Source organism: Rhamphochromis sp. 'chilingali' (assembly GCF_963969265.1).
Source record: "Rhamphochromis sp. 'chilingali' genome assembly, chromosome: 18".
Lineage (NCBI taxonomy): Eukaryota > Metazoa > Chordata > Actinopteri > Cichliformes > Cichlidae > Rhamphochromis > Rhamphochromis sp. 'chilingali'.
In genome coordinates this window covers 22,012,595-22,128,705 of record NC_137945.1, presented here as the reverse complement: position 1 = coordinate 22,128,705, position 116,111 = coordinate 22,012,595, and the positions used below count along the sequence as shown (strand labels likewise).

Below are 116,111 nucleotides of genomic sequence, written 5' to 3'. Positions count from 1 at the left end.
GCGGCCATTTTTGATTTAATAAAGTATTAAATATTTTCAGTTTAAAATAAGACATGAAAGAGTTGTTGTCTCTTTAAAAAAAAAAAAAAAGTTAAATCTGAGACCAAATAATCGATTTTCTGTGTTATGTGGCTGTATTTATATCTGTACTAGTAGGCCATATTAAATCATGTTCAACAGTATTGATCCCTCAGGGCAGTTTAAATATTAGTGAGCATTAAATCAATATCAATGCAGGCTGTTGTTACACACTAAAAGGACGCTGGCATGATTCAACATTTATGCAAAACAACAGCTAAACTCTGGCATAATGTCTTGGCTGGTGCCATCCTCACTGTACAGGCCCTGTGGCTACTCCAAATGATGAGAATGGATAGAGCTTCCATTCACAACCATCCATGTGCGCCCAGTAGCTTAAAGCATCAACTAGTTGCCCAGTCATTCCCCAATGTGACAGCTAGCTGCAGTCAGAGCAAGCGTCTAACGCTACACTAATGCTGAAACACCACCCACTTCTTTGCTGTGAACTTGCGCGATATCAGTGCTGATCAGCACCAGAATAAAAACTCTTTTTCTTACAAATCTGCGCGTGACGCTGGCTTAGATGGAGGGCAATATGGTAAATAATTTCCCACTTTTTTGGCGTCTTGTAGGGGGGGGTGCTCAATTTATGCTACTATGCATGCATGAATGCATTGACTTCTCAGCGTTGCACTGTTAAAAATTCATTTTATGCAAGGGTACAGTTTGAAGTTGCCAACTAGTTCACCTAGAGCTGTAAGAAAAGGGGATTTAGTGCATTGCGCCGCTGAAAAGAAAACTGCAGTACTCCCATATTCAACAGCCAGCTCCCTGCTCTGTTCTGTGCCCCTACTTTACCCGTATGCACAGGCTGGATCTGTGGGGGCTCTATCAGCAGCCTGATGAAAATTACATTCACACCCGCGCCATTCCTGCCTATACAGTCTACATTATGCAACAGATGAGCATTGGGGCCATGGTGTCTAAGTTTGATAGCATTTCTTAAGCAGGATCAGACTGGAAGCGCGGGAGGAGTGTTGGCAGTGATGTGAATTTGATGAGTTCAACAGTAAAAATATTCACTTTTCACGTATAATGAGTATGACAAACAGGTCGGCGCTGGGTAGACTTTTCGAGTAGACTTTTCAGGGGGTGAATCTTCTTTGCAATATCATTATGTGGGGTAAAATTGATATAAAAATGAACTTTTTGGAATAATTGACTCTGTGCTCATAAGGAGAGGGGATCCCGTCATTTGTTATGAGCCAAATGTATGCTACAATATAGGAAATCCAGTTAGAAGAAAAGTGATGAGTTTCAGGAAGGCACTGAAATCTACATGCAAATGCATAATAATCACACATCTACAATATTGCAGTGTTAAGAAAAAAAATACCTTGGATTCAATTATCATGTGGGCTGGAATAATCATAATGTTATTGGAAACTCAATTATGGAGGCAAGCCATGTCTGGAAATTAGCTGAACTTAGCTAAGGCAAGTCAGCCCCTTGAATTCATCAAGTATGGATTATCACAGTATTACATGTTCACTTTGATTCTGCTGTCCAAAGACAAACATTCACAGTCACTGCTGCATAGTCCCTACGTTTGTTTTATTCATGAACTGCGCTCTGATCTATTATACATACAAAACTGATTCTATGCTGATCGCCCCAGGCTAAGAGGCTCAGACATAGAATTAATTATATTATATACACATGCATGATAATTGTGTACGATTCGGTCAAACACAGAGGTATTTCTCTATGCGTGATTACCATTGTTGCTTCACCGGAAATTATTTTCATTATTGTTGCTAATATTGTTAATGTTATTGTTTTCTCATTACAGCATTTCTCTGGGGCTTATAATATGTGTTATTAGAATGTATGTGACCGCTACTCTGGAATAAATCATGGCATTGGCTGACGAGGCCCATGACATTAATACATAAACTGCATGCTCATATAGCAAGAAAATGACTTTGAAATTAAACACCAGGCTAGCACAGGTCGGGCACAGGAAATAGAGATAAGGGTGCTAATTCATTAAAAAATATTAATGAAATATCCCCCTCTACACAGCATGCATGGAGACAACCATACTTTTGAATATTGCAACATTAAAAGCATTTCCTCTGGCTGATATGAACAGTAGATCTATCTTTATTATTAATAAGTTGATACTTTTAGCCTGTTTTCCACGCCTGAACGTGATTGAAAATATCATTTCCATTTGGTACTGGGAGCATCATGCATGGTTTTGTTATCAAATTCCAACACACACTGTGAGGTGATCCCAGCCCAAGATTGTCCAAAGACATTTACAATAAATACATTGGCTTTATGCAGATATGAAAAAAAAGGTCAATTGCATGCCTGGGTAGCATTTCTAATAACCATATTTAGGCCTGGACCATGAAAAAAAAGGTGCAAGGAACTTTATTGATATTTGCATAGATTCATCCACAATGTGAGAGCATTAGAAGGTCATAAAGAAGACAAAGGATCTTGTAGCACAAGAGGAAATTCCCTTCATTTTAAATGATCAGGGATGTTAGACGAATTATGCTAGTCCTATAATTTCTTCTTTTTTTTTTCTGTTGGCCAGCATCGAGGATTCTTGTCATTTGTGCGTTCCTGTCCTTGTGTGCATATCAGTGTGTATGCTTCTGTCAACTTTGAGAGTTCCTTTCAGTTCACTCTGTCACCAGCCTTACCCCCGTTCCCTCTGCACCACTGCTTGCCATGGCTGAGCTGGGGAACATGCAGCCTCGCTTCGAGACGACTTCAATCCCCTATTATCAGGAGAGCGCACATTGCCGCTCACAAGGGTTTAATTTATTTGTGCCTGTTTCAGCCCAAGATTAAAGTTTAATTGGCGCTGACTGGCAGCTCCCAAGTTTTGACTAATTCTCCTTATCGGGAATCCTTACCGAGTAGCTGTGGGCAATGTGAGGCCTGCCTGCCTGCTTGCCTGCCTGTGTGCATGGCAGCGGTGCCCCCCTCCTCCTCCCCCCCACACACACATTCAACATAGTAATCCTTTATTTTAATTAGTCGATATATTGAGTACCTGTGACTTTGTGTTTATTTGAGTTGTGCGTTTTCTACTCGTGTGAGCTAGTGTGAAACCAATTATGTGCATTTGGGATTTTTAAATATGTGTGTGTGTGTGTGTGTTTGCATGGTATTACGTGTGTTTGCTCCATTACTCCTTGGCAAGGCCCCTAAAAGCTTTTGAATTGTTGGGTAATAAGACACGCATCATATTATTTAGTCCGGACTTAATAATTGATTTGTAAAGGTGTAACCATTGTACTCTGTACACAGACCACTCGTGTTTCCGAAACACAGCCTGAGCCTTTGTGATACATGCACATGTAAGCATTAGCAGGAACCACGTCTATGTTGGGAAACAGGATGGGAAGAAATGCTAGTTAAAAAATCAACTTTTTTGTGGGTTGAATCTGCCTATATGCCGCCCCATTTTCCATGAATCATTTCGGCATAAATCATTGCTGTGTCTTACCACAGAAGGATTGCATTTCCATAAATGTGTGTTTATGCCAGAGAAATACAAGCGTAAATACCACTGATAATCTCAGTCTGTGTTTGATCAGCCAAATCTGAGTCTCAGGGTGCAATCATTTGTGACCTGTAATATTAGCGGCAGCTATTAAAAGCTGTAGAGGATTTGCAAAGCTTCATTTAGTCAGTCGGGGAGATGTGCGTGAAATAGAGTTCCTTTGGTCGTAACTAATGTCTCTAATTCTAATGAGCAGAGCTTCTGTGTTGCAGCTACATGCTCCTAAACTGGGAAGCACTGGATTAAGAGAGTTCTCATGAGGGCAAATGGACCCTAGTTCAAAGTCATCATCTTTGATCATGCGTGCAGATGTACAAACTGGCATAAAAGCCTGTTTCAAATCCCTCTGCTGATGTACTATGCATGCTTAAACCACGCATACTCCCTTTCATCCTACAGATTTGAGACACATTTGAATGTATGACCCTGACTTTTTTCCAACATTTGATAATTTGTCAGTGTTCCCCCATAAAAGGTTTGGATGCAACCCTACCAAAACCTACTTAGTACCACCCTTTATCCTGTATTAAATTACAGTTGTTTTAGAGGCTTTAATAAATAAACGATTTCAAAGAGAAAAAATAGAAAAAGAGCAGAGAAGAGAGTAAACAGACATCTATGCTGGGAATTGAGGACTGAAAAGAAAAAGTCAGGAAGGAAGGAGGGGCTGACGCAACTTCGGAGAGTGGATCGGAATAAAAATTAGTGACACACGTAAACAGAAGAAGAAGGAAAAAAAGGAGGAGGAGGAGGGTGGGGGTGACTGGGCCAGGCTGGCCGGCTGGAAACAGTTTCTCATTCGGCAGAGCAAATCTGGGATAACGCCAAAACTCACAGGTAGCATGAGTGCTGTGTCCAGCTGGAGATGGCAGGTTCCCCTGTAGTACCAATAATGACTTAATATACAATCTCTGGCTACATTAGCACATTTCCAGGTTGGGCTTGGCTGTGTGAGCAGACATACCACCACTGATTAGATGTATGCGGTAGAACAGAGCACACAGTGGAAACAGCTCCTTGCTCCTTTATACATATGTGACTTCAGCTTCAACTTCTGTTGATAGAAATCTTAAAAATTCAAAAAAGAAGGAGAACAATTTTAAATAGATATTCCACCTTCTGCAGCTCTCCCTTCCCTGTTGTAAGCCCAGGTGTCAGGGGGCATATTGTGCTTCCTACACACCAAAAAAACAGGTGAAAGTCTTCTTGTTCCTGCTACGGTCTGCAAAGAAGTGTGATTAGCCAAAGTCTCCCATAGCCCAGGTCTTCTAAACCCTGTAAACAGAGCAAAGAAGAGCTGCAGGAGTCTAGTCCCCTGCACTTGCATGTGATGAAAGGTTGTTATGGATTTTTATTTGGTTCAGTAATGCCAAAAAAAACATGTTGCCAAGCAATGTACATAATCAATTTATCACAGGTAAGTCTGTCTCACAGAAGCTCTTTCATGACCTTTCGTCTTTTCAAAACTTGAGAAAAAAACAGTACAACGTTCAGGAGATACATTTATTATTTTCCTTGCCAGACGTTGATGAGACTATCAATTTTACTCTCATCTGTTTCTTATGTATGAAGCTGCAGTTTGACTTGCTTAGCACTTGTCCAAAAGCAATGGAGTTTTTGAAAAAAGGCACACTAGTGAGATTTAGAGGTGGTTCTGGGTGGATGTTTGTTATCCGGTGAGCTGTTTAGCTAATCTAACCACATGTTTAAAGGGTTAGCTAAGGACAATACTATCACTATACTATACAACACTTCAAACTACAGTTTGTATTATGATACTTTCCCTGGTGCCGTATAAATCATAAAATCAATGCCTAGACACCATAACAAAACATTTTTTTTTCTAATTTGGGTTTCCTGTCAATCAAAATGTAAAACTAGGAAGAAGCAGTACAAGGATGAAAAACTGAGAGATAACTTCTTTAGTGATTCTGCTCTGATGTTATCTTATTGAAAGAGACAGCAAGCTTGTTGAAGTGTAGAAGAAGATACTTGTGAATGATGTTTTGTAGTTGGTGTGGTGTTTGCTGAAGTGGCCCTGTAGCATCACACACGTCCTCACAGGCAAAACAGAGAGGGCCAGGACACACATGCACTGACAAACACTCACTCACACACACACACGGATACACGCTCCTCCTTGAACTTGGTGAGACTTTTCGCTGGGAGTCATTATTTGGAACAGAGGGGAATGGAGTGTGTCTACCATGCACGTGTGTGTTTGGAAGTCAAGGGTGGAAGTGTGAAGGGCTGTCAGCTTGCTGAGATGGGGGCGGTTGTCCCTAATGAATCCCCCAGGTCTGAGGGTCCTTTTATTGACGGCTGCTAATTTCACCTGACACTGCTGAGCCGCTGCTGAGCACGGCCTCGCAACCAATCGGCATGCATCAGTCTCAATCAGAAAGGAGATGCCCCCTTTCTGGTGGTCACGTGCACGCTCACGCACAGACATGAACACTTTATACCGGGTCAGGGCTGCTATCAGGGTTCCCACATCGCCCGTCCCCAAGGAGAGCACCTGATCCTGACCAGGAGGAAGGTTTTTACTGAGTCTACCTCCACCTGACCTCTAGGTGCTAAAGACTGTTCTGACTTTGTTGTCACATCTGTCACACCTGAGGAAGAGGGCTAGCCGCTCTGGAGAAACACACTAATACAACACTCAGGGCCTCTTCTCTTCTCTTAGTAAAAACCCTTGACGAAACACTTTGGCTTATTGCCATCTTTGCACGCTCAATGAAAAGTGTTCTAAGACGCGGTTTGCACCACCTGACGAGCGGCAGACTAGATTCCTCTTGAGCTGAAGTCAAGCAGCACCAAACAAACAGCACCCAGCAGACACAGATTGTGTCACGCTTTTGAGCTTGAGCACTTTGGAAGCACTTCCAAATAACCAGGATTTCCTATAAAAAGAGTGTATGAATCCATGTTATATGTTAATTTATTTCTTTTATTAGCTCAAAGTCTGATATGTGCATGCTTACTTCAGCATTCAGACGGTGTCAGTAACTTGGCTGGAGAACTCTCGCATATAACACAGATGCATGATGGCAGTCTCTGCTGGTCATCTGTGCAGCAATAACTCCACAAACATCTCTTTAATTCAGAAATCTGACAAATGCACAACCATCGTCTGCCTTCATCATCCTCCCACTGGTCCTTTTATTTGGGCTTTTTTTCCCAAGGTCGTTACTCCGGGGCACGAAAAAAAAAAAGCTTCTTTCTGCCATCCACTGTCGAGTTATGATGAACAAATCGTAAGGCAAGAGTTGTTTACAGGAGAAACAAAAAAACAAGAAACAATGTTGAAAAATGGGCTCCGCAGTTAGCTTTTGCGAAACAATTAATGTTGCTTGTGGTGGGCAAAAGCGCTCGGGGCCAAAACCCATCTCTCGTTCTCCTCAGCTTGTGTATGTAGTTGACGTTGTGGGTTTCTCACTGTGTCAAGATAGAACATATTCAAATGTGTATTGCTATTAAATGTTAATTTGCACAACAGATGAATGTCAAGTACAGCACTTTATCAAGAAAATGCCCCTTTGTTTCAGCATGCAAAGAGCCGGGCTTCCACCAAGTCGAATGAGCTCTTGATTTTGGCATTAAAGAAAAACTTATCATATTTCTTTCCGAGCTTTGAAAAGTTTGTTCTTGTTTTTCCACCTAGCTTCACATTTGGAAGCGGTTGATGTTTTGTTCAGCTTGACAGCAGAAAGCTTTTAATGCAACTTATTTAAATAAAAGCTCTTTTTCTTTCAGCGGTGATCAAAACACTCATTTCTCTACTTCTGCTACACTGTACCGCGATGAGAAATGAATCTGAGCGAACAGCTTGAGCTGTCCGCAGACACAAAGTGGCTAATATGCTCGCTCTGTGCGGAGTGAGGTGTCTTGATGAGAGCCTTTATTGGAAAAATGTCTTTAAGCACTAAAGATAACACTTTTTATCGCAGCTAGCTTAGTGTGTTGATAGATGGAGATTATCAGTGGCAACGGAGAGTTGTGCCTCTCAACACTTGAGTGAGAATTTTAAATCCAAACTCAAACAGCGTTTGATTCCTTAATGCCTCATGTATCTTCAGCTAAAGAGTAGGTTAAACAATACTCTTACTGTTGCTTTTTTGAGAGAAAGGTTTGGCTACTACGCCCGCGCCTTCATCCTTTTTATATTACTCTACAGTTTTGTTCATGAATCCCTAGAAATGATGTTGGTGTGTCATATTAGGCTATGTGGGCTGTTTTATTCATACGTCATTCTTAAAATTATTAAAAAACGGTCTCGACCAGAGCTTGAGCTTTTGTTCCCTGTCTGTACTGTAGCTAAACCACAAAGCAATGTCCAGAGGTAAGTCAGCCCCGCTCTCTTTCATCTACACATGCACTAAAGCGCCCCTGTCAGAAGTGCTCTCAGTGCATACACACCTGACACCTTCTCCCAGCCGCGATGAAGACACACAGCACGCTCGCACTCCAGATGCTGATGCGGAGACACAAAGAAAGGAAACAGCCTTCTGTGCCTCACACCCAAAGCTTGAGCTGATGTTGCTTGACACAGTCAAAACAAAGCTCGGTGTTCCTTCACCGCTACGTTAAGCATCGAGGATGGTGTGTCAGACCTTACCTGCTTCCTGTTTAAAGGCTCCATGGAAACACGTAGTGACGAAGCCACCTGGTCAGTGTCAGCAGAAGTCAGTATGAGACAGATAACAGGGGAAGGGGAAATGGGGAATAAAGGAACACCAGATCCTCATACCGTTTCCCTTTAGTGAACCGCTGTCTGTATTTACCAGCATTACTTTGATCTAAAGCAGCACCATGCTGTATGTTGTCGGTCCCTGCTAGATTTTTCCACAATGCTGCTCTTTGGACTTAATTTAGACAATATGGCATTGTACTAAACCCTCACATGGAGTGTTAATCACCCTGGATTAAAGTGCTTCTGGGACACATGTGAGAGGTAATTCTCAGAAATATTTCTCTGATAATGAACCTGTTTCTTATTTTTTATTTTATTTTTTGAGCTCTAGTGTTGTCAGATGTAGCACATTGAGGCTAGAGAAACACAAGATGCCTCCGGGGGATTTTCTTTAAGCTGCTTGTGCATTTTAAGAAGTTACATACATAAAATGTATTCCTAGTGTCAGCCTATTATTTATTGATAACTAAAGCTGTCCCATGTATTCATATTTTGTATTTTGTAAGCTTGATAATAATAATAATAACAATGATAATAATAGATTCGGGAACATAATCTAGAAATTGTGGCTGATTTAAATGACAGTTGATTATGTAACGTGTCACTCTGTGCTTTTGAAGAAAGTGAAATATTGTACAATAGATACACAAGTTCTCCCAGAGTGACTCCAGTGGTGCTGTTCTTTGGCTGAATCCAACAACTGGGGAAATCCCAATGATCAAGTCTAAAAAGCTGCTAGCTGATTTGCAGTATCTGCAATTAATTTACTTCCATTTTTGTGAAAAACTGTAAACAATCACAGTGATAAAAGTAGGGCACTGCAGCACAAGTGCAACGCAGAAGGAGAAGCAGAACGCGCGCATGTTTTTTTTCAGCCTTCCCCCAAATTGAGGCCACACTTTTAAGGTCAGCAGAGTGCGAGGAAGTGCAGCGGGTTGCAGAATGTTGCTGGCACTTAGCTTGGCGCACTTCTGAACCTCGTAGACGTCTGTGGCAAGGTCACCGCAGGAAGCATAAATGGGAGTTGATGGCTCCGTTGTTCCGTGTCATCCGACGTGCTCGCCACCATATTTTTTTTTCAGGGACGGCACTACTGAGCGCAGCTGACGTCGTATGTGAAGAAAGGAGGAAGGCGATGTTGAAAACGTGTGCGTGTGTGTGTAGGGGGGGGCAAAAAATAGAGCCGAGGTTGATGTTATTAAGACACAAGCTTCAGTTAGCCCACACAATGTGACGATGGGAAATAATTGAGGCATCTCCCATTTTAAACCTGAGACAGCTTTTCACGCTAGCCTTCACAAACACACATCCTTGAGCCTTACGCCGTGCGAGTGCAAGTTTTTCAAATCTCCCCTTTCAAATGCAAAGGGATAATGGAAGCTGGTGATGCGAGGGCCAGAGTTGTCCTGATTCTCCGCTCATCCTTTTTCTACTAGAGACTTTCTTTCTTTTCTTTTTTTTACTTTGGGAATGCATTGTTTTACTGCAAATTATAACCATAAAAAAGCCTCTGATCCCCCATTCTGTTAAATTAATAGAATTACGCAAAAAATGTAATGATAGCAATTAAGTCTTGAAAATGCAAATTTTATAGTCAAGGACGATTACCTCATTTATAGCATGTGCTGGAATGATGCCAGACGAAGGTAATTTAGATCCGGGTTGCTCACGGTTACATCATGATGAATATGAGGCGAATGGGGCCTCATCGCGTACCTCCAGTCACCCAACTCTCAATCAAACGAAGAGGCGGCGGGTGGGGGAGTTCTAGGGGATGAGGCGTACGTATGCTGTTAGGGACAGCTCTCCCCCAAGAAAGAAAGACATACATCAGGAGTAAATGGGACTGAAGGAGGTTATTCTACAGGTATTTCTCAAAGATTTTTTTTATGTCTGTGTGTGTGTCTGTGGCATTTAAAAGGGCACTACGCACTGACCATAGGTTTTAAAGTGTCTGCTCTTGACTTCCGTGACTTTACAAATATTATGCATTCCAGCAACTTCCCACCAAGAGAAACAGTAATGCACTTTACAACCAATCTTGACATTTTAGACCAGGCTTTGATGGAAGCATCTCAGATGACAGCGAATGTCCTGTTAACCTCATAACGTTTATTGTCCCAGATTAAAAAGTCACATCAAAAGTCCGCTCACAAATGACATTTAAATGCACAGGTTTTTGAACGATAACTGCATTTGGCTGAGCAAAATACTCACATTAGTTAATTATTCGAGAAGGCACCTGTGAATGGCATGAATCTTTTATGGTGTGTGCGGGTGGGAGGGTGGGGGGGGTCTGCCTGGTGTCACGATATCTAATAGCTTAACATTTCACTTTAGCACTCCCTCGCTAGGGCAGTATAACCCAGGTCTGCCCTAATCAAAAAAATGCTTTACATGCTAGAGTGTGATGCTAACTTGAGTCCAAATCATGGGTGCTATTTTTGTTGTTGTTGTTTTTTTTAATAAATCCTGAATTACTGTCTGTCTGCCACTGCTTTAATCACTGTGGAGGATAACTGATCGCCATGAAAATCAAGAAAAAGATCATTTTGCTTTGGTGGTTTCAGTCGTATTTTCAAATATACTGATTTAGTTTGAGATCACCTCTAGGGAGAGACAATAGGGTAAAAAAAAAAGAAAAACGCCAAGATAAAATAAGAGAAATAGCACAAATATCCCTCCTGTTTCTTTTAAAACTGGAAAGCCATTTAACTAACATTTCACCCAGGCCTGGCTATTACACAGTCTATTGACACACATTGCACCCGGGCTGGACTCATTCTCAACCCCATCCATCGGTCACACAGAATGTCCCCTGGTAGGCAGAGGCCTGCGACGTTAATGGAAATGGGGCGATGCTGGGAGCATAGAGCCTGGAGAAGCCTGGATGATCCCTCAGGCCATGGCTGCCACGGGATGAAATAGAGAGACTATTACAGCAGAGTTGTAAAGCCCCACACGCTCCACGCACTATCATAATAGAATATTGATTCTATCAGATGCCAGGCCCCAGCCTGTCCCCGCAATGAAGAAAAGAGCACTAAAGGTCACTGTGCAAAAGAACAGTGTGGGGGAAGAGAGACAGAAGAGCAGAGAGGCAGAGTGGACAGGAAAGAACGAGTGGACTGCTGCTGATGCGATGCTGCATTTGTCCAATAACAGAACTTATAATGCTGGAGGCTCCGAGCTATAACTGTTCGAAAAAAGTGTAACGGCAAATATATATATATATATATATATTGTTCCCAAGCATGTATGAATAAAGTTAAATAAATCTGAACTTCATTTCTGTTGTTCAATTAAACTTCTTTTTCCACTATTTTTTACTTTTTTTTTGCATTGCTGCATCTGTCTCCACAGCCATAAGTAACAGGGAAGCAATTTCAACCATTAATTGTTGATCAAGGCGGTTGGGAAAAGTGCCAAAGGAAAAGGATGACAAATAAGCGCCCACCACGCGAACAGCAGTACAAATTACACCACAAGCAGGAGACGTTTATGCTTGATTGGAGCAATTTAATGTTTTCTTACAAAAAAAAGCCCACAAATCCTGGGAGGACAGTTAAGGAAATGACTTTTTAATCATCCAAGGAGCCGCTGCGCCTTGTATCTCCTGATGGCCCCATATTGAAGACTTGAAGCCATTAGGAGAAGGACTTCATTGGTAGAAGCTGTTGTTAGCAACAGTTGGGCTTTTTAGGGATGAACTAGTCCAAACTGAAGAGCGCCTGGGATGAAACACTGGAAACATCTGATGTGCATTTCTTTTTTTCTTTATAAATAATGGTTTTAAAAATTCTGTTCTTTGTTCAGGCCGCTTGCTGCGTACATACGCGTCGATAATATATGTTTTATAAGATTCGACACAGCTGCAAATCTACTCCCATTAAATTATAATTTATGGAGTATAGATTTAATTGGGCTCTAAGGCTTTTAGGAGAAACCCAAAACACAGTTTTACTAAAACAGCACAAAGTTTTGCACCCTGCCTACAACCATCCCACTCTGTAACTCTGCGAGTCAGGAGAGGCGTATGCTTAACAGTGCCACTGTGCATTAGGAGATTGACTAATCTTTGCTGTGACATTATGGCCTGTATACAAACTTCATGATGAATTCTGTTTTTCCTGGCCCTTGGAAAATATATTCATGAAATTTCAATGTCCGATGAGACAAGTCATCTTTTAACCAGAGCTTGACTGTGACATTCCATTCCTCATTTCTTTACCAGGCAAGGCTTTATTTTAGTCAAATAAATATCCATTTGTCTTGCTGTATTTCTTTTTTTCCTTCTCCCCAATTCACAGACGTCCCCGGTAATTGAACAGTAGTTGTTGTCGAGAGGCCCCAGCAAATGAAACTGCCATTGTAGCATCAAAAATAATCAATTTGATGAGTCTTGTATATACTCCCATACTAAGTAATGCGATATTGATTTGCCACTCTGATGTAGTACTCCTCTCCTGCACCAGAATGATTATTGGCTTTTGACAAATTCCAGCACAATCTTTTATTCCCGCCCTCCTCGCTCTGCCCAGCCACCTCCTTTGTCTCAAAGTCCTCGGCACCAGTGCTACACGGCAGCCTGTCTTTCCGTGTGTTTGTAGCACACTCGGACAATAAAAGACGACTTCCTTTATTTCTTCTATCCTTTATTGCTAAACAACAGTGGGAATACAATTTGACCCAATCAGTCTGCATCAAACCATTTTACACGCAGCTCAATTTGCATCTAAAAGACATCCAATTTCATCTCCTTTGCTTTCCTTCACCTTCGCACACAAGCCTGCACGCACACACGCGCACCTTTAAGTTATTATGTTTCACAGTGTTGTGAGGTATTGTGGATGGTAGCTCTGAAAAACTAATACATTATTTAAATCCAAATCACCCTCCCCTGTCCAGCTACGTTATGGATGACAATAATGCTGCCAGCCCACAATCCACTGCCGCCACACCCCCACCTCTCTTTGCGCACTCTTTCTTTTACTCTTCACAACTTCTTGTGATGCCACCCCCCCCCCCCCCCCCCTTCCTGAATCAAAGGGATGCCAAGGACCGAGACAGTCATATAGAAGGAGTGATGGCTGGGCAGTGAAATGAGCGGATAAGAGCTGATAGATGGACGAGGAAGGGGATTGATGGCATTCAGGTGCGGAGAGGTGAAGGAGGGAAGGAAAATGATAGATGAGCGATGGGTGCTGGGGTGGAGGGTTGAAGAGGGTGTGTGTGTTGGGGAAAGATGAAAAGATGGCAAGCCTCAACGCCAGGTCAGTCTGTATTGATTAATGTGTACATAATAAAGAAAGTGAGACACCTGGGTGAGGCCACGGTTCACTCGGTGTCTGCTTTAACAAGAAGTGTACTGTATGCGTGTGCGAGCGCGCGTTTAAGATCTGAGACCGCTAAATATGCCGATGCCTGCATTTTACTCCCAGAAATGCCAAAGGGTGTCTACAGAAATGAATAAATGAACAAGTACAGTATCTGTGCGTGTGCACCTGGGCATGCGTCTTTTTGTGTGGCGCATTTAGCTGTGTGCGTGTGTGTGTTCGTGCATGCTGCAGGCTGCATTCCCTATGCGCTGTGCATGAAAACACTTCACACACATGCACACACGCATACAACAAGGGCCTACTCATGGAAAAATCAATTTGATGGTGATAGAAATATGCTTGAATTTGATAGATTGATCTGAGCTCCACAGAGAATCTGTCCGAAGCCAAATAATGGTTAGGAGCCAGTGACCTCGAGATCTCTGCAGAAAACAATAATTATGACCACACTGTATATGCCTGGAATAAGCATAAAGGCGTGAAAGATGAACACTAATGTTACAAATATTGTGTTTCAGCATAAAACAAAAACCTGGAACTTTCAACAATAATTGCATTCACACTGTCAACACTTCTGTTTTCTTCTCAAATATGTGTCTTCTGGTACGCATCATTTACCCTAGTTAACTATTTCCTGGCCACCTAATGATTCTCACTAAACTTGGTCACTTAAAGACAACAAACCCTGGTTACTGTAGTAAACTTAGAGTGCTGTGAGTACTTTTCGAATGCATAAATTCGTAGGCGGACGTCAATAGATTATACAAATATTGCCTAAAGTAAAATGTTTTACAGAGGTATCAATAATGAACACACATGAAACAAATAAAACACAAAAACCACACAAAAGCCTGAACAGATGAGTTTTAAGCTCCTATAGAGTCAGGGGTGAGAAGAATGGATGGTAAGCCGGTTTGGACTGTACAGTATCCTCAGTTTTTAGACGGGTAAGTGCAATCACAAGAATGGCTCTGAGCATAAATAAAGATATAAAAAGAATTAAGAAACAAAACAAAATAAAAGACAAATATTATTTTATAGATTAAACTAAACTGAAAAAATAAATGTCACAAAACCCAGATTCAAATGCATCATGTTCAGCATGCAGACATTTATGGTAATGCCTGTGTCCAACTTCTTCTTGGCAAATGCATTAACTGAGGCGAGTAAGACAGACTGATGGTGTGAAGCCAAAGCATGCTGGAGGTCCTGTGGGTAGCACAGAATTAACTGGTCCAGCCCTATTGTCAGGAACAGCCTAATGAAAATAAAGTTTCTCAAATATATTCTGCCATTTTTTTTTCCAATTATGTTACAGGAGCCAAAGGTTTTCCATATGAAAAACATTTCCAGGCTCAGACTGAGTCCTTTAAGTGTTTTGGTGGAGAATATGATATTAAATTGCCCAAGTCTAATTTTTTAAGTAGCTGTTCATAATTGCAAATGAAAAAATATGCTAACATGTGACCTGGTCTTTTTCTCTCAAGGCTGGATCTGCCAACAGAAAAATCTTAATATTACCTACCAAGCCTAACATCAGCACAGCCACTTTTTGAGTGATGAGTCTCCTACAGGAACCAACAGCTGTATGTGCAAATCATGCATATAAATCAATTACCGGGGCCCTATGTACTTTAAATGCACCCATTAATTAAGCAATGTCAGACACAATGAACCGTGAAGTTCATTACATTTTTAGCATTCAAACCCAGGATTATTTGAAGAGTGCATGAGAGAGAGGGAGACGGGTTTACCTAATGATTAGCCCCATAGCTCAATGTCGGGCAGACGCCAGCGGAAATTTCAGGAAAGCTGTTGCAAGAGGAGACAGAACAGCAGTGAGCTGTCTCAGCAATCTACAAAACATGAAAGGGTTGATCAAAAGGAAGCCGGGAACAACAACAACAACAACTATGAGCTGTGCCCACTTTTTAAACTTTCAGCTCCAAAGAGCTTGATGCAACCGCTTAAACAACAATAGATCATCCAGTAGACGGTCAAGCTGCTGGATTGGAAAGCTGGATTGGAAAGAGACATACTTTACAGCCTCTTTTCCATTTTCTGAAGCTGTGCAAGCATCGCTCTGCACAAATGAAACACAAGACATACAGCAGCAGTCACTTTAGAAAGTATTCATATACCTTAACTTTTGTTTTTAAAGAGTAAAACTAATATTTTTACTTACGGTGCACCCAAGAAACTATAATGATGCTAAAAATGATTCAAAATCTCTTAGTTTCCACACTTAGAAGCCCATTTGGTAACAAACACAGTCCTGCTGAGGTGATAGTGTAACGTATGAGCCAGATGATAATCACCAGATCTGGTCTCGGGAGTTCTGACCAAAATTTCTGACTGATCAAATATGCTGTCAGGTTTATTCACATGTGGTTTGGCAAACTACATGCAGACATATCAAGATAATTTATACACACACAGTAAATCATGCAATTGTGTTAAACTGAAGTACTTCATAGAAGCAGCAGAGTTGTCTTAATCGGGAAATTGAACAACACAAGGTTTCCTTTTAGGTTTCCTTATAGCTATGGAGACATCCAGGTGTCGTGTACCTGTAGCGTTTGTGAGTGCCTTGCGTGCATTTGTGTGTTTTTTGTGAACTGTGTTGCCAGGCTGTAGTTTGGTTCAAGTTGCTATGAGATGACAGCAGAAATGGTGGTAGTGGTGGTGGTGGTGGTGAGGGTGGGGGGGAGCTCATAGAGAAGAATCTGGGCCCAGCTGCCTGGCATTAAGCAATGACCTCTGCATAATGAAAGATGGCAACAACATTTCCCACTCATTACAAGGTTCCACACTGTGACAAGATTTGCATATTCATATATTTTTCCCTTCACCACCCCACCTCCCCCCCCCCCCCCCCTTTCTTTTTTTTTTTTCTTTCCCCCCCACTGCAAATTATTTTTCCTGTGAGCAGGACATCTGCCTCCCCGACACTGCTCTGGAAGAGGAAAAATAAATAAATATGTGTGTGTAGAGAGGCACATGATCTATCCAGATGCCACAGAAATATGGCACGATGTTGACATCGTCACATACCCCAACCGTGTGGATTTTCCACAGCTTAAGCACCAGGGAATCCTTTTCGGGGTCAGCGGAGAAGAATACAGCCTGAGCATAAAAACCTGACAGAGGTCTGGAGTGTATATCTGTTTTGCATAATATTGTTCTTCCACAGTGGCACGAATGCTGCCATCGCACTGGTGTTGAGGTTTTACGGAGACCCTACTAAATTCATTTGACAAGAGGATCAGCGGACTTGCTGCTAAAGCTAGATCGCTATGCCTTGTATCTGATTTGGCACAATCTAAAGCAGAGGGATGCTTTCTTTAAAAATAACACATGAAATAATAGATAAAATAACGTAGCACACCCTTCTGACTCTAATGGTGCACACTCTATAAAAAAGTTTTGGATTTTAAGAAGTGTGTGCCAAGCAGTGCAGAGAAATACAAGATTTGGATTAACACTCGATCACTCTCTATGGTCTCAGACCTTCTTAAGGTCCCAAAGCAACAAGCTCTTCCACTCTTTACAAGACATAATACAATTTCAATATCAAACAAAGCGATGCCATAAATGGGGTTGTGCAAATAGAGAATCCAGGCGTGTATGCCAAAGACTAAAGGTAGAAAATTCCTCATCAAAAGAAATGCTCGGTTGCCTTAAAAACAGGTTTGAAAAGAAGAAAAAAAAGTAGGAATTTGAATCCCTTTTATTTAGTTGAGCAACTTTAATTCAAATGAATCAGGCTGAGCTACACCCGCCAACCCTGCCCGAAGAGTTGCCGATCTCAACGTGCAGCATAACGATCACGGCAGCACTTCTGAATACAAACTGTTTTATGTGAATACCTCAAGCTGAGGGCTACATAAATATAGAATTAGACAAAGTGTTATTTTTTCTTTTTATGTTTTATTTTCCCCCCTCTGTTCTCACTCTCCAGCAACATCCCCAGGTTGGGTTGGCTGCAAGCAGATGCAGGCACTTACTTCAAAAAGTTGCTGCTCCCTTATGATAGCACTGCAAAAAGGTTTTCTTTTAACTTAAATCAGCAAATGTGTGTAGCAGAGACCTAGCGGCGTGTTTCTCTCCCCTCAGAAATAATTGCTCCCAGGGATCAATTTGAAATTTAAATCGCTGTGAAACGGTGTTTGTCATTAGCAATCAAATATTTGAACCGCTGAAATACCTTTGCCCCCTCCGTTTCTGCACCCTCTGCCCCTAGTTGGGAAAAGAAAATACTGCACGGGGCTTTGTTTTGATGATTGCGAACAGAAAAAGGTGATGGAGCTCCCAGAGAACATCACACGAAAGAGAAAGGAGGACAAAGAAGAGCCATTCATCAAATTTTCTCTATTTATATATGAAAAAAGAGAATAACGTGCCGAAGCAAACGAGAAAACAGGTGAAATATGTCCATCATTTAGCTGCGATGACCTCAGACCAAGGTCATGTCACATATATACTATAGAACAAAGTAAGACAGAGGACACTGAGTAGGTCCGTGAAATGACGCAGGCAGCAAGGTAAGAAAATTAGAGAAAGAGCTTCCTGTCATCTCTGAAAAACAGCGTCTCTGTTTAATGTTCATTTCAGGGCTGATTGAATTGGTGGGTGTAGCACTGTCACCGTTAATGGAGCGATCTCTAATTAGCTCTGTAGGTTCTGGCTAGTGTCAAAGGCAGACAGAAGGGCAAGGTGCAACACTACTCTGACACATCCTGCGAATGCTGGAGGTACACTGTGATAAACAAATAGCTGACATTTGCATAAATTACAGATAACCTATCAACAAGTATGCCGATGTCTTCTAACTTCATTTTCTGTATTAAAAATGGACTTATGAGCCTTAAAGTGCTTTCATTATTCTCCCTCTTTTATAGGGATGGAGAGGCCTCTTGTATGTGTGTGTGTGTCCATACGCACTGTGCACCGGGCCATAGGGGCAGGGCTGTGATGGTTTAAACATGGAGGTGAGGAGCAACTTCAAGGCAAAAGTAAGGTGTGTTCGCGATAATGATGGGCCGCAAAAGGGCGCTATCGCCATTCAGCAAGACCCAGAAGTTGATCTATAATGGCTGCCCATAAAGGAGAATCATCATCAATGAAAATGACAGGTTATTAAGATCCGATTTTAGGGGGGTGGCAGGGGGTGCTATGGCTTTAGTATGATAGGTTAGCTATCTATAAAACCTTTAAAGCCTGGCCCTCAATGACAGCAGTCCCGATCCTCATCTCCCTCCACCCTGTGCAGAGACACATGCTAATAAGCTCACAACCTTTAATTAAGCAATATGTGTAAGTAGGCGGCCATTACAGTCTGATTTGTGAGCCACTTCATTACACTAAGCACCGGCTAGCAGACACATATTCAATACAAATCAAGCTGGCCTGAATATTATCCTGCTTAATGTGGGGCCAATATTGATATTTTATCACTCGTGTTCTGATTAGTGACTTTAAGAATCTTCATATTTCATTGTGTTGAGGCAGTCCCCAGCACTTAACAACCTGTATCCATTAGAAGTGGTGGTGAAGTATTTATTTGCTTTATTAGGTCACAGATGGCTTATCAGTTCACATACACCATTTATGTTTACTTGCACAGGGTCTCAAGAGTGAAAAGTACAGTGCATTTCTCACTGTGATTCTTTGAAGTACTACACAATACACAGAACAGGGGGATGTTTTTTGTAACTACTAAAAAACAAACAGGTGATGAGAGCTGTTGTCAGATTAATAAACGCTGATTTTAACACAAAGAGCAGGAAAAGTAACATTCAGAATGCATAACTTCTGCAGTGCATTGCTAAATGATCAATAAGAGGACTCAGTGTTTATTCTCTCTTCCATCTGGTGTCATTGATTGAGGTCTTGTAGTGCAAAACTGGAGTCACACCTGTTTCCTCCTATTGGCTCAACACGATGGGACCCTAAGGGCAATGAAACGACTGATAAAACTGTGTCAATAACAGGTAGGTTTGCACAAGCAAGAGAGTCAAACGTGTGTGAGGTGAGGTGACTGGGACGACTGAATGTGCTGTAGTTGTGTGCTCTGAGTGTGACGAGCTAACTGTGAAAAACATATTTTTGTTACAGTGATAGAAATAACAGAGAGAGACACTCACGCCAGAATCGTTTCTTTCGTTTCCGTAGCTGGAGAGCGTCGCCTCCTTTGTCCTCCCTCTGTTTGTCAGAGCTCTGAGCCGGGCAGGGCACCGTGCTGGATGCGTTGTCGAGGCCTTCTATGTCACCCATCACCTTCAGAAAAAGAAAAAAAAAACTCACCCAAAGCATGCTTAAATCAGCCAGGTAGCATAAACGAGAAAAGGTGACAAAAAAGAAATGAACAGCACAACAATGATAAACCCGACTGTTTCAGGAGCCCCCGCGGCCTGTAAACGTATCAAGCGTCACAAAGTGCAGGTTGAACTTGGATGACAGTGACTGAGATTGGCAGAAGAACTGCAATTTTCCTCGAGGCCTGCGAATAGTGTTGTCATGCACAGTCTCTTCCTCTGTCCCCGTGCTTAGAGTGAAGTTGGAGGAGAAGCAGAAATGGAGACTTTATATGACACACTACCTCTCGTCCCAGAGGGGAAACGGCTCTCACAACTCTGGGTTGGCCTACTTATATACAGTGATAGGAAATATAACTTAAATCTCACTGGTATAAGCAATTACAGAATGATGAACCACACATTTGTCAAAAAAAAAGGCATATAAAAGAAGAGAATAATGTTTATCAGGTTGTGCTATACATCAAGTGGTCAGGCTGAAAATGCAGGCTGGCACAAAAGCACCCTATACATGAAACCAGTCTATATATTCAAAGTTTAGTTTTGCAAGTGTTGACAAAAAAATGTTTTCTTTTCTATTATTTATTTCATTTTAGCTCATTTTATTTTTTTATTTTTTCTAAAATTAGTATAAACTTGCTTGACAATTGCCTGTGGTGTACTTCAGGGAAGTCCTCCTATTAAACAGATATGACTGCCAGGGAGGCATTAATCTCCTCATGCAACATATAGTACATAGCCAAGGACATTCCCCTCCCTAATTCTTTTCCTCTGCCTCTCGTAGACACACGCGGCACATGAAACGACATCACACACACGCACGCACACAGAGAGCGCGCTCACTTCCTGTAAAAATCAAATTCATATTTCTGAGGGCTGCCGATGACCTCACGGCAAATGAAGCGCAGGTCTTCAGCTCCACAGCGGCAATCAAACATGCAGCAGAGTAATTACAAAAGAGGGGTAGGAGGGAGAATTGATGTGGTTTGTCAATTAATGTTGCTGCAAGGTGTTTTTTCAAAAGGTTAACTTCTTCATATTGTCTGCATGTTAAATTAGGTCAATATTGGTCCGGTGAAGAGTCGTCGTGTGCAGAAGGACAGTGGACTGAGCTGTGGGAAGGAAAACACACACACACACACACACACACACACACACACACACACACACACACACACACACACACACACACACACACACACACACACAAACAGCTCTGTTAATGAGAGATGGTATATAATGATTATTATGAAACCTCTTCCCAACTTTGCATTGCTCTGCATCATTATTATCATATTTGTTTGCTTTGTCACTGTACTTGTAAAACTCCATAAGTCCAGCTGGGAAGGTAAACTAATAAATGTTATGGAGTTGAAACCGTATGTGTCTAAACTGCATAGCTTTGGTTTCTACAAACAGTTAAGTGCATTCCCAGAACAGGGAGAGAGAGAGAGGGGAGGAAAAAAAAGCACAGCTGAAATTGCAGAAAAAAAAGTGTTTTTATTTATACAAGTCGCTGGAGATGCTCATCATCAGCGTTTTTTCCGAGCCATAAATAATTTGCAGAGAGAGGTAATATTCAAGCTGGCAGAGCCTTAGTTGTGCATCTTTAATGGAAGTTTTACAGAAGCTGAGCCAGTTCTTGCATATGCTGCTGCCTCCCATATGGAGGAAAGGAGACAAAAGGAGCACAGTTGGCTTGTCCTATCTTTTTATAAGTCCATCGACACTTAAATGTTAGCCCCGGAGAAAAAACGACACAGGGGGACATAAACCCACTGTGGTTTTAGGAGGGAAGATAATGACTTTGCCTGCATTAATTTCTTCATCAGCCATCTTGTTTCTCCAGACAGAGTGGTTATGAGTCCTTCTCTGAAGGTCCTAGGTTATATAGATGCATTTCCCTGCATAATTTTGGCCCTAACAGTTGTTGTCAGCAGTGCGTTTTGTGAGTCGGCAGCTGTGGAACATCTGTTTATAGGTAATGAGTGTTTGAAAAGCTACACCTCACTTTACCTTTAATGTCTTTTATTGGAGCACACTGATGGGAACGTAGCTTTAACTTTTTCTATTGTTGTGATTCAGCGAGAAGATTCCTTCAACATGGTCCATATTACAGACACCTGCCTTGGGCAACAAACTGAACGAGAGCATATGATGGATCATTAATATTAACTTTCTTTAAACAGAATTCAATATGCAAGTCAATAAAGACTTGAGCATCAGTTAATTTTTACGACGCACCCACGATTTCAGCTTTCCTCCGTTTGGTCCTACGTGTCACCGAGGACGGAAACAGAGGAAAGAAAAGAACGGAGCTGTTTCAACAGTAGCTGAATAAACAACAGAAATAGGTTAGTTTCTCGTGACTCTCGCTCAGAAGTTCATTTTACAGCAAATCAAACAGTACACACCTAACTGTTTTGCTCCTTCCAAACGGTGTCTTACAGTGTCTATAGCTCAGGGCACTTCTTCTGGGACTTGCTTTTTAAAATGTGCATTTAGGCAAATCTTGAGTGTATATGTGTTGCGTTATGCAAAGCTACAGGCCCCTCGAGCTGTGGTCATGTTAGGCTAAGGGCGGAACAAGTCCTCCAGGGCACCGATGTCCAGGACGCTGCCTGAAAAAACAAAGGTTTTTAAAGGAAATGAGGCATCAGTCAATATTTCCACAATAAATGGAAACAGACTCCTTAAGTAGTAAGATTAGCTTTTAAGCTAACTGAGGCGGAGAATCGAGTACTGTCAGTACACAGTTTAATTAAGATAAATGCTTTTGTCACTGGTTGTGAAAATTTCACAAATAAAGAATCCATGCAACTGTAGTGTAACCACATCATCACATCTCAAAACATGTTTTTTACATAAAAAAACATGTTTTGAGATGTTTTATATATATATATATATATATATATATATATATATATATATATATATATATATATATATATATATATATATATTTGTGCTGTTCTCATCTCTCAGCAGCAGTCACCTTACATTTTAAAGCCATTTTGTATATAGGACCCGGCTGCAGTGTGTATATCACTGCCAGAATTACATAAAGCACTAATAAAATCAGCTCAAGTGTTCTTCCAAGTGCTGGGGATGCCCTTTGGAGATTCTTAGATCTTGCCCTATACATAAAACCAGTCTATATATCCAGGGGATTAGTTTTGCATATGTAAAGAGGGGATCTGTTCTGAAAAGCAAAAGGAAGCGACAAAGTACTCTATTGGCAACTCCGCACATCGGCACTATCATACCCACCACTGGCGGGTGAAAGAGGATGCCATCAGCATGTCTTGCTGCTGGGGGTCCTTTGCCTGTGAAGTTGCAAGGAACAGACAGCAATACCCACGGGACATTGTGTGTGTGTGTGTGTGTGTGTGTGTGTGTGTGTGTGTGTGTGTGTGTGTGTGTGTGTGTGTGTGTGTGTAAGAGAGAGAGAAAAGGGATCAACAGAAAGATTATGAACAGCATGTGTCTGTGTGTGCATGTGTGTGTGTCTGTGCATGAGTGCGAGCCTGTTTTCCTGTTTTTCTGTGACACCTATCTTTCACTTACGGTGGCTTCTCTGACACTTCCTGCACTGTTTAAAGAATAGCATGTTGCCAGGTTGGGAATGAATTCTGTTTCTCTGAGTGAGCTAAGGCTGTGTCTGCCAAGGTTATTGGTGTAGTAAATTTGTGTGTTTATGCGAAGGGAGAGTGCTGAAGGTTTTGTGTGAACACTATAACTTATTTTTTTCACAGACAGAAAGGATATGTGAGTCGGTGTGTGCGCGGTTTTGTTGTTTGAAAAATCCTCCCAGATGTCTCATCTGCTATGCACAGGTCTAGAGGCTACGCACACACAAACAGACAGACAGTGTGACACCAGTAATAGATATACCATGCCATGTGTTTATTCACATAAGCGCTCCATCATTCAAATTATGATTGAGAGCTATTAGCGCACAACAGAGCCTCAGAGCTAATTGTTAGTGCGTATGACACCCTCTATCCTCACTCTGTTGACATTCAAAATATTAATTTTGTTGGGACGATCCAGGTTGTGAGGGGAGTGACAGAATGATTGAGGAAAGGAAAACATTCTTGCCACAGCAGCAGTCGTTAGGAAGTCCTACTTTTAATTAGGCAACAAGCTATGAATCAGCCGGTTACTCTGGCCTGTCTCTCTTACAAGTGCTTAGAGGACAGCAATCAATATTTTCCAATGTCACCGTGAGTCGTGACTTAAACCGATGTCCGGGACTTTATACAGAGCAGATCTTTGCACCCCAAAAATTCTAAATGATTGTTACCCACACACACGGAGACAGAGGAAATTGTTTTGTCGGCTAAATTTCGGCTTGTAGTTACGCTCACATGTTGAACTCAGTCATGATTTGTTTCTCGAAGCAAATCCTGTCATTTTCTGTTTGAAAAGAAGAAAGAATTTCAAATCTGCTTTAGCCCAAGGATAACAACAAAAAGAAAAGAATCATAGTTATTCACCCTTTCAGGCCACAGAGCTGTACTGTTGCCTCTCATTGTGCTGAAAGTAGAATAAAGAAATAGTTGCTGCATCCACTTCTGTCCTTTCCCATTCTTACTCTATTCAGAGGGAATAAACCAAGTGATGCAAGGGCCAGTGAAACAATCACACCCTCTGTCTTCTTCTTGCTCTCTCTTGCCCTCTTCCTTTAATTTCAACGTCAGTAAGTATTAAAAGAAAGAGTGAGGGAATAAGATAAAACAAACTAAAATGGTCTCAAACTGAATAAATATACAGATAAGCTTTATTAATATGATCTACATTAACAGATTTCTCTTTTAGTATGACGTAAATCCCAGCAACTCCACATCAAATCAAACACCCGTTGTCATGACGCCTTGTGAATAGGGGAGCAGCCAAAGGTAGCTTTTTGTTTATTTACTGCTGATCTGAATGTAGATGAAGCAAAAAGCTTCAATTTTCAGGGAATACACAACTCTGTTTTTTTTAAATGATACAATTGTCTCATGTTTTGTCATTTGTACACCATCTGAAATTCTATCGCATTAGACCTTTAATTTGAATTGAAGTAAATCTTTGAACAAACAGGACAGAGCAACAGAAGAGGGAGCCCTGTTTCAGGTTTTAAAGGCATATAAATTCAGATCCAGTATAGATCACTATACAGTTTCATTTTGGAGCAAAGCAGGAAGCAACGTCTTCCAACAACAGACTCTTTTTTCCTTCTTGTTTCACATTTGCATAAATTGGAGACATGCAAATAAATTAAGACTTCAGTGTCATCTCCATTGATATCTCACCTCTATGATGGCTCCATCTGACTGTCGAAGAAAGTGCCTGTATATTTGTTTAAGCCCGCTGAGGTGCAGTGTGTAGACTGCCACGTGGGTGCTGGTCTCACCCTCTGGCATGTGCGCACCATCCCTATGGGACTCATCGCTGGGCGCTGCAGAGTCTGACACGGGGTCCTCCGTTGTTAAGATATAGTCATACACGGCCACCTTTGAGAGGGAGATAAGAACATAAAGGCCAGCTAACAGCAGGAACACATGAGAAGATATAAAAACACAAAACAAATATGAACGCCGTTGTGTTAAACAGGAGCTAACAGAGTGCATGAGTACCACGTGGCATGTAAAGAGACCAGTTGTTTCTCTGTGTGTCCATATGCACATATTAGGGATTACACACCTGTAATGTGCTGCCCTTCCCTATTAGGGTGAGGCATGGGGAGCAAGCGGCGCGTGTAACATGTTATGTAGGTCATGTAACTTGAAGTCATCCATGTGTGAAGATCATGGAAGCTCTCTTCCTCTCCGAGAGTGTCTGCTGGTAAAGTCTTGAACGTGTAATGGTCACAGATTGTATACGTCACTTCAACTGAAAGACCAGGTAGTAAAGCCACGAGCACCGCCCACCTAAATCTGGCTCACAGAGAGTCTTTAAATCAACTTTTTTCTTTCATATTCATAAACTGCGACTGTGACATTGCTGAATCAGTGACGCACTCTTTCTCTGCCTGTGTGTACGTGGCTGTACTTAAAGACATAATTTAAAGTCTAGCTCACAGCTACCGACCCAAAACAGTGAACATTACACGCACGTAAACTGAGCCACACACAGAGAGTCAAAAGAAGGAGGAAGTTTTTCAAGGTGACCCTCTAATTGGCGGCATAATTATGATTCGTCTAAAAATATGGGAAAAAAGGCAAACTCATTCAGAGGGCCGTGAGTGGCAGGGTCAAGCTGAAGGAGAAGTTTAATTTGGCGGTGTATCGATGTCACCTCAGACTTGGAAACGGTTAGCCAAACACAACTCTAGGCGCTTCACTGAGAAAACAGTGGGAGCTATTACCCCTCTTGTAATTAGAAGCCTAGTATAAACTGCAAAGCACACGACCCAAAGAGTGGAAAAAGACCTCAGAGTCGAAATGTCAACGGGTTATGAGTGCAGAAAATAAGACTAGCTAAAAACACTCAAAGAAGATGTGTGTGTGTATTGGGTGTGTATGCTAGGATGGATCTCTTCGATGCTAATTCAGATGCTCATTTGTGGAATCCCCTCAGCTGCCTTGCCTCCAGCCTGTCCTCGGCCCACACGAGAGGGAAACTGATTACCTGGATTTCTTTTGTGTTTAGTGCCCCTGCAAGGCAGCAATCAGTCTGTTTCGATAAGATGTTTACATCGATGTTGATATTCAGATTTTTATTGTTTTCATCTCTCTCTGAGTAAAAGCTACGTAGATCTCTTCCAATACCATGGTTCTCAGCGAGGTCAGGCTGCATTTTTAAGGTCATTCATTAGTCTTAAAAAACGGCTAAGAAAGCATCTTTTCCTCCTTTACTGGCCACAGGAAGTGTGCCTATGACTCAATTATGGCCCCTTTCCAGGATGTTTTAATCCAAGCTGTACAGTGGCGATAGAAACACCATGAATTCTGCCTCTGTGCTCTCAGTCACTTTGGTTAAACGCACCTGCTTGAATTCCCCCGGTATGGTGTGCTGCGTGTCTGTATTTTGGCTTGCATGAAAATGGATTTTTATTTATTTTTTTAAATGCTTGCCATGCCACCATCCTATGCTAATTAGCACGTGAAATCCAGTTGACAAGACGAGACAAAAGCTTGAAAAGGTGTTTGTGTGTTCGGTTTGGGTGATGCCATTTCATGCAATGCACCATGGCTCTCAAGAAGCATCATTGCTAAGACACAAAAAGGAAAGAGCATTAGAGGGCCTGTCTGCTCGACACTACTCTGTTCTGGTCTGTTGTGTTGTGTTATGGTGCTAGCCTGGCTTCTAGCCCTAGCTTGAGTGCTCCCTCCACTCCACCATTGTTCCATTTGATAGCACTAAGTGACTGATTTAGGTTCAATGCCTGCATGGAGCAGACAGGCCAGCTGTGGGTTAAGCAGATAGCATTCAAGTGAGCTAACCCAATTCAAACCCAATCAAGCCAGGATTTATCGTTGGGGTCTGTATTTAGAAATCTGATAGAGTCTGCATCAGTCCCTTGACTTGTATCAGGAGAGATGGGCCTTATTTCTTTTAGCGGAGGACTATAAACGGCAAACCATGTTTTCCAGCAGGGACATAAATTTCAGGATTTGTAGACATTACCGCAAATGCACATTGGGAATGGGAGGGAGGAGCAGGGGCACAGGAAGTGGGGATGGCACAGCTGCAGACGTGGCTCCATGGTTCGCAAATATAGTCTGTCTGTCTTTCTGGGAGAAGATGTGATTTCACACCTAGCGAATCATACCATACCACATATGAATGCAGAAGAAAAGCCATCAGTCTTTAAATACAAGCGCCTGTGGAAAGGTTCTCTTTAAAAAAAAAATCCAGTGTGACTTGTGATAAAATTTGACTGACCTGACAGTCATTTTTATTCAAGTGCGTGTGCAAATATAAAGTCTAGCAACAGATGGATTTGGATTACCTGTCACCGACAGCATGACGCTTTGTTGCTTTTTTAGTCTGAGGGCAAACAAAATAAAAAATAAACTGCGATCGGAGGCATCTATGGCTCAGAGATAAAAGTATAAATGCACTTCATTCTAAAAGGGTATTCTTTTGTGTTATATTTTAAGAGCGACCCATATTTATACCTAAAATAGGACTTGAACTTGCAAATAACAGCTAAAAAGAGGGCAGACGGAGAGACGCAGTTCCACTGGGTGACACATTTCTCTGGTAATGCGTGTCTGGGAAAGGTACAGTGTATTTTATTTGTTTGTCTTACATGGCCTTCCCCATCATACACATATACATGTGACATCTTGCTCCATTTTGTGGCATGACACATGTAAACACCATGTCTAGATTTGATTGTTATGAAATAAAAAACCTGTCATGTCGCTCCTGACAATCAAAACAGTTCCCAAATGTAACCCTGTAACCTTGTAATGAACTGATCAAAACACTGTGTCAGAGCAGGGACTAATCACGGGGCCTCAAGAGCAAGTTAAAAATCTCCCACGAATGTGGAAATCCACTATTTTGCAAGTGAGTTAATTACATGTATTAGATATTAAAATGTTATTTTTAAAATGATGGGTTTACTATACTAAACTGCACAAACTTGTTTATACTTATACTGTATGATGTACTTGTGCAGCCAGAGTGTGTGTGTACGTTTGCAACTAAAGGGAGGAGGAAAGGAGAACTTTCAATGAGCACACAAGCTGAGCTGGGCTGGCTACTGTCCAGAACAGGAGCCTAAGGCATGGGCACAAACAGGCTTGTCAGTCCCCCTGATCCCTTAATGATTGATCCAAACTAGATAGCCATCATTACCATTCATGCACTCTCTCTTCTCCAGACCTTCCTACCTTCGCCTAATTTTACCTCCCATTTGCACGTTTCCATGGACTAATTAAACATTTCCCTCCTCTCTTGCTCTCTCTGTCTCCCTACCTCTTTCTGTCTCACTCTGTGTCCAGTGGTATGAAAAATAATGCAGCACATTTTTGGCACGTTATTATGTATGAAATGTGAGGGGCATAATGTATTCCAGCCGGTTGGAGTTCTCTTAGACTCGTCTTGCTTGCATCGCCTTGCTTTACAGCCAGTGTGAATGCTATACCTCCCATTTCTGCTTCCCTTCTTAAAAGCTGCTGACCTTGCCTCCGTCCCGCCCGTCACCAACTCACGCCTACTCCGCAAGGGCTGGGGTTTTCTCCACTGCCGTGATCCTTTTGGTTTGTAGTTCTGTCCCACTTGGCTTTAATTTACAGTGGGAAAATAATTAGAATCTCACTTTTGCAAAGAATGGAGTGAAAATGTAAACAATGCTTCCCTGCGGGTGGGTGCTTCATCACTTTGACAGGTGCATTTGAATTTGCCTGGGTGGCGGACAGGCTTGGTTATTTATGTGTCAGTCGCACATGGAAGCCCCGGCTGCGGCTGCAGTTGGGACTCAGACTAGGGACGAGATTGAAACTCAGTGGAGAGGGTGATACGGGGTTTGGATTTTGGGAGACTACAGAGGATGTTGCTGGTTCTGGACCCAGTGCTCAGAACGGTGCTGTGGCTCCTGGCATTTTTGCACATCTTGCCAACCAAAGCAGTTACAGCACCGGTGCCCAACCTAGCACCGCTTCCATGAACTGTCACCACAAAAAGACTGCTGCCCAGCAATTCTGTTTGCATCCAACAAGTTTGCTTGGTCCAAATTCAGATCCACAGTCGTCAGTGGTTTGGGGATTACTGCAAGAAATTAATCAAAGAGTTGCAGATTCAGTCTGCAGATTCCACCCACCATGATTTTTTTTTACCATGTAAATTACCTCAAAAATATGCTGTCTAATATTTGTAATATTTGATTCTAAACCTGCTCGATCCATGCTGCTTCTTATAAGGTAGAAAGGCAGCAACAGCGCTGGCACCAAATCAGTGGGAAAGAAGTGTAGAAGAGAGGAGAGAAATATGGGAGTGAATCTGGATATATGGAGGAGATTTAAGGCCATAGTGGTAAGAGAACCAGTAATGGGGAGAGTAGTAGGACCTATGTTGGATTAAAGAGACTGATGTATGTCTGGAACTGTGTGTATGGATTACTGCTTTAATTTGCCCTATAGAGGTTTAGAAATAAAAAATAGAAGTCTGTGTACAGACTTGGTTTTGGGGTATCCTTAGCAAGTTACTTGGAGATTCTTACATAAGGAATATTTTGAGCACAAAGAAAGCTTTATGGAGTCACCTGGTTTTTAGCAGTCTTTCTGTAAATACATTTTACGCTGTGAACCAGATCAGAGTCATGTTGGCTGGAAATGCTGAACTGTGATATGATCCAAAAGGAAACATTTTAAGTGTTTCAGCAGATCCAGTGAAGCTTCATCTGGATCACTGCATTGCATTAAGTTTACGAAGTAGACTTTGTGTCATAGATAGATAGATCGATTATTTAGTGGTATTGAACATAGGTACTTACATTAAAGCGATATTTTGTTTTCACATTTTCACTGTACATTGAATTAGTGCTCATTGGTATTACCATTTAATACAAATTAATCCGTATACTTTAGAACAAAAGGTAATCACATCTAATGCAGTGGGTTAGCACAGACAGATCTGAAAGAAGCATCAGTGATTATTGCCAAGTGAGAAAAGAGGTAGCCATGGTTGCTTCTTTTGTCCACATGTACACACAAACAAACACACACACACACATACATACAGAGAGAGAGGAGAGAAACAGTAACACTCATATAAATACTAACACACACATACGACCATGCTCACAGACAGACAAAGCCCCACACAGTAAGGCAACGCATGCGTGCATCTCCAATGCCTGCGGGCGCTTAGGGCTATGCAGCAGGGAGTGGGGGGAGGCAGGGAGTAGTGGGTTGTGGGTTGATGGGGAGGAGGGTGTGTGTTGGGTGTGTGTGTGTGTGTGTACTGTGCATTGAGGCTCTCTAAGCTATAGAGGGTCAATCCCTCCTCTCCAACACCACCATCGTTTCTGTCAGAGCTGGCTTGGGTTCAAGGCCTGGTTGCTGAACACGGGGTTCATGTAACAGATACAGACAGAACGTAGAAACACAAACACACTGTCAACATGGACTCGTGGACACATGCACCACCAACATGTAATTATACATTGCATGCAGCACAACAATTTGAATTAATAAGTGCATATGCTGTGGTGCAGATGCACAGATGCATTGCACGTACGTCAGAGGCTAAATTGTACTAAAGCACAAGCTCATTCTCTGATATCACTTCATGCATTTATGAACATAATGTTGGAAATGTTACTGGAAAATCAGTCACTTAACTCATGACATTATTTAAAAAGTAATCGCATTACTCATTACCCAGCAACAAAAGTCATGAATAACCTGTTGTTACTCGACACTGATCTGAAAGTTTACAAGAAAAACTTTTTTTTGCATCTTAAGGAATTTTGTCTTCAAGGTCACATTAGCCTTATTTCTCAGCAGGTACACTATAACTGTTAAAAATAAAAACTAGGTGACTCCCAGTCGATAGCATGAAACTGTTTGAATTTACTAGAATTGGCATTTGTCTTTTGGTAGAGGTGAACCACCATCCTGGAACAGCTAATAAAAGAGCTAATAGGCCAACCACAAATGTCAAAGTAACTATGGAGGCACTGAGATTAGCAAATGTAATATAACAACTGAATTTCAAATTGTAACCATGTATAGTTCCTGTTAAAGGAAAGAAAAAAATGCATCCACATTAGTGTAGCATTTTTCTAAGTAACAAACTGCTGCACTCCACAGTGCATAGCAGCACATGAAGTTCGTCCAGCACACACACATCCAAAGCCAAGACACGCCACAGCACATTGCACATGGCTGGGAACAGACCAAACCATAAAGCATAAAAGACCACCGACATACATGCATGGATAAGCCAAGCAATGTCAGCCATTAGAATGGAAATAGATATGCTAGTATTGCAAATTTAGCCAATATGTGGATGCTCAGCGGATGTAATTGGAGCAGCTTGAAAATGGCATGGATGCACACTGTCTGCGTTGGGCCTGAGTTGGCTGAAGCAAAGGTCTGTGTCTGGTTAAACGCACCACTGGACAAGACAGGCCACCCATTCATATTTGCATGGAGGGACACACATACGTGCATGCGTATACACACACACGCACAGTGACAAAATGACTGTTATGCTACAGTAGCTTCTACCCACCCTCCTCACATGGCTGTGCCGGTAAAGCAAAGATCACCGTCTGCATTTATTTCAACTTGAAGAATGATAGATTATAAGCAATAATACACTCCATCTAAAAGTAGCACAGGCTAAATTGGACTTCTAGAAAAGATAAACAAGCAAAAATGACTGTATTTACAGTCAGAATAAACCAAACGACTTTAAAAGAGATTATACAATGAGATAGCATCTCTGACTGCCTGAGATAATCCAGAAAATAAGATATGCATAATTCACCATTACTAATCTCCTTTGCAGAAAGCCTACTCTCAACCTACAGTAAACAACTCAGATAGCAGCCCATCTTTTTTTCTGCCACACCATGTCTGACTCACCCTGGGCCTTAGGGAGATCACTTTTTCCAGGTTTGTTCTGGAGAATATTGAAGTTTACTTGAAACTTTAACAAAAGATAAATAAGCCTGTGCCACATTTAAATGTTTCAATGTTTACAGATGACTCACAGTCACACGTTTCTGCAAGTAAAGGTGATTAAAGTTGATCGGAATCTTCATCAGTGTTGAAATAATGAATCCACCGAAGAAAGGCGAACACGTAAACCAGTATCCACGAGCATTAAGACTCTTAAGACCAGGATCTGAACTGCTCTTGATAAGTCATGAGCTCACCTGATTATGATTTATGAAATGTTGCTGGTTTCTAAAATATTGATGATATGCTACTTTTTCCACACTCTTTTTTTCTGTATTTGAATTTCCATTGATCATGGGTTTTACTATAGTATTTCTCATGCATGATTCATTACTGCTTCACTTTTTTATAAAGAAACAGAATACACGCTCTCCTGCCAAGGAGCATAGTTTTCACTCTTACCTCCCATAAAACAGAAAATAAATTAGTTACCATTAGTTAAATGTATGAACCTTATCATACTTAAGAATACTGACAAGCAGGGTGAAATAGTAAAGTAGGCACTCGTTCTCTCTGTCAGGAATAAACTGTATTACTGTTATTACTGGAATAAGAAACCTCTCTCTCATAAAGACGCACAGCAGGCAGCAGCTAGTTTTCAACTGTTTTCTTATTATCCTTATTTTCACTAACAGAACTGATGATAAATGAAACTATAATCAAGTGTCAAACGTTTAGTAATTATTTTGTTTTGTCAACATTTGAACTCACACACACACACACACACACACACACACACACACACACACACACACACACACACACACACACACACACACACACACACACACACACACACACACGAATGCATTGGGGGCGACGCTACAACCCCAACCTCCAAGAAAGGTTTGTGTGTCATATTGGCTTCTGTCTTTATTGGCTCCTTATTAAATCCAAAATCAAATTTAAAATCTTTCTCCTCACATGCAAGTTCTTGAATTATCATTCCCCATCTTGTTTTAAAGATCTCATAGTAGAGTACCGTACTAACAGAGCACTTGGCTCTCAGACTACGGGCTTCCTTAAAGTATTTAAAAGCTGAATGGGAGGCAGAGTCGTCAGCTTTCAGGACCCTCCTCTGTGGAATCAGCTCAACAGCTCCCAACCAGTCACTACAGATGGCTGCTCCTCCATTAGCCTGGTTCTGCTGGAAGCTTCTTCCTGTTAAAATTGAGTTTTTCCTTTCCACTGTCGCCAAGTGCTCAAAGGAGGTCGTTTGATTTTTGGGGTTTTCTCTGTATTAATGTAGGGTCTCGACCTTACAATGTTGCTATATAACTTCAATTGAACTGAAATGAACTGATTGGGGTTCAGTATCTTGCCCAAAGATACTTTGTCATGCAGACAGTAGTATCTGGGGAACAAACCACTGACCTTCCGATTGGTAGATGGGTCTTGCTAGACTTTTCCAGCCAGCCCCTACGGTCAGGACCATAACTTTATAACATTAAGTGTATCAAGTTCAAACTAATTGTGTCACCAATACTTTCCAACTTACTCATTTGGCATTTGTCGCATGGACTCCTCATGCTGGCCCTTTTGTGGTGGGAAAACACATTTCCGTCGAGGACGCATTTCAAAATGTCATGTTGAGTTCTTAAAATTTTAGGAGACCAGGCTTCGTATTAAGATGCTGCAGACAGATGCCAAAGTTGAGTATTGCCTTTGATATCCAGAATTTGACTTTGGAGTAGCTTCCACCTAATAAAGCCTCGAAGGCTGGAGGTGATAAGTATCCAAGCCAATAACCAAAATGAGAGCTGGGAATAAGTGGTAAGACTTCACACACATTCTCACTCAGACACACTATAGCTGCATGTGCACACACACGCACGAGCACACACACACACACACACACCCTAAGTTGTCTCTTTAAGCTTATGAGGGGGGAAAAAAATCTCCAAATGTGGTGAAAAAAAAATCCAAATGTCTATCTCTCCTCTGGATGTCACGTGGGGCTGTTAAGACGCGACACCTGTCACAATCACCAGGACTTCTTCATCCCCTAAGGGCCACAGGAAGCGTCCAAGGTCAAACTCTTTAAAGGGGGAGTGAAGGGAGGAGAAGTAAGTAACGGCAGACAGTCGCAAAAAATCTGATCTGTCAAATTCAAGCCACAAAACCTCTGTGGAGCTAGAAGCTGTATACCTAAGCATGCATGTATGTTGAGTATGCATTACATACAACATTGCCCCAGTGTGTATGCAAAGTATATCTGCCTGCAGGGTACTTGCCCTGTAACATTTCCTCAGCTGATATAATCAAATCTTTTCCTCCAATAATGGCATCTCACTGTGTCATTATTCACTTAAAATGTTTGGTGAAACCACATTCTGCACCAGCTTCACAGATCCGAGCCAGGTGCTCTGGGAGGAAAACCTCTTTAACCGATGTAAAACGAGTCTTCCTAAATTTGTTCTACAGTCTTTTTCTCACTTTCAAGAGTCCAATTTGTTGTCTTCTGTTTCACATTAGGGGATGGCAGTGCAGCAGAAAAAAAGGACTCTTTAGGACGTGGCCCGCTGGAGGAGGAAGAAGTCGAGGCTTGAAAGTGGCGAAAACCTGTTGTCAGTTTAACCTCTTCCAGCTGCCCATGTTTTGACAGCTGACATGCAAAGCTTCATATTATGAAGAAATTATAGGGAAAAGCTTTTCCTCACTAATGGTTTCATGAGAGTCAAGTGTCCAAAATATTCAAACTCAATGTTTCGAAACAACACCCGAGCATATTACCTAAATCCTTTTGGTTGACACAGAGGTTGAACATAATATAGGCTGCTAACCAAAGGCGCTTCCTTGTTTAGACTCCTCTTTTTCCCCTCTCACATTCCATCTCTTTGAAAGAAAAGCCTGCCCAGGCCCAGGCATTGGTAGATAATGACATCCTCTCCCTGGATTAATTGTAAGGGACACATTAAGCAATGGAGCTGACACTCCCTGTAATTAAACTGTTCACACCGACGAGTTCATACTGGAACACTTTCTCCTTTCTCTTGCTATCTAATGTTGGAACTGTGCGCCTGTTTAGGAATGCAGGTTGACTATAAGAAAAGGAAGTGTGTGGTGAAATTTAAACCCAAATAAGATAAGGTTTGTGCTTTTTAACCCTCTTTATGAGCCTGCAATGATCTCACTACATTTAAAAGTAGTCAGCTCATTTTACTGAAGATATTCTGTATTTGTGTCCATAAAATCTTGCGTGCGAATTGGAAAAGAGGTGAATGTGTTTGATCTTTATCTGTTTTTTCCCCCCTCTCGCTTCTTTTTTAACCACTGTGCACCACTTTCACACATTACTGCTCAGCAAAGTCCATGACCTTTTCAGGAACACAGGCATGTAGCCTTTGCAGTCATATCTCATATTGCGCTCCCTAATGCTCCGACTGTGGATGCTGTGCTTGCTGCTGTGTCGCTCCTGTCCTTGCCTGTCTGCTCGCTATCGCCTCGGGCCACTGGGGCCCTCAGCACTGTCCACTAAAAAAAGAAGAAACAAAAATCCACTGTAATTGAAGAAGTCTCTCTAATGTGACATGCACACGCAGGCAAGCAGAAAGGTTTGCATGAACACAGTCACACTTATAAATGTGCATGACAGTTTACACACATGCAGGCATACTGGGCCTACATGAACAGGTTTGCCTTCATACACACGCAACCAAGCAAATAAATGCACGCGTGCACACACACGTACACTTGCCCGCACACTGACCACATTGCTCTTTTGTAGAGCTTATTGGGGGTTGGGAGGACTATTTTGATCCCACGCACAAAGGCGCACACACACAGACACACACACACTACAGACCAGTAGTTGCCCTCTGACTCTAAAAACCCTTCCTGTGCCAGTGAACCACTCAGCTCTTCCTCTCCTCTCCCGGGGTTCCTGTGTTGCTGTTATGGGTTCCTTTTGAGGAGCTGAAGGTTCTATTGTTCTGTGACAGCGGTTCCTGTGTATCCTGTCACGGCCTACTGCTCCCTCTGTCTACCTTCCTCTCCAAAGCTTCTTTCTTTACATGAGTCTAGATTTGCATCTCAAGTGGCTCACACTCATTTAACTGTACTATTTGAACAAGCCCAAGATTGATGAGTACAAGTGCGCAGGCATGCACACTTGTAGTGTTTTGAGGACTGAATTTTATTTATTTAACTATGGGATTAAGATTTTTTTTGATGCCTCTGAAAATAGAGAACGTGCATGTCCTCATAGCTATTGTATAGATTAGGCATGTATGATATTTGTAGCCTATATTATTTTGTCTGACTCCAGATGAACTTTTGCAAAGAGATTAAAGCTCAAAATCTATTTTTATCACTTGGTAATTGGTGCCAAAAGTGTGACCCTGACAGTCCTCCATGGTCAGGGGCTCACAACACACACAGGCTCTGGATTAAAATGGAGAACACACCTCATATGATTAACAGCCAGCCTCCCAGACACAAGTTATCATTACCACTCCAGTCTGTGCCATTTGACTCTCAACAGGTTTACTCTCCACCAAGCGCACTGCTGTTGCAAAACACCTTGGGTGTTCCCAAACTCGCCTGCTGGTAACCCATTACCTAGACATACAGAGACAAACGGCACAAAGGTACGCAAATGTTGATGCAATCAGGTTGAGAAAACATCTCCAGGGCCATCATACAACCCCCTCTCTCCACTCTCTCCCTCCTTCCTCACTTCTTTTAATCTCTCCCTCCCTCCTTCAATTAATACAATGTCACCACCACCACTGGGAAACTTTCCTTTCGGTGAATTAACAGCAACGGGAAAGCTGGTGCTCTACTCTGTCACTGTCATAGCGGTAGCTCCGACAAAACAGTTTGCGTACCTGCTTAAGTATTACAGAAATTAACACCTCCCTTCCAGGTACAGTAATCAAGGGGGTGACGGGAGACAATTAATTAGGTCCATCTGCATCACTGCCTTTACATAATTAATGGGGCTCATTACTGCACCACTAGTAAGATGTGGAGCATGCAAGCCCTCTCACTAGCTGGGAGCATTACTGACGGCACAGAAAAAGTGAAGATTTTTGTTTATTTGAAATCACTGAAATGCGCCTCTAGTTGGCTAACCTGTGGTACTGATTGCCGTCTACCAGCAAAATATGTGAAGTTTTTATTCATTTATTCCACAGGTTTTAAAAACATCATCCTGAATCAGTCGTATATCAGGGCAAATCTGATAAACAAATGAAGAACATATGATGTTTTCTTTATGATTGTTGTTATCACAGGAAAAGGAAGATTGTATTTATCACACGATTAAATTAAAAAGCTACATACTAGTATTTTACTCGCCCTCTTTGCTTAGTCAGTGGACCCTGCTGTTGACATCTTCACCTGAGGAATTTTTAAACCTTCAAGCAACTCAATGGAACAACTCGATGGATGAATCTTATAATATAAAGTTAATTGGTGAGAAAGTAAAAATGAGATTATGTTTTATGACCACCTTGTGAAAATTACAAGTTTGATAATAATAGGCCATTTGCAGGTTGGTTATTGAATGTGGATTCTTTTTTTATTGTTTTATTGCTTGGGGGACATAGAGCATTACAGAGATTTTGCTGAGCATGCTAACACCATCAAGAATCTACTTTTAGCCTAACTGATTACCTGCCTCTCATATTCTACTTGGTTTAATTTTAGCCTTTAAAAAAAATTCTTTAAAAAGAAACAGTGGGGGAAAAAAAATGGTATGACTTCATGTTGCACTTGGCAGGTCTGTTGTTTGGAGATTTTTGGAGAAATTGCCACCTGTTACAGGGCTAATTTTTATGCCCCTGAAGTTTATCTGGACTGTTTTTTACTTTGGGGTTTGGAGCACTGATCGGTGGCTCCATTATTAGCATTGCACAATCTGTAAAGTCCTTGCTTCAAGGTGTTACATGGTAAGTCAGTTCATGATTTGTATGTGTTTAAAAATAATGGAGACGTCTCAGCAATATAGCTTCTAGAACAGGTGCCGACATATAATAGAATCATACGTTTCAGAAATTTTTAAATGATTGTCTGTAGAAATCTCCAAAATAGAAAAATAGGTGGTTCTACAACTTTTAAGGAGTGGAGATGTAAGTATAAGCCTAACCTTTATTGCTTGAAAGGAAAAGAAAGTGGGGGTAAAGTGGAACCCATGCCTAGGCCAGAAACAGCTATTCACTGCTAATGTCGTAACGTGCTACAAACGAATGTGTTACTTTCATCCAATTACAGTTACAAGGTTCTCAGTGATTTCAACAATAGTTAGAGAGAAAAAAGAAAACTTGCAGCTTGAAGGCTGAAGAAAACGGTGGCGCGGTCTAGATGCGGACATTACTTTTACTTGCACAAAAGGACGAGAGGTCAATGGTGAAGTGAAAAGAGCATCCAGGACAGAAACAGCTACATTACAGGTAGCAAAGAACAGGGACGCCACTTAATCTTGCCATATGAGGGCCAATAAAAGTATTGCGTTGGCACAGCAAAAACAGAATTTCGAATTTTATTTTGCTGTTGTCATATACCTGAAAAATATGGCAAAAAAGAGAGAACTCAAAACTCTGCTAATGCCCACAATGAAGGCTCACCAATGTTCACCCATGCTAACCAACTCTGTGATGATACACTATGTGTAACATGCACATTTAAAGTGCACACATCATGCTTGATGACATGGCTAAAGACTAGATATAGCACCCTGTTTTTTTTCCCATTATTATGAAGCCTCTTGTAGTTCAGTGAGGGTTAAAGAGGCTTTCTTTTAGCAGGTGAGCTTCTGTGCTACATGACAGTTAGGCAGCCAGAAAATGTGCAGTTACAAAACTTTCATATTTACACACTGTTTAACATGATTTTAGCCTAGATGGATACCAGCTAGCTGTTTAGGAGGAATCATAATCAGCAGAGTTGTTTCATGTATTTACTTAAGTATGGATGGGATGAGAAGTTTTCCCTGGGCTGAGAAGAATCTGGAGGTATATCCATGATGACGCTGACACTGTGTGAGCACTGAGCAACACCCACCCTTTTGCACATGGACCACACAAAGGTCAAGTGTGTGGTGGTGACTGTCTGATGAATGCATTGCCTGCTTTCCAGGGGGGGAGAGGGAAAAAGGGGAAGTGGCTTTTCAAAGGTGACCACATTTCAGTAGAGGTGCGATGTTAAAAATAAAAAGCAATAATCGTTCTTTTCCCTTTTAAGGCTAAGCTTCTTTCAGCTTTGGTCCAGCCTCAACACCTCTACAGGGTTAGAAGAGGATCTAAGACTATAAAAATATTCAAAAGTGCCAGAGTTAGTTAAAAGAAACATGGGCTATTTGCAGATCCCGATAGCCCGAGATCGGATTTGTTCAAAATATCTCACTCTATCTTTTTCAATAACGTTTTAAATTTGGTTACAAACTCTTGATGCTCCTATGGGTACCTTGTTTTTCCTTCCCCTCATCCCTCCTTTTTCTCGCTCAGCTAATGAAGGTCTCGTAGCCCACTGTTATTAAAATTACGCCCTTGCCTCTGATATTAATTGGGTCCATAATAAGGAATGCGTCAGATTCATTATTTAATTGCAAGGGCACATTTGGAATACAGTTTCTGAAATGTATTTTTAATGAAAAACACTACATCCTGACCTAATCATATCAACCTTATTCTATCTAATTAAGGATGCAAAAAATCATTAGAGTTGCAAAATATTAGTTTCAGCTCTTTTGGGCTGCTCCTTTGCTCGCTTTCATGAATATATTTTTTCCCTGTCTATGATAAATAGTTAATGAGGGAAAAATGACAAAAATTTGCATGTAGTCAAATTAGTCTAATAGGGATATGTCTTTGCTGAGTTAGGAAAGTGACCCTTTTCATAGGAGAAACTGTTACAATAATTATGAAATAATGGTAAGGCCCATCTTATTTTGATGAAAAATGGTCTGCTTGAATAATGTAAAAATGTTAAAATGCAATAACCCTAAATTTTCATCAGACCAGAGAACGTGTTAACGTGTTAGCATTTTATCAGTTTAATAACATCAAATTAGGTATAATATGAAGTATGCTGTAATTGTTACCATGGAGGGGGATATGCAGTAATGCAAAGATGATTTAGCAGTGCACCACAGCAAGAGGCCATCAGCTGCTAAATGAGGCATTTTCTTAATCACAAACTTTGGGGATGTAATTTCTTTTAAAGTCTCCAAACAACGGAAGGCTCAATTTTCTTCCAATAAACAGGTCCATCACCATCCCATTAATGGCGGTGTAGTCACCTCTCAGAACAGGGGTTGCATTTCATTAAGGCATGAAGACCAATAAACAACAACAACAAAAAAGACTTTAGAAAAAGAATAGCATTTACACGATTACAATTATACTATCTGGTTTAGCAATGTAGTGTAAAACCATTTAAAAAGTGTATTTTTTAGGTCCTGCTGATGCAAAATGTATTCCTCTGTTTCTCTCACTTTTGTAGCTGAGTTTTTGTACAATTTTCTATCAAGAAGAATCCAGCTTTTCAAAGGTATCCATTCCCCTGTGTCTGGCACGTCACAATCGACATAGTTAAATACTTTGTTTAGGAAAACAAGATTTTGCATACTGTTTTGTCTTCATGTCTCCTGCTTCCTGTTGCACGTCCTGTCTTTTGTTTCAAAATAAAGTGTAACTACAGATTAAAAAAACCCCAACAAAGCATTGCATCATTGAGAGGAAGACACAAGTTCTAATGCCATGTTGACACAATCGGCAACAAGCTCACTTTGTTGCATCGTTCACCGCTGAAGTTTTGTTCCGTCTCTGCCTGTGGGGCTCTGTTGGTTGCTGCTTCACCCTGTTATTACTGCCCTGAAGAAATTCAGGAATGTTTAACTTTGCTTTATCACATGTCCCACCTGTCACACGGTGACAAGTGTCAGGTATGAGATAGCAGCTTCATGTTGCCTTTTTCATTGAAACGAAATTCGCTTTTCCCCAGCGCTGTGAACGCAACATAATGAATGCAGTCCTGCTTGTAGTGTAAACTTTGTTACGACACGGTTTGACGCGACTTTGATGTGTAGTCGTTCAGATATTAACTGCTACGACCCTCAAAAACTACATTTTGGTTTGGCCCACTCTGTTTTAGTTCTACAATTAGACAAAATAATGCATCACTTCCTAATGCGCAGACCATCTTTCACCACAGTCCACTGCAGCCTCTCATCCCGTTGCCTCACATACTTATTTGAGAAAAGAGCAAGGGAGTTAATGAACATGGAGAACATGTAGCGAGCAGTGTGCTACTAAAATACCCTACAGAATAAATTAAAGGGGGCTGCAGTTTGATCGCTGCATTCTATTTCCCTTATCTCAACAAGTCACATTTTCAATCACTATGCAAAGATTTTACATCAGGGGTAGGCTTTGTGCTAATACACTGCCCTCTCCTGTGCCACCATCATCGACCTACACGGGGCTGGGCCACATGCGTCATCCTCTCCCCCGTGATAGTAATTTCATGGGGACAAGCATTTATTTCAGCTGCCTTAGATGATTTCGAAATGTCCGCAATAAGGGAATGCCCACTATATCTCACACACGCATTCCACTGTGTGTGTTGATTGAGCAGTCTCTCTTTAATGAAATATCTTCGAAAATTGGTTTCCACAGACTAATCAGGCTGCCTGTTAGCTGAGTTTCTGTTTTGGTAATTATCTTGTACTAATTAGAACGGAGCTAAAGACCTCTGAGATGAATTCTCAGCTTTCTCAAATGTAACTAAAGAAAATTTAATGATATAAAATGAACCTATTCTATACATCCTCTCGGATGTAATATCTCCTTTAAAGTGACCAGTGAATGCTAACCCTGTGTTATCTTGGCTGCCTTTAAATGCTTCTGTTAGTGCCTCACTGATCTCACCCAGCTCAGCACTTTCATTGAGCACCTGCACCACGGCAGAAGACCTTATTGGTTACAAACACCACAGTTAATTCCTCCCCTTTGACTAGGTTAATTGAAAAGACTAGTATCATTAGCCCAACAGGTCACTATTGGTTTAATTACAATGCAATTCATTTAGAGACAGCAAAGGAGACCAATAATGTATCTACCTTGCGCCTCTCTCCATTGAACCCTCTCCACTGCTCTGCTTTCTTGACAATGTAGCTCAGTTCCTGATTGGACAGCTCAAGGTCTTGAGGCAGGAAGAATACCCCCTCCTTGGCGGTGAGTCGCTGAAAGACATCCAGCATGCGACCATCATTGTGGAGTCTGGAAGGTGTGTGGTGAGAAAAAAGAAAAGATTCAGAAATGTAAGACGGCGCAACAAAAGCAGACTGACTGGAGATCTTAGAGAACGTTTTTGACTAAACACAGCCTTTTGTAATAAAATACTGCACTGCATTCCTGATACAAAAAATATGGCTTCATATCTACATTTTAGCGTTATAATTTTTTAATTGCTGGTGACAACTCAAGACTGATAAGAAGCTCTTTGAGCACATGAGAATATGCCCGACAGTGGCACGAGATTTAAAAAATGGCGACTTGCTATATGAGGGTACTTAGCCTGCAAATACAGCAGATATTAAAGAAACACAGAAGGGAATGGGAACTTCCCAATGACAGGGAATGAATGATGGCCAATAAAGTATACAGCGGTAACTGTACTGCCCACCACAGACCTAGCATTGTAAAGCCACACCTGGCCCTTTGGTTGTCCCTGACCAGCCCATGTTTGGTCAATCGGATTCAAATGTAAATACATGCATCATGTTGTTTTTCCTATTTCACCCATTAAACACTCTTTTTTATTGGAAATATTTTGAAGAGGATTTCTCTATGTATGTACATACATGTCTGCAAGGGGATATAGCTTCACTGTAAATGCACTGGAGCAGACAGTGATGAGAAATGTCAGATCACGGCAAAAAAAAAAGAATGACTGATGCAGAATGAATGTGGAGTTTTTGACAGGCCACGGACTTCTAAGTATTTATTTACTGAAGTCAGTAAAGCTATGTCCTTAGTTTTTGTCGAGCACATTGCTGTGTTTAAGAATTACATTTAAAATTGCCATTATGAGACTAAACACACAGAGAAATACAAGAACCTGACTGATGCAGCCTAGAAACCTTTACTGGCAAAGCTGCAAAAGCAACAAAGACTTTTTACTCAGATTTACGCCTTAAATCATCAGACTTTACTGAAGCATTATAACACAAACACAACTAATGAGTGAAATTACTCGTTTATGTTATTTCTACAGACACGTATGTATATCAGTTTAGGAGTCACTGGCAATTAACCTGCTTTACCACTGACGTATGAGAACATGTTGCTTGTTTCATTGCCACCAAGAACCAATCTTTTTTTTTTCTTAGTTTGTTATTAAGAATATTAATTGCGTTCATTAAATCATGGTCGCTGGTTGTAAACAAGTGCACCTATGAGAAATGGAGGCTGGAGGATGGTGAACCAAAAAATGTTTCCACTGTTGCAGAAACATGTAAAATGCGGTGCGTAATTAAATATATACGTTTGTTATTTCATAGGTTACTGCAGTATATGCCCTCAAAAGTTCCAAGAGCATTTGAAACATCACCTTTATTCACACATACCTAGAAAAGTTCATATGAAACCTATTTTTGGTTCCAGAACACAGACGTTGTGTGGATCTGCAGCTTGCAGAAATGCACAGGGCCAACTTTTTATTCTGACAGCTGGGTTGGATGCTCTATAAAAGTCTAATACATCAATTGAAACAGCAAAAGGAATCAAACAAATTGGCCTGTGAGTGGGAAGTATTTTGTGGACACAAGCTGAGTGTAGAAATGTCTGAGTTTGGCTGGGTGTCTGCGTGGTTGCACAAATATTAATGTGTGGGAGTCGGATCCTGGGATGTTCTTCAGTGTTAATGCTGTGCTTCAAAGATGGCAGATACAGTGGACGTGCTGGTTGCAGATGCATCTGGAGAGCCCGGCTTGAGTCACAAGAAAATTTTCTGCCCAGCAGAAGGCATATTGATTCATACCTCCACATGAGTACGCATCACCAAAATGCTATTTTTCGTTTGCCACATGCAGCCAACCCCTAAAAAGAAACACCATGTCTGTAAACAAATGTCTTGGCTGACCATCAAAACCAACAGACCTTGTGCCCTTCCACAGAGATTCTAGCCTGTCAGAGGGTAATCAACTCTCAAATAAAACCAACATCAAGGAGGCAAGGATTTATACAAGAAGCTGGTACGGAGCTTTGAACTCAGCATCATTCCCCATTGCTCTTGGGAGTGGGATGTTTGTAGAATCTTGACCTCAGACACAGGAATAGCATGCATTCATTTTAATCCTACACTTGAATTGTGCTTCTCATTCATTTATGCGGTTTCTCTCTTGGAGGAATTCACCATCTTTGCATCTCCGAGCTTCAAAACGGGCTAATTTCTTTGGTGTGGAAAAGGCCTGAATTTAAGTATGTAATTCTTTACCATGTAGGTTGTGATCTGGATGACAAGGCTCATGGCAGGTCTTTGTTTAAGCACAAGGTTCACGAGTTGATGTCAGTGGATGAAAGGGTCAGAGAATAAAACACAAATGATTTGTCTTTCTAACGTATATGTTAGTATTATCTCACCCAAAGGTTTTTCTCACTTTGGTTGCTCTGTAGTGTAGTGGTTTACACATTTGCCTAGCAAGCAAAAGATGGGAGGTGACACAAATCCCTTTGGGGTTGCATCAAGAAAGGCATCCAGTGTGAAAACTGCTCAATCAAACATGCAGAGATACCCACTGTGGAAACCCTTAGTGAACAAAGGAGCAGTCAAAAGTAGCTTAAACTGTATTTCTCAATTTACAGAATGTGTGATTTATTTTAAAGGATCCTATCAAACTAAATTTAATGGAACAGAAGGATTCAGTGCAAACAAAGATACCTTCTTATCTTGTTCCATCAAAAACAAACTTGCAAACCTCTTCTAATGAAGAAGGAAAACTGATAAAGACACTGATGAAGTAGACACTTGCAGTAACTGAAACAAACAAAGTTTTTTTTCTTTTACAGTCTTGCAAAAATGTTGATGGAACTACCACTACACTACTACTTTTATAGCTGCTCATTTTGGTTTCCATAAAGGGTCAAAGAATACAGAGGTATTTTACGTGTATTTTTGCAGGCAGTGAATAAAAGCTTCCTAAATGTAATTAAGAAAAAAGGATAACAGTCCATTCTATCTATACATACGGCCTGGAGCATATTTTTTAGAAATAGGTCATGGTCTGTGTCAGAGCCCCTTCCTTGTAGCCAATAGGAAATTGTAACCCATAAAATTATCAGCCTTGCTTCAGCCTCGTGGCCTACATTCAGTACAAACCCGTGTGGCTGCTGAGTGGCAGAAGTCATTATTCCCGGCTGCTGTTTTAATATTGTCCATTTAGTCTGATCCCGATAAGCGTCTCGCTCACTGAAATTAGATGGCACCATCTCCTTGGCTGCCAATCTCAAACTGATTAATTCAATAGGCGCTTTCTTACATTTTAAGCTATTAATGGAATTTGGTCGTATGTTAGAGTGAGAGAACACACCTTGGATGAATACTGAGTTACACTATTCAGTAATTTATCACCTGCCTGCCTTTAAAGTGAGTCCTATATTGCAAAAAGTCTGTCAAATCAAATGCCTTTGAATGTTTGAGAAAGAGCAGTGTTTGTTTTGCCTGGGCTTTCCAACTAATCAGCAAAAGGTCTATAGATGACATGAAAAAGCCATCCGAGTTGCCAAATCACAATGCAGGCTAGCAACCAAATGTTTCAACATGGCTGACCTCAATCTGCAAGACATGAGTGGAACACACAGTGCATTAAGATAGAGTATGTGTGTTCATCACCATCCGCACGCCGTCCTTTTCAATATGTATGAAACCTGCAGTGATCCCAACCATGCAAAACACCCAGCCTAATCGGATAAAGTAAGGGGGTTCCATATTCACGCTATATCAAAACACATCTAACTTTTGAATTAGAAATGATTTCCATTTTCCAGTGAATTGCAGCGAATGGTATGTTCAGGCAATCTAGCTGTGTGGTGCGTGTGTATATTCCTGATTCTGTGTTTAATAAGTTTGTGTATGCTTGTGTATGTGAGCCTTTGATGCATAACTCCATCAGTAATTCCCTGCAACTATAAATTCAAAATAAATTACATCAACATCTGTTTATATTTTTGATTTTTTTTTGTTTACAGTTTTTTTGTGGACAGAAAAGGTGAATAAATACTTGATGAAGGGTGGAACAAGCAGGATAGTAACATTTAGATATACTGTATTATTATTAACTGGTGCTATACTATCCAGTTGTTAAGTGATGACGTGATGAATCCTACTTCCGGGCCTAAAGTAGTCTGCGTTTAATAAGGCCTGGAGACTAGCCAGCAACCCCTGTCAACCTCTAGTCCTTAAAGAAAAATGTGTATTTCCGGTTAGCAAGTGGTTGCTGGAAGTTGCTGTTCAAGAAGAGGTATACAGTCCTACACAAGAAACATCTTCATGATTGTTTTGTTGCTAGCAGATTGCTGTTTCCACCTGCAGTTTGCAAGTTGCAATCAAGTTTCACTACTCCTCGAGGAGCAGTTGGCCAGTGTTTGTAGGCAGGTAGCTGACTTCCAACTATAGGTGGCCACAGCTAGTTGCTAGCTGTATTTTAGCCGTGTGATTACTAGCAACCGAAGCAATCATAAAGAGATTTTTAATGCAGAAACTTTAGCAACCACTTCTTAACCACTTGTTAACAATGTTTCCCTCGAAAATAGAGGTTGTCAGGAGATCACTTACCTGTCTCTAGGCCGGTGTGACTGAGACCCAAAGAAACCAATTTCAAAATGTCATCGTTCTGATTTACTAAATGGGGAGGAGGTAAGGTTTGGACGATTAAGGGCTGGTTGTGCATTTGTGTGCTGTGGGTTGCGGGGGTGTTATAGGTTTTACTGCAGTGGTTTTATTGTCCCAGCTCACTTGAGATCAGATTGACCTACATGTAGCCCCTGAAACAGAATTTAAGGCAGACTTATTTGTGGGTGTCTCATAAAGATACTTTGTATTTAATGCCACAGATACAAGTGGCATTAACAAGTGATATAACTTGTTTTCAGATTCAAAACAAAGTTCTTGTAGATGGTTGACTTAAACCAAGCCAGCAAGTATTAAATACGTTTATTGTACATATTATATACTAGGAGCATACCGAAAACAGAAACAAATTAACATTCAAAAATACATTCATTTTATCTCTAAAATAACAAGAAAATATTTGAGATTTATTTTAATGTTAATGCCAGTTGCTTCAAAACATTTTGTGTTTAAGATAATGTAATTGTTTTCTTGCTATATTTGGTATTCTAACTGTGTAGCTCACCTGAGCAGGTACATGGAAAGGATGGTGATGGAAAGGAGAAAAACGACAGCATAGAGGAAGAGAGTGATGATCACCCCCGCTGCACCTGATTTGTCAGCTTGATAGAAGTGCCAATAAAGCTTGGCAGCATCCCCCACTGGTGTGTCAGGACTGTAGGAGAGGCGCTAAGGAGACAAGGATTAAAAATAAATAATAAGTAGTTTCCTATAACTGTGGATGCAGAAAATCTCTTTTTCTAAATGAAGATCACAAGACAGTTCACGGATTTTCTTTCACATATTTCAAAAGTCAAAATATAACAACGTTTTCTCTCCCTTTTTACGTTTAAGTTGCTGCCTACATGAAACTGCAGCAAGAAATGTCCAATCCATTTCAGTCACCTTACACATCTAACCCGCTGCCAAAAAAGACACCCATCCAACCTTGCACATTTTGCTTCTCACCCTCTCTGCACTCTTTTTTTTGTAATCTAAAGTCACTTTGCCAAGATAAAGTGAACTCCTATTTAAAGTGCACAAGTGTCCAAGTTATTTTTAAGTGACTTACCCCGAGGATGGCGTCCACTGCAAAGACTGCCAGGGGGTCGAGGACTGTCCACACTCCCTGAGCCATGATAAACTTTGACGTGAAGGAAGGGAGTGAGCCAAATATCTGTTGACAGCCCCATCTGATCAGAACCAGCAGGAACGTTATTGCGTTCAAGGTCAGGGGACCCACCACCACCATTGCCAGCTCCTCCCGGGTGTGGAGTAAAGAACTCTGGTACACGAGGTCCACCGTGTGTGCGTGGAAGTGGAATCTGGTATGAGAGGAAAGTGTCAATATATGTGTACCATATTTGTGCTTGTGATGCTTTGCAGCTCAAGGGCAGCTGTTTCCAGCAACTCCATATACTGTGTTATAGTATTTGTGGCTAATTCACTCAAATGACTTTGATGGCATTATGACTGACTGTTGTTAAGGAAACCTTTATACCTATTACTATCATAAAAGACACTAAAGATGCAAAGGACACTGAAAGTAAGAGTATTACCACCTTTGCCGATACATGGCAGAGCTTATCCAAGCCCGTTGTACGTTAAACTCCCCATTTACAGCAAGCCTCATGAGTTCCTTAATCTTCCCATCAGTCAGGAGGAGGTAGAGCCAGTGGTGGGAGAGGAGGGGTCCAGTTTTCTCTCATTAATTTCCATCTGATTTGCTCCAAGAGTCAAGCATCTCTCAGATTCTGTCCATTAATCTGACAGTAGAGGTCCATTGGTGTTTCATCTGAAGCAAATCTCTCAAGAGATTCAAGCCCCAAAAAGTCATTTCAGAGAACAGAGATTACCTCTCTGGATGACCGGTAAAGACAAGAGACTTTGATGTGTTATTTTTTATATTTCCAGACAAAATTATAAGTAAAAATCTTAAGATCTCTCTCAAATGCTTCCTATTATTTTGGCACAAAATAAGAGACATTTTGTGCTATAATTAAAGTACATTTAGTTAAGTACAACTTTGACATACTTTTTCTGTCCTTGAAGAATGTGATTTATGCTACACTCTACTTCTGATCGCTCTCTTAACAGATTACATTGAAAAACATATTTAATAAGCACAAAAATATTATACTGCTTATGCCTACAGTATATGTTTACTTATAATTCAGGATATTCTGAACACAAGATGTTTAGTACCTTAGACCAGTGTATTACTGCTTTGTAACTTGAGTGAGTAAAAGAAAAGAAGAGAAGAAATGAAGCACTCATAGATGACTGTAGAAGCACTGAAGGCCAGGGACTTTTGCTGTTGGGGACTCTTTGCAGGCCAATGATGTCCCGGGATGGATTATGGGAAGGGAGAATGCAAAAACAAACAGACACAGACGTAGAAAGAAAGAAAAAGGAACGAGTGTGAGATATAAGGGTGAAGCGAGGTATGCCTGTCATCATGCCAACCGCTCTGACTGTCACTTAGTCTCTCTCTCCCTCCCTCTCAATGGGCATCATCAGCTCTGACCATTGCATGGAGAGAGAAATGCTTGGAGGGAGAGCAGCAGATTTGGACATGTGGAAGTTGTCATCCAGCGTTGACCCCCTCTGTTTTCACATTTTTGTTTTCTATCCGCCCCCTCAGTCCATTCTTTTTTCCTTTTTTTTTCACTCAGCCACATTTTTTTTTCTTCCTGAGCTCTCCTCCATCACTTTCCATGATGTTTGCGCCCCTGAGTTATTGTAATAAAAACCTGGTTGTATGCATGTTTGCAGCCAGCCCTTTTATTGTGATGAATTAAATCAGCACCATATGCTATTCCAATGTGATTTAACAGTTCTGTGGCATCTTATTGCTGTTTATTATCAATGCTGCGTACCAAATAATAACAATAAATTCCTTCCAAATAATGTAGCCTTTTGGGACTTAAAGCTGTGTGGTGAGCAAACTCCCCCAGCAATGGTTTGTTAATATTGAGAAAGTCTTGTTAAAATGTTAATGGGGGGATTCCAAACAGATGATCTGGGTGTATCAAGCCTGCATTTGCCAACACACACACCAAGACACACACAGCACATCCTCATCCTCTCAGCTTGTTGTCCTCTCCGCATCGTATTTTCCCATAACTGTACACCGCATGTGTGTGAGCCTACATTCAGGTCATGTTATGTGTGGCCATGCTAATGAATTTACAGTATGGTAATATGCTACTATTATCTGGTATGTGTCAGTCCTCCGTTTTTATTAATGGATTTATCTCAGCAGCAATGTGTGCGCTTGAAAAGTTTTGCGCGTCTGTGTGTGTATTCATGCGATCCTCTTCCATGCATGTGTGTGTGTGCAGGGCAATATCAAAGGAAGCAAACTCACTTGTTGACAGGAACTGCTATGGCCTGGAGGTAGAGCCACTGGCTGCAGTAATGCAGGTAGAGCCTCAGAAACCACATCAAAGCCAGCAGCAGTATAATGAGGCCGAGCTGCTGAACGGAGCCATGCCAGCTACTATGCAGTTGTTGTTGTTGCCGCAGCAACGGCAGGCCCAGCTCAGATGGCAGCATGGAGAGAGCCAGACGCGCTCGGTCAGACAGACACGGAGGACAGGAGCCAGGTCCAGTCAGTTGTGATCTGTTTTCATAAGAGGAGGATCATACACACTGTACATGACTATCTGAAGTTTTCTTCAGCATTTCTTTTTTTTTTTTAGACACTGATACTATTACTCAAGTATGTAATTATGTGAGTTCATTACTCAGATTTCCTCCAATGAAAGCATTGTAATGTCTTTTTTTCTCATTAATTTTACATCACACTTTCAGGCTGGATAAGAACGTTCATGCACAGGTGACCACATAAAGCAAGATTACTGAAACAGAACAAAGGTGTTGACTTTGTTCAGTCGATTTGGAGGTTATGACAATCACTTTGAATAATGATGCAAATCCTTCCTCCTCTTTCTGTTGCATACTATTCAGAAGCTTATTTCCATCACGACAGCCATGCAGTAAACATTAAAGGTAGGGAAATGTAGTATTCAAACTGGCACACACACGCATACAATTGCCAACATATACACAAGTGCTCTCTCTTTTTTCCCCTCTCACTAACACACCAAAGACACGCAAACAGATAGGAATCCCTTTCAGCGGTGCTCAGCTTCCCTCAGCACCTCTGCCTCCTATGTGCCGCCCTTTGTCAGGCCTGCTCAACTATTCCCTTTCATAAGGAGTGCACAGATGGAGCAGTGGAGGCAGGAGCAAAGGAAAGGAAAGGAAAGGAAAGAAAAGGAAAGGAAATACCCTAACATAAAAACCTGACATTTCACATTTGTGTATAGGTAAATTAGGTGTGCATTTACAACATTCGTTGACTTTTGTTCAATATAATTTGCACATGTCAACAAGCAGTGATAGTGATGACTCCTAGCATTCGCCTGATAGTAATTAGAACAAGACTTAAAGTAGGTGTTTACAGTAGAGCTATGGCGAGGATCACACAATGTGACTTAAGGCATATGCCTGTGGACATCCCCATGTCTCACCACTGTGTCCCAGAGCACAGTTGGAATTCACTTTGTAGTGTGTATCTAGGGAAAATGGTACATTGCCTAAAGACGAAAAACCGAATCAATTGTATTGCTCTCTCACCCCCATTACCAAATGTGGGCTAGACTTGCATCAAAATGTACAAGTGCATTGTGTTCCCTGCTTCTACTAATACGAAAATGTGGAGCCTCACATAGTTTTGTTCGAACCCAGAGATAATTTTGGCCGTCGCTGTGAGGTGTGAAGTGTGAAATTATCTGAAGTTGAATCAAGTTTCCTCAGTGGATGCTATTTAGAGCAGTGGTATATTTTGCTGTACATGTGGGAAAAGTTGGAATTCATTGAAAAAAAAAAAAGGTGCTCAGTCAAGAGTTTGGGCTGATAAATGTTCGAGCTTGGCTGACATAACATTTATCCTGTTGGGCTAAATGTGTCATGAAAGTCTGTTATCACTCAGCTCTCTGTTTGAGATCTTAAACTAAAGTATACTCCACTGCGAATAAACTGCGTGTTTCCTGTGTGAAACCACTGGTTGCTCATGCACACAGAGTAAATATATATATTTATTCAGCCAAAGTCTTTGTTTACTATCACTGAAAAAGATCCAATTCAGTGCTTTTATACAAGATTTGGAGTTAAAACGCAGATAGAAAGATGATGTCTTAGCAAACGCATCTCATGCTTCTCCACAAAAGCACTTCCAGCTTTATCGCAACTTCACTGTGTTGTACAAAAAATGCTCTCCAAATCCCTGTAAACGCAGTGTGTCGCAGACACAGGCGAGATGCTACCCTGTCAACTGGCATCGCGCAGAAACAGCAAACACAATCTGACGTCCATCTTTCATGTAATGAAGATATTGATGATGCATGAAAGAGGAATATTTTTAGACGTCTTCACGAAGCGGCCCCTTCTAAAGGAAACCGGTAACATGATGTGAAATCTGTTATCCCGACTGAATTGATTTCATTATGGCACCTCCAATTACAAAAGTATAATACAGAAAAATAGGGGAAGGCAGCGGGCGGACGTGTGGGATTTTTATCTCGCAGGGATGAAGGATGTTTCATTTCAATATCATAGCCTGTCCTCTGAATGGCTGATAGTATGTGGCACAGTGGCCAAGTGATGAAACCAACCATTTCAACAGGCATGCATGGGACATAATACTATATTTTAATTGTAGTTTTAATGCTTTTGTGAAATCTGGGCCAGAAGCTGTTTGCTCATTATCTTAGTTTTGATATGTTTGTTCTTCATACCCGTGTCATCAAAGCATATTGCAAAAGGACTCATCATCCACTCCAAATCTTTCCTGAGTGTGCCAAGGCCTGTAAATCAGATTTAACTAGCGTGTTTCTGTCAGAAGCATCTCCTGGACTGGTTTTCCCAGGCTGGTGTCCCTTAATGTTGTACGCTATGACAACAAACAGACGCTACGCTCTTAAAAATAGCACAAAGCGAAAAGCAAGTAGTGACATGCATTATACCTTGAAGACGGCACGGGTAATACGAGATGGAAGGGTGGATGGGGGAGGGAGTACAGTGGGGTGTTCCATTTAAAATAGCACACTTATGGTGTGAAGGCTCCAGGGCTGTAGGGAGTAAAGGTAACCCGCAGATTCCCTCTGCGTAGCCCCGATGGCTTAAACCCTCCAGTGTCAGACCACTTAAAGTCTTGGACTTATCCCTTTATTCGGAGGATTAAGATATTTTCTGTCACTTTCTTATTTAGGCCACCGGCATTGTTTTTAAATTCCCACACTTCTTTTCCCACCTAGTCGATGAACGGTTTGCTGTTGGGGAAACAGAGAAAGCAAAAAAAAAACAAAAAAAAACCCCACTGTGAAAATAGACTTAAGAGATTGACAGATAATGTAATTGTTTTCTTAGTGGCCCAGATGCATAAGTGTTGTGGTGATTATGGAAGTGTGATTATCTCTGTCAAGAGATAGGACTCAAGATACCACATCTTTGTTTATATTTCATTTTTGAGGAACGCTGATAATGCATTTGTTTTGAATTAGGAGTGTATCTGTCATCTGTCCTACGTGCGTTACACAATCAGGTCTAAGGCGTTGCTAGGGCTTGGAACGTGGTGAAAGGTTTTTGGTAATCTGAAAGAAACTTATAGGTCATCATGTCAGCCTTGTCACCTGTGTTTGCAGTACCCATGTGATACATCGAGAGCTTAGAGGCATTGCTGGCTAATGACGGTTGCAGACACAGGTAGTGGCAAAATGCGTTTAACTGGAATAAAACAAAGAACGCTGTCTATCAGCCAAGAAAAGAGAGAGCAAGTAACTCAGAGAACAATTAGTGAGGGGATAACTGTGTATTTAAAAGTGGTGAGAGCGTCCAGAATAAAACTTGTGCTTTAAGTGGTCTTTCACAAATTTGATTGGCATTGTATATGTGCATCAGTATGCTGTCAGTGTAGATAGTTATGATGGGGCATGTAGAGGGGAAGACCTAAGCTACTAGAGTCCACAAAGCTGAATCAAAACATACCACAGGCATCACACCCAAAGCTGCGAGACTAAACACCTATATCACTTTAGTCAGTCAGTCAGCCCAGCAACAGCATCCAGCATCACTGTCTTAAATTACAACAAAACAAACACAATATGATAAACAAAATGAATAATAAAAGTAATAAATCCTCTTTTGCTTTAGATGTTAAACTAAATGGCCTTTTTGTTTCAATGTTTTGAAACATACTTGTGTAATGTTAACCAGCCATTGCTCACTCCGGGCATGAGATATCTATCATTTTGTCAGAACATTGTTACATTTTACAAGTTGTTGGCACCCAAAAGTAGTTGGGAGCGCTTTGGCTTCTTTAGACTAACTAATTTAGCCTGGCATGCCACCTGCATAATCACTGTTACACACAAAGTAGACACACCAAGGCACTCCCTGGCCTCCCACAGCTGGATACTCCACAAAAACGGGTCCCCAACAGATTATTACTTGTTTCAATTGAATCGCTGCCAAAGCCATCACTGCTCCAGCTTCTTATGTCTTGCTTTTCATTTAACACTTTTTTTTTGCCTTTTGTCCCTGGAAACCAAAGAAGTGGATGTTATCAGTTATATTTGAATACTAATAATTATTTTGACATTTGACTCTAATGCAAGTGATCCTGAAAAGCTTGAAAAGTTCTTGAAGCTGTTTTGCATTTCATGCAAGTGGTTTCTTTAGTTCTGTAGGAGATCTATAATGCGAGTGCAAAAAAATCACAATAAAGAATTATTAACTAAAACTGCCAAATAAGTTTCAGAAGTTTGTGTAAATAAAATTCACGTGTATGCATTTCAATTATGTGAACAAACGTATTTATTTTTAAATTTTATTCATGCAGAAGTACAGATGTTTATTGCAGTTCTGGCACTGAAGCAGTGCTTTGCACAGGTGGGCCAAATATAATGCACGAAGCTTACAAAGTGGAAACCATAAAGAAACACGCTCCCACAAGATGTATTAAATGATAATTATTGGTTTCTAAGCTGGTATCATTTTCCAAAGCACCTCGAACGTGTATGTGTGTGTGCACAATAACAACTTGGACAGAGCATCTCTCTGTGCCTGTAAGGCTTTTAGATAATTGAGTCATTTTATATCATCTTGTGAGAACTTTTATTTATACAAGGAAAAAAAAGAATCAGAAAGCATGAAAAAAAAAAATGCATCGGATACAACTTTGTGCTCACTCTTTCTCTCGTACTCCCTCCTCTCATTTGTTTTTTTTCTTTGCTTTATTTTTTTCCAAGTGAAACTACCTTAACATGTTGAGGTTTTATAAGCACATTTATTTATTTTGCAAATCTGCCAAAGAGTATATACATACCCTAAACGAGCTCCATTGACAAAACTGGAGCACAGTGGCAGGTATTTGGAGTCAATTGCCATGTAATAAAACCTGTACACATCAGAATTAAAAATCAAGCCAATTACTTGCAATTAAACAGAAGTTATGGAGAACAGAATTTTAAAAAGTAAAAATATCTATGATACATTCATAGATGAGAGGTATAACAACGGCTCTACAAGTCAAACCATGTAACCGTCTCATATCTCATATTTGTGGATAAACTAGTCTTAGATCATGAGCCATAATTTAGCAACTTGACTCTTGCATTGCCTAAACTCCTCCTGCAAAAACATTTTGGCCTCCTCGCACACATTGGAATAGTTTAGATGCATAAATGAGGTAGCTGTTTCATTGCTGAGCAACATGTGGCGTTTTTATGGAGTGCCTGACTTAGCACGAGAGGGAATTAAAAATGGAAATGGCAGGTCCCTTGGTGCACCATAAAGTAGGGTGGAAACATTTCAAATGCAGATGCACCTGGGATGGACAAACACATACTGACTTTGCGAGTGCTACACACACACACACACACACACACACACACACACACACACACACACACACACACACACACACACACACACACACACACACAAATGGTGCAACTACCACCACCCTTGTGCTCAACAATGAAGAACAGGTTGTTGTTTTCTCGCTCTCTCTCTAGATTTTTGGGGGGCGCTGAGAAAATACAGATATGGGTGCCAGTGGATGTGCAACACAATAAGCGATAAATGCAGAACAAATAAATGTTCCACATCCATCCATTCAGCAATCTGTGTGAGGTGTACAGGGACGGGTGCTGCAGAATGTATGTATGGCCCTCCAGAGAGTTGCATCAGTATTTAAATGGATTTCACTTTTTTGACCTTGCTTCATAACTGCAGGACATTGTCACCAGAGAGATAGAGACAGGATGGAGAGGGAAAGATGGAGAAAATGAGAGGCAGAGAAGTGAGATAAAGACGGAATTAACAGGAGGGAGGGAGAGGAAGAAAGGAAATAATAAAGAGCTATAGAGTCTAACTGTGCGGGTACGCAGAGATCAATTAAGTGAGTGCTAAAGACAAAAAGCAAAGATGATGTTTGACTTGAAGACGTGGCCTGAAATGCCTTTTGGAGTAGGAGTCTGTAACTCTCAAACCACTTTTTTTCCAATCCCAGGCTTTGTTACAATACATTACCACTAATGGGGGCCAATTATGTTCAATGATGTAATGTTTTGTTATTGATTCAAATGCTTCATTCAAAGGAATCCAGCCTCAACACAAATATGGATTAACAAAGATCATGTTTTTTTTATAGATACTATAACTGTAACTGTCTCCAAGCAAATATAAGAAGAAGGTAAATGCCTGTCAGGCCTGCTCCACCTTTGTTTATTGCTGATAATAATAGCACAACAACAATCTCGCACAGCCATTGAAGTGGAGTGGACCAACATTCCACAGGCCACAATTGACAATCTGATAGACTCCATGCGACGATGTGTTGCACTGCATGAGGCAAATGGTGGTCACACCAGATACTGACCGGTTCTGGGTCCCCAGACCCCCAATAGCGCAAAAAACTGCACATTCCAGGGTGGCCTTTTGTTGTGGGCAGTCTGAGGTACACCTGTGCACTACTCATGATGTCAGATCAGCATCCTGATGTGGCACACCTGTGAGGTGGGATGGATTATCTCAATATAGCAGATGTGCCCACTACCACACATTTGGACTGATTTGTGACCACTGTCTGGGAGGGATGGTTATATTGTGTATCTGGAATGAATTTTAGGTCTCTACGTCCATCCCATGGGGAATGGGAGCAAAAACAAAAGTGTTGCGTTTATATTTTTGTTCAGTGTATATATATACAAACGCTGCAGTAGGCAACTGCAACTTCTGATTACATCGGCATCCAGAGAGCTTGTCAGTTATAGTATCAGAGCTGCCTGTCAGTAATATTTTCCTAAGAGTTCACATTTATTTGCACAGGACACAGTCCATTAGTGCATGTTTGTGCTACAGTGCATTGGCTGTTACATAGCTGCATGTAAAACTTGTAATTTCTGGAAGAGTTATGTGTTTATATAACGCTGGGGAACTAGTGATTACAGATATAAAAGAAAAAAGGAAGAGCGTAAGTTAAGTGCCATCTCTGGCTTAGCTCTATTTTTTCAAGTGCACACAAAGGCCTCATGCACAAATCATATGCGATTACTCATATATTCTTACATATAGCTCCTGCCACTTTTCAGTATCTGACACCTCCCCTCTTTCCCACGTGTCAGTGTGAAGCGCATTCATTTGACCCAGACCACCAATGGGACCGCAGTATGCGCCCACTGATGCACACCATCAGTGTGAATTAACCAATCATATTGCAGTGTTAGTCTGTCAAGGATGTGACAGCTCTGATTTCCATAAAGGAAGCGGCATGTTGATTTTGCGAGTATGTGTCTGTGAGATCTGAAAGTGACCCAGGGCACGTCTGGCCACTAAAAAAACCCCTAACATGTGCACTCGGGCCGTGGTAGCCAGGGGCCACTCTTTCACACATGCAAGCAGGTACTTGGGCATGCAGAAGCGCAGACACTTCCCTGCCCTCTCAGTACAGGAAAGAGCCCTGGAAAGCGCTAGAGAGGGGTGACTAGCACCACCATGTCTCCACCCACTTATCCTACCAGTATTACATCAGAATTTATTGACCCTTGCACAGAGTTGTGATTCGTAGCTGCAGTTTGCAGAGGATTGACAGCCTGAAACTGGGTGTTATTTCAGGTGTTCTTCTGCCTTTTTTCTGTACACAACTTCAGGCTCGGCTTTCTTTCTCTCCACGACAGTTGCTGGTCTTTCCCAGGCGTGCGGCACTGCGGGGTTGCACGTTACCCTTGTTATAAACACGTAAAATAGAATAACACTTAACTTGGAATCTTATATTTGAGCGAGGAAACATACTCAAACAGATGGAGGGCACAGAATGATAGAGACACAGAGATACACATCAGGGACGCTCCTATAGGCTCGGTTGGGGGAAACGGGTGGAGAGGAACGTTGGTCCCCAACGAGGCGAGTTAACTGGGGGAAATTAGGTCAGTGTGTTCCCTCTGACTCCACAGCAAGAGCAGGCTGTGCGTGTGTGTGTGTGCGTGTGTGTGTGTGTGTGTGTGTGTGTGTGTGTGTGTGTGTGTGTGTGTGTGTGTGTGTGTGTGTGCGTGTGTGTTTTCCAGTGCACCTACAGTATAACACTCCACCACTATAGCAACATACTGTGCTACACAATCAAGGTCTGCTCCTGATTTCGTGTGTGTGTGTGGATTTGTGTACCTGTTTGAGACTTATTAGCATATGACCTAACTTTAATCTAGTTCACTGTCACCGCAGTGGCTTCTTCCTTCCTTGAGTCCAGACTTAACGGTGGTGTTTAATAGCTGCAGCAATAACAGCTAAAACTGTATTTATTATTATTCATTCAACTTATCTAACTGAGACGACAAACAAGCATGTAACTAATCATGGCATCATAATTAGCAGCAAAATAGTTCAGATTTTGAAACAACTAGATAAAGGTTAAGCGACATTTATCCCCAGATGACCTAACAGCATTTTGTAATAAAAGCTTTGGGGACAGATGGGGACAGTTCTGCAGCCAGTTGTCCTCCAGAGAATGAAAACGCTCTCTGCTACCTTCAACACAGCTTTGTCTTCACTGTCGCTCTTCATGTTTCCCGATCAGGACGAGTCACACATACTATAATTGATATGAGATTTAGGGGATATATTTCAGTGTAATTAGAATCTTGATAATTGGACTAATTAGATCTAATTGCTATATGAGAATGACTTTGATTAAAACAGGTTTCTCTCCTCAAAACGAGAGTAGGAAAAAAAAACAGTTGGGTGACATTGATGAGGTATAATACGACACTATAGCAATTTGATAATAATCATGTAAGTATGTGGTACACTACATAGGAAGAGGGTATATATTATCAGATAACAACTAATAGTAATTATTATTATTAGTAATAATTCGTCAATATCACACATGATGAGGTTTGCACAGGTCGAATGTGAGCTACCATTAGTATCTCATCACCGTGCTGAGTACACAAAATGTAAAGTAGTCTTTAAAGTGTAAAATTAATTCAGCATGTTTATCCTCGACCAAAAGCATTAAATTGGCCCGATCGAATTACAACAGCCATATTGAATCAGGTGCTTTGATTTTGCTCAGTGCTATTCTGTGAGAAAAAAAGAGGAGTATTGAAAATTACACTTGTAGACATCAAATAAACTGGAGGGTCGGCTGGAGTCTTTCAAGCGTGTTCAAACAGATATCAGCGGCACAGTAACGCTTGACAAAAAGATCATTCCTGACATGTTTTCAGACTTTTTCATTTGCCCAGAACTAATTTGCAATTGTCAATACCTGCAGTTTTTTAAAAAAAGTGCATAGCATAGTGTTTTCTTTGATTTTCGACTTCATTATTTTTTTTATTTTATTTCTATGCCTTTTTAGATCACCAGCGTGGAAATGTGAAAACAATTACACAAGAAAGCCTGATCCTCACCCAATGAAACAAAGACTTTAAATAAAAGATATACATGTGTGTACTATAATATATAAACAATCATATCCATTGGAAACATCTCCTCCCAAAAGATGTACTTTGCAGTATTTCTGTCAAAGTAGATGACGTTGTCACCATTTGGAATAAAAAAAACTTTTACATAAAACCTCTAGTAGTTTTCATTCGTGTCGACTTGGTTCTACTTGTATCAGTATTATGTTTTTATGTAGTTGATACATTTAAAAAAAAAAATTTTTTTAATTTAATTTACAGTCCCACCTGTAACGCACACACAGTCTAAGCACTTGTATACAGGTCCCATACATACTGCAGATCTCTTTAAGACATTAGCCCACTTCATTCCAATTCATCGCGCTGCATTTATTTTACTTGATGAATAAAGTGCTCCTGACTGCGACACATAAATGAATGCACTATGTTAAACCGCTCGTGTGATTCTCCGACTGTCTGAACTGAATCTTACTGTTTCAAAGTCTTTGCTTAATAATGCATGAGCATCTGATTTGCACATTTGTGTCAGGATGCCTTATAAAAATCTCAATGAGCTCAGTCTCTTGTGGCTCAATAGATGGCAGTAATATCCCTCAATCACTTCAGTATGATTCCTTTCCTCAGTTAAAATACAAGAATATACAGGCAAGTGTGTGTGTGTGTGTGTGTGCATACTCTACTCGCTTGCATAGTCAAAAAATACTGTACACACCCTCTGTCTCTCACATTCGTCTACAGATGCACATAAACACAGACACAGAGATAAAAACCCGAGCTCCCAAAATGCGAAAAGACGACGCGGGGCGAGATGACATCATTAAGGCAAAATAAATAAAAAAATATCTGTAAATAATCCCTTTTGTCGGCATCTCTGTCAGTCCTCAGGTAATGTAGACAAACCCAGAATAAGTCAAACAACACAGCGGGAGAGACAGATGAGAGACTGCTGCGTCTTTAACGTCACTGTGAAAGCCAGCACTGCCACTGTATCTTTCTAATAGTCTGATTAGGTGAGGGCAAAAAAATAAAATAAAATTATCAGCCTTTAGCTCAAAGATACTGTAATGTGTGTGCTTGTAAAGATGAAATCAATAGCAGCAGCACCTTCACAGGGCATCAGGGAACAGCCGAGTCTCCAACTCAATACAATCCGTACCTATAACTGACAGAAATGTCTCATCTCACCGAACCCAGCAACTGCTCAGAGGTAAAAAGCGGCACTATGAATAATCGTGAAAACCATTTAATTGTGTCCCTTTGTGCGCAGTCTGCCCGGGCTCTGTGTTCATTTTTTTTTTTTTTTTGTATTCACTTTCCCTCAAGATAGTCTCTATGTCGTCATTTGTTGGCAGGATACGCTGGTAATCATTTGAATTCCCTCAGTATGTTCAGAAGATGTCAGGGAGTAGTCTCTGATCTTGTTTAATATGTGACCAGCAGCTATAAATTACAAACTCCCAGAAATGAGGAAACATGGGTACTTTTAAATCTCCAGGGAGCGCTCGCTTTATGTCTCTCTTGCACATACATACAGTAGACTCTCTCGCTGTCTTTACTCTCCCCCCCCAGTGCAGTAATGGTAATCTCCTCCCCTCAATTTAGTTGACATTCAAATAAAAACAAATACCTGAGACTTTTCTTGTTGAAATAAGCAATTTTGCTCTCAGTCTGTTTTGATGCTCCATGGGCATGCGGGTGCTACCTGGATGCTTTTAGCAAATTTGGCCGAGGTGTTTGAAATTCGGCGCTCTGTTTGTATTTCATACATTCTTGTTTTCTCATTAAAATCAAATGCTGTGAGCCACAATAAAGATGAAACGTAATTTCCACGCATTTTTGCAGAGGACTGGGAGACAACAACAACAAAAATTCACGGGGACATTATTGTTGTAGCGTTTGGTTTGGCTTTAAATGCGACACTGTCACAAAGCAAATTAGCTGAAATACGACTGATTATTTTGTCCTGAAAAGCAAAGCACAAAGAAACACTGACTGTTGATTGTGCAGTCTTGAGATCTAAGTCAAATGTAGGCAAGTACAGATTTAATTAACAGACAAAAGAGGACTTGTGACTTCTGAAAGTATCAAATATAAAAATGATAGTATTGTGGGCAGCTGAATTTCTGTGATTCCTCACCAAATTCTTATGGAGTGCTTTCCTTTCCTTCGGGACAGATGAGGCCACCAGGCTCTGGAAATTGCTTTGAGTGTGCCTTGTTTATGTTGGGAAATTAAAATTGAGTTATATGCGATTTAAGCTATACCACATACAAACTCATTTGGATTTCCCTCGAAAGACACTCGACTACTTTATCTATATCTGTTAAGGAGGTGTTCTAGGCACGTCTTGTTGTCAGAGTCTGTCTGGTTGATGCTGTACATTTCAGCGTCTGTGAGGCACAGAAACCACTTGTCACCCACGTTTTTCTTTCTTTTGCTTTTTTTTCTTTTCTTTCCCCCACACATTTGAATTTTGCAAGGCTGAGCCGGGATAATGAGTGGTGAGACTTACTGTAGGGAGAATGTATACTCCTCCATCTCCTCCGCGGAGAGGTTCTCCATTGAAGGCTGCATCTTCTGTTTGTCTGCCTGCCGAGGCGGTGCACTTCTGCCGCTCATGCTGGGGCCACAGCTATTTGTCTTCTTGATTGGCTTCTTCTGTGAGGAGCAGAAATCGGGGAGAACACATGCGGATGTCATTTGTAATCAAAGCAGGAAACAGGCCTCTGAATTTATCTTGGGGGATGCACACGGTGACAGTGACAGTGTGCGTGGCGCTTTGGAGCCTCTCCTATATCTCACCCGCGCCTCAATTGACACGAGACAAGAATGACGGCAAAATCGCATACGGCATGCCATCCTTCAACTTGAGTTCATTTGGGAAACATGCGTACAGTGATGGTGGCGTTAAATATGTGATATTTGAGCAGCTGGCACTGTTTTTTTCCACACAAGTCGTTTACTGTCATCGTCATAAACACAGTCAAATGGAGTTAGGAAATGGGGTTTTAAATTTTTCACTAAGGTACTTGGGAGCAGATATTATTTGTTAAGCCGCCAACATGTTAACGGCTTGCTTTCCCTGGCCGTGTCAGCCCTGCCTGTGTTGCCCTTGGGTGGGCTTAGTGCCTTTCTGCTTGAAGTTGTGAAATACACACTGATGTATGTTAATGAGACCCACAGTTTGGAATAAGCAAGCTGCCTCTTTTTTCCACCCCTTTCTGACTCTACCTCTCTCCGTTTTATTTTTTATTTTTTTCTTCATCTTCCCTTTCCTCCATCCCTCTCTGTCTCTCCCTCTGAGATAAACTAGGCCCAGGAAGTAGTAAATGGGCAGAGTCCCATAAAAGCTCCATCCGTTTTCATAGGGCAATCTTTGCCAAAGCAAGCTTGGATTCCAGAGTGATGATCACAATAAAAAGGTGGAAAAGAGTGAGAGAAAAAGGCAGAGAGACGGGGGGGGGGGGGGGGGGGGGGGGGGGGGGGGGGGAATGCAGGAGATATACCACAATGTTCTCCAGTGTCTCCACACAATAAATTTAATGCAATACCTTAAGAGTGGATTCCGTATATAGCTGAATTCCTGCCCTGTGGGCAAAGTGGTCGCCTGGAGAAAATTCATTTTAATTAGGCCTGCACTGCAGGTTGAAGGGCTGAAATCTGATCCCTAGCGCTTCCAGGCTGGGGCAGGTTGGAGATCACTCCACTTAATCATTAGACAACTGGGTTCCAACCAAGACATTTGACAGAGTTAGCAAGGTTTTAAAGATAGGCCAAGAGGGGAAGGAAAAACATGGTCTGCAGAGGCTGCAGAGATATAAAACCTCATATCAACAAACTCATTTATTTAACAGGTCATCCCTGATTAATGGTGGTCCAAAGAGCCTCTTGTACATCAGCAGGAGGAGGTTAGTAGGAATAAAGACGGGCAAGAAAGGGTGGTGGGTATATGTGTTTGAGAGAAGGAGGCTTGATGTTGTTCATAGGCGTCTAACTACCTCAACAATAACATCACAACAACAAAAGGCCGCAGCAGAGGCACAATGGAAGGGGCGGACCGGGAGGCAGCAATGCCAGATCAGCACATGGAGTAATTTTGCAATTACCACTTCAAAGTATGGCAGGTAACACGCAGGCTTTGATTAATTTAGCTTAAGTCGTCTGTAGCCCAGGAAGAGGCGTGTTTAGAACGGTTTGGAGAAGAAGAAAAAAAGGCGAGGCCTGGCTAGCGTTGCTGATTTCACACAATTTGAGCTGCTTTGGCTTGTCAAGCAGATCAAAACTGGCTTTGAAGGCTGAAAAATACCTGTTAGTGTGAAATGTATTTTGACAAATCTCAGATAATAAGCCGGGGAGGTGCGCGCAAGGCCGCAGAGAGGGGCGGGAAGGAAAGGGAGGGAATGGAAGGGGAAAGCAGAAAGGGTGCTCATTTTAAGGGTGGGAACACTTCCCCTTAAATCACAGTGTTACCTTGTAGTGATTCCCACCCTCTGCTTTCTCCCTGCATGGATCACTCTTCTCTCCGGTGCTTCCAGAAATGGCTCCTGATGAGAAATTCTTGCCTGCACGCCCAAAAGAGAAATAATGTGCAGTAAGTGTAAAGAGGAAAAGAATATTTAAGGTTGTTTTCTCTTGCATACCACACTTTATCATTATAATTTCAGGCCTGAGTAATATTAATACACATATAATAAAAAAAGGGGAAGAAAAAATATATAGGGAGATACAGTAAGATATATAGATATGGATATATATGCAATTACAAATGATGAAAAATCAAAAAATAAATTAAATTTTGGTTATGATACATTTTCACACATTTTCCCATCATTTCCCTTCTTCTGAAGTGTTTTTCATCCTCCATTTCTTTTTCTCTTTTCTCTGTCTCGCATTTTTTTTCTTGCTGTAATTTAAATGGTAAGCCGCCAGATGTGTGTCTCATGCTTGAAGAGTCGAAGATCTGCATTATTTAGCATATTAACATTCACAGAATTTAAAAAAGGGTTCCTGCTTTGCCTGGAGGTTGCAATTAAGTAAACCTTAGCTTGATACATGTAAAAATCTCACTATGTGAAACTTTTTTTTCCCCCCGTGGAACCAATCACATCTATATACTACATATGGAAGACTCAGCAATGATATAATTTTTCTCCTGCTGTGGGATTAAATATATCAGTAATAATAACTTAAATATTAGCCACACATCAGAAATCCTCCTGACAGCTAAATTTTTACTGCATTTAAATGGCAGGAAGATTCTGCTCACCTCTATTTTTCACAGAGTCTGAAATCAGATTTCACACTGATGTAGTTTTTAATTACCACCCCTTTGCTGGTAAACATTTGCCCTGGTGTTATAGTTATTCTATTCTCAGGATAAAATGTTTATTTCTACATTATAAAGACGTTACATAACTGTGTACTCAGTTGTGTGGTCACATCAGGGCTTGGGATAAACACACTTGCCAGCCACAAGATTAAAACAGCAGGTGACTAGAACTGACCACTTTGTTAAATGCAATGTTTTGCTCTCTTTCTTGTTAGTCACTGCAGGCCAGGCCCTTTCTGGTTTCAGTGACCCCCTCCAGAAGACTCTAAGCCAAAAAGTGCTCAGTAATGACTCAAACAAGGAGAATAAGAGCCTGAGAAATATACCTGGTCTTTCAAACTCCCTTGTTACCAATCCAATCGAGCATTCACAGTATGCACAGAGACTCCACCCCTGCAAACCACAGGAACTAAAGGATCTAAACACCATGGGACACTTTCAGACATCCTCTGTGCCAGTTTTTACTGGTTAGAACTGGTTTGGTGGCATGAAAAGAACTTGCACAATATTAGACAAGTGATTTTAAAGTTGTGTCAAATTGGTGTGTCTTAGTATAAAGAGTATAAAAAAGTACAGGTCTTCAAGTGTCAAAAAATCAAAGAATCTTTTTGTAAACTATAGGATGTTACCCTACCTTGTTTTAAAAAGCATAGTCGGATTAAATAGCACACAGCGACACTGCTGACTTTAGTTTACATTGGACAGAAGTCTTTTTAATGTTGCACATGAGCACTACGTCTGTGCTCATGTGCAGACAGTCTGAGTCAGAACAATGCAATGCTCTCACACACAAATACACACACCCCTCATACTCTATTAGCTGAAGCATCAACCACATAAACTCACAGACTTGGACCACCGTGGATTAGGATCTTTTCAGAGACTGTACTATCACACACACACAAACACGAACTTATTACACTAGGCCCCACTTGCTTACGCTCAGACGCTATGGAACGAGAATCAGTGCGGAGGCAGCATCGACAGCTCTGACAGCTAAAGGCTACGTCCATGAACTCAGAGTGCTAGAGCTGCCACAACTCCAGCCTCCCTGGGCACCCAAGGCCAACAACAAACTCCTTGTTTTCCCCCCTGTGCTCTGAGCTATAAGACCAGAACACATACTCATCCACTGCACACACACACACACACACGCACACACACTCTGTATTGATGCACCCACACACAAAAAGGCAAAGATATTAATATGTAGAAACTTGCATATATGGACAAACATTTTCCAGGGTAGAAATGTAAGAGTCTACCTCACAAAACGCATAACTCAACGCGCCTCTTTTCTTTCTTGCTTACACACAAAAACAGGCCAAGTAAAGAGAAAAGCCCGAGGCCTGTAACACCGTCGAGACCCCATCACTGTGTTACTGGTGAGATGGAACCAGACTGAGATGGCAGTTCTTGTTCACCTAGGCCCTTAATTGCCTGATGACTGGTCCAAATTTACAGAGGAATCGAAGGTTAGCAACTCACGGATTACCCTTGAGTCTGTCAGGCTCTCATGTTGAGGTTGCTATGATACGGTGCAGATTTATTGTTGCTTCACTCAAGTTTTTTTTCTTTCTTTCTTGTAATCCATTGCATTTTAATGACTATCAAACACTGCAGTGCATACTAATGTCTAAATAGTTATGTGCCATTATATCAGGAGTTACCGGTAAATTCTGTAGGTCTTGCAGGTTAAATCTGTCTACATCGCACCTGCTGAATCAAACACAGCCTTCACTTTTCTGGGAATTCACCTTCCATTGTGTTTGTCCCATGCAGTCTGCTTATACTAAAGTAAAGCTTTAAATGTGTGTTTCTGCATACATTTGGAAGTTGGACATTAACGTTGTCGAATTAATCATCAGGAAGTGGCATGCGGCTGATTGAGAGTTTATGATGTAACATCGCGGTTCGAAATGCTGATGACTGGGAGTGGCCTGGAGGGGGGAAAAAACATCCTGAAAGTAAAGGGCAATGCTCCAAAAGAGAGATGAGATGAGGAATCCTCGAAATCACCATCTATGCTCAAGGGGATGGATGTTAAGATGCCTTTGTGGGATAAAATAAATAAATGAGTTCAAAAAAACGAGAGAAAAAAAAGGAAGCAGTGTCATAGTTACAGCAGACTCATCTGCATGCTCACAGTGATCCACTAAAGGCTATCATGAAACAAGATGCTAATCTAATTAGTCATTTGGGTTCAAGTAAACCCATACTAACTGGATCATTCAGTTAATGCGAAAGGTCACTTAACCCATTGTGCCTCCAGCCGATCACTGCGGTAAAAAGCCAAATACACTCCGTTCTGCTTGGACAAGTCAACTGACGTAAATCAGATTATTACCATCCGATAGCTAATAATAATAATATGAAACAGAAACACATTAATGCCCACATAAAATTGTTTTGATTGAAACTCGTCAGAGTTATAATCTTGGTTTGGGATGTCAGGTTTCGTTCCGTATAGACACCTCACCAACGCTGTGTTTCTTCTGTGGGGATTAATTAACTTAAGGCCCAAGGAATGCAATCTTCAAGTCTCACTGTCAAGCTCTGCACTGTGCAGATTATCGCAATGACAAGAGATCTCCATATACTTGTCCTGACTCAGAGACAAATGGGTAATGAGGAAAATCTAGGCGTTACATGCAGAGAGAAAGTGAGCTCCACGCAGAAGACATCAGAAACAGGGAGGCATGAAATAGGAAAGAAATGTCTGAAAACCCTCAGACTTGACTAAAAACTGAGAAGGAGGTGGGGTAGGGGGGTAATTCGTTCCTCTTTTCCTTGCTGAATTGGATTTCCATTTTTGGCTAGGTTAAAGTTGTCCATCCAATCGCTCCATTCAACCTTGACGTATCACCCCATCTGAACACCATAATTCGCTCCAGAGGTAATGCAACATGAACGGATCTGTATGCAAATGAGGCACAAACGTCAGGTCGGCTTAGGGAACGGCGCAGATGAGGTGTTGTGCAGGACACCTTTTGATCTGTTATTTCACTTGCGGATTGGGTTCACTTCCCAAGCAACCTCCTCACCTGTGAGAATGTGCGTGCGCGCGAGTGCGTGTGTGTTGACATCTCTGCCTGCGTGCAAGCCAGAGTTTGAAGCCGTGTGCGGTGAAGAGACCTGGTACCTTTTGCCTTGTGTGGCAGAACATAAATCTCCCATAGTGAGTGCTCCTCTCCCTCCCTCGCTCTCTTTCTTTCTCTCTGGAAAGGCAGTCAGTTCGTTGGGGACACTTCCCTTGTGGGCGTTAGGATCTCTGTGGGGGGTCACAGGTCAGCCAGCGGAGGAAGCGACAAGCTGTGAAATGTAAAAGACCAATTTCTTCCACATGTTTCAGTGCTGGGAGAACACTGCCAAGCTGTCAGCCGGCATCACGTTTAAAATGGGCCAGGGTGCTACCCAGCAGACCTGTCACAACTCATTTGTAATTAAAAAGCCTGTGTGATGTTTAAAGCAGAGCACCCCAGAAACTTTTGAGGACTGTTAAATAAAGATGAGCTGTGCGTGCAAAAAAATAGAAAGAAAGAAAGCGAGAAAAGGAAAAAAAGGCCAGTGTATTAATAACAAAGAAGCTAGCCGGTCGTCTTTGTTGAGGATCAATACCAAATGAGTCTGCACTTGATTTGTGGCAATGGCCAGAATGCTAGATGACTAAAACTAGTATGTTTTTTAAAATAAGGAGATGGACTCTAATATTATCATTATTATTATCAACAAAATCATTAGCCCCAATTAAATGTGGTTATGATTAAATATGTGATTTCAGCATTTTTATCGCTTAGCTCAAACTTTGGACATTGTAAGATTCATACTTATATCACTTCACTCCATTTCAGTAATGAAATGAAGCAAAAACTATATTAACCCGGGCCCTCTACTAATATACCTGGGTTGGACCACCACATAAGCAAGGAAACCATAAAAAAACATTTCTCCTACGTAGCTAAAGGATACCTTAATACCTACGTTGTATGACACAGGATATTATCTCTGCATGCTGTAAAAGGGAAGCAAAGGAGCGCCCATCCCTCACTTAAACATGATTTGCTTGTGTTAAGATTTAAAGAAGTAACTACAGGACACAGGAAGAGGTCACACATACATAAGGGAACACACGAACTCTAAAAGCCTCTCCTTGACTTGAAGCAACAGTAAAGACTGAACCAAGATGAAGTCTCATAACTAAATCTAAAATTTCATCATCTGTTTTATATCTTATCTTCCTAAGGAGAAATCATATAAAATAAAGCTAACCGGATGTTATTGAAATGGTGAGTTGTGGATAAAAAGGCAGATGAAGTTAAGATGGTAATCAGAAATGCATTGCAGCATGTAAGCACCTACTATGTATTGAACTTAAAGAAGGAATTTCAGTCAACTGGCAGAAAATTGCTATATAGCTCTTTTTATAGCTCGAACTCGGTAATTATAAGTTAGTCATCCACAGTGAACCAAAGCCAGACCGCAAAACACAGCAATGTGTGTCTTCCAGGTCATGTAAGCATGTAAAATGTTTGGTTTGGCTCAGCTGGACACAGAATATAAAGAAGAAAATGTGGTTATAAATTCCAAAACCTTTGTTGTGCTAATCATGGCAGCTAGGCTAACCACTGTTCACCGATAGCTAGCTTGATTGGACTTATTTAACCAGCACTTTACATGCCAGGTTTTTGTTTGCTTGCTGAAGTGGTGGTTTTATTTATCTAAATGTCTGTCAACTATCAGGTTCTGCTAATGTTGTGCACGATACTTTGCCTATGCTAACACTAACATTAGAGTCTATATATTTTACACATAATCTAACTGAGAAAACAAATATAATGTCTGTCTGTCAAGCATTCCCCTACCAAACCCTACCCTCAAGCACATTCACCTCAGTGGAGCTTTGCTGTAAGGGAGGCCTGTCATTCTTCTTTTCCCAGTGTTGGTGACATTAGGGTGACATTTTCTCCACACTGTGGCATAGTTGGGAGTTGTAACATCGGAGCCCTACCTGGCAGAGATGAGGAAGAGCAAGCAGAATCAGCTGACAGGTTGAGAGGGGACCCCCGGTGAGAATGTACCACAGAGGGATCTCCCGCTCTGCAGCTGGGGTCTGTACAGGGCTGCTGTTGGGACTGGGGATGAACGAGCTGAGGACAGAGCTGGTGCTGCGATGGGGGCTTGGGCTGGAGTGGCAGCTGGTTCTGGTGGACCTCAGATTGGGGAATGATAGGTTGTTTAGAAGTGGGGATCGATAGAGTGATGCAGTGCTCTGGTCTCCGAGATGCTCCAGGTGGGAGTCTCTTTACCTAAAACACAAGAAACCAGAAGAGGAACAGGCCTGCTTTGCGTGTGTCAGAGGTCTGCATATGTGTTCAGTGAACATTAATAGCTTGTAATAATCAGTAGTTATGTGCATAATGTTCCATTGCATCATCATTGTTTGTGGGAGAACATCTTGCTGTATGAATAACATTACAGGTGTTCAAAACTGCAGGCACAGAGAACTACTAGCATTTGTCAAAGTGTGCAGTAAAACAATTCAATTAAATCTATAAATGTGACAAGAATATTGTGCTTGTTGTTGTGCTGTGCATATGCAGAGATACAAAAAAAATATCCCACAGCAATCAAAGCAACCGTACCAACAGTAATGATAATGCAGTAATACAAACAACATGTCACAGTCAAAGGGACAAATAAAGAAGCAAATCCAAGACAGAGAGCTTTGTTCTGGTTTTTAATTCAATTAAGATGTTTACTAATCTAATCAATGCATCAGCTCTAATGCTTTCAGAATTGCTGGGTAAAGATGTGGTTCTTGTTTGCTCTCTGGGGCCAATTTTCAATTTCTCTGTAAAAGCTTTTTATCGTTGAAAATCCAAAAATCCACCCCCCATCTTTTCAGATCCACCGTTCTGCCCCCTAAACATTCCAAATAAAAGAAGAGGATCAGAGTGAAAAAGACACAAAAAAATGGCACACACAAGCACATGGTTTATAACTGAGACCAAGAAATAAACACGCACATACTGTACCTGCACGCAATTACGAATTTAAATAGAATAATCGAGAGGTTCGCGTCATCAAAACAAACATGTGAACAAGGGGTTTCGTAATTGCACACACACCTGAAAATACAGGTTGCACAGCCAGTGGTCGAGATCAGAGGAGATGAGGGCTTCAATCTTTTTAAACTGGTCCAGCTGTGTGCTGGGCTCGCCCCTGACCAGTGGCGTTTTGAACCTGTGCACATAACAGAAACCTGTCACTGTACAAAGAAATGTTGATGAGAAACACTCATAAAAGTTGCAGGTTGCATTTTTTTGGACTGCAGGTATTTTCTCTGAAAATGAATTACAGCCATCCATTTTCATTACCAGTTATCCTATCTGGGGTAACTGGGGGGGCAGAGAGGCAGGGTGCACATGCTAAAAACTAACACGCTTGAGCTAAAGAACTTGTCTTTGGACTGAGTTAGGGGGAAACTCGCAGAATGACAGAGGGAAACACGTGAAGATCATTTTGCTGTTCATCACAGTGGTTTTGACTCACCTGCCCTCGACCAAACCGAGACTTGGCCCACAAGCAGGAAATGCTGCCCAGGCCAACGCAGAGCTGACGTGACTTCTGTCTCCCGGTGCTGTGATCAGCTGGAAAACCAGCACCATGGAAGGGATGATATTACAGGTGGAAGGTAAGACCTGGATAAACATACAGAGCAATATAAGGAAAGAAGAAAGTTGCTCACAGTTTCAGTCAGCTGAGCGCACATGCCTCCAGGGCGCATGCATTAACGCATGCACACATGCAGACACATCAACAGCAGAGTATCTCATGCTAACTGCCTTTTAATCTACATCCTACACTTGAATCCTCCCGTAACTTATCTGCTGTTTTAGGATCGTTCTAAACTGCCACTCTAACCCATCGAGCTCAGAAAATTGCCTAAAAGGAGATGTCGGCGTGATAAAGACTGCGGCATCAAACACTGCGAAGAGGGCAACTCGAGTTTGCTGTTGTAGAGCGTGAGCTGACAGTTACCGAATTTGTGATTCAGAGAAGCCATCATCAATCAGACTGATAATATCAAGGGTGTCTTGCGCGAAGCAAAAATTGTTAGTGGTTAGCAGTCAATGGAAAACACATACATTCTTATTTACCCAGAGAACGGTGGGTTTGCTTAAAAAATGAACTGACAGTGAGGTGCGTGCGACATCATCCATCACTGGGTGGAAATATTTTATCCCTTTATTAGTTGTAATGGAAAATGCAGAGGACTTGTTTTAACACATAAATCATTTGTATCCCGTTCTCTTCAACCCCCCGCCCCCCCTGTAAATCAGCCTTTGGTATGCACCTGTGAAATGATGGGTAGTAGTGTCTGACTCAGGACATAAATTTATGGAATAATATCAGAGATTATAGATATTGAGGATATTCATATTATTCATTTACTGTAAGAAATGTGACCTGCATAAATAGTCATTTACGTGCACGCGCAGTGCCTTTGTGTAGACACGTGGGCATATGTGCGTATGTGGTGAGAGGTTTGTGAGACTTGATATGCTTCAGAGTTTTTTTCTGCTCCTCTGTTTATGGAGGATCTACTTAAACTATTATAAATATCCAGGTTGACTTTTTTTTTAAAGTGCTGAGGGGAAATTAACGGCTACAGTTGTGCAGTTTACAGTAAACTGATAAAAAGTGATCTTTTAGCAATAAGCACAACACATGACAAAAGATTTAAAAAGTGGAAAAGACAAGAATAAATTCATATACCTCCAAGGATCTTTCCTAATTTTCTTCCTGTCCACTCCCCTCCTCCCCTCTTTAATTAGAATGTGGATCTTTTTTTTTTTCCTTTTTCGGTATAAAACTCTAAAATGAGTCTCGGCCCTTCTCAACTCTTTTCAAGCATTCCCACTCTTCTGCATATCCAAGACATTTCAAAACTAAGCGGCACTGTTTCTGTCTAAATCCAAACCCAGACACACAAAGCAAAGGGTGAATGAAAAAAAGTGGGAGAGAGATATGGAGAAAGAGGAAAGGAAAATAAGCTCCCGGCTTCCTCCTACCATCACTAATTCCTCATTTCCTCTTAGAAGGCACTGCAAGCTCCACTGAAATCGCACGCTATCGTGTGGGCAAGAGGCGAGAGAGACGGAGAGAAAACCAGCTAAGCCAATCCTGGTAGTCTCAGACAAATCTGATCAACGTTCCAACTACTATCAATGAGGACAACAACAACTGGTTTGTCTATAAAGCACAGCTGAGGGCTTGGGGAGGAGAGGAGGGAAGGCAGAGTGACACGAGGCATTTACCATGCTGTACTTAAACCTTTTTCTTTTTCCTCTTTCTTTTTACCTCTGACGCAGAGCCCAGGTTTTGCTTTCAGTTCGTGCCAGATTTTACCCCATCTTTTATGTTTCATGGGAGCTTGTGACAATATTATCAGAATGCTCTAGCTCAGTGAATACACCCACCAGCACGCTGACAGTGTCCACATGTGCTAAATGCTCCAGCTAGGCCTTTAGAGTTGCCATCACAACAGTGAAGAAATGCTTTCTCAGCCTGTATGAGACTCTATGGGATCAAGAGGGACACTGCATTTAGTGGTTTCTGTTTTAAGGTTTTGCTTGTGAATCTTTTGTACCGTGCACACATCACTGAATGAATAAACCAAAGAGTTCTAATCCACTGGTCAATATCGACCATCTATAATAAGTATGTGGGGTTTTTTAAAGATTAGCACAGCTTATATAGAAGATCCGCTCCTTCATATCCAAAGGTTTAGGAAAGGGGTTGTAAAATGTGCATAATTTCATCTAATGTAATCTGCTGTGTTGTTTCAATAAAAGAACCAAACGGGAAAACATATTTAGTCATCTATTATGCAATGGAAATGTAGGCTGACATTTTTAAAAATATGTTTCAAATACATATTTTTGTCAGTTCTGCCTAACTTTTCTATTTTTGCTTTTATATGCCTTGATCCGGCTCAAGCATGTGGCAGATGCTGAAAGACACACAGGAAAGAAACGAAATGCTTCATTCCATTTGTGCTCCATTTTTATTCCAATAAAACATTATTTCTTCTATATGAATGAATAATTGATATTGGATTTGATTTACATGCATGGATTAAATGTCATGTTTGAGAAGTTGTTGTTTTATTCATATAGGGATCCCTAGAGAAAAACCTAGAGGCTGTGTGTGACATATTTTCATACGCTGCCTTTACAGTAATATAACTTCTCATAACCCTTTCAGTGTAGAAACTGCTCCATCTTCACTGCAGCTGATGAAAATAAAGGCAGAAGAAGAAAGAGAAATTCTGAAATAGCACCAGAAATGCAGTGTTGTAGCTTCTGTCATTTTTAGCACGTGCAGCTTTATTGTTTGACCAATTTATAAATATAATTTCTTGCCTCCTCAGTGTCAAAATTGCTTCCCGGTGAAAGATGTATTTTATATTTAGTTCCATTTTTCTTTGAAAAAATAAAAATTTAATTCAAGTTTTCCAATTGTCAACTGCAAAACAAAATTGTACTATATTTATACTATTTCTTAACACTTAATAGTCACAACCAGGGACAGATTGTGTGTATTTTCCCTGATGTGTGTTGTTGTATTATTGTCAACAGAGAAAAGACGTATGACACTAAAATTAAAACTTTTTTGTTGTTGTCAGAGCTCAGTGGATATCACCCCATTAGAGCACACCCCATGCTTTGCCCTGATGCTTAAACACAGCTTATACAAAGTGAAATTGTGGCTACCATGAACAGACTCTGGTTAATGTGGAGGTCAATGTCGTAGAAGCGTCCCCGATGCTCAGTGGGCTCAGTAGACGCTGCCCAAACATGTTGCCCTTTCTTACTGCACCAGGCCAGAGCCGGACCCCCTAGATGGCTGTGAAGTGCCACTCTGACAGTATAGAGACCCCTGGGAAGTCTGTCCCTCGTGGCTCTTAGGCAACGCACACACACCTCCACGGGCTGGGGAGCAGTCCTCTGGTCTGCCTACAAAAAAGTACAGGCTTGATTTTATTATCTTTCTTTATTCGTGGAAACTGTGATTATAAAAATATTTTCTTAGGGAAAATACTGTTATTTAATCAACACCCTTATTGAACCAAGACTTCTGTAACTTTGTAAATAACTGTGAGTGTAAATAAAGTTTGTCAAATTCTATTTGAACAGCTTTTCTCTATACTTAAATATAAATATAAATTATTGTATGCTAAGGAAACTACGGGGCAATTAATAATTATATTAATAGATTTTGCCTGTCAACAGTGTCTTTGACTGCTGAGGATATATGAGACCCCCTGAGGAGTTTGCCAAATGGCATCTTAACGTCTGTATTATTTATCATGTAAGCTAAATATTGTCCTTACTTTAATGCTGGTGGCAACATCATTAGAACAAACAAACAGACAGATGGACAAACAAACTAAAAACCTTCATACGAGTATATCTTTCAAACAAGAATTACATTTTTATCTCTCAAAAAATAAATACTCAGATTACAGGTGTTTCAAATGTGATTCCACTAAAGACAAGCTCAGTAAAGTCACAATCTCCTATCTACATATCTCCATTCAATCCCTCAGCGTTTAAAGCTCAAGGCCTTGCTCAAGGGAATACCAGCATTCCTTGATAACGAAACTAGATTCCCTATTCAGACGACTGGTTTTTTAAAAAACCCCATCCTTGTGTTACTAAGATTATCCCGTTAACCTTCAGGCTACATCATTCCACTTGCAAATGCCTTTGTTTGCTTTGGTGACATGTGCCTTGTTTCAGAGCTTAGGATGAGTAATAGTCTAAGCAGGCTAGACAGTCATTTTTATTTTGTTCTAATGAAACATAATCAGACGACAATGTAGATACTTTTTAGCCTTTTGTGTCCTATGGCATCTGTTGAACAGCAGTGGATGAAAAGTCAATCTAGTTTAAACAGAAACCCCTTAGTCACAATTTATTTACTTTTTTAGCACAAACAGTAAATTTGGCCCATTGCTTGCCTTTGCATGGCAACGTTGTAATAACCTGTACAATGTAATTATGTGCTGTTTCTAAATTTCAATGCAATTCATATTTGAGTTTAGTTTAAGTGTAGGTTAAGATTACAGCAACTCCACTCATGAGTTCATGTTCCATCAGGGGCACTTGCAAGGGAGTCTGGAAAGTATGAGACCCTGTGGAGCATGTGCATGTTGGTGTGTGTGTGATGTGACATCATGCACCATAAGCCACTTTACAGCATTTGCCATTTTGATTTCACACATCAAACAGGAAGCAGCACTGCAGCCACCTGATAGCAATCACAGATCACCACAACCAGCCGGAATATAAGCTTTCTTATGTGCACATGTCATTTTTTAAAAATATATATTTATTTTATTTAACCAGTAACTGCATATTTTATAATTATTTGAAAACCAGCAGGAGAAACTGTCTTATTGGTGATATATATATCAGCCAATATACCACTTTTAAAAAACTAGAAGAAAAGTTGAGCTTATAGTTTGACTCCATCTACTTCTGCTTATTCACATCATAACATCATTTACTGCAGGCTTCTAGCTGGATTGCAACCCCCCCCCCCCCCCCCCCCCCCCCCCCCCACCACCACCACCACACTATATTTCACACATGTTAGTACTTTGTTGCTAAAATGCAAAGATTTAAACACAGAAACTCAGAAACACAGAAAATATTCTGTGTTTCTGTTAATATATTCTCTACTCTTGGCTAGTATTTTTGTGTCATTGCAGGGGTGTTATATTAAGAACAGCATTGTGAGTACATGGCCATTGCAACCAAATCTATATGACGTTGGCAAAAATGGCTGAATGTTAATATCTCCAAAAGTTGATTCTGTTCATCTCGACGTAATGTTTTTGATGTTCATCCAGATGAACAGAATCAACTTTTGGAGATTTACTTACCTGGATGATTGAGCATGCATCAAGATGAATGTTAATATGTAAATAATACTCACCCTGATTAGTGTATTAATGGTCAAAAGTGACCATGCCAACAATATACCGCTGCAAATACAGAATATTATGTGATTAATTGTCTTTTGATATTGAAATAATTATGCATTAACATCAAGATTTTACTGTTTATCTACCAACCTATAGCATAGGATGGCACAAAATTTGGTCCTTACTTTGCTAAGTTGTCGGGTAATACAACTTTATAGTTATGTTACCATGAGACTACTGATACATTGCTATAATATTAACTACTTGTAACCTATCTGTAAGCTGCCATCTGAAGTTTTAAGCAGCTCTCCTGACCTAATCCTGCTGCCAGATGAAGGTAAATAAATCCACAATACAATTCGCACAGTGATACTCAACATATCATCCTATCCTATCCTAAATAAGTGTTGACATGATCTAAGGTCCAACTTCTAATTCCTATTTATTTTATGTGCTCAAATTTACACCATGTTAACCAGTCGCCAGGGGCAAATTCTGAATGCTTGGCAATTAAAGACCTCAGTTCCAATCAATGATATAGCATCACTCAGGGGCTAGTGTCTATACTCATATGCACGCACTTTCACACAGTGCTGTTTGTACCTGAGATTGTTCCCTGCTATTTCATAGTCACGCACCACACACGTTCACCTAGCAAGGGCTGGTGATCCCCATTGCTCTGCCAGGCAATGCAGGGGTGTGTGTGCTGAGCCCTGCAGTAATGCCCCGCAATCTCCCCTCTGTGAGCATCTTTGCATACCAAAACAACTAAAACAATTTAGGCAGAAGCGAAATTAGTATAATTGGTGGCAAAGCCGTTTAGCCCACACATCTCACATTTGGGAGGAGGGGATGAAGACCTCCAAACCCCCACACTGGAACGAGATGTATGCATGCAGACAAGAAAGGAAGAGGAGGAGGAGGAGAAAGGAGCATAAAGAAGCACTGGAATAAAAAATAATAACGTCATACCGGTGTCCAATTTGTAAGCATTGTTATTATCAAGCCCACATGCTTGCACAGGCATCACAGGAGTCAGTCGAGACAGCAAGGTGAAGGTAAAAGGTGAAGTGAGCCAATTTTCCATATCAGAGGTGGTTTGTTTGCCCCAAGCTTGAGTTGTGCCTAAAGTGCCATAACATTACAGCACTCCTACAGATGAGATCAAAGGCTCCAGCGAGGGATCCTCCGTGGTTTTGCTGGCAAGCGGCCGTCCTTTCACTGAAATATCTTTTCAGGGCTTTCCACACATTGACTGATCACACAAAATGCACTCTTAATAGAGACAGGAAATGCCACATACAAAAACTTCCTTTCTTTCTAAGTATGGGCTAATATTCAGAGATTAAGCTTTCTCGTTAATTATTTTCATTTTAATTAGTATATCTTAATTAACAATGAACATTTACCCTTAAAATTTTTTGGCTTTGGAATGAAGGAGGGGGGGTGAAGAAAGGAGAGAATAAATATGACAATCTTTTTGGGACCTCCGGGCAGGATTACTGATGCAGGCTGCCTTAGTTATTAAACACGTTCTAAATTAAATGCCTCCATGAATTTTGCACAGAAATATATTTTCATAGTTTTGCATGCCAAATGTGACATTTTATATTTCAGATTCATCTCGCTGCAGTGATTTTAGGGAAATGTCATATAAACAAAGATTTTGTCATTTACCAAAGGAAATTACTATGCATGGCAGGTTTGGCCATTGCTTTCTCTTCTTTCTCTCTTTCCCTCTCCCTCTTTTGCCCCCTATTCTGCCTGTGCTAGTTGTTTCAAGTCAGCAAGCCATAAAAAATCTTTATCTCAGTGAAACACAGCAATTTGGGAGATAATCGAATGGTGACTGGGGGGCACAAACGCCAGTCTGAGGAATTATACCACAATCTCCCCTGCATTTACAACCTTCCTCAAAGCCAGTTGTCACCCTGGAAGGAAAGCCCCCGACTGAAGATTCATTACATCTTTAAGCCAGCACGGTGGCATGGCAGCCTCATCCCCAGATGCAACACAACAGCACACTCCTCCCACAGCTGGTGATGCTACCACTAAAGCTGCAGTCCCCTTCTCTCTCTTTCCTACTCGGTTATCTTTTCTCTCCTCTAACTCTGTTCCCCCCTTTTTCTTCTCTAAAGGCTCCCTTTTCCTCCTACTTATTTTGCAAAAACCAAAGACACCATCCCCACAGAAAAAAGATTCTTTATATGCTACGTAAAAATACATTGTGTCAATATATAGTGATATTGTGACTACATATTTAGCACGCTGTATAAGGAAAACTGTTTTAGTCAGCGCTGTATTGCAAATATATTTGCGCAGGCGTGTGCACATACAGGAGCAAAATTTGAAAATCTAGAAAATAAAGGATTTTTTTTTGGATACTCTAACAGGTTACAGGATTTCACAAAATTACATCATTCACTTTTGTTTTTTGTGGTTATTTGTAAACACTTCAGGATCAATATCTTCTCCTGCGAGACCACCCTTTTACAGATTAAGGGTATGTCACTTCCTGTTTACATGCTTTCTGTCCTCGGTGAATGTGTGGCTCGCTCTAACAGATCTTACCTGCCACAGGGGCCGTGATGCTGCAGAGGAGGATTCTGGGAGCTCTGTCATCTGGCTGTATTTGGCCATCGCTTCTTCTTGGCCTTCCCCCAACGCTCTGAGTGACGGGCTTTCGATGTCGCGGCTGCTACGTGCACAAACACACACTTGTATGCGATGCGCACAAACACAAGAGGCTAACCCTGTTAACAGCCACCTGCATTTTGGACCCTCTGTTGTTCCACTCTGTAGCCAACAGCGGCTCAATCTAATAACACCACAACAAAACACTTTCCACTGTCTCTCGCTCTCTCTGTCTTTCTCTCCCCCTCCTCTTTTTCTTCTCTCTGCCTTTCAATCTTATCAGTGGTAATGTAATAAGCGGTTGCTTCGCTCTGTCTCCTCGCCACCTCTCTTAATTCCTCAAAATAAAGCAATATCACAAGGGCCCTGGCCTGCCTGTGACTGGGGATAAGATGCTTGTAAAAGGGAGGATAATTCAGCAAATAAATGCTGCGCATCAAAGGCGAGCACTCTTTCTTTTCTTTCTCTCCTTCACTCCCTCCTCTCTGTTTGCCTATCAAAAGTATTACATGTGCTTTCATCAGTTCACAACAAGGCACAATGTGCTTCCTAATGCAATTACTCAACCTCCATTAAATTAGAAACAGTGGAAACAAATGAATTACACATTTGTTACAAAAACCACAAGTCAGCTCTGTGTCTCTGCTCTTTAATTTTTTTCTTTCACAGGCATAGAGAGAGAGAGAGAGAGAGAGAGAGAGAGAAAGTGAAATAATTTCTCATTCAATTTCAGGCAGATGTAGCCCTAGGTGATGCATAGAAAGTCTCCCATGTCTAATAGCCACCCACCATTGATATCAGAGGGAATTTACAGGGTTCAAGGCTGTCGAGAGGAGGTCATCTCGCTAAACTCCAAACCACATTCATCTGACAGGGCTGGTGTCCGACTGCCACCCACCCATAATACAACCCGGTGCGAGACGAGATGCTGATGTGTACAGTGGTGTCTTGATTTTATCGTGTCAGCTGGCGCGGTAGTCCGTAATTACTTAAAACTTAAACATGCTAAGCTGATTGCCTTTGGGGCTCTCGCTTCAAGATGTGATGTGTGATCTCTGAATAAAGCGGATGGACCAAGAATTGATGCACCTCCGAGCCCAGTGACATGGACAGATTTCTGTGCCCCGGAGCCATAGTACCCACAACGCAATGTCTGCCGACAAGAGAAGTCATGCGGGGGACACATGAATTACATTCCTTCCCGAACGTCAGTGGGAATACAAATGCTTTCAACACAATTAATGATTACAGTCATGTGACATAAATTTTACATATGGAAAGAAATATGAAATGGGCTGGACTTTACCACGGAAGCAGTGTGTTCATCATGGGTTGTGGTCTCACTGCCTCATCGCTGTCTCTTTGTGAACCGGGCTCCTTTAATTTAAAGTGGATATGTTGTGTTCTCATATGTAGCAAAACAGCAACATCTCTGCTCTGCACTATACAATACATGATCATTTACCTTAAAATCACCAGTGAAGAAAGCCATTAGTCTTTTCTTTCTCTTTGCCCACTCGCTTCTCTTCGGGGGTCCATTCTGAGCCACTTGCTGAAAACATGTTCAAAATCACATGCACGCGTTCTTTTGGGTGCAGCTTTGTGAAACAGTGCAGTGCACCATAATGGCAGAATTAAGCACAAGGAGCAACTGTAATGCAATCTGCAAGCAATCGATACCGAGCCAGACCCTAAAGACATGTAGCGTTTGATGAGTATTTCTGCCGGTTTTACATTCAGTCAGCACATTCACACTCCCCATTCAGACACATTGACACTGCTAAGTGACAATGTCTCGCACTGCAGCGGCTTTGTGCGGCAGAATAGAGAAAGAAGAAAAACGCTATTATTTTTAAAATAGATGTGAAATCTCTGGTGGATAATGTGCTTTCAATGGGAGGTGGGAGTGGAAACAGTAGGAGAGCGCATACATATTATTGTCGAATAAGATAACACCGATCCCACTACTGATACAGTACACAGTAGATGCCGCTGATTATCCAGTGAGGAAAGATGAGTCAACTGTTGCTGTGACTTCGGAGTGACAGTAAGTCATTGTTGGGTATTTTGTTTCCCGGTTACATTTACTTTCTATTCATGTAACTTGATACTCTCTCTCCTCTCTTTTCAAATGGGATTAGAACTAAAAATACAGTGGATGGAAGTCCTGCATTCCTGTGTTTACATATGCATTAATGTGTTTCTTTGGAACCTAGATTTGCCTACACAATGAGAACCTGCTGTTCTTCTATCCACTCCCATTTCTCTTCTGTCTGATCGAATGCAAACACTTGTTTTGAAAGAAGCTTCAGATCTTAAAGCTAGTTCAGAAAATCCTCAGTTGGAAAATGAAAAGTAGTCGTGATCTTTTATTTTTTTCCAGAAAAGACCGTGAGACTTGTAAAGCACCGAGGAAATTCAGCTTCTGTTAGAGACAAATATGCATAATAATGCACAACAAAGTGGAAAGAGAGAAGAAGAGAGTCTACATAAATCAAATAAATTAATGGTTTGAGCTTATCATATGTAGAATAGAATATCGATTTAAAATCCATGTTCTAATTTTGAGTCAAGGATGAATGAGTAATCTAACCCCTGAAGTACCTTGAATGCCCGCTGTTCAAAAGAAACATGAGTGCATTCAGCTGAGACCATCTTCCAAGAAAATGAAATGGATTGAGAAGGGGGGGGGGGGGGGGGAAGGTTTGGGACAACATAGAAAAGAAGAAAAATAGAAAATGAGAAGAAGAAAATTAAGCCAAGGAAGTTACTCACTTTGCAAACAGGCATGTGAAGAGACAAAAAACAGATAGACGTACATGCACACATGCACAGACTCTATGTCCATTAGCCAAGCCACTGGTACACAGTATAATGGACATGGCTGATGTGCTGGTGAATATGGGATGATGACACAGATATTCCTCTTTGTAGCGCTGACCTGCTGCAGTGAAAGGCTGCCAAGCATGATCATGTCAGGCCGCGCACGCTCCTTCAGCTGCTGGGTGTAGTGGGGGATCACCTCCTCAGCTGTCCTCACTGCAAGAAATATTACAGAGGCAGCAAAAGCATTCTAATATTTAACAAAACTACAAGATTACCAAAGCATGCATGATTCTTTGAATATTATGTCAAGTCTCCCATTGCATCATTGATCCAATCATGCAACCCTGAATTGAATTAATTAATTTTGCAATGCTGAAATAATATCATGTTACTTTTAACTTTGATTTTATGAGACATTTTCTGCTCTCCAATATATATTTGTTTTAATCAGATAATCCATTTAATTTAGTGCAATAAAATAGTACTATGTATATATGTATAGGATCAATCAACATTAAAACGAATAAAAGGATAGCATTACTTTTTACAGTGCTCTCTCTGCCCATTACCATCCTCCCTGCTTCGAGTCCAGCCTCTCCTCCCAGCTCAGTACTACCCTCAGCCTGGGTTTTGGCAATGGTATGGGCCTGGGAGGGCCTGGAGCCCGAGGCATCACCACCACTGTGGAGCAGCAGTCGCCGCTGAAGCACCAGATCACCCGCCTTCACCTCCAACACCTCCTCATCCCTGGAGGCTAGCAGCGTACCTGGAGAGATTCGCATCAGTGGGCATGTGCAGACACACGCACAACCAGACATACACAAACACACACACATACGCACACGGATTTCCACTCGTAAACACTGGAACATGCATTCACATACTGATGGATGAGCATATTTAGCACATCCAGAAACAGGCACAAACTGATAGATATGTGTATGTTTGCAAACAGTATGATGTACTGAAGTGGAAGTTTGTACAAAAACACAATGGTGAACAGTCAAAAAGCATCATGTTCAATTCACACATCCACATGTTTGGCTTAAAACTATACTGAGGCAGGACTTTGTTTAGAGAAGGAACAAAAAAGAAATGCTGAATCCTATAATGTTAGTTTTTTATTATAAGAGGTGTACAAAAATATATATTTTTAGTTAGTTTAAAAAAAATAGGATGAATCAATGAATATAGCACATTTCATCAAATTGCTCTATTTCAGTAAAAGGCATTCTACAGGCTAGGCTAATCTAACATGCCCAGACTGAAATGGGACCAAGCCTCTAAACTGAAAAAAACATATGCAAAGTAGTTTTAAGTTAGTAACCTAAAAATCATTACTGAATGGAGAGAGGCATTGTTTGCAGTAGCTTATCATGCTCGCTGTTTCTGTTTCAGTTTTGCTGTGCTGGCTCATTGGTAGAAATGTGATGTATTCTTCAACAATCTCTATATTCAACGTGTGCAGTCCAACGTGTGCAAGAGCCAAATCTGTTAAAACTGCTTAATGCTTTTCACATAGAGGCTGATAGCGACGCCTAACGCCTTACAGAAAACCAGAATACCAGTTTTGTGGTCTTTCATCTCCAAGCCAAAGCAAAGGAATTCATCAAGATAAAAAAGAAGAAGAGCTGAAGATCCAAGGCAGACAGACAAGACTTCTCCAGGATTTTTTTTTCTTAAAAAAGGAAAGAAAAAAAGCTCCAACACTGGCCACTGTCCATTTCATTAATGTTTTGTTTTATTCAGGTTCTTTCTTGTGAAATGTGTATGGTGCTTTGTGACAGGCTGTAAAAGCCAAAACAAAAGCCTGAGAAGCAGTCACAAAATGTCAGGATCAGGACTGACATACTCTGAGCCCTCTGCAAAGAACACTTGAAGCCTACACCGGTGGGAGGCATCCATACAACTGCATAAGGTCATTGTCTTGAAGTCTATTGTAGCTCAGTAAAGTGCTAACTGGCAGTAGTGTTGGACAGTACAGAAGTACAAGCTCTCTCTCTCTCTGTTTCCCTGTCTCTCTTTCCTTCCCTTTCTCTCAGCCTATTGCATGAAGCAACTCTTAATCCAAGATCCTCTTTACTTTCTCTGTGGGATTTCATGAACATTCCAAAACAATGGATGGGGTTGCTAATCTCGGTGGTACAGCTAAATCCAAAACAATAGGAAATAATACAAGCCTGCTAAATTCTACCGTGTTGAAGCGGGCCTAAACCCATCACTTGTGCGCTGGAATTACAAGAGAGATGTGCGTCATGTCAACAGGATCTGGTATGACTGTCTTCACCCAGAACAATGCTAAGCTTAAACCATCTCAGTATTGCCTGGATGGCTACATATTTAAATGAAACTGAGCTAATGAGAAAAGGCACGACTACTGTGAGACAATAGGGTTGCTTGGAAAGCACCGTCTGCTGGTGAGCGTCCCTTTCTAGTTTACTCTTTGTTCTATGGTAGTGCTGCTTTTAGTGGGAAATACAGCATCATATTTTTGGGTGGATGGTTTCTGTTATTTACATTTAACATTAGAAAGTAGAACACACAAGAAAATATGACATTCTTGTTCACAAAATTGTGTTTTTAATGATATTTTAATACAGATGGAAGTTAACAGAAAGATGTATCTCTAAAATCTGAAAAGAAATTTAGTGCTTCTGCACTATCTACACTAACCAGCATGTCTGTGAATTATACCAATGATTTAAACCAGCAATACAAGCAAATACATGCAAACTAGTTTAAGTGATACACATAGGTTAAATGTGCAAAACTGGATGAAATTTGGCTAAATATCACAATAAATCAAGGACCCACAAATCACTATGGCACTGTAGTATAGCTAATAGGGGATACATACCAGGTAAGTCAATGAAGGTGTCTTCGTCATCCAGCAACGCAGTTATTCTTTCATACAGTTTCTTTTCATCAGCAGTGAAACTTTCTGTAAATCCAAACAAGTATATTTGAATGGTGCCAAAAAAAGAAATATATTTCTTTTTGTGTGCTTTAATAATTACTTTCTGCTTATCAGCCAACTCAATCGAAACTGCATCTTAACATGCAAATTAGTCGTGGGGAAGGGTGAAAATCAAGTGTATGTAGAGGGGTAATGAAATGGGAGCATTAACATGCCTGTTAGCTGGCCTGTCATCATGTGATGAGATTTGATTTGGTGGATCCTTTGATATTACACGGCAGTGATATCCAAAAGATACAGGTGAAATGCCTTCTCCATTAATAGCCAGGTTTCATTATAACATGCATATTACTTGGCTCCCAAGAGCTTGCCTTTAATAGGCCTACTTTAGGAGGGGGCTGCAAACTCCTGATATGGCTCTGCACGTGTCATTTGACGGGGGGGGGGGGGGGGGGGGGGAGAGAGAGAGAAAATGCCACTGTGAAATGAAAACTGACCAATGATACATGACCTTCATCAATGACAACGACTTGGGTAGCCAATCTAGTGATGCCATCACTTGGTGTATTTACATAGACCGCCGTGGCATCACGAATGGCAGCCTGTTACTAGTGATCTCTCTCACCCCTCTTTAATGAACCGAGGAGAACCATTATGACAGAGAATGGCATACTTAATTCCAGCTCATCTTCAGCGCTGACCCCAGTCGTCCTGCAATGCCCCGAGTCCGTCTGCCTTGTCGATGACGGGTCAAAGTAATTTTGCGCACGTTCATTTCCTGTGGAAAGTGCACGACGAGGAAAGCGAATGAGAGAAAGAGGGATTGGGAGTTGGCGGGGTGGTAAGGGAGGGGAAGGAGGGAGTTGTACAGGTTCAGGTTAGTGGTTATTAGAAGCACATGAAGCAAAATGTTAATTTTGAAACCCACACTGTCGAAGGGCAGTGGTAGTGGCTGCTACTAGATAAGGCAGAGCCAAGATGAGACAGGAGTTCAGAGGCGCAGAGAAAGAACTGGGAAAAAGACTCCTGGGTTTCTCAGTGCACCTCTCCACGGCCTGCGGTGCTCTGGGGCCTAATTAGCATGCTGCAAAAGGTCATGGCAAGCAATCTCTTAAATATGACTGCCATATGTTTTCCATGTTCAAAAGGAACTAATGAGAAAGTCTACAAGCCCAAAAGTACCTGGAATTTCAAAGACAATACCAGCTAAATACTCCGAGGTCAGCGGCCTAGAGAAGGAGGCAAGTTTGGGGGAGCAGATCCAAAGGAAAATAACTTGAGCCCATGTCTCATTGACTTCTTATTAGCAATCACTGACCTATGGGTATCAAGTCTGCTCCACAGAGTTTATGGGAATCAGTTGGCTCAGGGGCACTTTCTATTAAAGGTACACCCCACCTACAGCTTTTTTTTAACCCCTGGAATCATTATCATTGCAAGCCTTGAATATTTTGCTCCAATCTAAATTGCTTGACTTGTATTTCTCAGATTGTGGGGGGAAAATGGATTAAGTCATGTTATATATTCCACACAAGGCGCGTTTATAGAAGTCTGAGGGCTTCAGTGATTGGTTGCATAAAAATGCGAGTTTGTTTGCATAAAAGGACCACTGGCCACTCGGCCACTACCCCCAAAAAAACTCCACAGAAATTCTTTTGTGTTCTTGTAAAATATCTGCATGAGGTTTTCCTGCTCTTTCATACTCCAACTTAAACACTCAGACTGAAATACTTATTAAGAGTCATGCTGCTACATGACTCTTCAATGGTGTCATAAATTGACTGTGAAATTCACATGTTAAATCCTGGTACATTGTTAGCAGAGAGTTTGAACAATTTCTCCGCAAATAGCTCTGAGGTTATGAAACCCTTTTTTCAAATACAAATTTGCATAATGGTAGTAGCTTCGTGAATCGCCTTTTGAATCATAGCTGTGATTTACCTAAATAGTCTGGCTGCCCTCCAATTCATCTCTCTAATGAAAATTTCAATTATCTGTTCTTACATGCACAATATCTGTAACTAGCACTTCTTGGCAGCCAGAGATACTGTTAGCAGAGACCAAGAGATAATGAAAGAGTCTGGAAAAGGCCAAAGTGTCACAAACATGGAACATTTTCTGTTTGGATCTTCCAGTAAAGGCACACAAGTCAGAAGTGCTTATTGCGTGCTACTGATTCATAGTTTGTGGATTCAGAACCTATAAATTCTTCAGTGCATTTTCAATTTTATTTATTTGCAGTGTTTCAGCAACCATAAATTGCCTTCCTAATCAAGTCCATGTAAAAATGAAGGCAGTCCATCAAAGCAGGCTTCCCTTGTCCAATTGCAGCGCTACTCTGAGTTACTGGCAGTCAGATGTAACACTCCTCTCTGAACGGATGGGGCTCGCTCTCTGATTCCGGATTTGGTCGCCTACCTTGCAAATCCTTATAATGGATATTGACAGTGTTTAATTCACACCAAATGCGAGCCGATGGTGGGAGAGAAAAAAAAAGATGATTGCTTTTCCAGAGCAACTTGAGAATGAACTTTATTTTCCACCCAGGATTTGCTCTGCCTCTTGTGCATAAAAAATAATGACAAAATAGATAATAATTACTAGCCATACACAGCGAAAGCAAAATAAACCATATTAAATCAAGAATCTAACATGTGACTCATCCCCGAGAAAACTGGCACACTCACAACCTCGAACACATCCTAATTTACCATCCCATTCCTCAAGAGTTCTCTCTGACATACTGAATTATAAGGGGGCATATTCGTATGCCTGATTGGCCTTAAGCTGTGTTTTGGGGGCGTTGTGAGTACACCACACAGACAGCGGATCGGCTCGATAGCGTAGTAGCGTATGTAAATGCACTCTCCTATGACTCCAGCCCACCACAAGGCATGTAGCCGAGAGTGGGAGTCAAGGCTGATTGTGTCGAGGGTACTTCTAGATAGAGATAGAACACCCACTACTGTAGCGTTCTCCAGCGAAGGAAGAAGTTATACGAGGGTTGCTTGTTAGGACACGCTTGCTTTGGAATGCAGGGACCAAGGGCCCCCCAAATGGAAAGCTACAGACTGAGAGAAGGAAAGAGGCAGTGAGAGAAAGGTTAGATCAGGAACACATCTACTGTCAACAAATTTGAGGCTAATGAAGAATGAAGCTTCACCTCTTTCTTTGGCAGGGGCTCGCGGCTCCATTTTTTTTTGGTGAGCTGCAAGGGTGCTATCTGGCCTGTCACCTCGAATTTCTCTCCCGAGCCAAACCGGAGGAATGGAACGCTCGGTGCTTCTTTCTCCATCAAAGGCTGGGTTTTCAATGCCCACCACATTAGCTCTCGCTTCTCTCCCTGACAGAATAAATAGAAACATAAATGAAAATACAATGACACGCAGGGCCGGGACAACACTTACATCAAAGTGAGTCATTAAAAGAAAAAAGAAAAAAACAAGGCATATTTATAAACAACAGAATTCTATTGGTGCTTTGACTGCCCCAAAATGTTCAAGCGCATCCTCCTCGAATGATGCTAAAACACAATTAGGTTAAAATTAAATCAGAATCTTGCAGGAGGAGGAGAAAAAAAAGAGGAGAAGAAGAAATGATTAAAATAATTACAAATTGCGCCCTGACAAGCAAGAGCAAAATTTAGCCCAAAGCCATTTGTCTGTAATTAGTTAATTAATCCTTACACAAATTATGAGCAATAACTCATCAAGCAGGACTCACCCATCAGAAATTCAGCCGACTTGGATTTCTTCTGCTTAGGTTGCTGCAGAGCCTTCTGCTGTAACTTCTGGAGGGAAATTGTTAAATGAATAAATTAGCTGCAGAATGAAGATCATCATTTATGATCCGCAACTAACGCAGTATTTTAAATATGGGACGACACTGAAATGTCATTTAATTTACATCGCCGCTAAAGGGGTCAAGCACTAATTGAACAACATGAGTGGAAAAGAATTTAATCATAAATAGATAAGAAAAGTTGACACGAATGTGTAATGAAGGTCACATTAAAATACTCCCTCCTTGTTTCTAAAAAGAACGGGCAACAACACTCGCGCCTGGAAAATTATGCATTTTCTTTCTTTCTTTCTTTTTTTCTGCACAAGCTGCATGAGAGTACACCGTCTCGGTGTGCAAATGAGTATGGAAATCCAGGCACACTTCTCATTACTTCCATTCACATGAACTCAACCTAAAAACCCTCAAAGGAGGGAGAGAAGTGGTGTTTAAATAACATCATGTCAGGTCTCCTGCATTTGGTAAAGACAGATTTTTGATGAAGGACTTATTCTTGAAGATGCCACAAATTTAATATAAATGGCGGCAGGGGGAATACAAAGACAGGCTAAGTGAACACTATTCCGACTTGGAGTTGTAGGTGGTCTTCACTGGTATGAAGTGGAAAGAAAAAAGAAGAAGGGCTATAAGACAGAAAGTATGGGTTTCTTTGAAATCAAGAGTATGTGGAACAAACCCCGCACTCCCACATTTCTCTCATTTCTGCGGACAAGCAGAACAATAAGAAAGCCGAGGTAAAAAGCATAAGTAGTTGTTTTTGTTATTGATATGTTTACATAAGAATGCGCCATATAAAAGAGCTTTGTTGCTCAGAGCGTATGGAGCTTTTTAAGCATCATTTTATGCAGATTTCAGTGATGAACTGTGCTCATGCCCATGAACAGCATGTATTTGTATACAATATTTAATTTCAAAGGAAAAATCAAGGGGCAGAATGGGTGGGGAGGGCTTATTTCAACTCTAAATGACAGAGCAATTAAAATAGCAGAGGACTACTTCCAGACCAATCTGGTAAGAGGAGTTTTTGTAAATCTGTTTTTACATTCAACAAGCCCTACAGCAAGACATTCATTTATACCACTGAGATTAATGCTTATCTAATTGTAACTTATTTAAAAACCATTTTCTTTTCGACTGGGTACCAATCATTTTCTCTGAGTTGCACATACAAAAATGAGAGACAAATTTGGCATTGGTGAAGATGTCTCCATGTCGTTTCTTTCATTTTCTTCTTCTTCTTCTTCTCTCTCTCTCTCTGATTTTTTTTTTTACATTTCAGTAAACAATTTACAGAACTTTCTGCACTAATGTTCAGGTGCATACTCAAATTATCGACATTCCCTGCAACAATTAGAAGAAAATTAATCAAACAGTTCTTTTTTTGCTAATGAAAAATGCACACACTCCTCATTTGTACACCAGACAACTTAAATAATATTATCCTGCAAACTAAATCAGTGATTTGAATAAGCTAAATGGTATTTGCATCCTTTATATGGTATTAAAATGCTGATTGTTATTGGAACCTCAGAGCCAATTCGGAAATCCTTAATGACTAAATATAAAATAATGTCCATCCACACTACAGTTTTCCCCCTTGACACTAAAAGCTTGTTGTTCAGCCTTTTAACAACACATACTGTGATTAGAAACATTTCAGATTTGTTTGCTACTGTAATTGATTTTCAGACTAGGAAAATAATCTTTAATAGTCTGCATATATAAGTCCTTTCAACACAGATGTTTGCTATTATTGTTCAATGTTTCTCCCAAGGACACTGTGGCATGTGGCTGGGGATTGAACCACAAACCATCTGAAGAGTGGACGTTTAAGAAGAAGCCACCTTTTATGCTAACAGCCCAATTAGAAATATCTGCAATATCATTTACTTCATAATTTATAGCAGACTTTACATTTTAAGCACATAACATGAAGGGTTTTTGGCACTGTTCTTTTTTTCTTTCTTTGTCTTTACACTGGTTGTCCTCAAAGCACATTTTGTATTACTCTGATTTATAAAAGTTCCCATGTTTCTAACTGTGCATAGTGCGATAGCTTCATGCCCTGCAAATAAAAGTGTCAATTTGAATATAAGGTAACCAAGTAAAGAGCCTAGACTCTATATGGTAGCCCCAGACTCTGGGTGCACATCCTGCCATGTAAAGCTCTCTGTCATGAAAGCTAAGAAAGGACTCATTAAAAAAAACAAAAAAGCCAACTAATTGGTCAGGTGCAGGACTTACTATGCAGTACACTGAGATATGTGAAAACCAGCCCAAGCCAAAGTTTCTGCTGTTTTCTGTGACTTTGCACAAACATGTGTTAAACTTTTGGAGCTGCACCAAAATTACACGCCAAGAAATTTGGATATATTATACCATTCACAACAGCCATACTGTAAATAGTAGCACAGCACAAAAGGCCCATTCTCTTCCCATCTGAAGGCATCTACATATGCCCCTTTAAATCCACCCACTCCACCTCATTTCACTGTGAAGCACACCAAATGCTTACTTTGCAGCCAACATGGGAAAAAAATAATTTACAACGGGTGACAAAAAAGGAGAATCGTGACTTTTTTCCCTTTCTTTCTTTTTAAATGTGATTGTTGTCAAAAGGAATTGAGCACAACAATGCCTTGTTCAGTTCTTGTTGCATTGAAAGGCATAGCTAGAAGGGCTTGGGGAAGACCGCTCGCTGCTAGGGGCTGGTGGGCACAGACCAGCTAGAAAGTGAATTTTGCATACTGTACGGATCATCGCCCAGTTCAGCCCAGTCACATTGAATCTGCCATCAACCAATTGTGCTTCATGAAACCGTCAACCCTCATTTACGTCTGCCTGTTTTCTTCCCCATACAGCTGTAAACAAGGCCCCAGCTTTGAGCTGTCTTCCTCTGTCCCTGCGCGCTGCTTGCCAGGGGAGAGTAGACAGCAAAACCTTGTCTTCACTGAGCTACTTAAAGCTACCATTTCCAGACAAGCACCCTGCGCACTAGGCAAAGGATTCAGGGACAAGAGTGATTCTGGAAGTGACAAGAGTTTTAAGAGCTTTACACAGAGATCCCATAATGTGTTTTGTGTCTTCACTGAGCTCCAACTTGTACCTAAAAATAATTTCTTATTTGTCTTGATCAACACAGTTTGAATCCAAGGGCATGATACACACAGCGAGTAAAGTCATTAATATACATATATGTGCGACTACACATCATAACTCCATGCAATAAAACGATGTGACACGCAAAAGTTGAGCCTTGCTAAATCAATGACCACTTTTGTTTTCATGTTGACAAAGTCTCTTTTTATCTATCCACATAATAAAAATTGTTATATTGATAAAATGTCATAAGAATAATTAAAACATCTACAAAGCATCTCTATTTAAATGAGTATAGATAAGGTTAGCATTTTGTTTCAAAAGCATACAAAGCCAATTCTACCCTTAAAATGTGAAACCGTCTCAATTTATAGAGCAGCCTTATATGTGCATGGTAATTGTGACCCACCAAACAGTTTCTTCTAAACAACAACCGCGTCAGTTGGTGTAGACAGAAAACATAATTAGTATTCAAGCTTAATTAATCTACGCTGGCCCCCTTTAAGTGAATTAGTCAATTATTTATGCATGTGTGCTCCTTTGATGCTAACAGATTATGTATGTTGCTGGAAAAAACCTTGAAAAATGACTTTGAAAACTTTCTACCATAAAATGTCACTACAAGCTTTTGTACCGACTTAGAAATGTCATTGAAGGGCATGAATTCTGAATGGATGTGAAAACAAACTGCAGAGAATCAGTAAATTCTTATTGTTGCCAAAATTTTAGATAAGTCGTCTAAACGCTGCAATTCCACAATCCAGGGAAAAATACAAAACAAATACCAAAATAATGCCAGTAAATATGAGCCAAATATGCTCTTTTTGTCCTAATCCATGGAATGGAAATCTAACACAGGTCGGATCAAGGTCTTTCCTAGGATCATGGGAACTCCTTGGGATTTTCAAGAGCCTTTTTGTTTTTACCCTTGAGAACCAGGCACTGGCCTCTGCATCTCTCAGTCCCCCCCCATTGAAAACCCAGAGGCAGCACAGAGGAATGCTAAATGTCAATGGTCAGGCTGCTCCAGCACCTTGAGAGAGAGGGAGAGCTGGAGGTACAAGGATTTGACCTCGCTGTGTTCAGTCACACTGTTATGAGGGCCAGAAGTGAAACTGTACTCACACTGCCAAAGGTGTCCATCTCCACAAACTGCAAAAGATCATCACTGGCTGACCCTGATTTCTGAACTTAGACCAGGCCTAAAAAACAGAATGTGTGAAAAATGGTGGAAAAAAACATAAAGTTAAACCGAGGCTCATGAAAAACTAAAAACTAAATAAAAAGCACAGAGATGCTACTATTGACTTAATTTCAAACGTTAAATTTGCCTCTTAATTTAAAGCATGCCTATATTATTAGAGCTATAAAAAAAAAAGGTTTATTTGAATGTGTGTACGAAAGCCTTTACTGCAGCACACACAGCATTACACACTCTCCTCCTGCTTGTGTGCTTAAAACCGTTATCTCTGCAATGCATCTCAGAGAATGTAGGACACTAAACACCATTTATTATCACAGATAACAAATTATTTGCCTTGATTATTCAAAGTGTTTATTCATTTACATCTGATACAATATCATTTGGTATTTTTATCGTCTTTTCCTATGGTAATTCACATGGCTTGCACAAGTTTCTGCTGAAATAGCAAAACAAACCCCAGGCAAAATGTGAAAGATTATCCCATACCATGCGAGCTAGGATGAAATGCTATACTTTTTCACACTGAACACTGCTCCACTGGGTGTGATTGAAAAACATGTAAAGCTATTGAATCTGTGGTTTGTATATGTGAGGGAAAATGAGTGTTGTAACAAGTGGGCCAGTGTTTTTGTAATTGTTTCAAATTACACTCGACGTAATAACTCAGTGAAAGCGGAGCCAGTGTGCGGTCCGCACACATTAACTAGGCAAAGACCACAGGATATCCATGCACCTTATCACGGCCCACAAAAAAAGAGAACAAAAAAAGAAAAGGAAAAAGCGATCGCGTAAACAACTGTGGAGAGTAAAACTTTTCAGCTACATTTCCAGCTGCATCTATTTGTGTCTAATGGCGCTTATCACCAGAAGAAGGATAATACTTTTAGATAAAGAGGTGCTTTGTAGCATTTCCTGTACATGTGTATTTTATTGAATTAAAGACACCCTAACATTCCTGTTTTTAATTTGGTAAACTGTTTTTCTGGCATTGTGTGTTTGCATGTGTGTGTGTGTGTGTGTGCAATCGTTTTACACAGGCTGTAAAATTGTGATGCTGTGAGAAAAATAAGTCCATTAGTAGTTAAAACTGAACACCCCCTGCCAAATACTGAGATTGCCAGTACTGTTGTTAACCATATAAAGGACTGGCTCACTTTTCTGCTTTCCGTCAACAGCCATATGTGAATATATTACAGCACTGCACAACAAACCCCAAAGGTCCAGGAAGTTTAATGCACTTTCTGGACTTTTTTTTTTTTTTTTTGCTAGTATCAATCCAAAAAAAAAGACAAGAAGTTTGGACTTCTCTGCTGTGTTAATTTAACTCATGTGTTTACTGAGCAATACACCCATGCAAACACACTCTGCCGACACGAGCCAGGGTGCAGCTAAATGATCTATATACGATTTCCTGCAATTGCATTTGTTTTTGACCTGCACACCACAAAACTGTTCAATCACAGCAAAATGGTGGGAACAAGCAGCTCGGTTCAGAGTTTAAAAAGACAACGCTGCCGTCGATTGATTGCTGTTTTAAATTTTGGAACTGAAAATATTTCGGCTTTTAAAGAACTTTTTCACGACTTTTTCTGGACCTTTCCACACAAAGCAGCATTTTAAAGGCTTTCTCTCAAAACTTTTTAAGAGTTAAACTTTATTCACATAAATTCAAACACTGAATATATTAAATAAGGAGCTTGTGCTTTACCCTAGACGTCTAAAATAGTGACAGCACTAATATGAACAATGGATCTACTGATTAAAAATACCGCAAGTGTGTGCATTGTTCCTCAGGAATGTCACTATATTTGACCTGCAACCTTTTTCCATCTACTTCTTTCGCCCTGAGAAAGACCATCTCCTCTGTCATCTAGTCAGCTAAGCTCAATCAGCCCCTAATCCAGAATGACAGTGGGATCAGTGTTTGCAGTAGACAAGGCACTTCCCCTTTTTTTGAGGCGTGGTGTGACCTGAAATCTTCCCTGACATTTTTTTTCCCGTTTCCACAAACACGGATCGGGGCTGTAATTCAATAGTCACAAAGAGACAGGGCATCGCGCACCAAAGAATATTTTATTTGCTTGCAGACAGAAGCCTTTTCTTGTTCTTTGACAGCCGTCAGTCTCCCCCAAAACACACAGTTCACACGGCTGACAATAAGAGTCAAAAAAGGGGCCAGGCTTTTTAACATTTTGCAGCATATTTACTTTAAATGTGCTCTTTGCACTTTATAAATTTATAGTAACATAAGAAACAATCCCTTTTTCTGAGTTCTGTCAAACTGCTCCTCTTCAGGTAAATTAAAAGCAGGTAAGAAGGCTTTTCACTAAACTATGTAATTTGATCTGAATGGATTATTAAGCCAAACTTTTGCAAATAACTAGCACACCATAACAGTAACTGAATACATAGATATTGTTATTACTTAGGATTAAGAGGTATGTTACCTTGTGAAGTCAGAATCCTCCCTCTTTATGGTTAGCTACACCTCAGTCGCCAAGGCGATAGTGACGCAGGTCCTAACAGCAAGCCCTTACACTTGGTGTCAGATGACCTCCTCATGTTCACTTTCTCTGGGTGAAAGTACACACGTCCGGTTTTAAACTTTTTATATTTGAAAGATAGCACACAATTCATTATTCGAGAGCGGCAAGATGACTGTCATGAATACAACATGAATGACAGAAGCAGGAACTGTGAGTTATCCAATTTCACATTTTGGGGAAGGACATTTCTGACAGTTTGTGGCAACCCATGACCAACACCATTAAGCTGGCAAGATAAAGTCTGGTCTGTGTAATAGTTTCATCTAACAGATGGCATCACTGCTCAACAAGGCTGAATTATTAATGCGGAGTGCGGTATGGCGCTTCTTCAAACAAATGTTTACATATAGTTTCACCTGAACAAAAGTACGAAACTTCCCCCTTTTGTCATCGCTCAGTGTCGATTCCAGTGAACCTCCCAAACTGACGTTAAAGTGCTCGTGCTGCTGTGTAAACATCCATTATGTAGTATGTGACAATTCACACGAGTTGCATGCATTATTTAAAGGAAAGTGCAGACAAATGTATTTCTCAGCCAAAGAAAACCAAGCAAGCTTTACAGCTGCTATGAAGGATAGTCACAAAATGCCCAGCGGATTGGCCCATTCATGTTTGGCATAAGGCATATTAACACTAATGTCTCCTTAAAACAGATCATGAACTACTAATGCTTCCCTTAGAACAAACAGTCAGCCTCTGTTTTATTTATGACTGCAAAGCCATCAGGCCATTGGTGGCCTTTTCAACTGAGGAAGAGAGATTGCTCATATGTATCAGCAATGAATAGCCCTCATTTGTTTTTTGCCACTACGGAGTCACTGTTTTGTTTTATCAAAAGTTTATGATAGCTGCTGTGAACACTCTGAGTTCATTCAGGGGACCCGTATCACACTCTTTCTTTGGTTAATGAACAAAGCCGAAAACAATCAGAAGTTAACTACGAACAACAACGCATCATTAATGCATGTTTGAATCAAAAGCAGTATTTACAGGATCTATATTACACTTACATTTGTTTAATTTTATTTTTGCTTATTAAGCTGGTTAAATATATTCTAAATAAGATGCCCACCGATTTGGACCTCCCATTTTCTGCCTAAGCTGTCATTGATCGTTTATGCGATTAAATATAGACCTAAATCTCCATCTTATCCAATTAATTCTCTTTGCAGGCATGAGAGTGGCTAATGATGTTATCTTACCTAATTAACCTGTATAGGGATTCAACTCCAGGACAGGGGATTGTTCATCCTTCATCCAAGTGTTCATTATTATCATTACAATCATTATCATAAAAGGGCCAACTTATGATGTTGGCCATTCCACCACTATTAATCTAGATTGAGTCTTTTTTTTTTTTTCATTTTGGGGAGGGGGATCCTTTGGGTCATTTTTAATTATCACTAAAAGAATGGGAATTCTTGCAAAGCTGAGTAAGTTCAGTTGTGGTCACAGCAATCACTGCAATCCCACGAGGCCACATTACGCGAATGTGATCCGACTGTCTATGACTGAAGGGACATTTCAGATTTTTGCTGTGTTTAGGGCCCTGTGTCCCAAATACATTGAAACTGTTTCTACAGCTTTCTGTCAGCTTTCCATTTGAGTGTGGGCTTCAACCTATTAACTCCGCATACTTGAAGAAGATCAATAGCCTTCATTGGGCCATGTGTCATTAGCTAATCGGATATTGATGAGGGTATTGACACACACCTAATTAATCTCAGGCCTGGTGCTGGCTTTCATATGTTTCCTTAATTATGCACTTCATCTTAGTCCCAACACATCAGCAGATTTCTGCTTCCTGTGTGACAGTGAGTAAAAGTTACCTGTCAAGTCTCACTCTAGCATTTAAAGTTTTTTTTCCTATGTTGCTCTTTTAAAACTGGTATTAATTTTAGGAGCACTGAAGTAAACAAGCATGTTAAGCACGTTTAGTTCTGAGTCAGTTTCCTAAACCTAGTATTATTGTAATCATTGCCACGGAAATCCTATGTGAAGAATGAGTAAAGCATGCCAGCTTTATGCATGTGTGCACAGAAAGTATGCATACACACACTATATAGGTAGGAGGACCCATGCATTCATGTGCACTTCTTTGCACAAACCTTTCATATACGTTCGCATGTGCTTTGTGTGCAGCTGTATATGTATATCTGTTGTGTTGAAACATCCCGGCTGATCAATAGAACAGCGCGCTGGTGTACAGATGAGAGAGCACCTGAAGGTGACCCTGACTACTGGCATCACCACAGGGCTCCAATAAGCTGCTCCTCAACCGCTGCTCTGCAAACCACAAATCTCCAACTTTTAGCCTGCTGCTGTTGGTTTGATTATTGTTTATAGATACAGCCGAGAATTAAAGCATGGCCCGCAGGCAGCATAATTATTTACAGCTGAAAACTCATATCATTACCAGCATGCTCCTAATTGCCAGAAGTAATATCAATGTTAGTTGATTAAGCTTATTTTTTTCATCTTCACTCTCTGTAATGTGCAGAGATTGTTTTCCCTCAGCATATGGGGTGACGGTTTATCTCAATACAGCTGTTCATCTGGCTTCACTTCTATTCCCCCCCCCCCCGCTGTTCATTCCAAAATACAATATTGTGGTATCTTCAGAGGGTAGAGATCGATTGCTCTACTTTTTGTATTTTGCTCACAAGGTCAAAGAAAACACAAGAGATTCATCCTTCATTGCTCAAAAATAATTTATCTCTGTAAAGATTTTCCCTAAATAGACACAGATGTGACTTACAGGAGCAATTGCACATACTGACTCAAGGTGATGTCAGAGTTACAGAGAAAGGTCCAGCGAGATGTAAACCTACCGTTAATTCACAATCGAATGATTAATTCAAACAAATGTTTCTTTGGCCTGGACCTCTCTCCCTTTGCTATGGACTTGTCAAAATATTTCACCCTGTATTTAAGGCAGCAAGAAAGATGAGGCTATTAATAACATCGCCCATGAAGGGAAAATATATAAACCTTGAAGGCTACATTATTATTCGCATGTACTGTAGATTACTCAAACATGAATGTGGCGCTGCAGCACCATAAACCTATTTCTTGGATCCAAGTATAGGAAACTGATGTAAAAAAAAAAAGTTTATCCTGTTGTTTTATGCTAAATGTTAAAATTAAAAAGGATGAAACACTGAACTGTATTATATACTGTTTATCTGAAACTGCCTCCTATGCATGTACATAATGCCTTAACATCCACCAGGTTATTGGGAATCCATTCAGTGTTAAGGGCAAGGTTTGGGGTCTGTGTGCATTTTTACAGAGAAACTGTAATGGCAAAATCTATGACATCTTTTTATTTTAACATCCTCTAATATAGAAAAACCTGCCTTTTAAAACAATACCCAACTGTAACCCTAAACCTTGACGAGTCATTGGTGACCTGTTGGATTTTATAGGCGAGTGAAACTGGAAAAGGTGTTGCTAAGAGTAAGTGTTAGTGCAATTCTGTCAAAAAAGAAAAAAAATTCTGTATCTATTGTCAAAAAAATTTTTCTGAATTCGCTTTGCTGTCTCTTTCACCATAGAGTTCATGTAGATCTATAAGAGCGGGAGTGAGTGACATTTTTTTTTAAAGTGGCTTGCATGTAAAACCTCAACTTTGGTTTCATCAATCTCGAGAAAAATTGCTGTAGAAAGGAAACTTGCTTTACATGATGCACCATAAGCACATGTGAAAATTTCACATTACTTATTTTGAATGCCTCAAATGTCAAAGAGAAAACTGACGTGGCCCTAAAAGATTGCGTCTATAAGGGAATTAATCACAAGAATCCTTCTCCTGTTTCTATGGTTAAAATTGTGCAGAGGAGTGGAATAATTTTTAAAAGGGCAATGCAAATAGTGATTAAAAGTGTGCCTAGGGTCATCATTAGGGCATGATCTCACAGAAATTGAGAGTAAGAGGGACGTGTTTGAGAAACATTTTGGTGACCAACAAGGGGCTTTTCACATGCAAATGACTCCATATGACAAGAATTTATTATTTATTATTTTTGACAGGCAGTGAGTCTGCCCCTTTTGATGAGCACCCAAAGTGCTTGAGGAAATTAGACAATTGTTAGGAAACTTTGTGCTATAAATACATTGTTTTTCTTTCTTTGCCATTTATTCTGAAATACAGCGAAGACATGTCAGAGTGAAGGACTTATGATCTCTTTTTAAAGATCAGGAAGCCAGAGGCTGCACTCTGTTAGTGGCTCAAAGGGTTGGCGTGTATAGGATACGATAAGAAATACAGTCTGAGACAAGAGTGAACATACAAGTTTGGCTTTATCGATTGCTTCAACTTAACTTTGGTGACTCACAGCAAACATCAAAAGAAATATGTAATATAAAACCGTACTGCTGCTTGGTGATTGGTTATATTTAGCTTAAAGTAGCTTAAGTTTATTGACTTTTTTGAACAACTAAACATCAAAAATGTAACAAAAACATGACATACAACATTGTGTAAAAGTCTTAAGCAGCCAAACTTTCTTTTAATTTGTAATTCATCACTTTATAAGAATTATAAAGTGATAAATCCAAATTTAAAATTTTGGTTCAAATCATCAATATATGTGGAGAAGTCCGGGAGAGAGGTACAACAATGAGTGTGTACCACCTGGAAAGCATCTGATTGGCAACAGCTTCATTTTTCAGCATGACAATGAATGCAAACACAGTAATGCAGTAAAATCATACCTGGATATAAAAACACACAATGAAAGACTATCTGTCATGGATTGGCCTCCCCAGAGCCTAAACCTCAACATTACTTAAGCAGTGTGGGATCATCTCGACAGAGAATAGAACAAATAAGCAGACAACATCCACAGATGATGAAGAAGAAGAAGAGCTCTGAATGCCAATTAAAGAAGCCTGGAGGACTATTCCTGAAGACCACTTAAAGAAATTACAAGAAAGCTTGTTCAAGAAAGTTCGGTTTGTTTTGAAGAAGAATTGATGTTAAGGTTTGCTGGAATTGTACAAACTCTGTTTTGCCTTGTATATTGTATTTCCTTGTATATTTTGGCATGTTCCAATCTAATGCCCTTTGCGTGCAATAAAAAGTGCAATTACATTAATATGTTCATTAATAAATTCTAATTGAATTACAATCCTAACTGTACTGTAATGACACTAAATTATTCCTATAATATATAATAGTGGGAGTAGTTACTTGTGTTTTAAAACCTGACATCAGGTGTGATCACTGCAGATCAGAGTAAATCCAGACATTTTTTCCCTATTAAGTACAGTTTAATTCCTATTATATACACACAGTTGCAAAGCTGGACGAGCTTCTGCTTAGAAAAACCTTCTGTATTCCCGTTTAACTTCATTTCTGAAAAAAAAGTTTCCTCAATAACACAATCTTAAACTTTAACTGTCATTAGAACTGTATGAGAAAATTGTTAACTCGTTGGGTTTGAAAGATTGATTTGATTGAATCTTTATTTTGAACATGTTGAAAAAGTACAACAACATAGAATTAAAAAGAGACAAACAAACAAAGCAAAACAAAAGGAAAACGAGCAACCACAACTACAAATAACTTTCAAAAAGGAGCAGGAAGAAGCATAAGCTTATTTAATCCCACCCCTTTTCCACTATCTAGTAATCAACAGACTACAGAAATACCTCCTTGCAATTACATTATATGTCACATGTATTTTTATTTATTTATTTATTTATTTATTTATTATATATCTATCCATACATACATATATACACATACACACATATACACATTTTCAATAACCCCAGTAACACCTCAAAGGATACACAACCTACAGATATATATACCCATACCAACGTGCACCCGCACACACATGAAAATATTGGACAAGGACACCCTATCAAATCTCTACCTCCTCCCTGTACCCTGCAAAAACCATATCCTTAAACCACTTTTTAAATTGAGCCATGCTCGGACATTGCTTCATGTCTTTACTTAGTCTGTTCCACAGCTTCACTCCACACACAGAGATGCAAAAACTTTTTAATGTTGTACGGATACAAGGATGTTTTAAATTTAATTCCCCCCTCAAATTGTATCCCCATTCTCTTTTAGAAAACAGTTTTAGAATACTGTCAGGAAGCAGGTTGTTTATTGCTTCATATATAATTTGTGCAGTGAGAAAATGAACCACATGTGTGAATTTTAGAATTTTTGATTTTAAGAATAGTGGATTTGTATGATCTCTGTAACCAGTTTTATGGATTATCCTTATGTCCCTTTTTTGTAATATAAAGATTGATGATAGCGAACATTTGTAAGTATTGCCCCAAACCTCTGCACAGTAATGCAAATACGGTGCAATCAGGGAACAATAGAGAATGTGGAGGGATCTGTGCTCCAGAATGTGTTTTACTTTACTCAAGATCGAAACACTTCTTGAAATTTTGTTATGTATATGATTTATATGAGACTTCCAGTTTAATTTATCATCTATAATCACACCAAGAAACTTATATTCAAGTACTCTTTCAATTTCCACACCATCTATATGAATCTGCACTTGTGCATTTCTAAGGGAATTCCCAAATAAGATTATTTTAGTTGTACTTAGATTTAGCGATAGTTTGTCCCTGTTAAACCATTTTTTAATTTTGCACATTTCTGAAGTAATTGTATCCAGCAGCTCCTTTATATTCCCTCCAGAACAAAAAATATTTGTGTCGTCTGCAAATGATACTAATTTTAATATATCAGATGCCAAAATTATTTAAATAATAAATAATTTTGGACCCAGTACAGAGCCTTGTGGAACACCGCAAGCAATGTCCAAGCATGATGAGGAACGGACACCCAGCTTCACAAATTGTTTCCTGTCACTTTAATAATTTTTCACCCAGTGCAGTACAACCCCCTTTATCCCATACCGTTCCAGTTTATTAATTAATATGTCATGATTGATTGTGTCGAATGCTTTCTTGAGATCCTGAAATAGTCCAGCTGCATACTGTTTCTGATCTATAGCATTTGTAATCTCCTCAATTGATTCGATTAATGCCAGAGATGTTGATCTTTTTGATCTGAATCCATATTAACTGTCAGAGAGTAATTTATATTTATCTAAGAATTTGTCTAATCATTTATTAAACAGGTTTTCTAGGATTTTCAGTTCATTCTTCTTGACATTCAACAGTTTACCCTGTCAAACAACTTTCTAATGTTGTGATGCTTTGTATTAAATTATAGACAGATAGTATACATAGTATACATTACTGTCATCATTTCCTGACAGTCATGCTTTCACATTCAATGTGAACAGTAAGAACTGCTGTGTAGCACAGAAATGCCTATGTATGTAAATGGTAAATGGTCTGTATTTGTATAGCGCTTTACTTGGTCCTAAGGACCCCAAAGCGCTTTACACTATACACAATCATCCACCCATTCACACACATGTAAGACAACTTAATTAAATATTCAGAGAGGATGTGTGCTTAATTTTTTGAAATCTCAAAAAGTGACTCTAGAAAATACTGTACGCAAGGTTTCTGAAGTTTCTTTAAATCAGTTCATCAAAGGCTCACAAGGACATATCCTGTTTTAATTAATGTACCAGGAAATAGTTGAGCTGTCCAGGTTAACCTCTTTCTGTAACAGCAGCTGATTGCCTCAAATGAGTTCAACCATGATCTCTGAGGTTGGTAGCTAACCCACACGTGTGTCTAAATTTCTAGGAGTACGTTTGAAATGTTAATGTCCAATGAGCAACTCCTCTTAGCTTGTCTTCAGTGGACATGCAACACTGACCCTGAAGGCAGTAGCAAGCTCATTGGACTATTCATAGACTATGTGTCCTCTGCCTCTTGCCTTTTAAGTTTTTTAAAGGGTATAATGTTCACTCTGTGAGTTTAACCTAGATCTCTTTTGAACTTTTAATGATCTATTTCCTACAGTTAATGATTCAACACTCGGTTTACTGCTGTGTGTGTGCACTGACATATTAACGCACAAGGGAAGCAAGGACACATTGAGAACTAGGAGTTCTCTGGGGTAAAATTGCATTTTGCTGTTTGTGTCACTCTCAATGTTGTTGTAGATGTTGTAGATTTCGAAATTTGTATGTGTGTGTGTAATATAAAGGTTCTTTTCAAAATAAGACTTGAAATTTGTCACACATTTTTAGACCAGCAGCTAACTAAGCTGCTCAAGCCACAGAAGGTTACATGAGTATTAATCAAAAATAAATAATTAAAGGTTCTACAAAATATCACACCATTTAGTGGCTTACATACTTAATGATTTATTTATTTACAATAATGTAAACATCTATCAGATCAAAAATCAACAGATTTCTACAAAAATATTATTTCACACAGAGCGTGGTGTTTTGCAGTCACTGTTTAGGATGTTTAATAGGTGATAATATATATCTCCCTCCCACCGCTTTACTGATAGCTGGCCTGATCCATGACAGAGGTGAGCTGCTACCCTGGACTGCCTGCTGTAGTTCTCTTTCTTTCATTTTCCAAATCTCTTGTTTCTTGGGATTGTGGAAACTGCTGAATACAAAAGCAGTATGTTACATCAGTGGTCCCCAAGCCCCGGGCCTCGGACCGGTACCGGTCCGTGAGTCGTTTGGTACCGGGCCGCGAGAGTTGAGGCTCAGGTGTGAAATGTATGGTTTTCAGGGTTTTTATTGGTTTTCAGCGTTATTTTGTTATCGTTTTCATCGTTAACTCGGTTTTCCTGGGTCTTTTCACATGTGTTATGAATAAATCTTCTTTTTTTCGGTACCGGTACTAGTTTTATTTTGTTGTATTTATCCGCAACACATTAAAGGCCGGTCCGTGAAAATATTGTCGGGCATAAACCGGTCCGTGGCGCAAAAAAGGTTGGAGACCGCTGTGTTACATGATAATTAAGGGTTAATCAGCATTAAATGAATATGCAACATTTAAGGTTTAAAGACATTTGATCGATAACAGTGACCGACACTGATTTAGGTTTGTGACTTGCATTTTTGAATTGTATGTTTTTCTGGAGAATGCTAGGAATATTTCAGTCTGATGATGAGCAAATTATCCAAACTATTCAGGGCATCAACTCTGTCGTCTCTGTTGTTTTTTTTCCTCTGCAGCATGTCACGCAATTTGCTGCTACTCATGTCTTGCAGAGAACTTTGATATATTCTTTCATTTTGTTTGTACTGCTACATTGTCCACTCAGAGCAAAAGCCCAACCTCATGAAGCACCCACAGAACCAGACACCTGGTTTGTCTACTCTAACTAGATGTGTTTACGTTGTTTTCATCCAAAATAATAATGATAATTATTAAAAAGTATTTGTGTAGACAAATGATCACCTAATTCTCTCAGCAATCAAGCAAAGAGACTGACTGAGCTCACGCGTTGCTTTTTATAAGCTAAAAGTGGATTATCATTGCTTGTGTTTGGCTGGCTGTATTATATTGATTGATAGCACATGGATGAGGCTAGGGCAAACACCATCATTACCTGGCTCACCAGAAAAAAGCAGCTAGGAGACATAATGGCGGTTGATTGGCAGGCTTAGCTGCTTATGTGTGGTCTGGCAAAATTATAAAAATATAGTTGCTGGAAATTACATTCTTGAATTGGGAATTGTGTGCTGTGGGCAAAATTTAAGATTAAAATTGAAATTAAAAAAAAAAAAAACCACAAAAAAAATTGTCTTGCAAAAAGTGCACTTACCAAGGAAGAGGCCAAAAGGACAGGTGCTTGAGCACCACTGTCAAGACTCCTCCCAGAAACACGTGACTTGAATATGGCTACATGACCTCGGTGTCTTTACATCTTGAACATATTACAAAATAACCTTTAACATTAGCTAATCTCAAGGCAATAGCAGAGGTGAGTAAACAGTATATCAAAGAAAATTTTGGTAGCCCACACAGCAACTTCTTGTGGGTTTTTGTTGTTTACTTTATTGTTTAATTTTGCAGGGACACCATATCTTTACAAGTAGCTGTAACAGAGTAAGCTAGCAGCTTTCTAGCACTGAGCAGTCAGATATAAATAGCCCAAATAAAAAGGCAGTCAGAAAGAAGACTGGGATATAGGTAACATTTAAGCTGTAAGGATTGTAAGCTAGCTCCTTTAGTGGTTATGAGAAAACCACAAGTTTCTTTTCAATTTGATTTCCCAAATTAATTTTCCACATATGCTAGCTAGCCAGCTCCTTCATGTCAGTACAAAAAAAAGAGGTTTCAATGGGGATTATGTGCTCTCATAGGAATGTGAAAGTCTACAACAAGATATTAATGCTATATGTTTTGGCATTTGCCTTGACAGCATTCACGCAGACACATAATTTGATTTTTATTTATGAACGCTTTCAGGGCTAACACCCAAAAGTCATAAGTGATGGATTCTCAAGAATGCAGTCTCTAAAGCTGGGTAATCCATTGTTTGTTTGCTGTGAGATGAGCAGCATTAATAGCTACTGTGTAGAAGATGTTTAACCATAGATGAAAAGTACATAAAAGGCTGGAGTCAACATTCATTTCGTGAACGCATGTTATAACTCAGGTTTGTTAATCCTTGAGTCAACACGTCACCCCGGAGTCCTTCAGAAATCAGACTTCACTTTTCTGTTAAGATCTGACAAAATTATTTGACTGGATTGTGTTCAGCAAAGCTTTTGTCAAATACAGTAAACCCTCCAGATTCCTTTTCTGTCTGTCTTTTCAGGGCTTCAATGAAAAAAGGCATTTTAAAAGCAGGTAACGTATCTCAGGGTGCTTATACTGCTTTGTCAGTTCATATTTTTCATGCGTCTATGATCCCTAAAAACACATATTTTTTAAAAAGCGTGTTATTATTTATAATCACCCCTGATTACCTGACATCTGAGCATTTTGTCCTGCTGTAAACTATAGGTTATAATATAACTTGCAAAAGTCTGTTTTTTAAGTGTTGTTATCGCAAGATTCTTATCTGTAAAATTATCCACATTTTCTGAATCTCAAAAGGAAATGATAAGATCTTTTTAGAAGTTTAACCACTGAATAGCTTAGAGTGATGATTTATGTCCAATTGCACTCTTTCCCTCAGATGCTTCGTCACATCTACCTCTCTTTTTCTTCATGAGACAAAAAAAAAATGCAACTGAAGGGAAGACTGTCAAATCTGAAGGCAATCACAGTACCACTCTCACATGAGCCAGTGTTTAATGTGGGCCTGTGTGGAGCAACTCTATAAGCTCAATATCTCCAGCACATGAAGTTATAAAGAAGACAGAAGCAAAGCATCCTCTGTTGTATAAAAGTCATACATCGCTCGCAGGCACCAAAACACAAAAGAAGTTGAGTCGTGAAAGTATTATGAAACAAGATTGGAGAGTGGCAAATTGGTAATTAGCCTCTGCGTTGCAAATGAGCATTACAGTCTTGCTTATGACTTTCCTCTCTGGTCCCCAAAGCCTCTTCTATTAATTTAGCTCTGAGGGGCCATCCATAAACAGGCTGAATAAGCTGTTAGCCTAAATGACGAGTGCAAATGAAGGGCTGGCTAAATATGCTGAAGGTAACCGAGATAGTGAAACATCCAGTACACAAATTACAGTGAAGAGAAAGTGAAGAAGCTGGAAGTAAATATGCTTTCTCAGGTATAGCTGTCATCATGCATATTTTCTGTGTAATTCCACTGAAAAAGCACCGTACTCCTTCCAAAAGTGTTCTTAGTATTTGATGATGTTTGTATCTTGGGAAACAGAATACAGCAATATAAGGTTTTAGGGACCGTACCATCAGGAAGGTGTATGATTGATCCCAGATTCGCTCTGCAGGATAGGCGACCATAAATAAATATACACTTTATCATATTGATTGCAACCTCCAAAGGTAGTTTGGGATTACATGAAATATCTGGAAAAAGTCTAAATTCCCATAAGACTTGTGGAAAGATTCTCCTAGAACAGACTTGGCCAACTCCAGGCCTTGAGGGCCGGTGTCCTGCAGGTTTTAGATCTCACCCTGGGTCAACACACCTGAATCAAATGTTTAGTTCATTACCAGGCCTCTGGGGAACTTCAAGACATGTTGAGGAGGTCATTTAGCCATTTAAATCAGCTGTGATGGATCAAGGACACATCTAAAACCTGCAGGACACCGGCCCTCGAGGCCTGAGTTTGGACACCACTGTCCTAGAACATCTAGCAGCTGTACCTAGAATAAGTGGTGGTCTGTAGATAGTTTGGTTGCACAATAAGTGGATTTATTTTACTGGACTATAAGAAGTTACAATAAAACTATTTTAAGATGGTTACTTTACTTTTAGTTACTTTGCACAACGCTACAGTTTGTCTATTTGAATCATCATTCCAATTACCATCGCACAAATTAAGCTGTTTCTAATTAAAAAATGTGGTAATAATGTGTTAAATTATCTTCCTATTAACAGAGAACAAATGACTCATCTTTTTTTCCCATCCATGTGCGGCATTTGTCACATATCGTGTTCAGTCTCCCGGTTTTAATAGAAACTGTTCTGAACTCTTGGAATTTTGCTTTCCCTCATGAGGTCAGATTCCTGCTTCTAAATTCATTCAGCCCTCTAGTTGTCTTGCATAAAAAGAAGTACAGCCCATTACTACCAAATGAAAAGGAAGTAAGACAGAAACTTCCAAATTAATTTACAGTAGAACACACCTTACAGGTAACTGACTGAAGTTTGATGTAATTACTCTAGAAACCATAAATGGCTGTAATTGAGAATAAGCCTACAGCACACAAGGATAACGAATGGCAAGATAATGGAAACAGTGAAAGTCTTAGGTATTCAGATTGATGTGGGAGGGAGACACATCTAGCTTCTTTGAGATGGGAAATTCTTGCAAATACTTCTCACCAACACTGGTAGCAGTGCTGCCCTGTTCATGCCCTCCCCTGAGCATGGCGCTTATATTCAGATGAGCCAGCCATTAGCACTAAGTGGTCTTTAGCCCCAAATTCAGCCATTTCACAAATTAGCCAATTTCAACATTAGATGTTAGCCGGTGGCTAGGGTCAAAAGGTCAGCTGTGGTAAATATGAGGTGCAAACCTGCAGTTAAGGGGATTAATAAGGGATCCCTGAAAAGCACTTAAATATAGCATGCACGTTTTAGGAAAAGAAACGTTCCGGCAATTCAGGATGAGTGACATTTCAGTGTTTTAAAATACGGGAGATATTTCACTGAGAAAGAGCAGTGCACTGCACTAACCTCAGCTACGAATGGCACAGGTTTTAAAGTTGTCTCTTTCTGGCTTTGTGTGGCCTACATAGTGGCCTAAATGGCCACTCCATGGTTTAATGCAATAGACAAAACAGCATTAAGCTTTCGCTCTGCACCAGAGTTGGGAGAAAAGCTTGTCAGCCCTGCAAAAATAGGCTGGAAGTAGAGAGAGAATAAAAAAGAGAGAGCACTCTCACATCCCTGTTCTTCCACTCCATCGAGTATGCACCATGGCAGACAGACATATGGGTGACGCTACATTCTCTAAAGAGAGTGAAGCAAATTCCTGACCCCCTATTCCCACCCCCATCCCTCTCTCCTGGCCTGTCGCTCACAAATTGCCCGTTCGAATGTCAGCCCTCCTCTTTATCAAATAAGTTCATTGTCTGCCAATTCGTGGGGCACTGACGAGAAGGGCTAGCAAACTGTGGAACCTCTCATCTGTGAATGAGTGTGTGCGCGTTTAGATATGCTTGCTAGCTGTTGTGTTAGCAGTCAGCCTCTTGAACACGGGGGCACGCAGTTAGACACACAGCCAAAAAAATCAATATAGCTTTGCATTGGCCTGACCCACATACAGAGAGGCCAGTGGCTGTCAAGGCTGTTCCATTATTTTGAAAGTAGATGTATGAATGCATGTATGGACAAGTCTGTGCTTACATACATCGCTGCAGATATTTTTATGAATTTATGGCCGTGCGTGTCTCTGCACATACACTGCTCATTTGCATGTGTGCAAGTCAGAGGCTGCGTGATTGTTGATTTGACTAGGGAGGTTTTTTTTTTTTTGTGATGATGCATGTGTACACATTTGTGTGTATGTGTGTGTCTGTGTGTGTGCAAGTCTGAACATTGGGCCAGAGTGGGTGTTGAGTTCACACAAGCCCTTCCTGCTGCCTGACTTCACTGTCACTGATTGCAAGCGACGCAGAGCTAATAAAAGAGCAAAGCTGACTGTCAGCAGTGATTAGGCTAGCTACACAGACAAGACAAAGAGAGGAGGGAGCACAGCAGCATTAGCCATGGTCATTAAACAACTTGAGTCAAGGAGATTTTCAGACTAACCAGGTCTATTAAAGGAGAGGAGGCCAGTGGTGCGGGGCCTGCTTACTACAATTTCGCCACAACATTTTAAGTAAAAATTGCAACTGAAAACCAACATGTGTGAACAGTGGTGATAGAGTAGAGAAATAAAAATGAATTTTAGAAAATGAGCAATGCACAAGCATTCATTCAACAGCTTCTCTACCATTCAGCCTGTGCAGTGAGTAAGCTAATCAAAAATGTATCTGTCTGCATGTGTCTACCATTTTTATTCTACTCAGACTCATACCTGTGCACCCTGCCCTTTTATTTATATTTAGTTCATGTCCACAAGAAAGACGAGACATCACATATCAGAAAGAAGAGAGGAAAGGTTTCTATCAACACTCCACTCAAAAATGAAACGCTTAGCTTCTTCACATCTTACTGTCCTACTGTCTTGTTTTGGCTACAGCTCAGTTGTTAACGGTTTCTTTCGTATTGCTTGAAAGAAAAGGAAGTGATATAATTTTATAGGACTGACCTTTTTGATTGGCATGACCATGACTCATAATAATGAGATGATGTTTCTGGTTAATTACAATACAATTCTGTGTAATTCTGTGCCTTTATGTCCAGATTTATTCTGATTTTTCGGTCATAAAATGTTAACCAGTGTTTTGATGGTGAAATTTAGTAATTTTATGCTTGCTTTGTTTATTTTCGCTCAGTGCCCACTTATTTGGATTATTTGCACACACATCCCGGCATTGCTTGCAGTTGTTTGAGATCTATGTCTAACTAGTCCATGGTTGCTTTTTAATAACTTATTCATGTAGTCAAAAAAGTGTATAAACACAAACAAACACACTGGCTGCAGTAGCAGGTACCTGTAGATCTTCTGAAAAATGGGTGGGAAGTCTCTTTGCTTTCAGCAGTACTAACTCTCCAGCTGGCTGAGTGGCTACCAGGAATGCTGCCGCACTATGTCCTCTCCCCAACCCCTGCCCATTATCGCCATCCATATCAATAATAGTGCTGTTAGATAAATAGTATCTAGAAGCAAACCATCTGGTTATCTTAGGATTAAGGGGGAAACAAGTTAGGTGTTTAAATGTATGAATGAGGTTGGGAGTGTGTGTGTTTGCAAAGCAGCTTTGCAAATGCTGCTTGTAATCAAAAAATTAAGGAGAGCTTCTGGCACGTCAGCACTTAGTACTACATTTATGAGCAGGTTGTTCAGGGTATCTCATCCAAAATCTTCATCAAATATCTGCTTACTCTGCTCTACCACCAACACCGTCAATAATTCAACATGTATCCTACCTTGGCATCATCCTCCACGATGTTACACATCATCAGAGCCACATTTTTCAAATAAATGTTGCCCTTATTTAAAGTGATCCAGTGGGGGAAAAAATACACCTGTCAGAATTAAAGTCCATCTTGCTTGGGCTGAACTATTCAAAGTCAAGGTCCAAAAGGCTAAATAGGGAAACTGGGGAAAAAATGGATGAAAGGAAGGACAGACGGATGGAGCTAATTAAAGGTAAGAGGTGACCTCAAAGCCCAGACAGGAGGCAGTAAAAACAGCAGTTAGAGTTGCATGTGTAACTTCTTAGGAAAACATGTAAGTGAGATGGAAACGTGTATCTCTGCTGAGATTTCAAACCTTGACTCAAAAATGAGATCACAACCCTGATAGTTTATAATGTATTACTGTGGTCTTATAATACAAATTCAACTGTGCTAGATTTACAGGATGTTTTAAAAAGAATAATCCGATTACAAAGTGGTTTCATTCCACGGCCGTTCACTAGTAATGACTGAAACACATATTATTGGAATTCGTATTTTAAAATTTACCATAAGCTTCTCTCGCCTTTACTTTGAAAAATATAGCCTTTTCAAATCGGATGACTCTTTTTAAAACACCCTGTACTTACAGTAACACCCACTTATACCTACAGACGTACCTGTGCCTACACCTAAAAAATATAGTTGTTGAAAGATGTAAATTGAGTAATTCTGTCATGAACACTTGCAGCATAATCAGAATTCAGCATTTGAGTAACATGAAATGAGTTAACACGAAATGTTAACACTTTTTCTGCTCCTCAGGCAATTTACTTCAAACAAAATAAAAAGAATGAAGACTTCAAATTTTTATGCTTTTTGTTTGATTCTGTCATTTATACATTCACATATAAATCCAAAATTTATCTTTCACTTTGATTAAAAGTTTAGTAATGACACAAAAGCCCTCTGCAAGAACATTTTGTAATCCTTTTGTTGCATGGACAGAAGAAGAAATGATTCGCTTTTTTAGAAACCAGTTGCTTTCGGATCTCTTCTTTTCTTAGTCTCCGGCTAATTGCCGTTTCCGCCTCTATGTGTCATTTATGTTTTTCAGCAGCTTTATCTAGTCGTGGATCTGTTTTTACCTTCTGTAATCCACACACATTTGCACAGGTGCATGCACAAGTTATCCCACAAACAAAAGCCCGTCTAAAACGCACATGCCTGAGAAACAGACGTACTCTGAAAATACACTCACTCGTACAAAAACAAAACGCACACAGAGAATGACTCAGAAGCGCAGACGTGCGCACACAAACCCGAAGCCTGTTTTTCTAGCTTGTGTTAGATATGAGTGCCAAGAAGCAGGGATATCCCACAAGCCCTGTAGCCAAGAGACCAAGGTTGATAACCAGATTGAAACTTTATGTGAGTGCTTGTGTGGATATGTAGGTGAGAGGAAGGAGGGTTTTTTTTAGCATCTGTAGCATCAGTGAGAATTTCTTTCCCAGCTTTATATGTTCTTGTATGTCCTTTTATTTTTTTTTTAAAAAACCCAAACATTATGATTAAGTGCTCCATTGCATCAAGTTTTGTGCTTGTTTTCATATTCATGCGGGCACTAAGTGTGGGTTGTCCCTGACTCTCTTCAACTAACCTGCCTTTGAAGGTCTTATTACTCCCCTTTGCCTCTGTAGGTCACCCTCCTTGTGAAAAGGTTGGAGGTCTCCCCCCTAAGCTTGGCCTCCCCGGAGGTCCCCCACCCACACAAGAAAAAGCACATGATGAAGGTTTTGCACTAATGATCTAATATATTACTTGTTGCACTGCTTTGGTGCAGCAAACCAGTCTGTGCAAGACTCGACGCTTGGCACAAACAGGAGCCTGCCATTCCGGCTGCAGCAGAGGGCAGACTTTTACATTGTCTCCTCTATTTCTTCATTTTATATATCTTGCAAAATAACACGAACATTTGATACAAGATACACATTTTTGCATGTGTACATGAGAGAACGAGACAACGAGTCAGGCAGAATATATTATAAAAGCAAAACAGAGCATAATAACTATTTTGCTCTTTAGTTTTTTTGGGGGGGTTGTTGTTTTCTTTTTTTCTGTGGACATTCATACGGTTTCACTTGAGTAGTTATCCATATGCAAATCTGATTTAGTGTAGCTTGCAGCAAAAGAGAGTGTGTTAGTGAGAGATTAACTTGCCTACAGATGAGAAAATATGTCTTTGAGCCATGAGCCATAACTGACATTACCAGTTCCTCTCAGTGACTCTGATTAACTGTTGTCTGTGACTTTGTTCAGATGCAGCCATGAATTTCTGCAGGAAAAGCATGCGTGAAATACGAATTTTATTTCACAATAAAAAGCCTAATGCAAGCATTGGAGTCCCTTACTCGGCACTTTTATGCAGGTTTGAATGCAAAGTGCAAAATATTACTGCTGCATTAACAAACACGGAAGCTACCGCAATGAGTATGACAGCCTTTAAACCACATTCCCTTCAGCTTTGAACTTTAACTCTGTGTCACACTGATCTATATATGTAGCTGCACTGTGCAGGAACAGTGTACAGATACACCCGCAGAAGGACTCTAAAGCTTTTGCCTCCACCTCTTTAGCTTTCATCTTAGTTTTTTATACCTCAAAGCTGTTTCTCAAATTCAAGTTTAACAACCCAATGAGCCTTTTTATATCTGGAAGTCAACATTGGTAAAAAAAAAAAAAAAAAAAATGTGGTCAATAGAATATACACATCCAGATACAGAAGTGAGCAAATACACACACACATGCATGCACACATAACACACATTCACAATCTCAGAGCTCCAAACATTACCAACAGATACTTTTTTTTGAACTGCTCCACATGCTCTGCAAATCAATACAATTATCTTTTGTTCTTGGTAGTATGTGTTTTCTTTCCCCAATAAAAATCGAAATGTATTTTTATATGCCTAACAAACACAGGCAAAATGTTCAATGACAACACAGCGTCTGGGGAATGAGGGAAGTCTTCGTCCCAGCAAACAAATGCGTGCATGCTATTTTCTGCTCCTCCAAGATCAGATATTTAGGGCAAGGTGTTCGCAGTTTCCTCGTGGGTCTCTCGAGGGAGTCATGTTTTGTGCTTTGTCTTCAGTCTGAGATAAATGAAAAACCTTTTGACTTTCCCTCCAAGGAGAGACTGCAAGTAGGGAGGAACTGTGAGCTATGCTGAGCAGAACCCTGGATGCCTCCAACGGCGAGAGAAAAAGAGAAAAGGGGGGAAACATTAATAAAACAATTTTTTCTCATTATAATACTCTATTTTTATTTTGCATTGAGGAACCTGCGTGTCACTTTAGTTCGCAGTGATTTGACGTAGCAGCCTTTGCCACCGTGGCACACAATTGCATGCTCTTGCTATCACTCAATGTCACTTTTTTTTTATGACATTCCATAATGTCACATATTTGCCTGTTGAAATAATGATAACCGTGGCATATTGTAAACAATGTTTTGTTTCTCATTTAATTTTAAGGCTTAAAGCTTTGCAATTTTTTTTATTCATGTCATACCAGGCATATTTTGCATTATGCTTTTTTTAAAGCGTCAGTAGGAATGTGACATCGCAAAGTGTTTTTTAAGCTTTATACTTTAGTGTTTTTGTTTAAACAACCTACATTTCCCCTTTTAAGCTATATATTGCACTATTGCCTACTTAACATCCATCCACTTTAACATGCTGTTCTTCATCACACTCTTGTTAACATCGTACAGCTGTGCTTCTCTCAATAAGGAACT

General features: G+C 40.4%; 1 protein-coding gene across 1 annotated transcript; it reads right to left on the bottom strand.

Annotated features, from left to right (window-relative positions):
- Nucleotides 1-19,162: 19,162 nt before the first annotated feature.
- On the bottom strand, nt 19,163-94,220 carry ofcc1 (orofacial cleft 1 candidate 1). The gene is made up of 23 exons (XM_080865668.1): nt 94,142-94,220; nt 89,840-89,906; nt 89,280-89,459; nt 86,790-86,894; nt 86,057-86,140; nt 83,741-83,965; nt 83,315-83,412; nt 81,839-81,925; nt 81,680-81,750; nt 80,311-80,437; nt 75,521-75,763; nt 72,294-72,442; nt 71,870-71,984; nt 70,750-71,047; nt 64,883-64,974; nt 62,925-63,070; nt 50,794-51,048; nt 48,496-48,748; nt 47,950-48,113; nt 42,655-42,814; nt 25,260-25,460; nt 19,789-19,921; nt 19,163-19,593 (listed from the first exon to the last, which is right to left on the bottom strand). The coding sequence occupies exons 1-23, from the start codon at nt 94,157-94,159 to the stop codon at nt 19,520-19,522; spliced, it is 3,345 nt and encodes a 1,114-aa protein (XP_080721794.1). The 5' UTR covers nt 94,160-94,220; the 3' UTR covers nt 19,163-19,519.
- Nucleotides 94,221-116,111: the final 21,891 nt, after the last annotated feature.

What these genes read in the sequence shown, in the direction of transcription:
- ofcc1 (XM_080865668.1), bottom strand. An exon ending in CAGTGGACGCCATCCTCGGG is followed by an intron (nt 48,114 to 48,495) that starts GTAAGTCACTTA and finishes TTGTCTCCTTAG; the next exon opens with CGCCTCTCCTACAGTCCTGA. An exon ending in TCAATGGAGAGAGGCGCAAG is followed by an intron (nt 25,461 to 42,654) that starts GTAGATACATTA and finishes TCCCTCTCAAAG; the next exon opens with GTGGCCGTGTATGACTATAT.